General features: G+C 37.9%; 8 protein-coding genes across 15 annotated transcripts; 6 read left to right on the plus strand and 2 right to left on the minus strand.

The window, feature by feature from the left end:
- Positions 1–218: 218 nt before the first annotated feature.
- On the plus strand, positions 219–2,137 carry LOC129719813 (uncharacterized). The gene is made up of 2 exons (XM_055671219.1): positions 219–348; positions 1,047–2,137. The coding sequence occupies exons 1-2, from the start codon at positions 219–221 to the stop codon at positions 2,135–2,137; spliced, it is 1,221 nt and encodes a 406-aa protein (XP_055527194.1).
- An 8,902-nt stretch (positions 2,138–11,039) lies between these two features.
- Positions 11,040–12,496, plus strand: LOC129719814 (zonadhesin-like). Its single transcript, XM_055671220.1, has 3 exons — positions 11,040–11,186; positions 11,249–11,431; positions 11,520–12,496. Exons 1-3 carry the CDS (start codon positions 11,108–11,110, stop codon positions 12,494–12,496), a joined length of 1,239 nt encoding a protein of 412 aa, XP_055527195.1. The 5' UTR covers positions 11,040–11,107.
- An 8,337-nt stretch (positions 12,497–20,833) lies between these two features.
- On the plus strand, positions 20,834–21,950 carry LOC129723482 (coatomer subunit zeta-1). Its single transcript, XM_055677723.1, has 4 exons — positions 20,834–20,990; positions 21,049–21,428; positions 21,489–21,579; positions 21,696–21,950. The coding sequence occupies exons 1-4, from the start codon at positions 20,976–20,978 to the stop codon at positions 21,741–21,743; spliced, it is 534 nt and encodes a 177-aa protein (XP_055533698.1). The 5' UTR covers positions 20,834–20,975; the 3' UTR covers positions 21,744–21,950.
- A 4,315-nt stretch (positions 21,951–26,265) lies between these two features.
- On the plus strand, positions 26,266–40,759 carry LOC129723481 (guanine nucleotide-binding protein G(f) subunit alpha). 4 transcript variants are annotated; one of them, XM_055677722.1, is made up of 6 exons: positions 26,266–26,527; positions 37,288–37,348; positions 37,429–37,709; positions 37,774–38,040; positions 38,144–38,660; positions 38,721–40,759. In XM_055677722.1, exons 3-6 carry the CDS (start codon positions 37,513–37,515, stop codon positions 38,886–38,888), a joined length of 1,149 nt encoding a protein of 382 aa, XP_055533697.1. In that variant the 5' UTR covers positions 26,266–26,527; positions 37,288–37,348; positions 37,429–37,512; the 3' UTR covers positions 38,889–40,759. The 4 variants fall into 4 exon arrangements, with proteins under 4 accessions (XP_055533697.1, XP_055533694.1, XP_055533696.1 ...); XM_055677719.1 differs by lacking the exon at positions 37,288–37,348; XM_055677721.1 differs by lacking the exon at positions 37,288–37,348 and having other exon boundaries at positions 26,266–26,523.
- A 3,267-nt stretch (positions 40,760–44,026) lies between these two features.
- LOC129722213 (elongation of very long chain fatty acids protein 6) lies at positions 44,027–95,315 on the plus strand. 5 transcript variants are annotated; one of them, XM_055675507.1, is made up of 4 exons: positions 44,027–44,178; positions 49,112–49,454; positions 79,420–79,557; positions 91,400–95,315. In XM_055675507.1, the coding sequence occupies exons 2-4, from the start codon at positions 49,282–49,284 to the stop codon at positions 92,025–92,027; spliced, it is 939 nt and encodes a 312-aa protein (XP_055531482.1). In that variant the 5' UTR covers positions 44,027–44,178; positions 49,112–49,281; the 3' UTR covers positions 92,028–95,315. The 5 variants fall into 5 exon arrangements, with proteins under 5 accessions (XP_055531482.1, XP_055531483.1, XP_055531480.1 ...); XM_055675508.1 differs by having other exon boundaries at positions 44,070–44,198; XM_055675505.1 differs by lacking the exon at positions 44,027–44,178 and adding an exon at positions 48,220–48,379.
- On the plus strand, positions 85,270–86,794 carry LOC129722215 (uncharacterized). The gene has a single exon (XM_055675510.1). It carries the CDS (start codon positions 85,686–85,688, stop codon positions 86,271–86,273), a length of 588 nt encoding a protein of 195 aa, XP_055531485.1. The 5' UTR covers positions 85,270–85,685; the 3' UTR covers positions 86,274–86,794.
- A 13,023-nt stretch (positions 95,316–108,338) lies between the features above and the next one.
- LOC129719815 (uncharacterized protein K02A2.6-like) lies at positions 108,339–112,975 on the minus strand. The gene is made up of 3 exons (XM_055671221.1): positions 112,854–112,975; positions 110,712–112,388; positions 108,339–110,625 (listed from the first exon to the last, which is right to left on the minus strand). The coding sequence occupies exons 1-3, from the start codon at positions 112,973–112,975 to the stop codon at positions 108,339–108,341; spliced, it is 4,086 nt and encodes a 1,361-aa protein (XP_055527196.1).
- Positions 112,976–115,703: 2,728 nt separating this feature from the next.
- On the minus strand, positions 115,704–116,832 carry LOC129722682 (charged multivesicular body protein 1b). Its single transcript, XM_055676340.1, has 3 exons — positions 116,659–116,832; positions 116,114–116,579; positions 115,704–116,046 (listed from the first exon to the last, which is right to left on the minus strand). The coding sequence occupies exons 1-3, from the start codon at positions 116,678–116,680 to the stop codon at positions 115,920–115,922; spliced, it is 615 nt and encodes a 204-aa protein (XP_055532315.1). The 5' UTR covers positions 116,681–116,832; the 3' UTR covers positions 115,704–115,919.
- Between the last annotated feature and the right edge of the window lie 6,947 nt (positions 116,833–123,779).

Raw genomic sequence — 123,779 nt, forward strand, 5'->3', positions numbered from 1 at the left:
AACTTATCCTGCATTTGTCTCCCAGGATACGTCAGAGATTCTGGAAAATGTATTCCACTATCACATTGTAGAAGAAGAACAGATGCGCATCGAATATACAAATATATTATATTACGCAGCCGTCCATCGTGTCCATCAAAATGTAGAAAACTCTGGAGGAAAATCACAAAATCTTGTCAGTGTATAACCACACCGTGTCCAACTTGCACGAGTACAACATGCGCAACAACGCCGGAGAGCACTACAACATCAATTATTACTACAACAACTCCTGCAACGACAACGTCATATCCTGTATCAACAACGTTATGCCCAACCTGCACTACAACTGCTGCGACGACAACTTCTGTCATGACTACCACTCCAAACATGGAAAGGTTTGTTAAAAGGAATATCAGATATTCATTGCTCTCATTTTTTAATTGTCAACAACTCTTGAAAAATCACTTTTTATAATTTCATTATCCGGTTTTCTGTTTATTCCTTTTTTAAACTCCGCGTTGACATTACGAAAAAGACCGTTTTAGCGCGTTTTACCGACGTATAAGCAAGTCCGTCCCATTTACATTGAGTTTTTATGTGGAATCATATATATTTTCGTAAAAGATGAGCTCAACAACTCTAGAAAACTTTGGAAAACATTCAAACGCGGTAGTCCTTCTCATAGCGATAGGCCATCGCACGGTGACCTTACGTATCTGAGTTACACACTGGTAACTTTGTTTACCTTCGAGCGATGGTTCCCTCGATTTTAATTAGATTCACTTCAAACTAAGAACATATATAAATTCAGCAGCATTTCCACTACGCACACGATTGCTCCACCAGAAAAAAAAACACAAAATTCAAAACGTAAACAAAGATACCAGTATCTGCCAAAAAAGTGAAGTTAAAAAGATTTGGTGCGATGGTCTATGGTACGGAATTATACTAAAGCGCCTTTTTCGTAGCCTGCTGATTCATGTGTTCGCCTTTAGCGGAAGTAAAGTATATGGGTTTTTATATATCCTTTATAATTTCTAATTCCTCTACATCAACTTCGGCAGTTATCAGTACAACCAGTGCAGTTGTGACTACATCCACTAATACAAGTCCCACTACAGAAGAAGTAATCACTACTCCTGTTACAACACCAACAATTGCTATAACTACAACCGAAACTACGATTACCACTGGGGTTATTACTACTATCTCTACCAGTACAATTTCAGTCACTACTAGTACAACTTCTTCTCAACCGGATACCACTACATCGAGTGCTACATCGTCATCTAGTACTTCTTCTGTAGCTACTACAACTACATCAGATTCACCAACGACTACTACAGCAACAATATCCACTTCATCTATAATAAGTACTAGCGCAAGATCCACAACAACAATCGATTCCACAACATCAACATCTGCAACGACTACCACTCCCAGTGTGACAACCATAAGTTCTTCAACTACTACTACTCCAACAGATATCACATCTACTTCTGAAACTACTACTACCACGCCGATTACTACTAGTGTACAACCAGCAACAACCACAAGCTCACCACCACCAACAACAACTGTTGGGACCACATCTACTATGGAAACTACCAGTTCGTTTGTTTCAACTTCTTCCACCACAGAATCATCGAATACTACAAGCTCCCCAATAACCACAACGATTGTATTAACTACTACTACCGGCAGTGATACTCCGTCTACTACAACTACTATTGGCATAGATACAACATCTACGCCTAACACTGATACTACCACTACTGGCACTATTACAAGTACTGAAACCACATCTACACCAGTCACCGATACTACCACAACTGACACTACTACCATTTTATCTACAACTACTACAACTGACATTACACAGAGTACCACGACAACTATACCAATCTGTCCGACACGCGTTCCGTGTAAGATTCGCTGCCAAACGGCAAAACCGTGTAGCAAATCGTGGCATTGTCAAAATAACAAAAACCCAACCTCCTCTAATCGCTGTTCTACACTTTATCAACAAGGCTATCGGCAAATCGCCAAGACCACTGGAACAAATACCGTCATTCGGATACTTCATCGGGACCACTCACCTACTGTGAAATGCAAATGGACTTGTCCGAGTGAAAGTAAGGTGATATATTCATAAGATATTAGCATTAATAACTGTAGACTCATGCTCAAATCCTGTGTTTTAATTATGTATAGTAATAAATATATTTAAACATTGTAGGTATGTTAAAATTTTATCTAAAAATGCTGGTCATGTGGTTTAAGATTTTCTTCTTTCTTTACCAAAGGGACAAAAAATTTTAGTTGAACGATTGCTTGAAGAAATAATTGGTTCCACCGTATAGCATAACGTTTTTTCCTCTATTCTGGCGTCGCACTTAGTGTATTCAACCTAAAACGCTGATACACAAAACAGAGGACATAATTTATTTCAGTTACAACATACCATAGGCGTAGCCAGAGGGGGGCAGGGGGCGTTGCCCCCCCCCCCTTCCTAGTTGTTGAAATTGGTTCAGAATTTTGTTTTCAATAACTCTAATAACGTTTGCGCTAGAAAATGGTCAAAAATTGACAATTTTTCATATGTTTACCTTTACCGCACTGACGAAACTAAGCATGCAGCAACAATCATATTAACCCATGAGTCATCAGAAAAAATTTGATTTGCGCGTTTGAATAACGGTTCCCCGCCGCGTCGAAAACGGACATCGTGCGGCATTACGTGGACACTGGATACGCCCGTTCCGGCATCTACAATATCTTGGCACTATTGGACACCAATTAAAGCATTGAAAGAATGCCCGGTTCTGGACGGCCGACGGCCCTGAGCGACAAGAAGCTTCAAAGAATACTGGAGAATAAGGCCGAGGGAAAAGTGGCTACATCGCTGCGTGCGCTTGGCCTGGAGGTCTGTGCAACCGATCAAACAGTGCTTGGCGAACATGCAACCGATCAAGCAGTGCATGTCAGGCGAACATGGACGGCCAATACGTTCACTAGTCTCGGAGCTGCAGGCAGTGAAACAGCAGCAGTGCCTGAATAAGATGGGTCAATCGATTTACCCGGCAATTCACGACGTGGCGGTGGTGATGGACGACGAGACCCGTCTCACCCTGGATGGCAACGACTGGTAGGGCACATTGTATTTTACTTCCACCACGAAAGAAGTAAGCACTAAGGTAAAATTTTCTTTCACACACCAAGTTTCCCAAGACGATGCTGTTGTGGCTGACAATCAGCGAGAAAGGGATGCCAAAGCTGCTCTTCTTTCGCTCCGGACTGGCCGTGAACGGGGGAATATATAGTACGAAGTACCTGCCGGAAGTTGCGTCGTTCACCAAAAAATACTATACGGCCGAAGACACGGTGTTTTGGCCGGATCTGGAGTCGGCTCACTATTCGAGGCGATCGTTTGAGGAGATGGAACGGCTAAATGTCGATGTGGTACCCAAGTTGGCGAACCCGCTCAACGTTTCCAAGTTGCGTCTCGTCGAGGATTTCTGGCAAGCCTGAAGCGTAAGTTTTACTTCAACAATTTTGTCGCGAAATTTCAGGAGGAATTGATGAATAAAACGAAAAAAGAATTAAAAAACATGCCTACACGCATGTTTTCGTCCGCCATGGCGAATGTTCCGGTTAACTGCCGAAAGGCTGCACGCAAGATCGTATTTTCTTTGCGAGTAAGGTAACAAAGCGTAAAATTTTCTTTCTTCAAGAAAATTGTTCTTTGGGCTCCCTAGAAACAGTAGGCGTGTTTGGTTTTGCTAGTTTGAATTCAGTCAAAGCAAAGATGGCGTCGAAACAGCACGTGCTCCGCGAACGCATTGTACGGTTCTACGAAACGCTTTTCCAGCAAGGAAAAAAGTTCACGGTGACACATTTTAAGGAAGAAAATGTACCTGTCAGTACGGTATATCATATCCTGGGTTCCCTGAACGTAGAGCGGAAGGTCGGAAGTGGTCGTCCGGTGACGATAATGACGAAGCAGAGGAGGACATCGTTAAAAAAGCTGTTTGACAACAAGGACGCAACCAGCCTGCGTGACGCCGGTCGGAAATATGGCTGCTCCCACGTATTGATCCATCGGACCCTCAAGATGGAAGGAATCGTCTGCAGGAAGAAGACGAGGTCGTCGGAGTACACGGAGGAGCAGATTGAGACGGTTAAAACACAGTGTCGGTGGATGACCAAAAAATACCGCGGGACGTCTTTCGTTCTGGACGACGAAAGCTATTTTCCGCTGTCCAAAACGCATATTCCAGGAAATGATAATTACTACTCCAGCGACAAGTCATCCACACCGCCTGAAGTGAAATACAAGTTCAAGCACAAGTTTGAAAAAAAGGTTATGTTGTACATCGCCATTTCCGACCGGGGCATTTCAAAGCCTTGGTTTAAGCCGAGCGGTCTGGCAATCAACTAACAAATCTATCAAGAAGAGTGCCTCGATAAAATCCTGCTGCCGTTCCTGAACGAGCATCACGCGGATGGGAAGTACGTCTTCTGGCCAGACAAGGCGTCTTCCCATTACGCCAAGAAGACGCTGGCGTATCTTGAGGAGAAAAAGATACCGTTCGTGCCGAAAGATCGTAACCCAACAAACTTGCCCCAGTGCCGCCCAATAGAGGATTTCTTTGGCTCACTCAGTGCCCTAGTATATAAAAACAATTGGAGGGCCAAGAATACGAAGTAACTGACTACAAGAATCCGGAATTGTATCCGGAAAATGGACGTAAGTGCCGTACAACGTTCTTGTGAGAGCATCGCAACAAAGTTGCGTCGAACAGCAGCCCACGGCCCTTATTCAAACATTCACTGATATTTTTTTGAAGAGAATACATTATGTTATTAATAAAAAATACTGAAATCGATGAAAAAAAAATTTTTTTTATATGTGATTGAAAAAATTCTCATTTTTTATTTAACACCCGTTAATTACCTTCCATAGGAAATTTATGAAACCCAATTATCTGTCTCAGTTATTTTTTACCACCATCCGAAAAAAGACCATTTTTTAACGCATACTTTAGCACAAAACGATATTTTTAGCCCATTGAAACATCTGTGTAAAGTATCAGCCAGATCAAAAATAAATGATTGAAATGCTTGGCCTATGCTGCGTGGATTTACACAGGTTTTTCAGTTGATCCACTAGGGACATTGCAGCAGCAAAAGAACCGGGCAAATACGTGTTGATCACTAACCACTAGTATTTTTTTCTATTTTTTTACATCTAAAATTTTGAAGAACTTGCCCCCCCCCCCCCCCCTAATCGAAATTCTGGCTACGCCCATGCAACATACCCTACACGCTCGTCAAATTTAACTCTAAACTGAGTGAGATGTCACTTTCGTTAAAAGTGAACCTACTCTGAACAGAGTTTTTATGATATTACTCATTTATGGGTAGAGTCACCATGTGTCAGGAATTGAGTAGGAATTACCCTCTTCTTAGAAAACCGCTTTGAATTGAAACTGAGTAAAAGCTACTCAGTTTGCTCGTTTTGACTTTTGATCCCTTTGATTAATGAAACTTGTAAGTTTACGCTTACCACCCCAGCTTTTACGAGGCTGATATACCCGGCGGGCGGTGTAGCACTGGGGTACTTTACCAAAAGGGGGTTAGATTGGGTGGAAATAAAATTGTTTAACACAAATAAATAAATAACAAATAAATAAAATAAAACAAAATAAATAAGAAACCTATAGTAAAGCGGGCAATATATGTAGTTTCTAATACATACATTCTTTTTTTCTAATTCTAGTCACACCTTCTATTCCCGTTCATCCTCGCATTCCCGCGAAACTACATACATTGCCCGCTTAACTAAACTTAAAATGTAAGTCAATATGACAAAAAATGAAATTAGTTCGTAAAGTAAGAAACCTATCTCTAACCTTCCGTCCTCCTCGCAGCAATGGCGGGTTTTTGTGGCGAGATTCCGGGGAAGCACCGCTTTCTCCTGGGTGGCGGTCGTTTGCTCCGGTTTAATGAGCTCGCTGGGGCACAAGCACAATTTCACACTCACCGAAGCTGGGTAATTCTTCCAGCACAACTCAGGGAACGGCGGAAGCTAACTCGGCACTTAGCTTTTTAGTCGAAATTCTTCCCGGCGGTCAAAACGCGACTTTCTTTTACGGCGGTTCAGAGCGATCCCTCTCGTGTAGCATAATCAAACCCCTGCTTGACGTTTTTTTCCCTCACTTCGAACCAACACAACCGCACTTGGCTCGCCGTTAATGCATTTTTCTTTTCCGCCGCGGGAGGAGAGACGGGGCCTAATTTTAATTCACACGCGAGACAATTCACACCGATAATTTAAAACCTACCTACTAAAACACCTATCACAAACTTCTAAATAAAATCTAACGTGAAAACAACGAATTAAAATTACACATGCAACATGCAGCGGCGAGTATGTTGTTTGTCACTACAACCAAAATCAAAACAAAAACAACTCCTACACACAACTGACAAGCAACATATATTTACACGCTCGGAGTTTATTACACAAATTTGGGTAATTGCAACCTTGAGGGTTGCAAACTGCCAGAGGATTGTTGCATACAATTATAACAAAATCACAAGTTTTTTTTTCAAATCTTTGTATTTTGCATATACATATATGTAATAAAAAAACAAACCTTATTAAATCATTAGTGTATCTTCTGCCTTAGCAGCTTCATTAAAACCGCAGCAATACGGTTCACTGTTACCCGGGAACTGTGACTTGAGGTTTTAAATAGTACACATGCCAAAAAATCTATAACCATTCTCATATCTGGAGGAACTCTAATACACAAATAAAAAACACTTTTTTCAAGCAACATTGCAACACGTTTTTCCAAACAACAACTTATTTTTAGCGAAACGTTTTTAAATGTCTGACTCAAAAGAAGAATAAAGCAGAAAATTATGACAATCTGAGTAACTGTTACTCAGTTCGGTAAACGAAACTTACTCAATTTTTGACCTTTTTATAGACAATGTAAACTGAGTCAAAGCTGCTCAATTTAGAGTAAAATTAAAGGAGCGTGTAGTGTAATACTGAGTCACATCGATGTGTTACTACACTCAAAATATTTGTCACGTCATTGTTACGTGAAATTTCCTGTACTTATTTATATTCTGTCATTTTGCATGATATATGTGACAAACATAACATCTAGGTGAAAATCACATGCATACTATGTTTTATCACGTAGCATCTATGTCAACTTGGCAACGTCAAACAGAATGAAGTATCGCGTGATCTCTCCGTTTGAAAATACACAGAAATCAATATGGCGAAGCTGTTGTCTGATGTTGTCTTTGAACATGCCACTGAAGCGTTGTCAACGATGCGTTGTTACATACGTGGGGAGACATTGAACATTTTTAATAGTTTGAAAGAGCCATCTTATGCAGATTCGTTGAAATTTGGTTTATCAGTACTACTCGCACAAATAAGATTCTTTGACTTTCTGATGCATTTGTCATACAAGCTTCCATTGCTGAAATGGTTCAAAAAAGAAATGGGGCTCTTGGTAGACGTACCAAAAGCTGGTTTTGCTAATACAAATAAACACATCGCGAAGATTTCTTGTCGATCCGGAAAAGTCAGCTGCGATAACCGAACTGGACACTGATCTCATTCATCGATTGAGAGTAATATTGGAGACATTACATTGAAAGGTTTTCACATTAAAACTGATTTGTTTGTTTGTTTGGCGTGTGACGACTTGGGACTGTTTGTTAAGGCCATTATCTATTCCATTATTCATTAGCAATAAGGTATATACGAAGGAGCGGCAGATGAGCGTGGTTGCAAGTGTTAGATAGCAACATTTTTCGCGTGCTGAGATCGTGACGACACAACAACCAATTATACACAGTTTGGCGCAGGAACATGTATGAATTTTGTTTAAAATATGGATCGTAAATCGTATGGAATGCATTATATTTTTGTACTATGATAATATCAGAAACAACATGCGTCTCCCAGATATTGTCATAGCTAACGAAATCTTCTAAAATTGACTGACGAAAACGATAACGTATTCTCTTGTAAATTACTTCAAATGCCTATGCCTGAATATTTCGTATTTTCAACCTCTTGCGATCAACGATGGATCGTAGGTCTTTGGGTTTTTTAGTTTCTTTTTGACAATTGATCTGTGGATATCCTCGAAAGTAGAGCGCTCAGTCATTGGTTGACTCGTTTCATCCAACAAGCCACCGCCGGCCCCAGTCGAAAAAACGTTCTCGCCGGTACTTTGACCTGCTCGACCGAAGGAGCGCATTCTTCAGCTGGTGCATTTGCCTCGTGCTGCCTAGTGTCTCCCTCGTGCCTCTGCCTCGTGTGGTAGCTCTGCTACAGCGCGGATCTGGCTCGCACCTTTCGTGATGATAGATTTACCGAGGGAAGTGTAAAACTTGTTGGAACGGCTGAAACGCAAACAATTACTTTCGGACATAACATTCCAAAGCTAAAATGCGCCGGGAATCGGCCTGGAACCTATGTTCAAAATCCTCCGCGCGGAAATGTTGTGAGCAAACATAACAGTTTGCGAGAAGATCCGGTACCCGACAGAACAAACGCCAGTGTTTCTCATCATCGGGATTTTTGGGAGAAGCATGTATGCTTATGCCTAACTTTTTGGCTCCTGAAACCAAAACACCACCAAGTTTAACTGAACACGATGGCAATCGCGTTTTTTGGGTAACCATAAAACGTTAAAAACTCGAAAAAAGAACAATTTGTCGAATATCCGCACTGAATGCTGAACGTAAACGATTGTTGTGACGTCACAACTTTCTACTCGCCACCTCTGATCGCATATTGAAATCGTATCTGCCACTCCTTTGTAATATACCTTATTGATTCCTTAGTACATTGAACCCTCACTTACTATATGAGACATTTTCCAATATAACTGAGTTGTGTGGGTTTTTATTTGTAACTTGAGTATCATAAATCATCAGAGTTTCATTCCGAATTCGTTCAAGCGTTTCACCCTGTATGATGAAAGCTTGACCAGATTGGTACTGCATGTAGTATAATTAATCTGAAAATTTTCTCTGTAAATAAAAAGCTTATTCTTTAAACGAACTTTAAAATTCGTGATAATAAGAGAATATAAACATTTTATAGATTTAATAACTCTGATTATAAACTTTCAATATGCTCTTTGAATCGTACCTAATCTTGTCAGACCAATTTAGAATAACCCCATTCATTTTGATAACATGATTATTGTTCGGCTTAAACGTAGAAGCTCTAGGCTTATGTGGAAAAATTAACAATTGAGTTTAAGAAGCGTTGGAATAGGGTAGATATAGGGAGATTGCGGGTTCAAGTCCCGTCGAGATGCGGTATATTTTTCCAAATCTGTGTCATATTTCCAGTTCGCTTAATTTTCGTTCTATCTACTTCATATACTGTCTGCTTAATGAACTTGCGTGTTAACGGGAAAAAGCCGTTGTTAAAAATAGAAATTCAGTTCGAAGAAGGTATAGATTATCTAAGGTTTTTTGTAATCGACTGCACCAATTTATCGATCAAGAAGTCTGAAGTGAATGTGTTGTACAAGACTGGACTCGACGTTGTACCACATATAGACTTTCAATAACAAAATTGAAGGATATTTCCATGTAAACCGTGTAAAACTTTTTTGTTCGCAGCTGTACGAGGCTGATGTCACTGGTAGCGCTGTTTGGTTACGTTTTGCTAGTACTATAGAACTTAACATAAGTTTAGAACTCAGCTTGGGTGTCTGTCTGCAATTGTACCTTGACGAACACGTGCTTTGACAGAAAATTAATCGGATATTGAATTCTGGTAGGCAACCTTTAATACTTTGATAAAAAAAATATACAAAATTAACTATTCGGTAATCAAACCTTCATAGCAATGAATATCGGATGTTTTTCTAATGTAGAAGAGTAGCTTCAGTGGAATGACCTTTAGATTTGTTAGCTCGTATCACATTAGTAACTCTGAATAATTGATGAGTCGTGGAATGGCGAAATGCAGATCATCTGCAAAAATTGTATTTTTATCAATGTGTGACATCAATCGAAGAAAGCAAACTGATTGGTTGATAATTTGTAACCCCTACTAGATTATTGTCCCGAAAATTTTTCACATTTATCCATAGTTAATACAATAATAAAATACAAACTTTCGTTAGGTATCGATGTTTCCAAAGTTCCACTAGCTTTAAATCGATATCCGTAGAGAACTTACAACATACCATAACGATAATATCTAAAGTTATTTTTTAAACTGTACTGATGCGGCACAGTAAATGTTTGGTTGAACAGGGCTTTTTTCATCGTTGGATGATTCATTATGTCTGCACGGTGCTAAAATTTACCCTCGCATAAACCAAAGACAACGTTATAAAATATAATACTTCTCGATATATTTATTTCAAACCCGCAGCTTTGGTATGTAGCAATTTTGTTTACTATTCTGAAACAAAGCAGTTCTAATATTCCGGAACAAGTTCAAAATGTATACATAGTAGTTCAAACGTAAATGTGTCTATAATGTCACAACGCTAGCCGTCTGCATTTAAAAGCATTGCATTTGCTTCCTATCCGAAGGAAAGGTACGTGTCTATTTGCATATAGTGATAAACATTTTCGGGAAGCGCGAAATTTATTTATTTTTCTTATTAAACATTTATTCGACACCGTACAATATAATTTGATGTTCAGAGGGAAGCGAGCAATTTATTTAGAGTTAGCAGGTTAAAAAGACGAATTTGTTTTTTACATCAATTCTATTGAGCAGCTTCAAGATTAACTAGCGAAAATGATGTTAACTATCCGACTGTTACCTTTTTGTTTTAGTTGTTCGGGTTGGAGATATCCACATGCTTAGATAGAATTTCTCTAAAAATGTTTACATGTTCCATGTTTACGTTACACGACTCAATGATACCAATTTCTACTAAACAGCACGTATCTCTTAAGGTCCACATTAATCGACTAAAAGTATTGTCTATATGTGCCAGTGTTATTTGAAGCTTCGATGCAGTGTGATTCGGACTTTGGTTCATAGCACGTGCCAAAACTAGTCAGCTATATGTTACAATAATATCGGTGCTCGTTTAGAACAATGTCAATGAAACTATTTTTATTAGTGACAAGCATCATATACTTACTACAGCAAGTATCGGCTAGCACAGAAGAATATCGTAAGTATTTTTTCATTGAGGTACCAACTGACGTGTAAAATAAAATGTGGACTTATATTTAGCAAAATGTGGAAAAAATGAATTGCTGATATCAGGGCCCCTTTGCTGTGAACCCTCGTGTAGTGATGATTGTTCCGGAAATCTAGAAAAATCAAGGTACTGCAATAAACCCACATGTGTCTGTAAACTCGGATTCGTCAGGCACAAGGGCAAGTGTATTCGTAAAGATCGTTGTCCGAAAATTGGTGAGTTACGTGAAGAAGTTATATATGATTTAATTGAATGAGTGTCTTAATAATAAGAGCTAAAATAATGTCCTAATGTTTGTTTAAGTATCCAGTACAACGCAACAAAATGCAGCATGCTCCACTACGGTAAAATATCCCGATGTCTCTCCATGCAGCCAGCCGAACAAATCAAAATGTAGTCTTTGTAATGTAAAACGTCGACCGTCGTCTAGTTGTTATAACGCAACGCATGGTAGAATGAATATAGAACGCCATACTTCTAAGAAGCCATTTATGTATAACACTAAGTGTGACTCAAGTTTGCATGATCATCCGACCGACCACCATAAGCCACCGATAATCATCATGGAAATTACAACACCAGCAACTAACAGATATCATCTCGAACCATTTTATCCACGAAATGCGCTACCCAGGCCTGAAACTAGTATTGAACGTTCGGCAGATTCGGATCCATCGTGCCGAAACTCGCCAGAATCTGACGAAGCAGCAAAGGTTACACCGATTGTCTATGAAAGAACTACTCGACGACCTTGTAGGCTGGCATGTGGAAAGGTACACCCAACGCGCCCCTATATACCTAATCCAAACTGTAAATTGTGTGCTAGACCAAGTACTCATGCTACTACCTTACCCACCTGCCTTCCTACAACAGTAACAACGCCATCAACAACAACAACAACTACTACTACTACTACTACTACTACGACAACCACAGAAGCAACAACAACGACGACGGCAAAACAATGCAGCACACATCAAAGACTTAGTATTTGTCGACCGTTGTGCATCCCAACATGCGGTAATGATTGCAGTAACATAAAAAGAAGTACCGTGTGTATTGCCGAAATTAATTGTATCTGCGTTTCCGGTTACGTATGGCATGAGGGTAAATGTATTCGCAAAGAAGACTGTCCTCCACCAGTAACTCATGGACACCGGTTTCCTCCACCGGAGATGGCTTATCAATACGACGAAAAGGAGCAAGGTTACCCTTCATTTGAGTTCGACATAAGCGACTTTACAAGTGATTTGGATTCCGACGAGTGCGAACAGCTTTAGTGACAATTTCGAATCGTCACTTGCTAACAAGTTAAGCTCAGTGAATAATAATTATTGACATTGTTAATTTTTTTACGCAATAAAAACTGTTTTGTTATAATTTGCTTCTTATGTTCGAAGCATAAGAATTTATCACTTTACACCGAATTTGTAGGGTTCATAGAAACTCTCAGTTTTAAATCTGCACATAAACGTTAAATGATGCCGAACGACGCAAATGGCAATTTTCTAAACTTTGAAACGCTTCGTCACCTTGTCCCTGTCGGGTATCGAGAACAATTTTCACCGGGCTGTCGTCCTACAACCTTACGACATGCCCAGCTCACCGTAACCTCCCGATTTTCGCTGTTTAGACGATGAGTGGTTCTCCTAGCAGTTGAGGCAAATCGTGCTTCATCGGCTTCTGCCACGATCCATCTCCTTTTTGCTTTCCATCGCAGATGGTACACTGCATCTCCCGTTCAAAGACCCGAGGACGCGTTGGTCCTCCACGATCATCGTCCAAGTTTCGTAACCGTAGAGGACAAACGGTCTGGTCAGTGTTTTGTAGATGGTCAACTTCTTGTGGCAGAGAATTGTATTCGAGCGGAGCGTTCTCTGGAGTCGAAGTAGGCACGATTTCCTGCCATAAGGCGCCAACAAATTTGTCTGCTGGTCTCGTCAGCCTTCTTTTGTAGTTCTTTTGCGTGCGTTATGTCAGCCAATCAGTGCTTCCTGTCGAAATTTCATTCATATAAAATCACGCAAAGTGAAAATCTAAAAATCAAAGAATTCTTATTTCAAGAATCCTAGAGCCATTCACAGAGCATTCCTGAGGATTCTTTTTCAGGAATACTTTTCAAGAACGCTCAGGAATCCAATGTGAGGAATCTTAGAGAATCTATGCGAATCGTATGTGTTCGTCCGGGCGGTGATGCTTTGTTAAGTGTCACTGAACCAGTTTACAGGTTTATGCTGTATAACATACAGGGGATAGTCAAAATAAGTAAGATAGGCAAAATTTTGATGAAATTTGAAATGCTGTAGCTTTGCCAAATGTAATTCGATTTTAATAATTCAAACACCATTGAACCGGAAAACTTTTGAAGTTTCATTTTCTGACCTCAGATCTGGCCTAGGTCACCGGATGTAGGAAATATTCCTAAGTTCCGATAGGCATTTCAAACCTGCTAATTTTTGGATGGATTTGGTAATAGGTTACCTGATAAAAATGCTCATATACATCATTGGCATAGATGACAAAATCATTTCTGAAGCGAATGGTTCATCAAGATCCGGAATCGGCCAAGAACTCATCGAGAAATGGCTATTTTTTATCCGCAAATCTTCAGAGGAACCTTTAGTAGGGGACATTTACGTTTTTGCCACAAATATAGCGTGTGACACCTGTATCTTCAGGATTTTTCATCAGGAATCTTTCAAGTCATATTTTTGAATATAGGCTTCATTGGCCACTTCCGGAACAACTTGGATGCCCCGAAGGGATCCGGAATGGGGACATTTACATTTTTGCATCAAATATAGCGTGTGACACCTCTATCTTCAGTATTTTTCATCAGGAATCTTTCAAAAGACATATTTCTGAACATAGGCTGTATTGACCACTTCCGGAATCACCTGGATGCTCCGAAGGAACCCGTAGTGGGAGAATTTACATTTCTGCATCAAAAAAAGCGTGCGACACCTCTATCTTCAAAATTCCTCATCAGGAATCATCCAAAAGACATATTTTTGAATACAGACTGCGTTGGCCACAATCGGAACGATCCGGATGCCCAGTAGAAACCCGGAGTGGGGACATATACATTTCTGCATCAAATATAGCCGCTATCTTCGTGATTTTTTTCGGGCATTTTCATTTTTGAATAAAATGAATTTGATGCAAATTCTTCTACTACGGGTTCATCCGAGGCATCCAGGTTGTCCCGAAAATGGCCAATGCAGCCTAGATTCAGGAAAAAGGCCTTTTAGAAGATGCCCGATAAAAAATGCTGAAGAAAAGGTGTTACACGCTATATTTGATGTAAAAATGTAAATGTCCTCTTTCCGAGTCCTTTCGGAGCATTTAGATTGTTCCGGTAGTGGACAACGCAGTCTGTATTCAGAAATATGTCTTTTGGATTATTCCTGATGAAATCCCCTGAAGATAGAGGAATACTGAGATAGCTAGCTGACATCACGCCATGTTTCAAGGGCTAACATCTCAGCGTGTGTATGAACGAGATAGCATATCACCGCCACTTTTCATACGCATAACATAGGAACTGCTGTCTTTAACGGTGTAGTTGACAGTGCAGCGAGTTCGCTTTTCGGACTTATGTCTTTTTCATACTGCGCCGCATATCATCTGATATCGCCAGATATCGGATATCACTTTGAGTGTTCACACTACAGCGAGATAATATGGTTTGACATTTGCTTTATTTGGTTTGGTAATTGGAAAAATTAAAAAAAAAAACACAGCTGACAGCTGATTGGAATTCAGGTTGAGGCGTTGAGAGAGGGTTTGAAGGCTGTTCGCACCTACATGAACTCTTTATGTAATTGTCAAAATGTGCGGGATGACAAAAGCAAAAAGATTTCCTTCCTTTTTTTTCGCATGCAACGTAAATTGCGAAATTTGTAGGGTTGCGCCAAATGTCTTTCGCTCAAGTTGGCCGTGTTGCCAACTGCTGCAAATCAGGTTTTTATTGGTTTTCGAACAAAATATCCGCGATATCAAGTTGCCTTGGTGATATGTGATGACACGAATCACTTGATATCAAGTGATATACGGTGTAGTGTGAACCGGGTATTCGATTTTTCTCGATGGAGTCGCAACTAAAGGGTGCTCTGTTGGGTTTGCGCTCTTCCTGGAAAGCAAAATACAAATTTCGCACCAGTTACAATCTGAACAGCTTCAAACTAGAAGTAGGTTTTTACTAAATATCATTTTATAGCTAAATATACCCGAAACATACATTATAGTACTCCTTTTGCAGGTTACAAACTTTTCACTAAAAAGGATATCACTTGGGCCTCGATTCTGTAAATCAGAATTGTTTGCTTTAAAATCACCCGTTTGACGTCAGTTCTACTCACAGTAATATTGCTCTATGAAGCGGCTGATCCGCTGTTTTTGTATTTTGTCTAAATAATTATCACTCTAAATAAGTTACACCGTACATTCTTCTTTCCATAAACTTTTATATCAGTCTTAAACTTTGTTTATATTTGTCTCTTTTCTGATAATTCGCTTCACTCATGGGTGCAACTAAGGAAAATTTCTAGGGGGGGCTAGTTTTCATACATTTCATTTAGAAAAAGAGAAAAAAAGAGTTAAAATGCGCAAATTTAATAACGAATAAAATGGTGTCTTAACAGTAGAAAAAATCACTTCAATTCGGGACTGAATCTCCAAAAATGTATTGAATATCTTGACCACAGCGTTAACGCCAACTTTTTTCAGCAACACTGATTCGATATTGAGGAGAGCTAGGTTTGGTAAACGGCTTGGCAGTGCGTACCAGCAGTACAGCCGTGCCAACTGGCCAACTAACATAAAATAGACCCTAGTGTTGTCCAAGGCGTAATGCCATATCTCTACTTCTACGTAGTACCGACTGGAGTACGAGTAACCAAGGGAAGATCGGTGAACCGGTGGAAACTTGGTCGTATGCTGACAAGGAAGGGGTAGCTGTTCTCCTTGGCAAGCAGCTTGTTTGAGCGTCTGTTCCTCGGGATAGGGGCGGCTTAAACAGCGACTGATCCGCAGTGGACTGTGGAACTAATAGCGATTTTTTTCATTCCACCAGCTCACCTTGTTTTGACCTGGAAGCAACCTAACTTCTGTCAAAACTCTTCTTTATTCGCTCGATATTGACCCAGTAATGACCTGGCGTGCTGCCCAAAGCTTACTGTAAAATTTGTCAGCTTCAACCCGTCACCGCACGTGCTTAGTTCGTAAACAATTATCTGGCATCTCTTTCTCATATGCGTCGTAAATTGCGATGTCGTTTCTTCATTACTCGGCAGATTTGCCCGAACACAGTGGAATAAAGAAATTCGCTATTGGCTAAGAAATGAAGAAATTCGCTAAGAAATGCGGTGTCTCGCCAGCTACACCCAATCAGCAGCCTCGTCGCGAGACTAGGCATCGCAGCACTAGTAAAGCAGCATGCTAAAATCGAGTCTAGTGCGACGAAGCAAAATGTTGACGATGTACCTGATACGACCGGTAGCCCTCTTCGGAATAAATATAACGACGCTTCTGGCAGGGGGCCTTGGAGTTTTCGAACGAAAGGTGCTGCGGACTAGCTAAGGTGGAGTACAGACGGACGACGGATAATGGCGACAGTGCATGAATCATGAAGTGCACGCGCTGCTTGGGGAGAGCCCCATTGCATACTCGGCGAAAGTCGATAGGTTGCGGTTGGCCGGTCACATCGTAAGAATGCCGAACGACAACCTTGTGAAATCACTTCTCTTCAGCGACCCTGCACAACCCTAGCAACGTGCACGATGGCTCGACCAGATCGGATAAAGACTTGCGGGTGATGAGTCTCTGGATCGTCTGGGAAACTGGCGAAACACAGCCCAAATGCTTGATGCTCTGATAAGAAGTATGGAATGTATTTATATTGAACACAATCATTCTTTGGAAAATTCTAGGGGGGGCTTAAAACTTTCTAAGGGGGGCTGCAGACCCCCCAAGCCCCCCCGTAGTTGTGCCTATGGCTTCACTCTTATGAAGTTCAACATTTCTTCTCCACACCAAAATGTTTCTTCATGGTTCAGCAAAATACTTTGCTGAAAGTATATCAGCAAACCGCTAGTTTGCTGATTAACAGCATTCTTTCCAAAATGTTGCTGTAATTCAGTTCCGAAATTTGCTGAATTTCATTTATTTAGCAATTTTATTTCTACTGTAAACCAGTATATAATTGATTAATTCACTAAAAACCAGTAGTCGATTCAATGATTCACGAAAATACAGCAAAACAATTTGCCGAACACCACTGGCGTAAGTGGTGGGGGCGGCGGGGGCGGTCCGCCCCGGGTGTCACCCTCTAGGGGGTGACACCCATGAGGAAAATTTTTCATATGTGGAACCTTCTAAATGGTGATATTCGTGAGATTAACTATCAATTAGGTGGAGGTCGAAGTGAAACGTTTGAAAATTATATAAATTTGCTTTTAAGAGTATAATCTCAACATTTTTTTCAAAAAATGGGCAGATTTAGTACAATTGAAAACGAACGTGCTAACTCACACAATTTTAGATAACAAAATGGTTTCACTGCAACCTGGAGGGGGTGACACCCAGAGAGAGAAAGGGGTGACACCAAACTTTTCCGCCCCGGGTGTCACCCGGTCACGCTACGCCACTGCTGAACATAAAACAGTAAATGAATGTTTGCTGGAAATCAGCGAGCAAATCGATGTTTCAAAAATTTTCACGTCAAGCTGTCATTAGTAAAATCCGCCAAACTGCTGCGAAGCTCATACGGGACCATAGCTAAATTACTGTTCAGCTAAATTAAACGTAAAAGTAAATATGATAAATACACATGTATAGTTCAACAGTAATTTGGTTATGATGCTGTGGCTGTGGGTGGGTAAATGGTGGCGGTTGAGGGCAACATGGTTCCTTTACTCTAGCTGGTTAACCTGCAGAATATACTTTGCTTTGCTGAATGTACAGCAACATTGCCATTGCTGATTATTCAGTAGTTGAATTCAAGTTTGCTGAAGTTACAGTAAGGTGTTGACAGTTGAATGAAATTTCGCTTTACTGGATAAACAGCAAAATTCATTTTTCCGGATGAATTGCTGGTTTTACAGCTCTTTCGCTGGTTTCCAGCAAAAATAAATGAGTGTGTATCCTCGTAACTACTTATCAAACGATGCCACCTGGGCACGGCCAGTGCGACCAGGCTCAATAAGTTCGAATACCACTTTTCAACGGTGCACACCATCTGCATTCTGTGTATTGGTATTGGTGTCATCCTTATGCCTTGTTCAGACTACGCCGGATATCACCTGATATCGCCATATGATATCGGATATCACTTCGAGTGTTCACACTACAGTGAGCTGATATGATTAGAATAGAATGAGAAGAATAAAATTTCGCTCTAAATCGCTACAATGACAGTTGGTATATGGACGAACTGTCATTGTAGCGATTTCGAGCAGTTTTAAATCGTGATTTAAAAAGCGAAGGACAATGATAATTTTTTTTTTAAATCACGTTTTACTTAGAAAATGCAGATCTTACAGATGATATAAAAAGTGATATAGCTAAAGAACAATTGTCAAACTGTGCGGGATGAAAATAGCAAAATAAAAAATGAATATTTCCTTCCCTTTTACTCACATGCAACGCGAATTGTGAAATTTTTTTCGGTTCCGTCGAATGTCTGTTGGCCGTGTTACCAACTACTGGAAATGTGGTTATTACTGGTTTTCGAACATGATATCCGCGATAGCATGTAACCAAAAATATCATATCAAGAAGACTGGCATCTCTGGATCGATCCCATACAAATGACAAGCGTCAAATCAAACAGCGCACTCCATCCAATAAAGGTGGAAGTTGCTATGAAAGTGCTGGTAATTACATCGCTGCGAAGACAGGAGCGTTCGGCTCGCATTCGCATCGCCAGCACACACACTAGCATGCTTCAGTTCCACTTTTACTCAAAAGACTGCGCTGCCAAAACTGTCGCTCAATCTCAGGCAGTGTTCCCAGTCTTCTTGATATGGTGTTTTTGATGTAACCGAGGTGATATCCGTTGACAGCTCGATTGTATGGGATATCAGGTAATATGGATGGTAATATGGCCTCGATAGCACGAATCGCCTGATATCAGGTGATATGCGGTGTAGTGTGAACGAGGTATTAGCCTAAATATGGGATATCACCTGGCGATATCAGGTGATAACCGGCGTAGTCTGAACAAGGCATAACTGACGCGCACAGTATCGACTTGCTGTCATTTATTATGTGTTTACCGCGCACAATGAAAGAGTATCGCGACGTTAACGACGTTAACGCGACGTTAAGTTGAAACAGTTACGTAACTGCGATTTTCCTTCGAAATCGAAATTTTTCGGGGATTAGGCGTTGCGTAATTTTAGGGGGGAGGAGTCATATTGAACGTTACTTGACGTTACATATGGGGGGAGAGGGTCTAAAATCCGGGTTTTTAGCGTTACGTAATTTGTGTACGACGCCTTACGTCTTTCAATAGGACGGCGCGAAGCGTAGCGTAGCGTAAAAGCACAGTATATTTCGTAGATAGCAGACTGGTGACTAACGCTTCCACTCGGATTATATGAGGTACAATGTTTGGGAGTAACATTAAAACCAATCTGAGATGTATACGTCTTTCAATCCAGCTCTTTACGCGCCATAATGACGGACGCTATAATGAAAAAATCGTTATATGTTACATACGTTTGACAACTCTGCTTACGTCAGTTTGACTCTTCATGTATAGCAAAAAAAAAACAATAAATCTGGGAACATTAGTGTTGCCAAAATTCCAGAAATCACTAAACTGACGTAAGCAGAGAGGTTCGCAAATTACGAACACGCATTATAGCACCCGCCATTATGGTGCGTAAAAAGCTGGATAGGACGGTGCACCATCAAAACTACACTTTTTCTGTCTCAGTCAGCACCCAAAAAACAAGATGTAGTTTGAAAACACCAACAACAAAAACAAATGCTGTCAAATGCCCCTTACGAAACAAAAAGGACAGCTTCGATTGGCTGTTTGTTTTTGAACTGCAGAATCGATGTAAGCAACGTCGCAAAAACGAATTCGACATCAAAGTTTTTTTTCTTTATTGTATTCTCTACTTCACCATTACAAAACTGTCAAAAATAGTTCGGCTGGACATAAAAACTGTCAAAAAATTGTTTACAAAATTTATTGTTGTTCAAGTATGTCTTCAATAACATGCTGCGCAGGTACACTGTCTTCATAAACTACTTGAACAGGGGTTTTCTTTTCCTAAATTAGCGACAGTTCCAGTCATTTTGAACCACCATTTTTTTAAAGATATCTTCGGTAGTATATGCAACTTTGTTTAACATGTGTCAAATTGTTAATCCGCAAAATATGTATGATAATGATGCAATGAATGATCTGCAATGTAATGATTGCAGAAGAGCCTAATAATTCTATTTTTTTTTTGTATTTACGACGAGTAAAACAAAATCTCATCGTTTTTGTTCCCTCAGTGTACACTATATTCGAATTTACCCTATTAAAGGTTTATAGCAAAATTAGTGCGCAGTTACGCCGCGTATATGTGAAATTGATAACTACTTTTGTTTTGAATTCTCTCTTATTGACAGTATCAGATACCATCCACGTCAAAAGAATTGTGTTTGCTTGCTGCTAGTTTGCACAAAAGTTATAAAGTGAGTTAAGTATTTGTCGCAGTTTGTTTCGTTGTAAATTATAACAATTTTAATACTTGCTGAATGGATTCGTTAATGGTTGGATTTGTATTATATAGTTGTATTGCTGTACATGATTATTACTTCGCTTTTTCAGGAACCTACATTATACACTATCAAAGGAATGTGCATTCTAGACAACGATGGAAACCGGATATTAGCAAAATATTATGATAAAAATGTTTTTCCTACTGTTAAAGAACAGAAAGCATACGAAAAAAATCTGTTCAATAAAACTCATAGAGCAAATGCAGAAATTATCATGCTTGATGGCCTTACGTGTGTCTACAAAAGTAATGTTGACTTGTTCTTTTATGTTATGGGTAGTACACATGAGAATGAGCTAATATTGCTGTCCGTGCTCAACTGCCTTTTCGACACGGTCACAATGATTTTGAAGAAGAATGTCGAGAAAAGAGCGGTGTTGGAAAACCTGGATATTGTAATGCTGGCTTTTGACGAAATTTGTGATGGAGGGTAATTAATTTTCGATTGAATAATACTAAATCTGGTGATGCATTCTCTCGTTTCCTGTAGAATTATTCTTGATGCTGATCCCTCCTCTGTGGTGAAGCGAGTGGATTTACGAAATGATGACATTCCAATTGGAGAGCAGACTGTGGCACAGGTAAGAGCTGAAGAAAATCGATTTTAAACATTTTAATTCATTTTGTTTCTGAATGGGCGACATATTGATAGAGTCAATAAACGTTATTTAATTCGACATTTTATTTTTTATTGCAGGTATTCCAATCCGCTCGAGAACAATTGAAGTGGACACTGCTTAAATAACTGGTTTATAGTATTGAGAGTTATGTATGCACCGTAGTGGCATCTTAGGAACATAATTGTGTCACCGATCGCAGAACAATCTTATTTTTGGGTTAAACGATACGTTTTTCTATTCATAGCTTAACGAGGAATATATAATATCATTGGAAAATGTTTATAACATACACGATACGCGCATTTAAATTTCTTTTAACGCATAAATCATAAGTGACTCAACCAAAATATTTTTATTTCACTTGCATGAATTGTTGAAAAACTTTAATTTTATTGGAAAAAAATGTACTTCCTTCGCGCTTCGAAAGAGATAGCAAATTTCTCTTTCACCGAAACGAAGTACTACTTTCCGATAAGAGCGGTTTACTTATATATAGTTATAGGCTACATGGGTTTTACTATCAGTTGTCTCGAAGTAGTGACTACCTGCTTGAAGTAGAAAACACGCCTTGTAGGAAGGTAGAAGTGTTTTATATTTTGTTTATTTTTTTCATTTTTCCAGTGCACTTTTATCATTTACAAATTGTGGAGATTTGTGTTCCAAGTGTATAAACGAAGTTTTTTTAGTGTAAATTACATGTATGAAATGGAATCGTCGTCAAATTTCTATTTTCATCAGAATCGCGAGTATGTAAGTTAAGTTATTAGAAAGCTTTTTTTTTGCAGAAATATAATAGCTGCGGCAAAACTTATTCTGCAACTATGAAAAGTTCAAATGTTATCTTATTATTAGCCTTCAGTAAAAGCTAATAAAACTAATAACCTGTGAGAAAACAGATACCATACACACATGTTACTTTTTCGACAGAAAGATAGAAAACAGATATCACTGCAGCGAATTTAGCTAGTGATTACAGTGAGTAGTCGTCCACTGTCAAACTACATTTGTGACGGGTTACATTCTGCTTTGGAATTCAATTTTTTTGGTACTCGAAATAGTGTTTATTAATTCTCGAAATAGTGTTTTCAACTAAAAGCTACAAATTGCAAATTTCATCGTTGTAGAAATGTTGCAAATGATCGGATTGATCTAACAACATTAAAATCCGGGAAATGTGCCATCTACTTTAATTCTTCGATTAAAGATTTCCGCATAAGTACTCATCTACATTTGAGATAACAGGTAATGTATAAAAAGAAAACAAAATGGATTTATGAATGGGAACTGGTGCACTGTGAATCATAGTGCTTATCTAGTGTATTCCATAACATGCCACCGTTGCCGAGGGGCAAGGTATCATTTTGTCCCCTCAATAATTCTAGAAAGTCATGCGTCTTTTCTTTCGTTTTCTTGATAGCTTCATTTGTTATTTTCAAACATCACAACGCTCGTCATTTTGCAAAATTGTGGTCTATGATAGTTACTCTCAAAACTGCAATTTCAACCACATTACGTCAAGAAGTATCGCACGCAAAAATTTCAAGCAATATATTTCTAGAATCAGATAAATCAGATTTTTTCGAAGTCCTCTCGCCCCCACCCTCACGGCAATAATTCTATCAAGTCGGCGCCTATAGATACTGGTAACTTTGTTTACCTCCAGGCGATGTAATTTAGTTCTCATTTATAGGGGAAAGTAGGTAAAGACGGACACTGCGGGTAAGATGGACACTTAATATTTCACAAACTAGAATGTATTATGATAGTTTAGTGATGCGAATACCTTCTTTATAGTGTGTTAATGCTTTTGAGTTGCATTATCGGTTTTCAGCAAGCAAACTGTCAAATTTATAAGTAAAACAAGGAATATTTTCGTGAATGCGCTATTTGATGTAATTTTTATTTCACGGAAAATAGTGAAAAACTCGTGAAACTTACGTGTTTTCATTTGCTCACAATAGTAAAGTGATTAATTAGTCTTTCCTCGGTTTTTAGTGAAAATCCAGCAGATTTTCGATGTTCCGATGAAGAGCTACGATCGTTTGAAAGGTTTGAAAAATTTACAACCAGGTCGGGCAAGACGGACACACTAAGGTAAGGAAAGATGGACACACGGATTTTCCAAGAATTTTTACATGTAGCATCTGTTGTGTACTACAGATGTTCACAAAGTACACCCGCGAGAGAAACCAGCAGATATTAATCACTTAGCAGTTACAACAGGCCATATAGGCGAAAAATTTTCGCCTTCATCGAAACCCATCCTATCAAACTGTTCACGTGATGTATAGATGGACTCTAATAACGTAGAGTAATGTATGGCCATCACTTAACACATAAATCAAAAGAATACTTAACGTACTACATCTTTTTTGTGAGTGTCCACCTTTACCTTCGTTGTGTCCATCTTACCCACCCCAAGTGTCCGTCTTTCCCAACCATGTCAAAAAACAGCAATTTGTAGTCTTATTTTTGAAGACCCAAAACACATAAAACTTGGAGGAAGTTTACTAATACCAAAAATGATTATGAAAACAAATGACCTTAAGTTTCAATTTGTATGACTACTGCGATCTAAATAGCAATACCTAAGTAATAATTTAGAATAAACCTTAGGGTGCCCGTCTTTACCTACTTTCCCCTAGATCATTTCAATCGTGAACAAACTGCCCTTTAAATGTTGTGCGTGAGGTGCCAGTACACTAAGAACAACTCCGGACTACTTTGTGATTAGGGCGAAACTAGATAGGAAAACAAGCAAGGATTCGCCCTTATCACGAAGTAGTCCGGAATTATAAATTGAGCAGCATTTCCGCAAACGATTACTCCACCAGGAAAAGCACAAAGCTCAAAACGTAAACAAGGTTACCATTTACTGTCAGAAAAGTGAGGTTATGTCGTTTTCGTTTTTGCGGTGTAGCTACCCCGCGGACTACACTTTGTCCTATCACTGTTTTTTTTTACATTTTCCGGACTATCCCGGACTACCCTTTTTCTGTCCCGGACAGTCCGCGCAAGAAACAGCTTGCAGTTTTGAAGACAACAACACATTCACACGTATGTGTCAAAATAAAAAAAAAATTTGTCAAAATCGGTATGCTTTGATTATCGTTCTTCGCGTGTCAAACATCAGGTTGAATTTTATTTATTTTATTTTGTTATTTGGTAATTTTTCATTAAATTGGCAAATTTTTCGTACAGTAGCACAAATGCGATAAAAGACAATGGCGATAATGACCAAAACAAAAGTGACAGTTACCTCTGGTATTACGCACACCATTGCAACTGCTTGGAAAGTGTTTTTTTTTTCAGCTGCAAAGCGTAGTCCGGGACGGGATAGTCCTGCCGTAAAAACGAATTCGACATTAAAGAGATTCGGTGAGAAGGTATATTACTATCACTATACACGCTCATTATTTGTTACTCTAAAGTAAGTTAAATTTTTGAAAAAAGTGGAGGTACTCTAATTAGAGTATTATTGTTCCAGTTGAAAATGGAAATATCGACTCGCGACTTTCGATTTTTATACCTTATGCACAATGCGCATAGTGTCGCATCTAGTGCGCTGTATTGCGCGTCAGATGCGCTATACAGCGCACTAGATGCGACATTATGCGCATTGTGTATAAGGTTAAAAAATCGAAAGTCGCGAGTCATTATTTCGGTTTTCAACTGAAACAATAATACTTTCACGGTTACTCACTTCTGAGTAAAGGCCCAAGCATAATGGATACGTTTGCGTTGCGTTGACGTTAATTTGACAAAAAATGTAAGGGCTAACTGTCAAATTGCCGCAAACGCAGCCGCAACGTATCAATTGTGTTTAAACCTTAAGGGCGTCATACGTCAAAAACTGAGTAGAATCTACTCTGTTTATGCAAAACCAGAAATTAACGAAAATGAGTACAAGTTATCCAGTTCGCCTAAATTTGGAAATTTAATGATTTCTGGTTTTTTAAATCTGACTCAATAAAAAAAATTCAGAAGAATCAAAATAATAGATTTATTTTTTATCGAAACATTATAAACGTTTTGAATCATTTCCGCGTCTTCATTGAATGCGGCAACCAACCGGTTCACAGTTGCCCGAATTCCAATTGGAGAGCAGACTGTGGCACAGGTAAGAGCTGAAGAAAATCGATTTTAAACATTTTAATTCATTTTGTTTCTGAATGGGCGACATATTGATAGAGTCAATAAACGTTATTTAATTCGACATTTTATTTTTTATTGCAGGTATTCCAATCCGCTCGAGAACAATTGAAGTGGACACTGCTTAAATAACTGGTTTATAGTATTGAGAGTTATGTATGCACCGTAGTGGCATCTTAGGAACATAATTGTGTCACCGATCGCAGAACAATCTTATTTTTGGGTTAAACGATACGTTTTTCTATTCATAGCTTAACGAGGAATATATAATATCATTGGAAAATGTTTATAACATACACGATACGCGCATTTAAATTTCTTTTAACGCATAAATCATAAGTGACTCAACCAAAATATTTTTATTTCACTTGCATGAATTGTTGAAAAACTTTAATTTTATTGGAAAAAAATGTACTTCCTTCGCGCTTCGAAAGAGATAGCAAATTTCTCTTTCACCGAAACGAAGTACTACTTTCCGATAAGAGCGGTTTACTTATATATAGTTATAGGCTACATGGGTTTTACTATCAGTTGTCTCGAAGTAGTGACTACCTGCTTGAAGTAGAAAACACGCCTTGTAGGAAGGTAGAAGTGTTTTATATTTTGTTTATTTTTTTCATTTTTCCAGTGCACTTTTATCATTTACAAATTGTGGAGATTTGTGTTCCAAGTGTATAAACGAAGTTTTTTTAGTGTAAATTACATGTATGAAATGGAATCGTCGTCAAATTTCTATTTTCATCAGAATCGCGAGTATGTAAGTTAAGTTATTAGAAAGCTTTTTTTTTGCAGAAATATAATAGCTGCGGCAAAACTTATTCTGCAACTATGAAAAGTTCAAATGTTATCTTATTATTAGCCTTCAGTAAAAGCTAATAAAACTAATAACCTGTGAGAAAACAGATACCATACACACATGTTACTTTTTCGACAGAAAGATAGAAAACAGATATCACTGCAGCGAATTTAGCTAGTGATTACAGTGAGTAGTCGTCCACTGTCAAACTACATTTGTGACGGGTTACATTCTGCTTTGGAATTCAATTTTTTTGGTACTCGAAATAGTGTTTATTAATTCTCGAAATAGTGTTTTCAACTAAAAGCTACAAATTGCAAATTTCATCGTTGTAGAAATGTTGCAAATGATCGGATTGATCTAACAACATTAAAATCCGGGAAATGTGCCATCTACTTTAATTCTTCGATTAAAGATTTCCGCATAAGTACTCATCTACATTTGAGATAACAGGTAATGTATAAAAAGAAAACAAAATGGATTTATGAATGGGAACTGGTGCACTGTGAATCATAGTGCTTATCTAGTGTATTCCATAACATGCCACCGTTGCCGAGGGGCAAGGTATCATTTTGTCCCCTCAATAATTCTAGAAAGTCATGCGTCTTTTCTTTCGTTTTCTTGATAGCTTCATTTGTTATTTTCAAACATCACAACGCTCGTCATTTTGCAAAATTGTGGTCTATGATAGTTACTCTCAAAACTGCAATTTCAACCACATTACGTCAAGAAGTATCGCACGCAAAAATTTCAAGCAATATATTTCTAGAATCAGATAAATCAGATTTTTTCGAAGTCCTCTCGCCCCCACCCTCACGGCAATAATTCTATCAAGTCGGCGCCTATAGATACTGGTAACTTTGTTTACCTCCAGGCGATGTAATTTAGTTCTCATTTATAGGGGAAAGTAGGTAAAGACGGACACTGCGGGTAAGATGGACACTTAATATTTCACAAACTAGAATGTATTATGATAGTTTAGTGATGCGAATACCTTCTTTATAGTGTGTTAATGCTTTTGAGTTGCATTATCGGTTTTCAGCAAGCAAACTGTCAAATTTATAAGTAAAACAAGGAATATTTTCGTGAATGCGCTATTTGATGTAATTTTTATTTCACGGAAAATAGTGAAAAACTCGTGAAACTTACGTGTTTTCATTTGCTCACAATAGTAAAGTGATTAATTAGTCTTTCCTCGGTTTTTAGTGAAAATCCAGCAGATTTTCGATGTTCCGATGAAGAGCTACGATCGTTTGAAAGGTTTGAAAAATTTACAACCAGGTCGGGCAAGACGGACACACTAAGGTAAGGAAAGATGGACACACGGATTTTCCAAGAATTTTTACATGTAGCATCTGTTGTGTACTACAGATGTTCACAAAGTACACCCGCGAGAGAAACCAGCAGATATTAATCACTTAGCAGTTACAACAGGCCATATAGGCGAAAAATTTTCGCCTTCATCGAAACCCATCCTATCAAACTGTTCACGTGATGTATAGATGGACTCTAATAACGTAGAGTAATGTATGGCCATCACTTAACACATAAATCAAAAGAATACTTAACGTACTACATCTTTTTTGTGAGTGTCCACCTTTACCTTCGTTGTGTCCATCTTACCCACCCCAAGTGTCCGTCTTTCCCAACCATGTCAAAAAACAGCAATTTGTAGTCTTATTTTTGAAGACCCAAAACACATAAAACTTGGAGGAAGTTTACTAATACCAAAAATGATTATGAAAACAAATGACCTTAAGTTTCAATTTGTATGACTACTGCGATCTAAATAGCAATACCTAAGTAATAATTTAGAATAAACCTTAGGGTGCCCGTCTTTACCTACTTTCCCCTAGATCATTTCAATCGTGAACAAACTGCCCTTTAAATGTTGTGCGTGAGGTGCCAGTACACTAAGAACAACTCCGGACTACTTTGTGATTAGGGCGAAACTAGATAGGAAAACAAGCAAGGATTCGCCCTTATCACGAAGTAGTCCGGAATTATAAATTGAGCAGCATTTCCGCAAACGATTACTCCACCAGGAAAAGCACAAAGCTCAAAACGTAAACAAGGTTACCATTTACTGTCAGAAAAGTGAGGTTATGTCGTTTTCGTTTTTGCGGTGTAGCTACCCCGCGGACTACACTTTGTCCTATCACTGTTTTTTTTTACATTTTCCGGACTATCCCGGACTACCCTTTTTCTGTCCCGGACAGTCCGCGCAAGAAACAGCTTGCAGTTTTGAAGACAACAACACATTCACACGTATGTGTCAAAATAAAAAAAAAATTTGTCAAAATCGGTATGCTTTGATTATCGTTCTTCGCGTGTCAAACATCAGGTTGAATTTTATTTATTTTATTTTGTTATTTGGTAATTTTTCATTAAATTGGCAAATTTTTCGTACAGTAGCACAAATGCGATAAAAGACAATGGCGATAATGACCAAAACAAAAGTGACAGTTACCTCTGGTATTACGCACACCATTGCAACTGCTTGGAAAGTGTTTTTTTTTTCAGCTGCAAAGCGTAGTCCGGGACGGGATAGTCCTGCCGTAAAAACGAATTCGACATTAAAGAGATTCGGTGAGAAGGTATATTACTATCACTATACACGCTCATTATTTGTTACTCTAAAGTAAGTTAAATTTTTGAAAAAAGTGGAGGTACTCTAATTAGAGTATTATTGTTCCAGTTGAAAATGGAAATATCGACTCGCGACTTTCGATTTTTATACCTTATGCACAATGCGCATAGTGTCGCATCTAGTGCGCTGTATTGCGCGTCAGATGCGCTATACAGCGCACTAGATGCGACATTATGCGCATTGTGTATAAGGTTAAAAAATCGAAAGTCGCGAGTCATTATTTCGGTTTTCAACTGAAACAATAATACTTTCACGGTTACTCACTTCTGAGTAAAGGCCCAAGCATAATGGATACGTTTGCGTTGCGTTGACGTTAATTTGACAAAAAATGTAAGGGCTAACTGTCAAATTGCCGCAAACGCAGCCGCAACGTATCAATTGTGTTTAAACCTTAAGGGCGTCATACGTCAAAAACTGAGTAGAATCTACTCTGTTTATGCAAAACCAGAAATTAACGAAAATGAGTACAAGTTATCCAGTTCGCCTAAATTTGGAAATTTAATGATTTCTGGTTTTTTAAATCTGACTCAATAAAAAAAATTCAGAAGAATCAAAATAATAGATTTATTTTTTATCGAAACATTATAAACGTTTTGAATCATTTCCGCGTCTTCATTGAATGCGGCAACCAACCGGTTCACAGTTGCCCGTGAACTGTGGCTCACATTTTTGTACAGTACGCACACCAGAAAATCCGTCATCAAACTCTGCGAAGGATTTAAATTGTATCGATAACATGTATTGAGCACTGTACATCAATTAAAATGTTTCCGTTTAGTATCACAAATAAAAACCCGACTTTAAACGGCATCGCAGAACATACAACATGCGGTTATTCATTTTGAAAAGATGTCTTTGCCTTTCTCCTAGAAAGGTATAGCAATCACTGAAAAAACCAAAGGTATAAAAGTGCTCCAAAGGGTCGACTTAGCTCGACGAGCTGAGCATTTTCTGTATGTGTATGTATGTGTGTATGTGTGTGTGTATGTATGTAACGGTCTCCCAATCTCACTCAATTCTCTCAGAGATGGCGATTTTAATGAAACTAATTGCAAATGAAAGGTCTAGTTGCTCCATAAGACCCTATTGAATTTTATTGCAATCGAATTTTTAGTTTCGAGGTTATGTATCAAAATGTGAAAATCACAAAACTTCATTATCTCAGAAACTACACAACCGATTTGAACAAAATTGGTATCAAAGAACGGACTTGTTTTTTGAATCATTAGTAAAATAATTTTCTAAGGATCGGGCATGTGGTTCAAAAGTTATGCAAAGAAACGTGTTTCAAAGACTGTTTAAACTCACTCACTTTTCTCAGATATGGTTGGACCGATTTTCACAAAATTAGTGTCATATGGAAGGTCTTGTTGCCCCATGAGACCATATTGAATTTTATTGTTATTGGACTTTAACTTTGTCCGTTATGTATGATAATGTGGTATCAGGCTGTGAACAGAAACATGTTTCTAAGACTGCTTGAACTCACCCGCTTTTCTCAGAGATGGATAGACCGATTTTCACGAAATAAGTTGCAATAGAAAGGTCTAGTTGCCTGATAAGACCCTATTGAATTTTATTATAATCGGACTGTAACTTTGTCTGTTATGTATCAAAATGTAAAAGTTATGAAACTCCATTGTCTCAGAAACTACACAACCGATTTGAACAAAATAGGTATCAAATGAACGGACTGTCTTCAAAACCCCTGAATAACAAATTTTATGATGATTGAACATGTAGTTCGAAGGTTATGAAAAGAAACGTGTTCAGAAAACTTTTTTAAATTCACTCGTTTTGCCGAAGATGGCATGACTGATTTCAACAATCTTAGTTTCAAATTGAAGGTTTAGTTGTTTTATTGGTACCCATTTCATTTGATTATAACACTGGTTGACAAAATCGAAAAAAATGCTGCTCTAAATCTCACAATAGTTGGCCTAGAAAGAAAAAAAATTCACAAGAAAAGCTATAATTTTTCTTTTTTTTCTTAGTTTGACCTTCGGGGCCACACTTGTGTTGACCAGTGTAATCGGACTTTTATTTTAACCATTAAGTGTTAAATTGTAAAAATATTGAAAGTTTATTCTCTCAAAGATTACACGACTTATTTAAAGAAAAAAGGTGCCAAACGAACAGGTTGTTTCTCAAACTTACAAAGAATCAAAATCCAAAGGCTGTTTAAAACTAGCTGCTTTTGATCAAAGTTCGAAATAAGGAGTCATTATGATTAAAAAACTATTTAATTAGTACAAATATTACGTCAAATTTCAAATACTATGCTCCAATTATTCCTTCAAATACAACATCAATATTCTAAAATCCAAAGAGTGGATATACTTTTATTGGATTATATTTGGCAATTGAAGGATGTTTTCCAGAAACCGGAATTTAGGATTTCAAAATGAAGTACGTAGGCCTCTGAGCATCATCCCGGGTACAGAAAAACTCACATTGCGTAATTTTTGTCCCTTTTGGACTGGTTTCGAGAAACCTGAAGCTACTGTCTAGTAATTGAAAATGGCGTCTAAAGATGATTTCTGGCCTCCGGGTATCATACCGCTACCCCAAATCGTGTTGGATAATATTTGTCACTTTAGGCTGTTGATCGGAAACTGTCGCCATCTTCGCCACAGAAAAACCCAGATTAGGCAGTTCGGCAATTTTATGATGGATTTTATGATTATCAGGCAACCAGAAGTGGTCATCTGGATTAAAAATGGGGTTTGAGGTCGGATTCTGGCCACTGGGTATAATCCAGGTTTCAAGAACCCATATTGATTGGTATTTGCCCATTCATTGGATGCCCATCAGAAACGGTCAGTAATATCAACTGCGTTGAAGAATTTCATTTTCACTGATAAGATCATTCAAATTAGTGTATAAGGAACAACATTTAATTATACATCATTTGAAATCTACTGACAAAAGTTGACATAAACAATCTAAATATTTATACGCAGTATATGAGTATAAATCGATTATACCACGATCAAAAACAAAATCGTATCATATATTTGAAAGGATTTAATGTTATTTGCATGTATATGTGTTAATGTATTTTATTTTTATTTTAAATGTTCGGTATAGTTGTGTGAACAAACAAAAAAAGGAATAAGATATCCAGCAGAAATTATCAAAGTGTATTTTTAAAGTGTTGATGTAAATCTATTTTACAAATAATAAGTTCGAATGAGAAAGACTGGGTCTCACCGCTAGGTGGATTAATTTAGGTTTTTATGTTTTTAAAACCCTCTACAATACTGATGCTGGCTGAAATTATTATGGAATATATTTGTTGCTTGTAATGTAATTGATTAAGAAATTATTGATTTGATGACAGATCAGATACTTACTGCTAGCCAACGAATAAACAGCGATACCAATTGTTCTTCGGAAACAGATAATATCGCTGTTGTAAACTTTTGACATATACGCAGGGTTGAGTTTACATCATGAATAATAACTCAAAACTGAGTAAACATGGTAATTATGAAAATTTGGGTAAATGTTACTCAATTATCCAGTATACCCGATAACCCGATAAAAATGTGAAAATCATGAAACTTTACTATCTCAAAAACTACTGAACCGATTTGAACAAAATTGGTATCAAAAGGACGGGTTTGTATTTTGAACCATTTGTAGATTAATTTTATAATGATTGTGCATGTGGTTCAAAACTCATGCAAATTAAGAAACGTGTTTCAAAGACTGTTTAAACTCACTCACTATTCTCAGAGATGGCTGGACCGATTTTCACAAAATCAGTGTCAAATGGAAGGTCTAGTTGCCTCATAAGACACTATTGAAATTAAGTTGTAACTGGACTTTAACTTTGTCCGTTATGTATAAAAATGTGAAATCAGGCTATGAAAAGAATTATAATTATAATATTATAATTGGACATGTGAACCACATGTTGTAAAAGTTATGAACAGAAACGTGTTCTAGAGGCTATTTAATCTCCCTCATATTTGTCCTGGCTGGAGCGATTTTTACAAAATCAGTGTTATATGGAAGGCCTAGTTTTCCCCTAAAACCCCTTTCATTTTTTTGGCAATCAGACTATTACTTTGTCTGTTATGCTTAAAAATGTGAAATCGAGCTATTGAAAGAAACATATACCGAAGACTACTAAAACTCACTATCCTGTCTCAGAGGTGACTGAACTGATTTCAACGAAATTAGTGTTACATGAAAGGTATAGTTGCCTCAGAAGAGCCTATTGAGTTTTATTATAATCTTATCTGTTATGTATCAAAATGTGAAAATCTTCATTATCTCAGAAACTACACAACCGATTTTAACAAAATTGGTATCAAATGAATGGGCTGTCTTCAAAACCCCTAACTAACGAATTATATCAATTTTTTTTTATTAATTTTATTCAAAGGTTATGAAAAAAAAACTTACGTTGTGTAATGTTTGTCCCTTTTAGACTGGTTTCCAGAAACCGGAAGCTACTATCTAGAAATTTAAAATGGCGCCTAAGATGATTTTTGGGTATCATACCGTTTCCGCAAATCGTGTTGGATGTTTGGATGGTTTGGTTACTTTAGATCGGAAACTGTCACGATCATCGCCAACCAAAAACCCAGATTAGGCAATATTCGGCTATTCTATAATGTATCCAGGCAAACAGTGGTCGTCTGGTTTTAAAAACTCATATTGAAAGGTATTTGGCCATTCATAGGATGCCTCTCAGAAACGATTGGAATAATATCAGTAATATCAACTGCGTTAAGAAATTTCATATTCACTGGTAAGATCATTCAAATTGATGTATAAGGAACAAAATTTAATTATACATTATTTAAAAGGTACTGACTAAGGTTGACATAAACAATTTAAATATATATACGTAGTATATGAGTACAGTGATGTTTCGATTATAACACGATAAAAAAAATCGCGTCATATATATAAAACACATTTTTTTAATGTTATTTGCATGTGTATGTGTTAATGTATGTTCATATGTGTGCGAATGTTATGTTTTATATGTTCGGTATAGTTGTGCTGTTGGCTATCAAAAATTTGTTATTCAGAATGAATAGTAAATCCAGCAGAAGCTATCAAGGTGTATTTTTTAAGTGTTCGTGTAAATCTTTGTTAATGAATAATAAGTGCGAATGAGAAAGGCTGGGTCTCACCACTAGGTGGATTAATTCATTTTTTTTTTGTATTAAATACCAGATCTGAAAAAGCGCAAGTAAACAGTGTAGTGTTAAATGCACAGTTATGGTATTTATGAATAAATGTTATGATATTTTAAACTGATAAAATGTAACCCTAAATGTAGCTTTTTGGGCTCAATGTATTTTTAACGGTACTTCCTACGATCATTTGAAAAAATAAACCTTCTAGTGCATTCTTTCTGGCTCCGCGGCCCCTTTTACAAAACACAAAGAGCTCCCTGGCTCCCTTTGCGAAGCACAAAGGGCTTCGCGCCTCCCAAAAAAGTTTAAATACCAATTTTGCAGTGGTTCCCAACCTTTTTAGCTCCGCGACCCCTTTTGCTAAACACATAGAGCTCGCGTTTCCCTTTGCGTAGCAAGCTCGCGTTTCCCTTTGCGTAGCACAGAGAGCTTCGCCCCACCCCCAAAAGAGTTTAAAATACGAATTTTGTAATATGAGGCTACAATTTTTAGTCTTACACTACCCGTCATAAGTTTGGAATCGCTTTACTGAGTATTGCAACACCCAGTTTGAATATTGCAACACCTCCCGAAAAGTTTTGCATCACCTGGAATAGGCGGATATCTCGTGTTTTTGACAACCTAGAAAGTTGCGGTTTTCAGCAAACTTGTTCAGAAGGTCAAAGGCTACTGTATGGTGGCCAATTCAGTGTGAAATTTTACCGCTAGGTGGCGCTAGTGGGCACACAGTTTGTCGTATTTTGAACCTAACTAATCTCACGATTCCGACCTGCTAGAAAGTTACGGTGTTCAGCAAACTTGTTCAGGATGTTGAAACTTCAACTTATCGCGCGAATATTACTACCCAGAAATTTGCGGTCGTCGGCTAGTGCCACCAGTTGTGGTCAAGCACGTCAAAACACAGTATAACGCCGCATATGTGTTTCGAACTATTCCATTGAGGCTATTTCCATTACAATTCAGTGTCAACACAAATCAAAATCATCCAGTGTTCTAATTAAAATACGACTTCGACGATTTTGACAACTTCGGCAACCACCAGGGCAAGTGTTTTTGACTTCGTGTATACATTTCGGGTGTCTACTCGTTCGATGGGGCTTATATGCGCTTTCTCGAACGCACCATGTACTGAAGTCAGAACCACTCGACTTGCATGTAAGGCGACGGCGTTGCGTGTTCGGTCTCCAGTTTGCAGCGAAAAGAAATACGAAATGCCCCCTATGGTAGTCAAATCCTTCAATATCGGGTTAGAGTCAATTCTATTGCATCTCTTTGTAGCCGAGGTAATCAATTTAGTCGCGATATTGTCAATTTTCCCCTTAGTAAAACGGGTTGTGCATGCTGCTGATCAAACTGTCAACATACCAACACAGTCGCATGCTATATGTTGTAACCTCCTCAAATGAAAGCACTTCTTTAGAATAAACACACACAAGCTTACGTATTATGTGTGGTGATCAAATTGTTAACATTCAAATTGGTTTCACTTCGTCATGTGTAAACTATCAGTGTGAACGATGTGATTATTGAGCTAAACTAAGTTTGAAACGCTCAAAACTACATACACACTAGCGCTGCGTTGCGGCTGAATTCCGCACTATACTGTCCGCTAATTACAAGCCCTTGACTCCTTGAGTAACTTTGCTGAAAATCGCAACTCTCCAGATGGTGGGATTATTGAGCTAAATAGTGTTCAAAACTTCATACACACTAGCGCTGCGTTGTGGCTGAATTCCGAACTAAACTCTCCTCCAATCACAAGCCCTTGACCTGCTGAGCAACTTTGCTGAAGACCACAACTCTCTAGGTTTTCAGAATCAACAGATAGAGATACTTTGTTCTGCTCATATCAAGTGATGCTAAACTTTTCGGGGTGTTGCAATATTCAAACTGGGTGTTGCAATACTCAGAAAAGCGATTCCAAACTTATGACGGGTAGTGTACCTCGTAAAAAAACTGCGTTGATTCAAAAGTCCGCGTAAAAAAACGCGTCAATGGAAAAAATCCGTGTAAAAAACCGCGTATTGTAATCTACCAAGAAAGGCTTAAAAAACCCGAGACGCTCTACGACCAGTGTTTAAAATTTTCCTCTTTGACGGTCATTCCAGATCTTTCGGAAGGCAAAGGGTTTTAGTCAATAAACACTAAAACGTTTTTGGTTACCAATTCGCGGTAATTCGAAAATCCGCGGAAATTAGTGCGGTTTCCATATACCGCGTTAATTAAAAAATCTGCGTAAAAAACAGTGCAGAAGTCAAGTTGTACTGTTATCTTACATATATCCATATAATACGTGTTTGACACAACAAATTAGTTGTGGGTCATTCCATACCAAGTGTACATGCGACTTGGACACGACCATCACAGATTTTGCTCAAAGTTGGGAGAATGTTGCAAAAATAATATTTTTTTTTGGATTGCTTGCTTTGTTTTCTTCTAAAATCACCTACCAGTATTTTTCGGACGGCTTACGTCTATAAATTGTAGGAAATAGAAATAAGTTGGTTTGACAAGAAAATGCGTTATCTTGCAACAAAGAGGGCGGTCCCACAGAGCCGACCCCAAAATTAAGATTTTTCAAAGTGACCCTAGATGAATAATTCCCCCAACTTTGAGCAAAATCTGTGATGGTCGTGTCCAAGTTTGTGCTTTTTCGTGGTCACTTCGTATGGAATTACCCTTGTACTATATGCTTTCACCTCGGCTGTTACAAATGACGAAAACAAATCGTTGCTCCCATTGTTATCTTGCTTTAACAATTGGCTGCGAAACCTGAGAATTTTCCTTTCAGATCAATTGTTACTGTTGAAGCTGTTGCATTCAGTCATAGACTACACAAGACAGTAACAAGAAAATATTACATTGATAACGTCATCCTAAACACATGTTTTTCACGTTATTCTTTAAAGGGATATTACCGAAGCCAGACGTCCACACACCACAGTTTATTATCATTGATAAGAACTGCTTGTATGTTCTATGACCGTCACTGAAAATCTCCATTAAACTAATTATAGTATTGTTTCACGGTTAAATTTATTCCTTTCTAGTGTCGATCGAGTCATCTTTCTCAGTCGGTTCGTGTAACCTGTGCATGTTGGTTCGATTGCTGTTGATTGATTTTGGAGTTCAACATGCTTCTCAAAGATTGCTTTCGACGGTCATCGCAGGCAATCATTCGAAAGAAACAATTGGAAAAAAGGATTACTCAAATAAACGAAAAATTTCACACTTCAGTCAAAATTCTTTTACTGGGAGCTGGTGAATCTGGAAAAACAACTATCATCAAACAAATGAAAATTTTGCATGAACAAAATGGATTCAGCTTTGAGTAAGATATATCAATCCCTTTTTACATGTTTATATGTTGTTTGTTTGTTTTTTTTTTATTCTAGTGAACGACTAGACAAATTACATGACATCATCGAAAATATACATGAATCAATATATGAATTAGTGCGGCATGTGATTTTAATGAATCTGCAGTTTGACTCGAAAGAAAACCACTGGTGCGCTCAAGACATTTTGAAAATAGGAAAGCAAGCTCCTTGGCATTTGAGCATGGAATATGTACAACGTGTACGAACTTTGTGGGCCGACAATGGTGTGAGAAAATGCTTCAAGCGCTCCAATGAATTTCAACTGATAGACAGTGCGAAATAGTAAGTTTAGTATTATTAATTTATCACACCAGTGTCGATAAAAAGATGATGAAAATGGTCGGAAATTCTTAAATGAGAGATCTTACTAATCAAGTTCTTTCAGCTTTTTGGATCGCATTGAAATAATATCAATGCCTGGGTATATTCCTTCGAACGTGGACATTCTCAACTGCCGGAAAACAACTAACGGTATACAGGAGGTACGATTTCGTATCCCAATGTCGAAATCCTTTGGCGGTGGATATCAGGAATTCCGAATCTTTGACGTTGGCGGACAACGTAGTCACAGAACGAAGTGGATGCAGGTGTTCGAAGGTATCGAAGCAGTTTTATTTATGATCGCATGCGGTAGTTTTGATCAAACATTACGAGAAGATCCTTCAAAAAACCGCCTGGCTGAAGCGTTTGAGCTGTTCAGAGGTGTTTGGCACAATCGATTCTTGTCGGAAACGGGAATTATTGTATTTCTCAATAAACAAGACATTTTAAAGCAGAAAATTGAGGCAGGAAAATCAATAGAAGATTATTTTCCAGAATACAATCAGTATAAGGAAAATGCAGATAGCGATATTTGCGATGAATATACACGCGCAAGGACATTCATAAAGTCTATGTTGGTGGTAAGTGTGACCACAGACTTCATAGTAGATATAGTTCTAATGTATTTTTTATTTTCCTAGGATATAACAAACGAGCCCCCAAGGCGCACTTCTCATCTGATAAAGCGTAAAAGGTCCTGCTATTATCATTATACGATTGCAACGGACACTAACAACATTCGAATGGTGTTTAATGACGTGCATAATATTATTCTAGCAAGAAATTTACAAAATATTGACGTTATATAGGTCTTTTAAAATATTGGAATCGAATATTTCTCAAATGAATTTTTTTTCCAATGATTTAACATTCATTTTCTTTTGGTTTCGTCTGTAATACTTTGAAAACTAATAACTCAAAAGGTCTTTTTCTCGGACAAATGATTTTATAGCAGACTTTTTCTCGGACAGTATGAATTCGCAAATATTTTTTGTAAAATCTTATCGAGAAACTTGTGAAAGTTCGACAGGTTTCCAATTATTGATTTCGTAGAATCTCGGTATTTTAATGTATTTACGAATTTTTTATTGAGATGTCTTCTATTGAAACGGTTGTAATTCATTTTACCGTACTCGGTGACATTATCCCCAATGTGCTTGCCCATTTTTGGCTGTTTTCCCCAGAGTCGCCACCTCAAATTTCAAAATAGCCTCTGGATGACTTCTAAATTCGAAAAATACCCAATTTTGAAATAGCCTCTGGATAACTTCCAAATTCGAAAAAAAAATTGGGTGGAATTTGGCAAATAAATGAAAAGGATAAAACTGGCTTTTACAAATACACTGGCACTTTCTCACAACTCAGAAAACGCAGAGAACTTCACGAAATCGAAAATAAAAAGTTGACCAATTTTTCTATTTTTGATCTTTTTTTTACATTTGAAAAACCATCAATGCCCCTTGTTGGCAACAATAGACTATCACAAGGTGACGTCACGCGCCTTAGTTTGACAGATACTGGTAACTTTGTTTACTTTCGGACGATGCAGTTTAGTTCTCAATTATAGCAGATCATTTCAATTCTGACCACAATTAGCTTTAAATGTTGTGCGTGAGGTGCCAGTATACTAAGAACAATTACAAACTAAATAGCATTTTCACTACGCACACGATTGCTTCACCTGAAAAAAGCACAAAATCTCAAACATAAACATTGTTTCCACTAACTGTCAAAAAAGTGAGGTTAAAGAGATTCGGCGAGACGGTCTATTATAAATATTGCCTACGGCTTTTAAGGTACATGTCTTTACAGTGCACACACAGCAACATGGAACAATGACAATGGTTTTTTCTTTCATTATCATCGTTTTCTTGGTTTGCCCTCGAACAGTTTCACCACAGACAAACAGACGTGCCTCTTCGAACAAAAATCCTGAAAAATGTTCGTCCTTATGCGAAACGTTACACTCATGCGCCACCATGTGAGCTTATTGCCTATTAACTTGTTTTCGTTAAACGGTTTTTGTCTTTGCTACTGGGTGTGCACGCTTGCTTAAATTAGCACAAGCGGCATTACTGATGGTTTTGTCTTTGATAGTGAAAAGGCACGCTTACTAATAGCGACACTAGCGGCTTTATTGCCCACTAAGCAAAATTTCAAAATTATCGTTATCGTTAACGTCTGTTTGTCTGCAGTTTCACCGTGCAAGTTGCCATGTAACTGCGTTGGTTTTTGTAGTATTTTTTGGCAAATAATGCTTGAAAACCTTTTTTGGCAAATAATGCTTGAAAACGTAAAATTAACAATGCCTCATGTATTTATAAGCCATGTTTTATCGACTAGAACCAAAAACAGGATAGTGATGATTTTAGTACCCTATTTTAGGCTGTTCTCCAGAAACCGAAAGGGGGCATTTTGGAATTCAAAATTGTAGTTGGACTTGATTTCCTGCCCCTCGAAATCACCTCGGTTCCGTAATTATAGGCTCAGATCAGAATTCGTGAAACAGATCGGAACGGATAAATATTAAAAACTTCCACGAGTTTTACTCGGAAAGTTGATTTTCTAATTTTTATTGAATTTAAGTATGTTATTAAGTTGTTGTTGTTATTGATTATTAGGTTAATATTTTTTTTAAATAGACATATCTTTAAAAACATTGCATCGAATTTGAAGAAATTTTCACAGCCAATGCATTCTGAGTTGTAGTTTATAAAAATATTTTTTTGTGGAATAAATATTTTTCCAATAGTAACTATTAAAACATTCTATAACATATTATAACTATTATAACATATTGTTAAAAAGATTTGTTCTGGAGCACTGAAAAATCCGAAATAAATAACCAGTATTTTTAACAAAATTTCGAAACTTTCCTGAAAATTTCGAATTGGTGTTATTTTTTGTACAAAAGATATGGGGTTTCAAAGTAAATGCCGCAACGCATTTTCAAGCGAGAAAAGAGCGAGTAGTACTACAGTCGAATCGCTTTATAGCGACATCTCAAGGGACCGTCGTAATAGAGAAATGTCGCAATAAAACGAAGTATTTTTGTGTATGTAAAACAGGAGGGACCGTTGATTATGTCGCAATAGAGAGATTTATCATTATAAAACTGTCGAGATACAGAAATTCAACTGCACTATTGAAAATCCCAGTTTCAGTAATATGCAAAAACTCTGTAAGGTTTGTAAATTTAGTTTGATCGAAATAATTTTTAGCCGCAAAATGGTCAGAATATCAGTTTGATACCCCACTTAATGATGAAGACTTTATACCCCTAACAACTCGCAAATCTACCTGCACACTTTGCTAAAAAACAATGCAAAATTTAGTTAGGGGACAACCGTACAGAACGCATCAGCGGGGTAAGATCGCCCATGCTATTTCATTTGGTCATTATGGTGCACTTTTTGGTTTGAGAACTGAAAAAAGCTAGGTTTTGAGGCGTTTCTCCCTTATAAATGCGTTGCGGCACCAACTTTGAAAGCTCATATCTTTTGAATTTAAAATAACACCAACTCGAAGTTTTCAGAGAAGTTTCGAAATTTGGTTGTTTTTTTTTAGGTTTTTCAGTGCCCCAACATATTGTTTTAAATAGTTACTATTAAAAAAATATGTTTTTCTCCAAAAAAAATTCCCATAAACTACAACCTAAGACGAGCAATTGTCCCTGACACAAGTAAAAGAGATTTTTAAGGCTGTTCGCACCTACGCGAATTCTCATATGCAATTGTCAACTTATGTATGAAAACAAAAGCAAAAATATTTTCCTCCTTCACTTTCGCAAGTAAAAACCAAACCAATATCAACAGAGTCGTCAGGGCCAATAACAAGACATACAGCTCCCTGCATGTGACTGGAAACAAAGTCGAAACGCCCTTTCTTCGACATTTCTGTAGTTGTTATTGTCAAGCTCGTATTCGATAGTGTATGCACATCACACACACATTACCCATTAATGTTTCTTGGAGTTGTTCGGGGGCGTCACATTACTGGAAGTTCGCAAGGTATATGAGAAGATCTGACATATGTGTATCTTGCTATCTCGTCTTTGCTACACACTTAGAATTTATTGCCGGGTCTCGGTAATTTTTGCCAAGAACGGCACCACTGAGTGCTCGGTTAGAAAAAATGACAGCTGTCACATATTTTCGTAAATCTCGGTTCAGCCTAACTGAAATTTCGGCATAAAATATTACCCGGCTATTACTACCAAGATTACGGATATTTTGTGCCGAAGCTTTAGTTAGGTGAACCGAGATCGTGTGTACAAAGCAGCTTGATGCATTGGCTGTGAAAATTTCATCAAATTCGATGCAATATTTTCAAAGATAGGTCTATTTAAAAAGAATATTGACCTAAATCTTAAAAGACAATAACAACTTCAAAACTAACTCAATTTCAATACAAATTCCCGAGTGAAACGCTTGAAGTTTTCAACACTTATTTGAAAAAAATTAGACATCACGATTTTCAGTGATCCGTTTCACGAGCTCTGACCCTATATTGGATCTAGTTTTAGATAGTATTTAGTAAATGACTAAAGCTGATTTAAAGAAACCGGAAATCACCTTCTTGAAATTCAGAATGACATCTGGAATTGAAATCAATTAGTTTTTGAGCATCATCCGAATTGGGTCATATTTGATCATTTCAGTCAGCTTTGTTTGGTCGAAATCAGTGTTTAACTCGGTTAGACATTTTGTAATAGTACATTAGTTTAATTAGGGATACCGCCTGTCCTGATTTAGCAGGACATGTCCTGTTTTTGAGACCCGTTTTGAGCGTCCTGATTTATTTTTAATATTTTAGCATTTGTCCCGATTTTTCTGAATGATGCTGGATGTTCAGAAATGTTGAAGATTGTCCAGTACTTTAACTTTGACTCTGGAATAAAACGGACTCATTTTGAATGTTTTTTTTTCTATGGTTGAATTTTGACGAGAGAACTTGTCTAGCCGTTGCAACCCTCAACTATCTGACTTTTGGGTCCTAAAGCTATCCAGCTTTTCATGTACCATAATGGCGGTCGCTATGATGCGTGTTCTTAAAAAGGCAATCCACGAGACAGTTGCGATCAGCTGATTTCAGTATGTTTTCAACTTTTGACAGCTATATGTATGTTCGATCGGTCGCAATTTGGATCCAATCCGGATCGAAAGGCGTGAAAAACAAATGTTATCCGATTGATAGCTCTAGTGTCGCGATTGCCAATCCTTCATACAAGAATAAAAATCACTTTTGATATCATTACGACATTTGCAGCTTGAGAAACAACAATAACAACAAACGTACAAGCAGTGCGAACCTCTCTGCTAACGTCAGTTTTGGGATTTCTGAGAAATTTGCAACACATATGTTTGCAAGATTTATTTCTCTTAGCATAAAATTTGTGAGACTTCAAATCGACGTAAGCAGAGTTGTCCAAAGAGTGGGTGATTTAAATACAGTTCTCGCTAAACATGTGAAAAGGGCCCATGTGCCATATGTAAACAAGTTACAATTTGACGTTTTTCAATGAATACAAGCTTAATCTACCCGTACAAATAAGATTGTTTGATTGAGAGTAAATTCTTTTATCAATAAATCTTATTAGTAAGGGCAGATTTCGCTCGTATAAATCAAAAAACGGCGAGAGTTATTGATTATGCGGAGTCAGCATCAAAGCGATCAAAGCGGACGCCCTCTGAAGTTCACACTAGGAACCATTCAAATATTACATAACGCGGAATTCGGCAATTTTCAATACCCACCCACCCCCATGTAACGCAATTTTACATGTTGGCCACATGCAATATAACGCTCCGCTGAATACCCTCCCACCCCCTAGAGCGTTATGTATTATTTAAATGATCCCCTAGCGGCAATATTTATCTAGAGCAAAGTTTCTCCGCACCTTTCTACTCGCATTACGCTGCACTTTTATCGTTTTATCTGAAACGTCAATGTCATGCCAGTCGATTCGCTGAAAGGGACAAGTCTGATGCAAAAAAAAAGTTAGCAACCAGCCGCTCCTGCGGTTTAATCTTCCGTATCTGATATTGATAGTAGTGTTTTATGTGGTTGTGTCGCGTCCGGTGGTGATTAATAACTGAGGTTTTTGATGTTTTTTTAAAGTAACTGATTTATAATTGTTTATTAGCTTTTAATTACTTCAAAATCGCTCACCTGTGGAGAAAACAATTAGTTATTTGTTCATGCAGAAACATGAATCAATCGGAGCGAGAAGATTTGTCACTGATGAACATGTGTTTTCCTCACTATCGAAATAATCGCCCCGGTAAAACCCGTTAAGTTGATACAGTGCTGGCATATTATTTTTGTGGAATAGGTTGCACAATTTCTGCTTATAACTGTTTTATGTGAATTTTCATCACTGAGATAAACCTAAGAATGGCAAAATAGAAATATTTTTGTAATTTTTTAAAGAAACTTGAAATTATAATGCAACTAGTCCAGGATGGAGAAATGAAAAATCATTTTTTTATGGAAGGTTGAGTTTTTTAATTTTAATTATTTAATCTCCAATTTTTCATTGTTTTTTTTTTTTTGTAAAGCACTATTAGTTGTCTGCAATTTGCTGTCAGTCAAAACGCTCGATTAAATTTTTGCGAATTTCCAGATCATTTGGCAAATAAAAATGCTCTTCAGTGGAAAAAAAAGGGTCAATACAGTAAAGTATTTCCACAGACTAACAGACGTAACACTGGAACTTAGCTCCATCGCCACAAAAAACGTTCATTTCAAATTTTCAATCGAATAACAGTCATCGCGCGAAAACGTCGTCTGGGGCACTGTCATGCAGTCTCATTCATATTTTGTAGTTCCCCATTTGACACATGCAGTAACGCTGGCGCTGATGTCGAACATATGACGCTGCGCGAACACGACAGCAGATTGTGATAGTGTTACTAACGTAAAGTACTGGAATCATCCAAACGATGATTCTATTAGAAATTTGTTCGACGTGTTATGTCTGTTGGTCTGTGGTATTTCTTTACACAATGGATACGTACCGTACAAAAAAACGTTATTTGAAAAAAAAAACGACGTAGATATGTAATTGTTTAAAAAACACTATAGTCTGTAACCGTTACTGTTACTTACTGTATGTAACTGTTTCACGCGAGGACGAACAATTGTGCAAAAAAAAACGAGTAACAAAACCGCGTTATTTGGAAAATCGTCATAAAAACGTGTAAAACGAAACCTTTTAAAAAAATAGTGTAAAAAAGACCTCACTGTATTACTGAGCATAATTAGGGTATTGCTGAGCAACAAATGATTTAAAAATGTTGAAAACAAGAATGTGTGAAATCGAAGTACACTAAAGTCGCTTTTTACGCGGGGGGTACGTGCCGCGTAAAAAAAAAAACGCGTAAACTCCGGAATCCGCGTGAAAAAACCGCATAAATTCAGGAATCCGCGTTAAAAAAAACCAGCGTTAATTCTGCATTCCGAGTGAAGGGAAACTGAAATCCGCGCAAAAAAAAATACCGCGTAAATTCTGGAATTTGCATGAATCCCGGAATCCGCTTAAAAAGACCGCGTAAATTGGGTTGTTTAGCTATTCACGGATTTCCGATTTTTATATTTCATCTGTAAGAGTGTAATTTTCTGAGCAAAACGTGATTTATTAAAACTTTATATCATTATCCTTCGGTTTTTAAATGGAGGATAAAAATTCGCTCTTAATCGCTACAATGACAGTTGGTATATGGGCGAACTGTCATTGTAGCGATTTCGAGCAGTTTTAAATTGTGATTTAAAAGGCGAAGGACAACGATGGAAAAAAATTTTGAATCACGTTTTACCTAGAAAATGCAGATCTTTCAGATGATATAGAAAACTGATATAGCTAAACAACCCAATTCCGGAATCCGCGTAAAAAAACGCGTAAATTCCGGAATCCGCGTAATAAAACCCGCGTAAAAAGCGACCTTAGTGTAAAATCGAGGGTGCATATAATCGAGGTATACGAGGTATCACAGACTAACAGACATAACACTTTCAACCAATTTTCGAAAAAATCGCTCGGATACCAGTACTTTACGTTAGTAACACTAGCACCACAGACTAGACATAACACTTCGAACAAATTTTCAATAAAATCATCGTTCGGATGATTTCAGTACTTTACGTTAGTAACACTAGCACCATCTACTGTATTTCGACATCAGCGCCAGCGTTACTGTATGTGTCAAATGGAGAACCACAAAATATGTATGAGATTGCATGACAGCGCCTCAGACGGTGTTTTCGCGCGATGACTGTTGTGCGATTGGAAATTTGAAATGATCGTTTTTTGTTGCGATGGAGCTAGGTTCCAGTGTTACATCTGTTAGTCTGTGTTAGCACCATCTACTGCCGTGTTCGCGCTGCGTCTTGTTTTCCGACACGAGCGCTAACGTACGTGCATGTGTCAAATTGGGAACCACAAAAAATGTATGAGATTGCATGACAGCGCCCCAGACAGGGTTATCGCGCGGTGATATTAACTCGATTGGAAATTTGAAATGATCGTTTTTTTGTGGCGATGGAGCCAGGTTCCAGTGTTACGTATGTGAGTCTGTGCTAACACCATCTGCTGCCGTGTTCACGCTTCGTCTTGTATTTCGGCATCAGCGCTAGCGTATGTGCATGTGTCAAATTGGCAACTACAAAATTGTGAGATTGCATGACAGCACCCCAGACGGCGTTATCGCGTGATGACTGTTATTCGATTGCAAATTTTGAAATGATCGTTTTTTTGTAGCGATGGAGCTAGGTTCTAGTGTTACGTCTGTCAGTCTGTGCCTGTATGTTGAAAAAAGGATATGATATATGAAAGAGGAAAGAATAAAAACAAGAGATGTTAACTTGTTTTCTAGAAGTATGTTACGTAAACATTAAAATATAGATGGCTGTTTTTTAAGTGTCTTCAGTTTTTTTTTCTCAAAATTTAATTTATTTTTCAATTTAAATTTTTGTTCGTCTATTATATAAAATGTGTCATTTTAACATCCATTTGCTAACTAGACTTTTAGGCAGTTTAAAGTTACAAAATAGAAGAAAAATAAATCGCAATAAAAAACAGTAAGAACTTGTTGGGAGAAATAATTGTTGGCTAATAAAGTCGGAATAATATATACCATGAAAATAGCAGCAATTTTTTATTACTTAGGATGTTAATAAGTTTATTATACACAGGAAAATCAATTCATAGATACCACATACACCTGGTCTGTGATTGCTCAGATGCTTTCCCTAATGTGGGGCTCACTAGACATCGGACGATGGACGCGTTTCATCAGCAGAAACGATACAGTTGATCTGTGAGAGCAGGGTTGCCAATGTTCCAGTTTAAACTGGATTCCTCCAGTTTTTTTTCAAGTGATCCAGTCAAACAGTTTATTCCCAAAATCTTCCAGTTTTTTCAGATATTTGCCAGTTTTATCCAGTTTTTTATTCACTCAAGCTCCGATTGGTTTTCGGAAATATTTTTAAAACGGAAATTTTGTAGATTGATAAATTATTATGACAATTCTTAACAAAGGGTGGCGAAAAAATTTTCAAAATAAAATTCCCTGATTTTCCCTGAAATTTAACATAAATTTCCCTAATATTTTTCAGCATTCGGCACAAAAAAGTACAACGTAGATCAACGCAAATCCGAAATCACAGTGAATAAAGTATAATCGGATATGTAACCCAACACTAGATGTCCCGAATTAATCTTTGGTCTCCTCTATATTTCCTCTATAACTTAATTTTGAGATAGATTGATTGCGTAATTTTCCATAATTTTAACAAAATGTAACAAAACAAGACAGTTCTGATTAAAATGAGTAATTTTTTGCGAAGAGTTATCTCTTATGATCCAAAACTGACACTGACTGGGTTCAATCCCCGTAACAGAAAAGCTCCTTCACAATCTTTTTTTCCTTTTTTCTAAATTTATTTGGGATCCAGTTTTTTCCAGTTTTTTCTTCAGCCTTATTCCAGTTAAATCGAAAATTTTATTGGCAACTCTGTGTGAGAGACATACAGCTCTCTCAGTTTTATGATGTCATAACCAACTCTCTCCCTCGCTCTCTTTCTCGCTCTGTACAAACGACGAGAGCAATATCACAAACCTCGAGCATAGCTATACCAGCGAGTGACCAAAAAATGTTAGCTTAAAATTGTGACTTGACTCGTTTGATTACCAGTCGGTTTTCGACCGTTCAGCGAATAGTGCTGAACTTGTAGATATTTTATCTGCAGTGTAAGGGAAGTTTGTTACATTCCAAAGTGAGACAGAATACCTCCTGGATGGGTTAGTATGCAACTATTGTGTAACTGGAGATTATCATTCAATTCAGTTGCTGCAATTTGTAGTTATCATTGCATCTATGTGATCAAAGTTTGTGCGTATAGTTTTCCGGGCTTCAGAACAAAACGTGTTTTCTCCATAGAGAAAGTGGTGCTCACTCTTGGCCAATGAGCTAGAAGCGGAAACGTAGCCCAGACAAGGTCAACCGCGATACAGAACTTTAAACGTGAAAAAAGTGGTTTCAAGATATAGTTTTAACCTTTTTTTTTTTTTGCTTTAAGCGAGACCGCAAGTGCTTTTTTCAGGCATATTCAGTGTCTGGAAAAGGGAAGAAAATACGACTGTCTCTCCCCTATTCTCTGTATTTGAAACCATATTAAACTCTCTTTGAGCTTGAATGCGTTGGCCTATCATAAAATCGATTTGTAACATCTATAATTTTAATTCACTAACAGCTTACGTTAACAGTATTGGTTTTTGAAACGCGAAAAATTTCACAAATCGTTTATACGATTGAAGATTGCATTTTTGTTCAAACCGATGAACACCATACCGATTGCGGAGAACTGAGGAAATGAAAGAGATGGTGCGTGCGAAGACGGGGAGTTTATGTAGCGGCGTGTGTTCAAGAGTTGCTAGTGAATGATAACTATAGTGACTAAGCTTGCAGCGTTAAACAACGAATAATAATAATAAGGGTTTTATGCTTCTGAAATAGCTTTTTCTTTCTATTAGGGCAGGGCCAGTGGTTGAATCAATAGTTGTGATTAATACCAGATTTATAGCGATATAATTCATCTGGATAGAAGATAAAAGTAAAGCAATATCGCTAGTGAGTGTTACCAAAATACAAGATATCCAGTCGTTGAACACAATAATCACACCCAAAGGCAGTCGAAGCAAAGATGAATGTCGAGATCACACCAAACTACTCATACATCTTCGACTTCGAGAATGAATTCATTCACCAGGATACACGTGTTTGGATGGTCAAAAACTGGACCTATGTGTTCTATTACTGCGGAATCTACATGGCGGTGATTTTCGGAGGGCAGCATTTAATGCAAAACAGACCGAGGTTAGTAAATGATTTCAGCTAAATTTACTATTTTTATTAAACGCAAGTTTTATCACCGATGACGATACATTGAAAGCCATAGTTTTCACACGCTAACTTCAACAGGTTGTTTGATAATTACTGACGGCAATATAAACAGAGATATGATTTTTCTACAGATTGTTTCCAACGTTATATTTCACGGAATCAACCAGGTGCGCAAATCTTTTGCGCTCATCGCATCCTGTTTTTGGAGCGAAACATTCAAATCGCCTGGTGATTTCGTTCTTTTTCAATTGTTTGTAATTCTTTTTTTATTTCTTAATGATGTGTCGCGGATCATGAACTCCCGCGTTTGTTTCGTTTGTGTTTTGGTTACGCAAGAATTGTTTCGCTAATAGTTCGTTGATAACGTATTTCGGTTGGTAGTTAAAATATTTTTTTATACTTTTAAAACGGTGTTTTAGTAAGATATATAAAAAAAAACGAAAAACCAAAAATGTACGATTATAATTTCGGGGAGAAAAAGGAATAACAGACATTTAAATCGATACAAACATGGGGAAAAGGTAATAGTTTAATATTTAATAATCTAAAATATTTTCCAACAGCAACATTCCTATTCAGAAATGCTACATCATTCATCCGACAAATATGTTTCTGTGTCATTAAAAACACGTTAGTGAATTCGAATATGCGTTCTGGATTTCGCATCACATTTAGACACTGAAAACCAGTTATACCGCCAATACTAGTTTTTGCAGATTTTGCTGTTTCATAGATTGTGAAATTCTCTCTATCAGTTTCTTTGACACAAGTTGCATAATAAATTTCGCTTTCAGAAATAACCCTGCCAACATCTAGTCATTATGCTAAAAAAAGATTATTATATAGTGGTGAAACGTGTTCCGTCGAGTAATCGAAGTGAAATTTGATCGCACTCGCGATCGGCACAATATGATCGTTGTAGTGGTAATAAATGAAATAAAAAAGCCGATTCGGGAAAATAAAAAAAATCAATGATATCCATTTCTAGATTTCATAATAATAAATATCAACTCAAACCGGGCTCAGTTGCAATTTTGGTTAACTTTGGTTAGTGGTGAGAAAATTAGTTTTCGATGCCGACTATATTCTCTTCAAATATTCGAAGTGCGAATGACTGCAATGCCGCATTTTGCTTTTTCGGTCAACTGGTCGCATAAGATTCTCTGTAAATTTGTTATATAACATTGCCGTGCGATTTTTGCGGCAATATCTGAAGTTTAATTAACTTGTTGGTGGACATACGCGAACGAAGCTAAACAGTAAAATACCGTAATCGTTGTTTTGGTTTGATATTGAACTTTATACATACATAGGTTCAAAAACAATATTTATTTTTGTCTTTTTAATAAAAGTTAAATGCATGAATCGTTTGAATTATTTTTTTTATTTTTTTTGTAAAAACAAACTTTGTTTTTAAGAAAATGAGACAAACTGAAACACACTCAGTCAGAGCACAAAATTTTGTTTTCGCTATACTTTCCAACTTAACTCGGGCAGGACGGCTGCTACACACCAGTATTAGCATACGTGACAAGAACTGGCTGATAACGATTCTTGCATACATGAAATTTGCAGGCGTAGTCATGGAAACAGATTCAAGCGAACGGAGCACATGAAACAATTAGACAGAGCCCAGTGGACATGTGAAATTGTACGGATGTGTGCAATAAATTACCTTGATTTGAATTAAACATTAGCACTGCCTCTTATACTTTTCCGCTGTACAACACACATTAATGCGGGTGCGTGCGTAACGACTCCACAGCTAGTGTAAATAGAGTACCATGTTATCCTCATTGAAAAATGACTATAATTCTGCTCCGAAAAAGAGCGCGCATGGATATAAAGCTTAAATAAAGTAGGAATATCAGTGCGTCTTGAACTGTCCTACAGATCAGACGTTTTTTCGGTTGCTTGTGGACTGGTCTTTGACTGCCTATAGCTTCAAAGTTTGTGTTTTGTCAGTGTGTCTTTTAAAGACTACCTGAAAGTTATTTCCCATCAGTCTTTCTCAAGACTACCTATTTCTTTCTCAATACTTGCAATTTGATATTATTTCTGAACTTTTTTCGTATCACCTGAAATGGCTGGACGGAAAAAGAAACCTCGCATCGCTGCGGGGAGGAAAAGCGAGGCATCTCTTTCTGACACTTCGAGTGTCTGTAGTGACAATCCTTTTGATATTTTGCCTGAGCAAGAAGCTGGTGAAATGGAAGTTACCAATAATGAAACTATACAAAATATAAAATCTTTAAAAAAGGAGAAAGTTCCACCTATTGTGGTAACTATTTCTTCTGAATTTAATATATTCAAAAAGGAACTTTCAACGTTTGTTTCTGACGTTAAAGTTACCTATCAAATTGGCCGTAGAGGTGAATGCCGCTTATTAGCCGACTCAGTAAAGGGTCGTGATCGTCTTGTTCAGTATTTAACTGACAAGATGTACAAATTTTTTACATATGACACCAAGAACGCCAAGCCGTTCAAGGTTGTCTTGAAAGGTCTCACCAACGATCAAACCGTTGATGAGATCAAACTTACTTTAACAGAATTACTTGGCATAGCCCCTACCCAAGTAATTCCAATGAAACAAAAATCACGAGGCGAAAACAGTCAGAGAGCTGGAATTTCCCTTGTTAATTATTTAATTCATTTTAACCGCAATGAGGTTAACAACTTAAATTTTTTTGAAAAAGCACATGCTTTGTATAATGTGCGTGTAAAGTGGGAAATTTATAGGAAGTATGGCGGAGGTGAAAAGCATATCACCCAATGCCGTACTTGCCAACGTTATGGCCATGGTTCTAAATTCTGTAACATGGACCAAAATGTCTTAATTGTGGAGACTCTTCTCACAAAAAGAACACATGTCCTGTGAAAGAGAGTAAAAATTTTCGCTGTGCGAATTGTAACGGCAACCATATGTCAAATTTTTATCAATGCCCAGTCCGTTTAGCAATTGTTAAGGCAAGGCAAGGTAAACAAAATTCAATTTCTCAATTAAAACCAACTTCAAAACAAAATTCTCCAAGCGTACCAGTGACGCATAGTTTACCTACTCCTTTGCATACCCGTTTAACATATGCACAGGTTACAGGTAGTTCGAACATTATACCGCCTAGTGTTGGTAGTTCGAAAATGACCGTTAATATGGGTAAGCAAAACACGCTAGAAAATAATTGTACACCTATTACTCCAGCTAATATTGCTGCCGAAAATATTTTTTCTAATGTCAACTGCCTGGGGCCTATTACGGCAGGTAAACTTTCTTTTTTGCAACAGGCAATGTTCGATCTTATGAACGCCATGTTGCAGGCAAAATCAATGTTTGAAGCCATTCAAATAGGCACAAATTTTACTATTAAAATTGTTTCTAATTTAAAATTTAGCAATGATTTTAAATAAAACAATTAAAATATTAAATTGGAATGCTCGCTCATTGAAGGCCAATGAGAATGAGCTTTTTAATTTTTTAACAGTAAATAATGTGCATATTGCAATTATCACTGAAACATTTTTGAAACCTAACATAAAATTAAAATATGATCCCAATTACGTGGTTCATAGATATGATAGGATTCAGGGTTCCGGCGGTGGAGTTGCAATTGTTATTCATCGCCGAATCAAACATCGTGCTCTTCCCCATCTTGAGACGAAAGTTTTTGAAACTTTGGGAATTGAAGTTCAAACTGAACTTGGGATTTTATTTATTGCCGCAGCATATTTACCATTTCAATGCACACGCGAGCTCAAAAATTATTTTAAAGGTGATTTACAAAAACTCACCAGAAATCGTTCGAAATTTTTCATAATCGGCGATTTTAACGCTAAACATCGTTCATGGAATAATTCTCAAAGTAATTCCAATGGCAAAATTTTATTCAATGATTGTTCCTCTGGATACTATTCTATTTTGTCTCCGAATAGTCCTACATGCTTTTCTTCTGTAAGAAACCCTTCAACAATTGATTTGGTGCTAACAGATCAAAGACATGTATGTAGTGATTTGATCACACATGCTGACTTTGATTCTGACCATCTTCCAATAACTTTTTCTTTATCACATGAATCAGTTTTAAACCCTATGAGCTCTGTTTTTAATTACAACAAGGCTAATTGGGAAAGATACAAAACTCATATTGAGAGAAATTTCAATAATGAGTTTGATTTGCAAAACGAAGTGAATATTGATTCCGCTTTGGAAGCATTAAAATGGGTAATTGTTGATGCCAGGAATTATTCTGTTCCAAAGGCTCAAGTGAAATTTGATTCATCAATAATTGACGAAAATCTTCAACTTCTAATTCGTTTGAAAAATGTCCGCAGACGTCAATATCAACGTTCTCGTGACCCTGTTTTTAAAACTATTTATAAAGATTTACAGAAAGAGATTAAACATAGATTTACTCTTCTGAGAAATCAAAATTTTGAGACTAAAGTTGAAAAATTGAAACCATATTCAAAACCATTTTGGAAGCTGTCGAAGATTCTTAAGAAACCTTCAAAGCCTATTCCAGTTTTAAAAGATGGTGAACATTTTCTTGTATCCAATGAACAAAAGGCTCAAAGACTTGCTCAGCAGTTTGAGAGTGTTCATAACTCAAATTTGAATTTTGTGAGTCCAATTGAAAATGAAGTCACACGTCAATTTGATTTAATTTCTTCCCAGAATTTTTTACCTGCAGAAATAATTGAAACTAACTTGAATGAGATTAAATCAATTACTAAAAATTTCAAAAATATGAAAGCACCTGGTGACGATTGAATCTTTAATATACTAATCAAACATCTCCCTGAGAGCACAATGGAATTTTTAGTGAAAATTTTCAATTGCTGCTTCAAAATTGCATATTTTCCCAAATTATGGAGAAATGCAAATGCAAATGCAATGCAAATGGGCATTCCACAACTCATCAATTGCTCAGAGTTACTAATATGATACGAGCTAACTGAAGGTTATTCCACTGGAGTTGCTCTTTTAGACATAGAAAAAGCATTCGACAGTGTTTGGCATAAAGGTTTGATTGCGAAATTGCAAACTTTTAATTTTCCAATTTTCCTAATCAAAATTTTAAAAAATTATCTTACTGATCGAACTCTGCAGGTTGTCTATCAGAATTCAAAATCTGATAGATGGTGCAGGTGTACCTCAAGGTTCAGTCTTGGGTCCAGTCCTGTACAACATATTCACTTCAGATCTTCCTGATTTGCCTCCAGGATGCACAAAGTCATTGTTCTGCGATGGCACACGCATTTCCGCAAAAGGAAAAAGTCTTTGTGTCATGTGCAGTCGATTGCAGAAAAGTTTAGATATTTTTTCTTCCTACTTGCAAAAGTGGAAAATCTCTCCCAATGCTTCTAAAACTCAAATGATAATTTTTCCGCATAAGCCTAGGGCTTCTTTCCCCAAGCCAAACAATAATCACGTTGTCAAGATGAATGGGGTTATTTTAAGTTGGTCCGACAAGGTTAAGTACTTGGGACTAATTTATGATAAAAAACTTATTTTCAAAGAGCACATTGAGAGTATTCAAGCCAAGTGCATCAAATATACGAGATGTTTATATCCTCTCATTAACAGGAATTCTAAACTTTGTTTAAAGAACAAACTTTTGATTTACAAACAAATTTTTAGACCAGCAATGCTTTATGCTGTACCGATCTGGTCAAGTTGCTGTACAACAAGGAAGAAAACGCTCCAAAGGATTCAGAATAAAATTCTGAAAATGATTTTGAAGCGTCCTCCTTGGTTTGGTACACTCGAATTACATAGACTTACTGGTGTTGAACCATTAGAAGCTATGTCAAATAAAATTATTAACAATTTTCGACAAAAATCGTTGCAATCCTCAATTGCTACGATAAGCTCTCTTTATAGCCAATAAGTTAGCAATTAAGTTAGTTGTAAGTTTACTTCCCCTTTTCTGACAAGTAGGTTTAAATCCCTACGAATGATAAGTCCTAATTGCGAAAGCAAACAAATCCTAACAATTAAAATTACAAATTTCTAACAGTGTTGAGAAGTCACCATTTGTGATTGGACACACATACTCATTATTTACTAATATTTATCATAAATACTTAAGCTACTAAAAAAAAAGTAGGAATATGAGGTCTGCATTATCATTATAATGTGGCGCCTTTCGAACAATTCTATATCGAATGGTGATATTAATGCATTTATTATAGAACACACGAAAAAAGTACACGTTATTCGTTTTATTTAAAACACTGAATTGAATGTTCAATTTAAAAGACTAAATTAAATGTTCATTCTGTAAAAACTCTAGTAAATCTCCATGACGCTGTCTACCGAGTCTAGGTGGAAATGACGCGTGCTGTGTGTATTTTAAATGTATGTACACATTGTTGAAATGATTATTTCATGATTTGCACGTAAAATGAAATACAGTATAAACGAAACCTATTATCGCTACTATAACCAGTTATTTCTTAATATTTCTATCAACCTGAGGACATTTACCTTGTTGTTGACAAATTTAAATACGAAAATATGAAAATCGAAAGTTATTAACTAAAGTAAACATCACCTTATCGTTGTTGCTATGCATGACGCAACACAGCATTGCGGGATTTGCACTTATCAGGTCTAGAGGTGACACTGGCAGTTGAGCGGTCAATAAAACAACCAGCTGATGATCGCCTGTTTGGAATGGACATTTTAACACAATTTTCCAAATGTTTGCATGAAACAATTTTACACCAAGATTTTCAAGGGTTAAATACAGCACCTTAAACCCTTATTCAACAGATTAAATTATCGCACAAAAGCCGAAGAGACAATTTACGTTTATTTTACTCTGGCTCTAGCTAGAAAACTCGGTTATGTACATTTCACCTAAACCAGTGGTTCCCAACCTTTTTGGTTTCGTGGCTCCTTTTGCTAAACACAAAGAGCTCCGTCGTGTTTGCGTTTTGCGATACTAGGCTGCGTTTTTCAGTCTTATATCGTCTTGCAAGTCTAATTTGTTTTACGTCTTGGTCCTAATATGCAGAAGAGTTGAAAATCCGCTCTCACTGAGATATTTAGAAAGAAATTTTAATCGCTTGTCAAATTTACTAAGAGCTTCGTGGCCCCTCTAGATGAGCCTCTCGGCCCCCTTGTCGGCCGCGGACACCCGGTTGGTAACCACTGACCTAAACCTTACCCCTTATTTGCCAACTCGACCTTTACCAAAAGACTCGACAGCCTATGAGGTTTACCGAATGTTACTTTGCCCACGAACTGTATTCTGCTGTCCTACGGACATCAGGCAGTCACAGTCTCCATGAAGTTTCCCTATACACATGGGACAATTATCAGTAAAACGGCTGTATAACCCCTGCGATAAAATTGAACCTTGATGTGGTTCAGGGCTTTTCGACCAATCAGTAAATGAATGGTGATCACGTTTAATTCGGAACATGGTGAAGAGTTCCAATGGAAAGAAAGAAAAAAAGATCGAAAGTGATTCATACGTCATCCAGAAATTGTTTCAGTTGAAAAAGAATAAAATCAATTTGATTTTTTTTTCTATTTCCACACGTTCGTTTAAACTTTTTTGTGTTACAAAACGAATTAAAAACAACAATTATAATGGTGCGTCAACCCATTGCCATTACATCCGTTTGTAACCATTCAGGACAGTTTACTGATTCAGCAAACTGTCTCACGTTGGGTGTAAACGTTGCTTTGTGAGCAAATCACACGACAAACACTTCATTGATCAAACAGTGAAATATATGCGTACTTGAGACGCTTTCCTGTAGGCTTCAACAGGTCTGCCATTTCGATGAGAGATGGGGCAAACATCACCGGATCAATGCGTCAATCGTATTGAGCAAACGTTATATTGCACAAGCGAGACAAACACGTGGATCTCCTGAGAAATAATATTTAATTTCTGGGATCACACTGTAAATTACTGAGGCTGAGAAGTTATCATTGGTCATGGCATTTATTTATTCGGTATTTTATCGATCTCTAATAGTTGATACAATACTACTGTGTATAATTATAATTGCATTTTACACAATACATTGGTCATTATTTCCGACCTATCCAGAAAAAAACACTATCTAGACAAGTGTTTCAAAAAAAAGTTAAAGTAAAAATAATTCAAATATCTCATAAGAGCTTTTCAAAAATTTTGCCTATTTTCTGCAGAGTATATTTTTATTTTACAAGAACAAAATAAGCAAAAAATATTGAATGCATACTTAGTTGCCTTATGTTCTTCAACTGCCTTATCTATATCGCTTTTCGGTCAACTACAGGATTTGGCATTTAACCCCCCTCACGGTCCTCTTAGTGAATATTTACTATGTTTTTCAACACATAGTAGACTACCGCACCACCCCCAGCAGACGTTTTTTTTCTTCTTTCGAGTGCGCGTATATATATGCGAAAGCAATGGTTGCGAAGCCACAAGGCGATTGACCCACTTTTTCCAAATCTATACTCTCAACCCTCGTGTGCCAACCAGCTGGTCACAGTGAGTGTCACTGTTGGTGGCATAGCGGCGATAGGTGTTGTAGAGGTCTTAGCCCCTACTATTGATACATTGGCGAATTGTTTATCGGTCACTCTTCCACAACGTTGACCGGCGATTTTGGTTGGCAGTCTGGGTGCCAACCAACGCATGGTTTATTCAACGACCTTAAAGACTGAGAAAGCTTGTCAAAAAGCATTGATAATGACGTGTGTACATCATTATCAGCGTTTTCAACTTTTGGCGAAAAGATTATCCGTCGGAATCTATTCGTTTTAGTTGGTAATGGAATATGATGCAGCTACTTTTTATTTTAAAATATTTCTGTTTCTATTAGCTATTATTTCAATTCTCAGATTTCAATGATAAAATAATGACATTAACTCCAGCTAGCTTGTGTATTTTCGCGAATATTTTACCATATAATAAGCTGAACTATAAATCGGAGTTTGTCACTCTTCAGGCATAATTCATTCTCTTGGTGGGATTTTCCAAAATGTTGATCTGATTAAAAATGTAATTCCGCAGGCAAAAAATCGTTCCAATATGGCTAGCTAATATTTAAAATTGAAAAAAAAGCATACAGCTCTGCTCTCATAGACAGCTGAACAACACACTTCAAACACGTAAACCAACGAAATGCATACGTTCCCCCCACCGAATCGTGATAACCGGCAAGCGGCAATTCTTTATGATAAATTTGATAAAACTATAAATGCACGGATACAAGCAATTCACTATACGTGACATAGCAGTATTTGTGCAGATGATGTTGGTGTGAAGCAGTACCTACTGTATGAAGCATCGCGATAGCCAACCCGTCAACTTGTAAAGAGAGACGCCGGTTGCGCGCACACTTTTTACAGATTTCTATTCACTCTTTTATTTCCTGTGTTGTGCTCTTGAAGATTCTCTAGGATGTGGCAGCCGCTTTCGGCACGAGACCCTCAATTAACCGGAAATAAGCACATGCTAGTCGTCTGCCAGCTCTTGGGATGCTCTCGCTTTGATTCTCGTTGCTCTCAATACTTGTGCGATTTTTTTCCGCCATACATCTCGTGCGAGCCATGTGTACCATTCTACTGATATCCCCTCAAGATTGTAACTCTCCGGTGCTAGGTATTTACAGTCACGTTGTTTTCATATGTTCTTATAGTACACTAACATCAATTTTTAAAAGGAATGATTTTTTACTGAACGTTTTGAAAAGATTACATTGGATTGTTTCTCCGTTAATTGTAACTGTATAACGCTGTAATCGCAATCTTAATCATGTAAAATTCATTTGATAACATTTAGTCGTTAGGATTGATCTAGTATACTTACTCTAAGAGTTTAATAAATCTAAGAAATATACGATTTCTTTTCTGACCAGCTAAATGATCAAAATCTGATCATTGTTATGAGTTGGTATATACAAACATAGCTTGTGCTCCTGGCCGCTGATTTACCAGACAAACCAAAGCTTGTAGCAACCACCCGTAGCTTATCATGTTGTCGTGTGTCGCCGTTTAGCCGCTGCAAGCATCGATTTTCTACTACAGGGTTGAGAAAGAAAAATTACACTGTGCCATATTGCACAATATCACGAACTCGGTATTTTTTCGTGACATGTTAAGAAAAACTCGAGTGAAAATTTGTGAAACATTCATGTCCCTTAAGCTGGAAGTACAAAGTCAGCAGAACAAAGAGTTAATAGCATGAAAATTTAGTGCTCATTCGATGCTCATTTAATGCCATATCGCCGAATTTAATGCTCCATCATTTCTTTGAAAAATGCATTTGTTTGCTAGCTTAAGAAAATAGCTAGCAGACAATATACGAAAATAGCATTTTCAGTCACAAAACGGTTCTATAACGGTCAAAATAACTTAATGCTCATTTAATGCTCTTGAAAAAACTTGATTTTCATGATAATTTTATTGATTTTGTATAAATTTCTCAATAATATTATAATAATATGATAATACATGAATAGCTTCAATTTTTTCAAACATTTTCCTCTGAAAACAATCAGAATTTTTTGATACGATTAGATACCAAATAAATGCTCCCATTTACGAGCAGTTTCAATAACTTAAATAATCAAATTAAAATTAAAATTAAATTAAAAAAATGTAATTTAATTTATTGAGATTTGTTTGCTGTCTCAATTAGGACTTATCATTCGTAGGGAGTTAAACCTACTTATCAAAAAAAAAAAAAAAAAGAATATAAACTGACAACTAACTCAATTCAAAACTTATTGACTAAAAAGAGAGCTCATCGTAGCAATTGAGGATTGTCGAAAATTGTTAATAATATTATTTGACATAGCTTCATGTTTCTACACCAGTAAGTCTATGTTATTCGAATGTACCAAACCATGACGCTTCAAAATCATTTTCAGAATTTTATTCCGAACCTGTTATCTGTGCAAAAGAGTAAAAAAAAAATGGGCGGTACAGCGGTACAGCTTGGAGAATTTCGTTTTGATTGGGAAATTGAACTTTGTTTACCTTGCCGTGCCTTAACAATTGCTAGACGGACAGGGCATTAATAAAAATTTGACATATGGTTGCTGTTACAATTCGCACAGCGAAAATTTTTACTCTCTTTCATAGGACATATAGCCTTTTTGTGAGAAGAGTCTCCACAAATGAGGCATTTTTGGTCCAAGTTACAGATTTTTGAACCATGGTCATAACGTTGGCAAATTCGCAATTGGGCTTTTCTCCTCCCCCAAACTTTCTATATAACTCCCACTTTACCTGAACATTATGGATGGCATGTGGTTTGTCAAAAAATTTCAAATTGTTAACCTCAGTGCGGTTAGCAAAACAAAGCCTGGGTGCTACATTCCGATTCGGAAATTGACATTTTGTTTGCTATACAAAGACTTCGCAGCCGACTGTTTTAGTGTTGCGGGGCTAGCGCTACGATCCTACAGACACTAACAGTCTCTCCCAAACCGAGACTCAAACTTACGACGACTTGCTTGTTAGGCCAGCATCGTACGACGAGACCATCTGGGAGATAAGTCCGGTTAAAATGAATCAAATAATTAACAAGGGAAATTCCAGCTCTCTGACTTTTCTCGCCTCATGATTTTCGTTTCATTAGATATGCCAATTAATTCTGTTGGGGTAAGTTTGATGATCGGTAGTTGAGCGGTGATGATGATCTCATCAACGGTTTGATCGTTGGTGAGACCTTTCAAGACAACCTCGACCGGCTTGGCGTTCTTGATGTCATAGGTTAAAAATTTGTATATCTTATCAGTTTAATACCGAACAAGACGATTATAGCCTTTAATTGACTCAGCTAATAAGCATTCGCCGCTAATATGCATAAGCCGTTTGATGAAACAAGTGACCAAATAGTACCCAACAAATCGAAAAAAGGGACCAACAGTTGTTAGAAAATAGCCAGAGAAGTTATTGTTATTGAAAAGGATACGGAATAAGGGATTGGGCGATCTACAGGGAAAGATCAATCTTCAGGATCGATTCAGCTGAGCGGTCCCAGATCGATCCATCTAAAAAATCGGAGCTGCAGGATCTATCTCTGTTGAATCGATCTTTCGAAGCCTTTTTTTTGAGCGCTGTGAAATTCACTGAACCAAGCGCCAATTTTTTAATTGAGTTAAGTATTAACACCAGTGTACGTGAGAATGAATAATCTATCATTCATGAAGAACAGAAGAAAGTATTCAATTGGTATCTAATCGTATCAAAAGGATTCTGATTGTTTTCAGAGGGAAATGTTTGAAAAAATTAAAGCTATTCATATATTATCATATTTTTGAAAAATTTATACAAAATCAATAAAATTATCATGAAAATCCTGTTTTTTCAAGAGCATTTAATGAGCATTAAATTATTATGACCATTCTACAACAGTTTATTGCTTAAAAATGCTGTTTCTGCCCAATGTTCTGCTAACTTTTTTCTTAAGCTAGCAGAACAATATTTTTGAAAAAAATATATTCAATGAAAAATGCACCTAAGTTATTGAAACTGCTCGCATATGGGAGCATTTAATTGGTATCTAATCGTATCAAAAGGATTCTGATTTTTTTCAGAGAAAAATGTTTGAAAAAAAAATGAAGCTATTCATGTATTATCATATTATTATAATATTATTGAAAAATTTATGCAACATCAATGAAATTATCATGAAAATCAGATTTTTTCAAGAGCATTTAATGAGCATAAAATTATTTTGACCATTCTACAACAGTTTATTGCTTGAAAATGCTGTTTCTGGCCAATGTTCTGCTAACTTTTTTCTTAAGCTAGCAGAACGATATTTAAAAAAAAAATATATTTAATGAAAAATGCACCTAAGTTATTGAAACTGCTCGCATATGGGAGCATTTATTCGGTATCTAATTGTATCAAAAGGATTCTGATTGTTTTCAGAGAAAAATGTTTGAAAAAATTGAAGCTATTTATGTATTATCATATTATTATAATATTCTTGAAAAATTTATACAAAATCAATAAAATTATCATGAAAATCAAGTTTTTTCAAGAGCATTAAATGAGCATTAAATTATTTTGACCGTTATAGAACCGTTTTGTGACTAAAAATGCTATTTTCGTATATTGTCTGCTAGCTATTTTCTTAAGCTAGCAAACAAATGCATTTTTCAAAGAAATGATGGAGCATTGAATTCGGCGATATGGCATTAAATGAGCATCGAATGAGAACTAAATTTTCATGCTATTAACTCTTTGTTCTGCTGACTTTGTACTTCCAGCTTAAGGGACATGAAACATTCCGTGCTACGTTTGTGCTTAATAAACTAGAAATTCAAACTTGCTACACGATTTAACATTAATCTCTGCCACACATTATGTGATGTGGTACGCTTATCGCAACCGAAGGTCAAACCAAATGAAAAATGTAACATTAGATTTCCCTTTCAAAATGGTAAAAATTTCAAAGTTCGTTTTCTCGCAACACTAGGATTTTTTTTTATAACAGAAGGTCAAATTTTAAGCTACATTCTTTTCGTAAGCTTAAACTTCTATTATACGAAAATCTAGAACAGGATAACTACGAGAACTAGCGCGACAATTCCATTGAGTCTGGCGATCACTCTCAATCCAACTTCGAATATACGACGATGTACCTTGAAACCATCTTGCCCTTCTAACCACCGGAGATAAAACGATAAATCAAGTTAATGAATTTAGCAAAAATGAAATTTGGTGAAAAATGTTCTAAGATTGAATAAAATTTTCTGCTTTCCAACTGTGCTGAGCAGCACGAGAAGATGATATGATACATAAATGAAGGTATACCAACATTGTTATCGAACGTATGTTGCAGAGCAAGTCCAGAAAAGGAAACGAGTTTATTGTGGAGACATACGCCAGCTCTGCTTCTGGTTTGTGGATAGAGAAAATTGGTGGAATTTCAAGGTCGATTTTATTTCTGCTTTCTCTGACAGTTGCAGTTTCGTTGTTATACGAGCCCGGCATAAGTGGGACACCAGCAAAGTGATATTTATGTTGTGTAATGAGTTCTGAAGATGTGCTTGCCATTATAAACTTGTTCTTTATCTGCCTAATTTGCGAGAAACTATAAGTCATAAAATGGTTGATTTTCATTTTCATATAGAACGTGACATTTTGATGAGAATATTTTCCCTATCTTATTTATTTTCGTCATTGCTTATCTATAAAAATCCACATTCAATTTCTCGAAAAAAATTATTACTTAAATCAGCCATTACACAGAATTCTCGCAATCAAAAAGAGTCATTGTTTATATAAAATATTAACTTTTCTGATACACTAGAAAAAACAAAATCAAAAGATAAAACATTTCCCATAGATTTGTCTCATTTGAATCAAACGACTTCGTCAGGCTTGTTACAACCACAATGGAAAACATATAAACCTTGTCTAGAAAAAAAGGCGAGAATAAATTGAAAACGTACTGTGTAACTTTCACATGGTCCACATAATCCCAGATTTACACCATTTACCAGTACTAAGAACACGTTCTTGTCGAGGCATAGAATTGGGTTGTTAAACTCGAAACGAAGCGGTTCCATAGAATAATTATCGAAATCAGAAATCGAACAGCAGTTATCAGGTCCTGATATGAGATACATACAGAAAAGACAATTTAACTAATGGATTAGCCATTTGATTGATTCGTTTGGTATGTCTCCTTTGATAATTCATTTGGATATATGATAATTATAATTAATTTGGCATTTCGCCTCGGCTTGGTCGCATGTCACTTTGCCAGTTTCTACTTATGACATATGTGCGCCTATGTGCAATTTGTATTCACGAAATAATTTATCATAATAGATCCTGAGCTATTTCTTTTTGCACTAACATGTATTGTACTCAGTCTCCAATCGGATAATATTGTAAAAATTAATTACTTGCAAGACTATTCTAAAGCAACTAAAGGCGATCAGATCGACCCGTTGCACATGGGGGTATTTCGAAAAAAAAATAATATCTACGTAGGTATAAAACTTTTCTTATACAGGGTGTTAAGTTTTTTTCCTGTGTAGACTCATCACTGTGACCAGTAGGGTGCGGAATCGTTGTATGGAAAAAAACGAAACTTGAAAGCTGAAAGCCAGAACCAAGTTTTTTTTGTTATATTTGGGGCCCCAAACAATCCTAAATTTATCGGAAGTCGATTGGTTTTGTCTTCGCTTGGCGCATAACATTTGAGCAATTCTCGCTGAAACCGTCCCACTGGTGACATGAGGTCTTTCAAAAATGCTCACCTAATGTTTTGAATGTATCTTAAAGCATTTTTTCTCAGCTTTCCAATGGTGATGTCAAATTTAAAATCAGTGGTTGCGAACTTGCTCAAAAGCACGTTTTTCTGATGAAATTCAAGATGGCGGCCATTTTTTTCTACTTCAAATGAAAGCTCTATCATTCCTATTGAAAACGATGTGTTGGTTGCAGGGGATTCAACGACAAATTCAAGAGAAATAAATCAATAAAAAGATCAAGAATCGCTCAAAAATCAATTTTTGTAGAAACCGTTTAATCGATTTGTGCCCGAGGGGCCCATCAATATGAACTAACCAAAATGGTTTTCTCATTTTTTCACTACTTTCAATCATTTAGACACAAAAATAAGATTTGATATTGGCCGCGCGTCATGCGTTGAACTGTTTGAAGCTCGATTTTGAAAAGTGACCAGAATGACGAGCTAACCTCAATGCTCACCTAATGTTTCGAATGTTTCTTGAAGCATTTTTTCTTAGCTTTCCAATGGTGATGTCAAACTTAAAATCGGTGGTTGCGAACTTGCTGAAAAACACGTTTTTCTGATGAAATTCAAGATGGCGGCGAGATCCAAGATGGCGGCCAATTTTTTTCTACTTCAAATGAAAGCTCTATCATTCCTCTTGAAAACAATGTGTTGGTTGCAGGGGGTTCAACGACAAATTCAAGAGAAATAAATCAATAAAAAGATCAAGAATTGCTCAAAAATCATTTTTTGTAAAAACCGTTTAACCTATTTGTGCTCGAGGGGTCCATCAATATGAACTAACCAAAGTGGTTTTCTCTTTTTTTCACTATTTTCAATCATTCAAACAGAAAAATATCGTTTTTTAAAGACCTCATGTCACCAGTGGGACGGTTTCAGCGAGATTTGCTCATTTCAAATTTATATGGAGATTTGTATGGAAAAACCAACTTTTTTACATATTCCATTATAAATTGCTCAAAATGGCCCAAACCATTGGTTTCATGACTTCAAATGGTAGGTTTTTTGATGTCTAACAGCTTGGCCGAAGACACTAAAGAGCTAGTGGGTCCCAAAAAAATACTAGAGCTGTTCAAAGTTGAGTATGTCGAAATTCATGTTGCAAATCATTTTTTCTGCCAACACTGCCAGTGTACCGGCGTTAGTCAGATTTCCATCAGAAGTAACCTCTGAAACACGCTGTAGATTCTACCTATGCCTAGAATATTGACCTAAATTTATTTGTTTGATCCAGCTGAGTGTATAAACTCGTTACGACAGGTTGTTTCTGATGGAATCCCACTGACGCCGGTACATTGGTAATGTTGGCAGAAAACAAGATTTTCTGCATATAAATCGACATACTCAACTTTGAACAGCTATAGCTCTTCTTAGGGACATCCTAGCTCTTCAGTGTCTTCTGCAAAGTTGTTAGGCATCTAAAATACTATACTTTAACATAATGTAGTGCATTATTAGAGCATTATTGAGCTTTCTAGAAAGATAAATGCAAAAAGTGGGTTTTCCCATATAAATTTTCATACAAATTTGAAATGCAATGCGCCAAGCGGAGACAAAACCAATTGACTCCCGATAAGTTTAGGGTTGTGTGGGGCCCCAAAAGGAACCAAAAAAACTCGGTTCTGGAAAATCGATCATTTTTCCCCACCCTAGTGACCAGAGATGACTCCCCAGCTGGTCTCGAGGTACGATGCTGGCATAACAAGCCAGTTGTCGCAGGTTCGAGTCTCGGCTCGGGAGAGACTGTTAGTGTCAGTAGGAACGTAGCGCTAGCCCCGCAATTGTCCTGTACACTCAACAGTTGGCTGCGAAGTCTGTGTATGGTAAACAAAAGGTCAAGTTCCGAATCGAAATGTAGCACCAAGGCTTTGCTTTTTAGTGACCAGAGATTAGATCTATTGTGATATTGCCCAAGTGTTTTTTGTACTCTCACTATTAAAGATAGTGATACGCTTATCATTCATATCCGTGCTTGTGTGTAAGTTTTACCTTTCCGTTTGAAGCTTACTGCTCTACTATACCGAGCTTTTGTCCATCCTAGCAATTTCGTCCATTTACAATTCCCTGAAGAGAACTTTCATACGTTACTCAAACCAGTTTTATTATAATAGACACCTATATTTGTTAGAAGGAGAATCAGCAGGAGTACTGTGGAATTCAGATTGAAGAAAGGGTACGTGGTGAGGAGCCTGAGAATAAACCCTTGAGAATAAAGTTCTTTGACAACCGAACGGCCTAATTCTACTTAGATTCGAATCCCCGACCACCCGCTTACCAAAGCGGACTCTGTAGCCTTGCGACTACGGAGCTCCCCAGGGTGTTAAGTTAACATTTCAGGGGCATGTAGAGGGCTACACTCGATTAAAAGACTCTTCTACGCATATGCCCTGAAGTTTATCTTTTCAAAGTTATTCAACTGTTAAGTTTCTTAAATATTCATCCTCAAAAAGGTTCTAACTCTAGAAGTATGCTACTTAGGCAGGTTCTTTTTCGAAAGCTGATAAAATATCTCTATAGACCCTAAATAAAAAATCATCTCAACTATGAGCAATGAGCAAAGTCTGTGATGGTCGATGCAAACTTTGTGCTTCTTGCAGGTCACTACGTATGGAAATGACCCTGACAGCAATAAAATCATGATTTATCAAAAATGCGCTATTTTTTCCTAGCCGTGTTTTAGGAAACTCGGTTGTTTGTGTTTAGAAACATGCATAACAGTACAGTACAGATAGTTATGTAACTGTAAAAAAGCAAGCCTTGGTGCTACATTCCGATTCGATACTCGACCTTCTGTTTATTATACACCGACTCCGTAGCCAACTTCTAAGTATACAAGACAATTGTGGGGCTAGCGCAACGATCCTACTGACACTAACAGTCTCTCAACAGTCAACAGTAGACCAGCATCGTACCTCGAGACCAGCTGGGAGGGTTACGTAACTGTAACATTTTCTAAAAAATCGAAAATTTGGGAGGAGGCAGGTTGTTAAGTGTTACGTAATTTTAGGGGAGGAAGTCACATTAAACGTTACTTATTATTACAAAGGGGAAGGGGATTCTAAGTCATAGTTTTAGCGTTACGGAATTTGTGTACGACACCTTATATCATGTCTAAAACTCCAGGTATGCGACATTTCCTCAACGTTGAACACCTTCTGTAGAATACCCAATTACCCACCCAGAAACGAATATTCTACATGAACTTGTCGAAAATATCTAAAAAGATTCTTGCGTTGAATAACATGAATAGTACCGTCGTGTGGGGCTTCTTTTGACATGTGGGGCTACTTTGGACACTTCAATTTTATCATGTTTTCTAGCAAAAATATTCTTTCAACTTATACACTATTTTCTACATATTGACAAAACAATGTATTGTGCAGCAATACGGTTCATTCTCGGAAATCACTTGTTCTTGCTTGTCTGAACACGACAAACCCTTAATAGTCGTGCGGAAGTAAATTACAGTTGCTAAAACTTTCATTCCAAAATCGATGTTTTTGCTGACCATTATTTTGCCGATAACTTGATCAAAAAACTATTCCTTTTTCATGTTTAGCCATCAGTTTTATTAGATTCCAGGTAACGATTGTTATTTTCACAAAAATATTAAATGCGGCGGATTTTTTGTCAGTCGTTTTTCAAGGTTATGTTTGTGTTTGTATGGTACAAACCTGCCGAAAAACCAACAATTTTCCGGTAACATACCACATAAGTTTCAGGTATACATTCAGTTGCTATCTGTTAAAAAGAACACTCACGGGAATGTCTCAACAAAGGTAAAACCCGAGACATATCCGTCGCGGGCGCTGCAAGGCAGTCGGCAGACTAGCTTACAACAAGCTCTCCGATTCACATCAAAGAAACCCAAAGAATTAGCCTAAAATAAGTCCTCATATTATAAGTTTTGAAAAAAAAAATATTTTAGTTGAAAACGAATGTATTTTTATAAAGGACCCTATCGTATTCGTGGATTGTCCAAAGTATCCCCCAACCGGAACCAACAAACAACTTTTTAATAGCTAGATGAACTTTTTTTTATTTCTCAACGAATTCGACTAAAATAATTCTTGACTGTTGCATACATGTCCACGTTTAATATAAATGAGAATTATTGAGTCATGTTTATTATAATAGAAGTTACAATCACATAAAGTTGAAAAACATGGAAAAGTAGCCCCGCACGACGGTATACCAAATTGAAGTATTGAAAATAATCATTTTATGTAGATTAAAAACAAATTTAATGTTCTTCAATCATTGGTTTCATTCTTCATTGATTCCAAAATTTCCCAACAGGATTCCAAAGTCGCCATTTTCTTTGAGTAGACTGTCATTTCTCCTCATAAAATCATTAGCCTATAGAAACATATCTTTCACTGCAACGGGCTAGTGGGCAGAGCAACGCACTTGCTTTATCGTGTGTATCTGAGTAGCTTACAAAAAAGCCCCTCGGTGGAATCTGAAATATCTCTCCAAAAAGATAATCTTTCTCACACGAAAGAACTTTATGCTCAATAACTACATAACAGAGCTCACTGCAATGCTTCTGTTATGTGCTTCCTAAACATATATCTAATGAGGGGAGCATCTAGGTAGAAGAGTAGATTGCGTTGTTTGCTTTGCATCCCGAAACTGGAAAAAATAAATTATTTCAGCAATGATCACCGGGGTGTACTTCTGTGTATTCTCATTGGAGTAATTCACCACTCCTGTTTCGTTCAGCTGTGGTGTAAGCAACAAGTGTATTATTTTTCTGCGAACGGCAGAAACACAACACAAAGAATAAAGAAGTGTGATGCAAAAAATTGCTATACGCAGCGTTCAGGCTGGATAGGAAGTAAGTGGTGAATATTCACCCTGCTCTTTCCACATATTGAGGAGAAAAACAAGCCTGGTTGACCGAGAATTTTCAAATGCTTTGGAGTTCTGCACGACCTACACGAAGTTTCCGACCGTAGAAAACGTAACGGGTAGCAACAAAAGTTTTCTGAATTTTTCTACTGCTGTCAAAAAAAACGTAGATGTACTGGAAGAAGAATTGATTTATTTCTCAGAAGATGCATTCATTTTTACAAAAAAATGAATATTTAAGAACGGAATATTTAAATCAATTATTATACAGATTTTTTGGTTTTTTGGAATTATACAGATTTTTTGGTTTTCATTGGATCGCGAATTAAAGCAAAGCCTTGGTGCTACATTCCGATTCGGAACTCGACCTTCTGTTTACTATACACAGACTTCGCAGCCAACTGTTAAGCGTACAAGACAATTGCGGGGCTAGCACTACGATCCTACTGACAACTAACAGTCTCTTCCTAATCGAGACTCGAACCTACGACGACTGGCTTGTTAGGCCAGCACAGTACCTCGAGACCAGCTGGGAGGGTTCGCGAATTAAACTTTTTGATATAGTTGAAAAACGAAAATGAACTCAAAAGCTGATGTGCGTGTTGGAGGTTTTATTATATTTATATGTTACGCGTAAGCGTGAGCATAAATGAGACACTGGATATATATTTAACAAACTGTAGTGCGTTTTTTCTATAGGATATATCCAGTACAGATTTTTTGAAAGTTCACCAAGGTGACAAGATTTTCTGAGCTTCGAAATACAGATGAAAATGTAGCATCACTGGCGTAACGACGGGCGGCAACTAAAATTTTAGATTTTTTCTACTTTGACAGCAGTAACAGTAAAACCGTAGATGTACTGGAAGAAGAATTGATTCATTTCTCTCCCGGAAACTTCGTCCCGTCCATTTTTGTGTTTAATAAAATAATTTAAAACATTCTGAATTGATTGATTTTTTGCGATTCGTTTATTGTCTGCAAACGCATGATGAATGGGTCATAGAATATGATGATTGAAGCCAAAAGACAAATCGTTTAAAATGATTGGTTTTATCGAAATGACAACATCCTCGCCTCTTGGTTGCTGTACCATCACCTCAATTCTGTAAATATTCATATTGGGTGGTATTCAGTCATTTTCAGCTATTTTTTCTGGTATCAATCTGATTCCGGAAATACTCATATTGGGTGACATTCAGTTATTTTGGCTGTTTACCGGAAACTGAAGGTAGTCATCTTTGAATTAAAAATGGTGTCAATGCTTGGCTTTTAATGATCTTTTCGATTACGGAAATATCCATATTGGGTGGTATTATTTCCGGAAACCTAAAGTCGATTTTTAGCTTCTGTGCATCATATTGGTTCCGGAGATACTAATATTGGGTGGGATTCGGCCATTTTTGGTTGTTTTCCAGAAACCGGCAGTTGCCATCCTACAATTCTAAATGGTATCATAGGTCGATTTGTGGCTTCAGTGCATCATTATGATTCCGGAAATACCCATATTGGTATTTGGTCATCCAGAAACCGGAAGTTGCCATCTTGTATTTTAAAATGGCATTTGGAGACTATTTCTGGCCTCTGAGCGTCATTCTGGTTTTAGAAACACTCATATTCGATGGTATTTGATCATTTTCGGCTTTTTTCCAGAGATCGAAAGTCGCCATATTTGAATCAAAATGGTGTCTGTGGTTGATTTTGAGATCCTGTGCATCTTTTTAGTTCAGGATATAACCATATTGGGAGGAAATCGGCCATTCTAGGCTGTTTTCCAAAAACCGGAAGTTGCAATCTTACAATTCCAAATGGAGTCTGAGGTAGATTTGTGGCTTCAGTGCATACATTGGGTGGGATTTGGCGACTTTTCGCTGTTTTTCAGAAACCGGTAGTTGCCATCTTGGATTTCAAAATTCAATTTGAAGACATTTTCTGACATCTGAAACACCATCACCAACATATTAGAAATCGGGAGTCCATTCTAAATTTAAAAATGGCGTCTGAAATCAATTTTTGGCTCCTGTGCATCAGGCATGGGGAAACCACAGCACTTCAAAGCGCATGTGGCCCATCTGCCAACAAACACACCACGCATGGCATTTCGTATTACCCTTCGTCGCGAGCTCAAGACAAAACAGTGGACGTAAACACGCCAACCGAGGATTTTTAACTTCGGCACATGAGGCAACCGATGGCTTGCAGTTTCGGGGAACACACAAGCTTTAGACGCCACGAAGAGATTGACAATGGAATAATGATGGATAGTTGGATGTTAGCCATCGCACCTGTAATATTTTTTTCATATGTACTTCTGAAAAAATGAAGCGTTTGAGAAAACACGTGTAGAGGGAGGGGTGTCGAACCATCATGGACATATTTGATTGGTTCTCGAGATGTGCGAAATTTGTGTTTCGTTTGTATGGGACCCCTCCCTTACGGAAGAGGGAGGGGTGTCGAAACACTATGGATATATTTTTCACACATAAAAACATTCACCTGCCAAATTTGGTTTCATTTATTTGATTAGTTGATGTGCAGAAATTTGTGTTTTATTTGTATGAGACCCCTTTCTTCCAGAAGAGGGAGGGGTTTTGAACTATATTTGTCACCTTTTTTTCATAAACAAAATTTCACGCTGGTTGGTTCAGTAGTTTCCCAGCCTATATGGATCAGACAGACACATAGACACACAGCGCAGCATTTTTATATGTTTAGGTAAAGATACATTAATTTTTACAAAAAAAATGGATATTTGAGAACGGAATATTTAAATCAGTTTTCCGTCAAAGCTCTTTTTCGATGCCGGATGAATGGGCTTCACGACAACTTTTAGCATGTATCTCTTGTCTCTACCAATCATCTGTTTGCAGTTCGTTGCCCTCTAGATACTTTTGTACACAAAGGAACATAAAATCTCAAAGAAATCAGCGACTGGGCGCCACTGAGACAGATTCGTTGGGCTGTGTATTTTGGAAAGCAATGCAATGGGGTCAAGAGGTTGCTCACATTCGTGTTTTTTGCGCAATGTTATGATGCTTTTTCTGGCCAAAACAGATACCTTTCATTGGCATAGTTTTGAAAATTTTCAGGTGCAATGGTCGGAGTGTGACCACACCGAGCCAAGCGTCATTTTTGAAAAATTGAGTTATTAACACCGATGTGCAAATTGAAACTTTATGTTTCATGAAGAGATAAAAACATTTGAACAGTTCATAGGCGTTTTTTTTGATGAAAAATGTCTGTAGTATTCTGTGAAAAGAACGAAATTGCATTCGACCAGAGCGAACCATAAACCACGGATATGGTATCCAAAGAAAGTTATTGTTTAGGGTTTTAGACGACTTTTGCGATTTATCTGAATCAGTAACTGATTTCTCCGCTTCGGACAGTACGTGGACACGATTGTCATCACAATATGATAAATAATTAACCAAGTGGTTTTCGTGAGATTAGTTTGTTCAATATATCATAGTAAATACGATTGACCATACCGAACTAAAGACTATTTTTTAAAATTTGAACTGAGAGCATAGAAATTATTGTTATTATTCGTGTATTTATAATATCAGGACATACACCAAGTCCTGTTCATTATGTGTTAGCATAAAGCTAAAAAGCTAGTTCATTACTTTGGCCGGTCTCCCACTACGTTTCTTGGGAATTTTTGTTGAGGTTTTCAGGATATTATACAGAGTCAAAATCGGAAAATTATCTCTTTTAAAGTTGTTTAACCTTTTGCAAAACTTGCGCAATGCTTCTTGTTTCGACACCATTTTGAATAGAACTGATCATGCATATACAAAACAAAGAATACTGGCAAAAGAGGAGAAAGAGCTTACATATGAGTTGTTTGTTGTTGAATAAGAGAACCTCAAAAACAATCTAAGTTTTAGTTGTCACCCGTTATAATAGAGCTCGATTAACAGATGAAAAATTAATATGTACAGTGTTGAGGTGTTAAGTCAGAGTTCGCTAAAATAGGAAAAAAACGCTTTTATGATAGTATTGGATCAAGATGTTCTTAAGCTTCATCACACATCAACCAGATTTGGTTAATCTTTAAGATTCAGATAACAGCAGAAATAACGGCATATATATTTTTTTTTTTATGATCAAAAGAAAGCGTTCATAGTGAGTAGTCAAAATTGACCAAGTGTTAATGTAACTGCAAACCGGTCACAATCTAAAGAATTTTACTCACTGTACTGTATTTAAATGTGTTTTCGGCGGTTTATCGCTATCGCTAAGCTGACCAGATTTTCACCGAATAGTGTTAAGCAGAAAGAAGTTCAGGGTGTCTAGTCTAGCACCTGGAAAACCTAGAATTATCAGGAAATTTGATTTCATCGAGAAAAACTTGGAAAAGACAAGGAATTTTTAAAAAAATCAGGGAAATTTATTTTTCGTTCGAAGGATCTAAATTGACTTCTTGTGCAATCGCATGTTAAATATTTTTTTGAAATTCATTGTCCCTAAATATTGCCTTGCTCTTATTCCAGTCCCAAGAAATATATTTATACGGCAGTATCTAGCTATGGATCCGAAATAAGGAGACCTTAAAATTGTATCTATTGGGATAGAAAAAAAAAACCGACAAAATTCGAAAAGTGGAGACAGAATGATGGAGAACCTTAACGAACAGCAAAAAAAACTTATTAATTCTTTATTAGATGTTAATTAAAGAGAGAAAACGGTGTGAGGCAAAGCCCGAGTAAAGTTTAGTATACCGATTTCTGTTTCAGTCACGACTCGACTATACAATGGGCTAGCTCGAAGGAACAATTTTTTTCAAGCAAAAAATATATCACAGTTTCGAATATAGAAAATGTACCTAATTTCTTTAAATGACAAAAAATTGTTACGATAGTATCTTTTTATGTTTTTTGCATTTAAACTTTTTGTTAACGGTTTAAACAATCAATTTCAAATTTAGATTTTGTGATATAGATTTTGCGATGAGCATTTTAAAGTTATAAGTCTAAAGTGACCAGTTTTCTTCTTTCCATAACTTTTTGACAAGATAGTCTGAAATGCAATGCTCTGGGGAAGAGAGATCTACTAATAAATATTATTGTCATTCGGGTTTTTCCTGATGGATCTGTTATGTATTCGAATAAAAATGCCATCAATGCAGTCGTTTTTCTGTAACAATCATTTTTGGAGCTACCAGGGCTCGTAGCGGTTAGACGATGCAATAGTAGTTAACGAAATATAAACATAGTAATGAAAAGATTGCTTTAAATTTGGTGACAAGTGACCGAATAGTGACTGTTGCTTTGAAATTATTATAAAATCACACTTATCGATACATTCTTATTCACAGTTCGCCTTTTCTCGTCCTCTTCTTGCACAGAATCATCAGTTCTTCCTCCTGTCTCTCAGTTTTTGTTTCCTGCGAATTTCTGCTGTATTTGCCGTCTCTTTCGTTTTATCTTTTGTTCTGCATTTTCGGCTCTTCCAGAGCCTATTATAGTAATGATAATTTATATATGCAAATATTAGCTCTTGCTCAAAACAGTGTTAATGCGTGGAATGGACGTTGAAAATTCGCGGATGGCAATATAAAAAATATTTGAATTCCGCGATAATATCGCCGAAATTTAGTTTTAGAAAATACTACATAAAATTATTTTTTGCAACAACTGCGTATTTATGTGTCAATAATTGTTTCATTTATCAACATCATTTCATATTTTTCATGTAGAACTTTGTGGAAAACAATGAAGTAAACTTTAATTGCAGTTTACTTAGTACTAGTAAAGTACTCTCCTAGTAGTACTCTCCAATAAAACATTACTTGATTCGCGACTACGAAGCTCAAAGAGATTTTTAAGGCTGCTCACACTCACCTAAACTTTCATATAGATTGTCAGAATATGCGTATTGACAAAAGCAAAAATATTTCTTTCCTTTTCTCTCTTATGCAGAGAACCAAACAAATATTAGCAGCTTCGTAGTCCCAAATCGCTACAGACTTGGTTTAAAAGCAAGATTGAAAAACAAATGAAGTTTCATAAAAAATGCTTTGCCCTCCATCACTGCTTTTTTCGTTCGTTCGAGTTATACAGACTCACGCTGCGTTTCCGGGAATCAATATATATATATATATATATATATATATATATATATATATATATATATATATATATATATATATATATATATATATATATATATATATATATATATATATATATATATATATATATATATATATATATATATATATATATATATATATATATATATATATATATGATTTCTATCCTGAAATGTCCAGGAAAACGTTCGTGATTTGAACACTTGTGGGTATTTCTATAACTTCTTGGTTGTACGCCCTTAGTTCATCATGCAACTTCGATTACAGGCTTAACATAGAATGTTGCTGTTTTTCATTAATTTCGCGGAATTTTCTGAATCTCGCAATCGATGGTGAATTTTGCGAAATTCGCGTTCTTTCAATCAATTTGATTGCGATGGCAATGAGGCGGGACTGATTTTCAAAATAGCACTTTTCACCATTATTATTATATTAATTTTTTTTTTACATATTGAGGATCCATCGTCGGTAAGGTTCCTTGCTGATGCGAAGAATCCCCGCTCGACATCGGCGTTCCCAAGGGACCGTCAAAGACCGCCTTCACCACTTTTGATACCTGAGTATATCCACCAGCGGTTTTCATTCCAAAGAACTGATTCCAGTAATCATTATTTCGCTGAATCTCACTGGTGCTTATTACGGGAGTCACTTCACGGTGAAATCAGAGTGAAGTGAACAAAATCCTATTACGGGACTCACGTGAGTGAGAAAAACGTCGCGAAGTGACATCTGCCGTGGAATCTGGTTTATTATGAGTGTCATATCAGGGAAGTGAGAACGGAAAAAGCGACGTTTCGCGTGGAATTATTTCACGACCATTTTGAACGGTGAAATGATTCCACGAAGCTGCCATAAGTCTTAAAGTTGATTGATTTGTGATCTAATGGTGAATATTGGATTTATTCTTCAGTAACGAAGCAAATCAGAGTTTGATCCGTGCCTTAAAGCGGTCAATTTTTCATTTTTTTGCCCGATGAAAAAAATGCAAACTAGTTCAGGAAATTTTCGATACCGAAAAAAACATTTTTTTTGATGCCGAATGTCTTAGAAATGCAGAACATGTCAAGATCTGGTGTTATCTAAAAAAACGGGAAAAAACGACTTTCTGGGACTGGGACATTTTTGAGCTGGGAAACAATCTCATTTCACTTGTCCTATTCTCAATTTCACTTCACTGTCAATCTCACTCCACGGAGGTGATTTTTGTCACCTCACTTGAAGTGGAATCGGGAATAGGTCTAAAAAAGTGAAGTGAGCGTGAGAGTGAAATATATTTCACCGTGAAGTGACTCCCGTAATAAGCACCACTGCCATTTAATTCGTAAAACTGATTTATTTGACACGTGCCTAGAAAAAGTACGAAAATCACAAGTTGTTTTCTGAGGTAAGACAGGCGATAGTGTTAGATATTACTAGAAGCTATATGCTAACAGTTGACGCACAGTTATTACGGTGAAATTGTTTAATTCGATGAATGATACTATCATTTATGAAAACAATTGACTTTCAGCTAGAGCTTGAATACACCCAGGCATTACTGGCGGCAAATCATCATTTTCCCCATTATTGTATGCGTGTCTGGCATGAACCTGGTGATGTTGGAACATGCTAAAACAGAAAGATTTCTCTTTGATTATCCAAAGCCATTGGTTGTCGCCATTGACGAATGAATTTGTAGCTAGAGTTTGAAAGTTACACAACCTATTATGCTCGAAAAACCAAGAAAAGTCCCAGTTGAATAGCGTTATTTAGTAGCAATTAACATTTCGTTATGGTTGTAGAAAAGTGTATACACCCTGTAGTTTCTTTATAAGATGCTTTAGAACTACCTATTTTTCTTTTCAGTTGACTGTCCAGCGAACTTTGATCTATAATGGTGAATTCTCCATAAAAAGTTCAGTTGCGTTTCAACCTGCATATTAGCTATGCATTTGAATGTGATTGGCCTCCTCTAACCCTTAGTGAGATAAACAGTTTATAAAGCCGGTTGTTGCTCCTGGGTTGAGGGTAATTGCCTCAATTCGCAATCAATTAACCGATGTTGACTTGCAAAGTATGTGAGTTAAGTTGAGCTAATTTAAAACGCATATTAAGTAGATTGGCAGCAAAAACTGGTAGTTAAATTCACCTGGTCAGCTCTTATGTAGAAACATGTAGAATGTTTTTGTATTCTGGAATGGTTGATAAACAATTTTTCTTCAATGCGAGTCATTGTGGTTGTGTATGTATACATCGTGCTCAGATATATTTTCTTTCAGGATGTAATTAAAAATTAAACATTGCCCTATATGGGCGCTCGCTGCATATTGTAAAAAAAATGTTAAACTAGTTTCAGAAACCTTGCCGCCAGTGTGATTATCATGAGATTGTTTTTGGGAAAATGTTATAAAGCAAAGAATCAGAGTTTGGCGATTTGCGGAATAGGGGCATACATGCCTTTGCACATATCGTCAGTTGAATTCAATGCTGGCACAACTCAAAATTTTGCAGTTTTGAGTTTTTAATGACGCACAAAGACCCGTTTCACAAAATATCCAGAGTTATAAGTAGATGTGCCTCTATGACACAAATCTAAAGTTACCCAGAAAGACGAGAAATTGAGGTTACAACTCGTATAACTTGCTCATTATGTGCACATAACAGACCCAAACAGGTTCAATAAAAATGGGAAGTTTTAAAATTTAAAGTTTTCAGGTTTTCAAATGAAAAAAAAAAATTGACGCAAATTTTCAAACGCGTTTTCCTCGAAACTATGAGTTTTGGATAGTGCCAGTATTCAATTCAACTGACGATATATATTTATATATTAAATAACGTGAAGCATAGCACCTACCATTAACTACCTCGAAATTGATGTTGATTGTGTCCTTGAGAAGTTCATCGAACTTTTACCTAGATCACTACATTAGCCGGTCAAACACCCTCCCCGTATGACAGATTCTTACCTAACAAGTATTTCTGTCCTTTCTATATTATGCCGGGCATCAGAAGCATCAAGTTGTCGTGCTAGTGTCATGCAATTTGCTACTAGTAAAAGTATATCGGACGGTCTGTATAACGTATACAGAGTCCATACTAACATACATTGCATTAAGCACTACTGCACAGCTATGCAGAACGATCGCTATGAGTTTTACATTCTTTTTTGCGCAAACAAGTATAAATCGTTCACATTGCTAGTTTTAAATGTGGACGAAATATTACTTGTTTAATCATTTTAAATTTTTCTATGAAATTGAAAAAAATAAACTGTTGAAAGTAAGAGCTTTTCTTCGAAGATTTGGAATTAGTTAAGACATGTCAGTCAATAAAATTCTAGTGTTTCACAACATGTCAGTTATTAGATAAAGCCAAATCACGTTGTTTTAATCATTATTACAACGAAAACATGTTTTAAGCCTTTAACCCAAATGCAGTTATATTATGACATTATTAAAAGGATTCTTTGTTTACTTTGACCATTTCTTCTGACAAGTCGGATTGTCTGTGGTTTTGTAATCCGACATGTCTAGACCGATACGTTACTATAGCCAGCAGGAAGTGAAGTGAAATTACATAAAATTATTCAGCACTTAAAAATAGAATAGAAAAATTTATTTACACTCTTAGAACTCGATTACCAGTTTATATAAATAAATGCACGAACTTACTACAGAAAATCCTTTCTCGTTTAAAAAAATATTCTAAATCCTAGTTACCCGAAGTTCTCTAATTAACCTATTTTTTTTTATCTTTTGTTTTCCAGGTTCGAACTGCGAGGGCTGCTAGCGATATGGAACTCGTTACTAGCAATGTTCAGTATAATGGGTGCCTTTAGGACAGCACCTGAGCTAGTACACGTGCTGCGGCACTATGGTCTATTCCATTCTGTGTGCGTGCCTAGGTGAGTCATTTTGATTATTCAACAACAAATATTTATCAATTGTTTAGTGGATATTTTTTGGGAATTTCTGATTCATTCAAAATCTATACTCGATGCGATTCATTGCTCATTCATTATATTACAAGACGGCTTAAAACGTCGTTGACACGTCTAACGTGCGTTACATAAGTTCTGAATGATTCTCCGTACCTACTATCTATTTTCAAACGGATTTTAGCTGGATGAAAAAAAAAAACACGTTATCGTGAGCAGGGTTTGCCTTATGATAAGAAGAAAGCGTCACTTCAAAACTCATCATTTTCTTTTCACATCGATTTCTTTGCAATTTGAAAAACATAATAGAACTTAAAGGAAAATAAATACATTTACATACGCACATGAGTGTCTAAAACAATCTACATACGAACAAATCGCTATATCCGATAAAATCTTCGTCAATTCACAACGATTGTAGCTCTATCGTCGCTTTATTAGCTTGAAATAATTTCGGCTAGTATCTAAGGCCGTGCAGGAATCACCTCATCGTTTGTCGTCTATGTGACGAAAAGTCGCGCTAGGGGTGATCCATTACTTTTTGGACACATCCATGGGGCATATATTAGGTAGTGTGATAAACACAGCGAGAGACTGTGCACGAAAGGGACATGATTAATGGATCGTCCCTAATTATCACATTACGCACCCAGGTTGTCATCGGCGTATCCACTAGTCACGCTCAAACCAACCTGTGCGGTTATGTCATCGATTGATGTTTGAAAGAAGAAGTCACAACCGTAACGAAATCACTTTGCACCAAGTGTAAAAGCATGCCCCCTTCAAAATTGGAAAAATCAATCTACGATCTGGTGTAGGTCACAAAACATAATTATTGAATGTCGTTTGTATCTCGAAGGTTGAAATTAAAATTAGTCATTTACTGTGTGTAAATTAATCTTATGTTTAAGTTTTGTGTAATATTTGCACATCGAAGTATAATAGAAATTTTTCATGCACCTAACACCATATAATGAATTACTCGAATGGTCCTGGAACCGTCAATAAACTTTTAACGCACTTGCTTATTGGCGTTAAGGTTTCTGCAACTTTCGCTTTTATTGAATTTCCATAAAAACAGGTTTTTAATTTTAAAATCAAGACAACTGCTTCTGAAAAACATTTTGCCTGTCTTGCAGGTTTTTCTTACACAGGCTAAGTGAAATCTTAACAACAACAAAACTTCAAAGGTCAGTAAATAACCTTAATTGTCCTGCTGAAAGACTGCACTGACTGACGCTCTTAAAAGCACATGCTCGAATCAACGAACTCGGATCCTGTTTGTTGGTTTATTTGCTCATCGAAGGCTTTACACTTCGCGATGTTTCATCAAGTTGCTTCCAGTTTTGTGTACTTTTTTCTAGATTAATTTAACACAGTCGAGGCGGTTTTCGATTTATAGGTAGTAAAATCACACAAATTCCTGAATACATACGAAAGGCTCAATTTTATTTTTCTGCCAATAATAATTGTTGAGGTCACAGCAGTACATAGTATGAATATTGCAATTGTGACCACTCTAATACTCGTATCACCGCACAGCATCAACATTTCACTTTTCTCATTACACCGAGGCAAAAGCACTAAAGTTGACAGAGCAAAACAAGTTTACATTGTTGCATAAGAAGGCATTCATGGTTTGTTTTGTTTGAAGTTTCATAAAAATTAAATAATCGGCGAAAACAGATGATTTTCTAGGTTACGTCGCAAAAATTTCAACATCGAGAGACGTGCGTTGTGCGTTTTGATCTTTTTGCAACCGCTGTTATCACCGTAACTGTTATCAATCGAAACTCGAAAAACCTGCCGATGAGCTTAATTCGGCTAGCCAAAAGCAAATGATTAGATTGCTCGATGGCGTGATGCATGCTTGCCACCATGTTTGGCGGTGCACCGATGGAGCTCATGCTTGGCTTCTCTTCCGCAAAAGTTCATGATCGCCGACCATATTGATAGAATTAATGTGATTTAAGGTATTGCCAGCGAAGACCCAGCTAGCAACAGAAACTGGTTGACCGTCAAATTAGATATTTTTCTGTCAGCTCGTTATTTGTCAAATAGAGATAAATTATAGAATTATAGATGGGCATCAAAGGGATAAGTCCTTGTAGAAAAATGAAAACAAGAATGGAGTAAACATAGCAAAATTTTTATCGAAAAGTAAGAAATCTTTGTTTTGGTTCGCATGTACTGTACTAAGAACGCATTGAAAACATCCAGAACTACATTCAAACAACGGTAATTTTCAATAAAAAAACGCGATTCTTGTAGGACCGAACGACATTAAATCTACGGATCTTCACCAATCGTACATAAAAAACCATTAGTAGCAGAAACAGAAAACCCAAACATTCAATGTGAATTGAAAATATCAACAATTCTTTTCTTAATAAGTCATTTGTCATGACCGACATCACTGACCATTCCCACGGCATAAAACAGCTGCAACGTTAGTGCTACAGTTTTGCTGAGATTAATAATTCGACCATAGTTTCTTGGTCTTGATCTTGATCGAAACCTAACAATCTCTCCAAACGGTATACGATAAAGTAATGGTACCATTAAATCAAATTGAATGGATTGAAGGTTGTCTCATAACCACAAGGTTACAGGTGGACCAGTGGTCGTGAGTTCGAATCTTAATTAGAATCAGGTCATTCGGTGTTAAGTGACTTTAGCATGGGTTTATTCTTAAGCTGTATTCTACAATACCCCGATGAACTCTTTATGACAAATCAAGTCATTTTTATAATTGCTATACTAGTTAGAATAACGTAATGAGGACTCGCAGATTTATACACATAAGAATACTGACGGAAAGAACACAGTAGAGTATTGAATTTAAGATACTTGCAACCGTGGAGCAACTTCGGGTAGTCGTAGGTTTTGCTGGTGACCGCTTTCTAACAATATTCAAACGTCTAAAACTGTGTAGGATTAGGCGAGAATTTGTTCATAGAACCATAAAAAAACATACCAGGAGACATACTCTCGCCCTGCCGGCTCCGCTTTGCAATGACACCGCAAGTCGTTGCGAGTTGTGGAGGAACATTGAACATGGTGGAAATGGTAACCACCAATCTGAATATATCTATTGGCTCTATCCGTAAAATTTTTGCAATTGGCCTTAAATGTAAGGCTGTAAGAAACGTGAAGTTTACGGCGTTTCCAAGCCCTCCTAGAAAAAGGTGCTCGATGAAGCATAGAGCAGCCACACAATGCACAAAATGATCGCTCAAGGGCAAGATACTTTTTTTTAAGTCCCGAAGGAATGTTTCTCGATTCCAGAGTGCAGATTCAGTGATGAATAATCGAGGGCAGTTTGCAAGCGAGGTAAGGTTCCACTAGTTTTCATCGATAAGTATATACAAACGCACAGGCAGACGTGGTTTTACTATGCAGATTCGGCAAACGTAACACGAAACGAGTCTGACGGAGTGTATACTTTTGTGCTACCGACGAGTGACACGAACCGCAAGCGATTGCAGTCCAGTATCTTTACACTAGGATAATCAGCATTTATGAAGCAGCCGACACCGACCACAGACAAACTCGAATCGGTTACGACATCGTCGATCTTCACGTCTCATGTGGGTACTTATACGTGGTACTCTCGAGCTCAAAACAAGCTACATCGTTGACCACGACACGTAGCTTGTTCGGTCAAAATTTTAGTTGCGGCCTTCACGCTTAGATTTTATTGCCAAAAACTCAACAGTTGATAAATTCTTCAAAATATTCAAAATTTTCAAGAACATTCGCAAATGAAATGTCAATGCTTGCTGGTTTACGGTAGATCGATATATTTTCCGAATGTTCGTCGAAATATATTGCTGACGTCCGCAAAAAAAATCGCCGAGTTCGATCAGCTGTTGGGAAGTTTGCCGAGATAAAGTAGTGTAACATCAAGTCTTTCGAGATTTGTATAATGTTTAACGATTTTGACTTCGGCCCTGTTTTGGATCAAAGGTAGACAAAAAAGTTACTCTCCGCTTCGTCTCGTTAAAGCATGGGACGAGTGGTGATTAAAACAGGAACAGAAGGGGATTGAGCGGGAGGGATATGGTCGGAGATGGAGGAGCGGGGGTAAGGGATCTACATCCATTGCGTTTGAGCTAGTGCAGTAGGATTCTCCTTTGTTTTGATACTCTTGTTGTCATCACCGAAACTTTTGGTGCAAAAATTTATTAGTTAAAATGACTTAGCATATTAACTCTTATAAGAAAAGAGTAATAATAGAATACGAATATTCATTCTCACATACAAACATACATAATCACACCCAAGTACACAGACACATACAAATATTAAAATTGAAACTTGTTTTTGTTTTTCTACGATTCATGATTTATTGTTATACACTTAAAAAAGACAATTTTCGCCAAGAAGGTCAAATACTGATAGTCCTGATTCATTTGGAAGATATTTCTAGTACTTTTCGAATGATAGTATGCTATTACTTGCTATTACAGGGGCAATGAGCACCACTCCTTCCAAAGCCCTGGATGCTCTTCTCAATTTTTTGCCCTTATCCCAAATTATTCAACTAGATGCGGTTAAAAGTGCAATTAGACTCTCCCGCACAAAAGATCTTTTTGAAGGAGACCTAAATGGCCACCTAAGCATTTTAAAAGAGTTTTATATAAATCCTCTAATATTAAAAAATGAAGATTTGATGGAAAAAAGGTATGATTTCAACCATTTATTTAATGTTTTTGAACCAAGTCGTAATGAATGGGAATGTGGAGGGCCCAAAACTCGAGATGGCTCTATAATTTTTTTACACTGACGGCTCGAAAATGGGAAATCAAATAGGGGCTGGTATATCAGGCCCTGGAGTAAGTTGTTCAGTGGCGATGGGCAAATGGCCTACTGTTTTCCAAGCTGAAATCTATGCCATTTTGGAATGTGCTTCGATCTGCTTACAAACTTAAATTTTTTTGCCGGGTCTCGGTAATTTTGCCGAGAACGGCACCACTGAGTGCTCGGTTAGAAAAAAAATGACAGCTGTCACATTTTTTCGAAAATCTCGGTTCAACCTAACTGAAGTTTCGGCACAAAATATTAACGAGCCAAAATATCAGTTAGGTGAACCGAGATTCACGAAAAAATGTGACAGCTGTCATTATTTTTTTAACCGAGTACTCAGTGGTGCTGTTCTCGGCAATAAATTACCGAGACCCGGCAAAAAATGTTAAGTGTTTAAAAAGAAAATATCGAAATGCTAATACAGTGCTTTTTCGATTTTATCACGGTCAAAAAAAATTTTACCGTGAATTTGGCGCAACCGTGAATTTAGCGAAATGATAAAAATTTAATTTTTTGTGTTGGATTCAATTGAAATTTATGATATTTTGAGTAAAATGATGCACTTTCATGGTTGAAGGGGATATAAGTTCAAGATACAAATGAATAAACAAGAAAAGGTTAGTTTATGATGTTTTTCTCCATTACATTTTCGCGAACTTTCTCCCGCCTATCATACATGCAATATCAATATGATTTGTACTGCCCATTCTTTGGCATAGCTAGTAGAATCTAATGCTTGTTTATGTGAAATTGTGGAACCGCTAGATTTTATAATTTTTAAATCCACGCTCTATGAGGACCAAACTGTAGGGTTATTTGAGTCGTTAACAGATTTTTCTTCTCAACTGCTCGAATAAAACGTAATTTTTGCTTCGAAGTCAATGAAATACCTATTTGACGGTTCATTTTTCTCAAAATTATGACACAAATTATTTGTAACAGATTTGACACTTGGTTGCCTTAGAAAATTGATCAAATAAATTGAGTTCATGAAACTATACACATGCAAGGACACAAGGCACAAGTGAAAATGATGTTTCGAATGCATTTTCTACTACTGGAAGTGCATTATTCTTGATTTAACCTTTTTTTTAAAAAAAAAAGCGTGATATAAACGAAAAAAAAAACGTGAGAAAATCGAGGGTGAATTTGGCGAACAGTGATAAAAACGACTGTTGATAAAAGCGAAAAAGCACTGTATATGCATTTTTTCTGATAGTCAAGCAGCCTTGAATGCTTTGAAATCTGTTACTTGCACAACAAAATTAGTTTGGGAATATATTAGAATGCTTCAGCAACTAGCTACACGTCACAAGGTGAACCTTCACTGGGTTCCTGGACACTGTGGCATCGAAGGAAATGAAAAGGCGGACGAACTAGCAAGAGCTGGATCAGCCACGACACTTATCGGTCCTGAACCATTCTGTGGGGTTTCTTTTAGCCCACTAAAGATGGAGCTATCAGAATGGGAAAAAGGTCAGGTGCTGCTGAACTGGGATAGCACTACAATAGCTCGTCACGCAAAACGATACATCAAGCCCAACGCTTCGACTGCACAAAAATTGTTGAACCTTTCAAAGGATCTTAGTACTTATACTGGACTGATCACTGGTCACTGTCCGAGTAAATATTATCTCAAGCTAATAGGAAGGCTTGAAAACGACAATTGTCGCTTCTGTCGCACAGAGAGTGAAAGTGCTCATCATTTGCTGTGTGAATGCCCAGCAATATTCACCAAACGGCGCAAATTTCTTGATAAGGGACTTCTAGAACCTTGGGAAATATGGGCTAGTTCTCCGAACAATGTTTTAAATTTTATTCGTTACATAATACCACATTGGGACAATGCCTTCAATCACGATAGTGACTATTAAAACATATAATAGTCGTCTATACAAGAAAAGGCGTAAAGCAAAAGAGGACACACCACAATAGATCTAAGTACTGGTCGCAGTGGTATAATGTCCCCAACAAGGAAAAAAAATGCTATTACTTGTAAGATAATTTACATGTTTCGAGAAATATGCTTAAAAACATTTTTTATCACGTTTTTTTATGTAACTTTTGAACCACAAGTGTAATCTGCGTGAATTTTATTAGTTGAGAGTTTAAAATGTAGCCCGTTTTTTATACTAATTGTGTCCAAATCGGTTACGTTGTCTCTGAGATATTGGAGTTCCGTGATTTTTCAAATTTTTAAACATAGAGTCTGAACTAAAAGTCCGATTACTATGAAATCTTTCTTTTGGCACCGAGACTGTGAGAATCGGTTCAGCCATTTCTGAAAAAATTGAGTGAGTTTAGAAAGTTATACATACATGCACACACGCATACTGAAAATGCTCAGCTCTTCAAACTGAGTCGAGTGGTACATCAAGTTTACACAAAAAAATCTTTTGTAAATAACTTCAAATATCTGGAACTCCCCGTGTTTTGATCCGATTTTGGATCAAAAAGTTTTATTTTGAAGGAAAATTTATGTGATCGATACCTTGTGAGAGTCTTCCAAAGCGCCCAGAAGCGAAATGGTCGCCTATGGCGAAGAAAAAAAAGCTCTTTCACCAATACCACGATTCTGCTGAAAATTTTGAGGAAAATTGCTGCGTCGAGTCTTACTATCCTTATACCCTTGGAATCTGTGTGTGCCGCCTGCGACAGCTCTGAAAGCGCTTGAATTTGGTGAAGCTAACTAAGGGAGAAGTCTCTCTTAAAAAAACATTTGCTACAGATTTTCAATGTGAAAAGTATTTTCAATAAAAAATACTCAAAAATTAATGGTATGATATTTACGTATCATTATGGAATTTTTAAATTGTAACCAATATTATGAAATAAAACCGGGAATTCTCTAAGTTTCTTTGACTAATTTTGGAATGAATTGATTACCTGTGCATTCTATTGGCTATATGCTTGTTTTCGAAATGAACATTGCAAATGATTTTTTTTTAACTGGAACCAGATTTTCTTTGACAGGTACGTGAATCCCGCAAAAGTTGTATTTGAAGACAAGAAAACATTATCTAGTGTTGTAAGATCAGAGCTTCCTATGGCAAATTTTTAGGTGATCATTTTCACCACGGTTATGGTTTGAAACGATTGTCTATATTTAAATCCAGAGAGGAAGATATAAAATCGATCCGCAGTTAGTTTGATTCCAGTATAGATAATCTTACTAACTACAACGACTTTTGATAAATGCAAGTAGCACTCCTTGAACTCTTTCGCCACGACATAAAAACAGTGCGACCGCCGGTTGTTTGGAACCTGTTTTCTTTTCAAGAGAGAAGGCCTAGATACGCGTAAATATAAACAATACAAGCACCTGTCAACCAGTGAAACTATGGATAATAAATCCTCTGGTTTGATATGCTGTATACTATGCCGCCTGTCCACCGCTTTTCTTAGCCAATGTAACAACAACCGTATTTCCGTTCTGTATTCTCAAGGTGTTCAGGAAGTGCGGCTCAAAAGGAAGCGAAACTGAAAACTGATTCACCGTTATCAAGGCCTTATCTACCGGGGAATCGAAAGTTGATGTAACGCCATTCTTATCGGAAGACCAGTTGCGTTTAACGAATAGATTATATATTTTCCAGTGATTTTTACTCCAGTATCCGGTAATGACTAAGAACAATCAGCATCCCCTAATCATCAGACAGATACATATTTTCTCTATTGTTTGATTGATAAAATTGAGCTGACGACTGGTGAAGTCCGCCATTGAATTTTATAGTTCCATATGAGGAGCAGACACGTGTTTCGGTGAATAACCGTAGTGCAAGGTAGCATAACTGATGCAATTTGTCAATCGGGGAGAAGTAATTAAACTGAAACCGGATTATACGCCATTCACTGATTGCAAGTAGTAGTGTTTGGGAAACCAACAGCTGTTCATGCAAAGAATGGTTATCTGGTGTAACACCAGCTCTAAACCGCTATTTAACTACGTTCTAACTGTCGATAGTTAGCCGGTAGCGCAACTAAACCGGTTCCTGGTAAATAAGTGCGAATTATTCCATATATCGTAAGGTGAGTTTTGCGTTTTGTTCAATGTCGATCGATCACCCGTGTTGTGCATTCACAAATCAGGGCTTTCTCAAAAGGGCTCCGTTAATCTGGCATTAAAGTTCGTTTACTTTATCCTTCTCTCTACTATTCCAGTTCAACTAGATTAAAAACGTGAAAAGAATCTAACATATTTGATGATCTACTAAAACTACCGTTAATAAAAATTTTACTAATCTTCAGTCAGCAGCTCTTGTGATATAATAGCAAACTAGTAAAGTTTGCTCTTCAATATACATGATTTCTCCAGAATAGCTAAAATTACTAAACGAACCGTCAAAATTCATGCACATTTTTTATAAAAAAGAGGTGTTGAGGTGAGCCAATATCTAACAACTAACTACTTTTCGAATTAAAACAATTAGAGGAATAAAAAATTTCGATGTTTTGGAATTTACTTACCGCAACCGCAACCGATTTTATTTATTTTTATACCATCATTTCACTTTAAAAAGAAGTTGTTAGCACTGGTTACCTCCTAATACAAACAAAAAATGCAAAAAGAGTCTAGAAACAACACTATTTTTACAGAATTGTCGTTTGATCAATGTAAACAACATGGGTATGAAGATGATGTGACAAAGGTAGCACTAGAATACCAAGCAAGCAGAAATTGATCATCAAGATAAGCGATCATACTTACGTCAGCTGGGGAAAATAAGTACAAACAGAAAATAAATATTCACCGATAAATAACAACACGAAAAAACAATTCCTTCGCCAGGGACCGTTTTCTGTTTTTTTTTTGTACAGAATAGTTTGCTGCGTTTGACCTTGGTTCAAGAAGCACGGTCAATACCAACAGTTGAGTGATGAACACGAGAGGAAGGCCGTGGACAAGAGCTAAAAAAATATGACAAAATATGATTAATTAGCAACTACTATGTTATAAAGGATTGAAATGAAAAATAAGTTAAATATCTTCATCAAAATAAGCTGGTGAAGTCCAAATCCTACTTCAGTATTAATCCCCCTTAACCCTTATAGGCTGATTACGCTAATGGTGATGAGTAAGCTAGGAACGGATGTATTGCATTGTAATTGCGCCTTGCATGATTTTTCAACATGGCAAAGAATAAACACGAAATGAAAAAAAAAAATTGTCGAGCATGAACGCACACACATCCCTTCTATCGAAGCCTTCGTCAGAAGTCAAAGCACCTACAAAAAGCTGCCTGAATCGACGATTTTTGTTTTTGCTCTACTCCAAAGTTTAGCCGGTTGAAGAGAAACTTCTCGATGCAAAAATCCCACTGAAAGCTGATCCAAGTTATTCGAGGCACACATTTGCGTCATTGGTTGGCTAAATGGTTGAAGCGGTTATGAGAGTTTTGAGTCGGCAATTTCGCTGAGCGAAACGTATGCCTCTGTTCGTATTAGTTTTGTTTATTATAGACTTACACATTTTTTTACAGTGTTGATGGATATAAACTTGAGTTAAGGTGTTTGGAATTTGAAAAGGAAACATTGATGTACCCATAATATACCGTAGTGTAGGAAAGAGATTTAAAAAAAAATTATCCTTAATGTACAGCATTTTTGCTAAAAAATATCAACACTTCCCAGAAACAGCACTGCGCAACCATAATAATACCCCTTGATCGTAATAAGTTATTTGCGTCACAGATTGACGAAGGTTCGATAATATTAATATTTTTTAAGAAAGCTAATCCGCGAATACAAATTTTTTTATTGCTTATTCAATCGTGTCTTAGTAAATAAACACTCGATAAAAATAAGTATCTGCCAAGTGGGAAGATTTGTTCGAAATGTTGATAAGCTATCGTATTGAGTATGGAGTTCCGTGTTCCTTTTCGACGCAAGAAATCCATTTTTTATTTAGATTCGCCTACATTTGCACAATTGCTCTACAGGTGCTGATATTTCCCTGTTCATAATATTATTTTACTTCCGGTCAACAGAATATACCAAAGCCTAACCTGATTGAATTGATTACCCACTGTTCAACCACCCGCTGCTTACTACAGCCTATGACGCTTGGAACTAAAATAGAAGCCATCGCGTGAAGAAATTCAAATGACTTTTTTTCTACGACGAATACATTAGGCGAATCCAGCAACAGGACATTCAGGACTGTTGCCTTTTGCGTGGACAAGGTTAATTATAACCTACTCCGCTGCTACCGCATCGAGAGCAGGAACAGTTTCTATACGACATGTTTCAGGTGACTGGTGTCCTGAATAGCTAATTGACAACCTATTGTGAACATACGAATGAAAAAAGATACGTAAATACGATACAAATTTGTGAAATATTTTTTTTTATCCTTTGTTTTAACATTCTTATCTTCGACTATATATAAGATAGCCAGATGATCTACAGATTTCTTCATTGACTATTGTTATCGATCGAGTATTCAAGTTTGGATTTAATTTACATAATTAATATTGGACTCAAAAACGAGAAACTTGTGAAATTTTAATAATATTTAATTCGTTTCTTTTTGTGGGCTATAACTGTTTTAGCATTCGAAACAGTTCGGCAAATAGCTTGAAGTCACTTGTGTTATAAAAGGAGCAGAAGATTAATCCGCTTCATGGTCATATCGTAGTCAATTACAGCTTTTTTTCTAGTTTTGCGATGCAGATGATGTAACACCGAATCTGTCTGTATCGCCTTGATCCAAAAATAAGCGGCGCGCACGTTGCTTGAAGCTATTTGGCGAAATAGTATGTTGCAAACCAACGAGCGCTTGGTGGTGCTGTTGCGCATAGCCACGGGTAGTTTTTGAGACCTTGAGTATGGCGGAAAATCAACTCATCAGAGGTAGGGGTGCAATGAACTTAATAAAATCTGATCATTGCCTGACAATACATGTGTTCGCTCTATTTCTTTGATTATAATGATTAGCAATAAAAGTTTTAATTACTGTTGTAAACCCTATAATTAATTGAAACATTTTTGTCCATTTCAGTTTCATCGAACATGACCGCGTCAGTGGTTTCTGGACGTGGCTGTTCGTACTTTCCAAGCTGCCCGAACTTGGTGACACGGTTTTCATTGTGCTCAGGAAACAGCCGTTGATCTTCCTGCACTGGTACCACCACATCACTGTCCTGATGTACTCATGGTTCTCTTATACCGAATACACTGCATCAGCCCGTTGGTTCATTGTGATGAATTATTGCGTTCATTCGGTGATGTATACGTACTATGCGCTGCGAGCATTAAATTTCAAACCGCCCCGCTCGATCGCCATGGTGATAACGGCTCTTCAACTGACCCAGATGGTCGTGGGCTGCGCAATCAATGTGTGGGCCCACGGTTTTCTGCAAACTGCCGGAAAGGGCAGTTGTAACATTTCCGAGATGAACATCAAGCTCTCCATCGCTATGTACTTCAGCTACTTCGTTCTATTTGCTCGGTTCTTCTACAAGACCTACCTCTCAACAAACGCACGTAAAGGCAAACGTTCTGTTAAGTCTACTTCTAGCAGAAGTAGCGAAGCCACAGAATACAACAGCATCAAACATGTTGCTGCACCCATCAGCAGCAATCTACAGACGATGGCAGCACAAAACGACAAAGTCAAGGCACAGTAAGATGTGGCTGAGCTGTAAACTCGTCACCATTTGCACACGTACGAAAAACACAAGACAAGAAATCAAATTTCGTTAAAACAATTCTAATTGCCGATTATGTTGAAGTTTAATAACGCAGTACAGTGCTCGGTTATCACCACATGCGCTAAAACCTACTGAATTAAGTTGAAATAAAAAGAAGACTCAATGAATAATTCAATCTGCGGCCTGCCAAATAAGTAAGTTATTTTCTGTACCTACTTCCAACTAAGTTGCGCAAAAAGCTAGCTGAACTGTACAATGGTCCCACAAGGAAGAAGTCAAGTCATCCTGAAGCATAGAGTTCATCCCACAATTTGACACGATAGCAACAAGACGAAGTCTAAGAGAACATGGCTCATAAAAAAAATAACTAGACTAAGATTCCGGGTCAGAAGCAGAATGGTTACGTCATCTGATTCTTTCGAGTCATCGGAATAGATTAGCAAAACCTTTCTAGAAACAATTTGGTCTTTTGTTATGCCAGTTATTATTTCGATATAAGTTACAAAAAGAGAATCAGATTGAAAGTTTTTTTTTGCACTATTGTTTATAGTCGGTATCATTCCAACTTTCGAGTCTCAAAAATGGAAAAAATGAAAATATTTAGTGATTTGAAATTGTAAATGTTTAATAATGCTCCAATCTGTATAAATGCAGAGAATAAAAACTAAGTGAAAAAGAGATACATAGGGAAAATTACGGGTTCAAAACAAATACTGAACTGTAAGGCAGAGTAATTCTAGTTAGCAACTACAATTTAACTTTATTCTAGAAATTGGACAGTTGCCTCCGTTTTTAAATAAGTATCGTTTTCCATGCTGCTTCTTTTGGTTAATTTTATCAATTATGTTGAATTTATTATTTTTAGAAAAAAAAACACGCTAATCCTTGTTATTACACAGTATTCAGGATTGTTGAACGCCTGTATAAATCTGGTGGACCATTTTGTGTATTCCAATTTTTGGTCTTTTTTGACCTAAACTTGTTGGTAGCTTTTCACGTTTAAGTTACTAAATACAAACTGTGTTGCTAGTGACTGTTGAAAATCCTGAATCCAGGCAGAATATTATCAGCATTACCGATATTCGCGAAATTCACAGCCAGATAGGTGCTACCCAGTTTTGAAATAAAAATTAGGCACAGAACGTAACTGAGAATTGATATTCGAGAGCTCTATTTAATAGCTGTAATTTGAATGGTCGCAAATTTCAGTTCTATTCATATGACGATTTCTGATAGGCATAAACATTTAAACATATTTCGTAAAATTATTAGATCGAATAAGGAGAGGGATTGGACTATGTTTAACAGCATCTTAGTGGACTGTCTAGAATCACAAAATGTTCACACGTTAAAATCGCTTACCTTGCGACATATGTAAAAAATGAATAGCTAACATATGATTGATATGACCTGCAGTAGTATTTTTTTCAGTTTCGTCGTTCCGTACATTTTTTTGAACGCGAACTGATCGAACACTTAATCAGAACAATTTAAAATGGATTGAACAATGCAAATCATTCTCAACCATGTTATTTGAATTATTATTTTTTATTTAAATGTGGCTAGAATCAGCACTTTTGCAGAGAGAAGGAATAATTTGATTCTATTAATCACTAGTTATTAGTTTGAATTAAAATTCAAACAAGGGATTACATTGCAGTTTACGGGTTTATTGAAAAAATAAATTAAATTTTGTTTGTTTTGGGATATACTTACTTTACTTTACTTTTTTGGCTAACGGACCGTTCACCGGTCTAGGGCCGAACGAATTAGAGATGTCCAGCTTTTTTTGTCTTGGGCAGGGTTTTGGGATATAAATGTAGTATTTACGAATATACCAAACGCCGACTGACTCGATTGAATCAGATTTCCTAAAAAACGCGATACTAGTTTTAAGGCAATAAGGGGATCTTAAATACCAGCATGATTTGACTCCCGTACGACTTTTCATTATTTGCGTATTTTGCATATTTATGCACTATTTCTTACTAAATCTCGCAGGCGACATGAATTGGAAGCCAGTGCAAACGATATTGTAGAAAAAATCTTCACCCAACATAAAACCTGTTTTCTTAACACATCAAAGAACATGTGCGATCGTCATATGTATATTCCAAAGCGATAAAATTAGTTTCTAATTCTCTAGCAGCAGATCCCTTTCCTTGTACAATAATTAATGGTCCGAAACAACCAAAACCAAGCGTTTGATTTTATTGGTTTTTTATCTACTTCATTCAATTGAATAAAAATGAAATTTAATAAATAACTAAACTGAAAAAACAGAAACATGTGAAGTAAGCCAATCAATCCCAAAATTCTAAAATCGACGAAAAAGACGATACAAACCTACGGATTATCCCGTCCCACAGAAGAAACCATCAAGAAACAAACTAGTTCATTATGTATCAGTAAATCGCCTTCAACTTGCTAAGGTAGCAGAGCGTGTAAATCAGGTAACATGGCATATGAACAAATCGAGCATGTAGTTATAGCTAAATGGAAGAATTGAATTGCATTATTTTTGAAATTTTGTTCTTCCTCAGACAAACGACAAATAAAAAGATAAAACCAAAAGGTGCTGCTGCAAAACATTGCGATAGCTTGCAAACCTATTAACAAGTACTGAAGCAATTATCTATTGTAAATATCTTCATTCCTCCAGAATTTCCTATGCGTTTGCAAACCTAGGCTTTTCTCTACTAAATTCTCTAGAGATGATTGCTAAAGTACATAATGCGTTGCTATTTGGCATAACATTCCATCGCAATGGACGTTTTTCGGGTGAGCAACAACGGCAGCATTTATATATGATATAAAGAAAACAGACCTATCACATAAAACAAAACCATATAAATATATTTTGCGGGCTTATCCGCGACATGACATTTTTGTGAGATCAAAACCGAACAAGTTTGAACAAATTATCCTGAATGAGTGTTGTTTTGCGTATAATTTTTGGCTAGTTCTGTTTTAAGTGTGAAACACACAAGCTTTAATACACACAAACTATTTATTATTATACAAAACAAATTTCATCATACTTCGCTACATTCGTAACTATTGCAACAAAAGGTGGCTGAATAATAATAAAACAATGTTTAATTAAAAAGTAAAATGTTAACAAAACATATGGTTCATTATTAGGCTGATTAGGCTGATGAATACAAATCAACATGAAGCATTGCAACTAGTGAAAAATAAATTGGAAATGATAAAACTGGTGTTATGTTGTTTAATTATTTGCAATAAAGAACTGAAAACTGAGCTTGTTTCCTCAACTTCCGATGCATGACCGCCTCCTGCAAAAACAAATCCTAGATACTATTTTCTAATTCTGAAACTTGACATTATTGTCATTCCAGACAGATTTCACAAATAACTGCTAGTGTACAGTACAATTGCACACTAATCGTATGAACAAACTCATAGAATATTTTGCGGTCAAATTTCAAATATAAATAAACAAGATTTGGCGCTACATTCCGATTTCATACTTGACCTTTTGTTTATTATACACCACATACTTCGTGGCCAACTGTTGATTGTACAGGGCAATTGCGGGGCTCATGATTCTACTGACACTAACAGTCTCTCCGGAGCCGAGACTCGACCTACGACGACTGGTTTGTTAGGCCAGCATCGTACCTCGAGACCAGCAGGGATATTTCAAATATATGTACTGTTATCTGAATAAAAAGTTGAATACTAATTCAAATCAAATTGCATCTGACCGAAATTATAGTAAAGGGGGGTTTCTCAACTGCTACAGCGCAACGGTTTATGAACCGTATCACAGCCACTTACAGCTTCAATGAGCAACTCGTCCCATTGAACGGGCGAGTCGAGTCAACTCGACTTCTGCAATAAAACTCTATGGCTAGTTCAATTCTAGATGTTTTATTCCAATTCGCACACATCCAACGAGTGCGGAGCCTACCTCGAAGTCGACGGCCTCTATCGGGATTTCTGTTAAATATAGTCTTCGGCATTCTAGCTACATGCCCAGCCCACTGCAACCTACCGAGTTTTATCCGCTTAACTATATCCGCCGATTTGTACACCTGGTACACTTCATGGTTCATGCGTCTGCGCCAAACACCATTTTCTCGTTTGCCGCTAAGGATTAAGCGCAAAATCCCACGCTCAAAAACACCAAGAGCTCGCCTATCGGCCTCTTTCAACGTCCATGCTTCCACGGGAAGAATTAGTGTTTCGTACAGGTTTGCAGATTACGGGACTTCAGCTGGTTACGCAATCCGTAGAAGTCCCTTTTTGCAGCTGCTATCCGCCTTTTTATCTCACGGCTAACCACGTTGTCACATTTCACTAATGTACCCAGGTAAATAAATTCGTGGACTACTTCAAAAGTTTCCCCATCTAACACCACCTTAGCACGAACATCCGTCGGACTACCACGCTCATTACCAGCCACCATGTATTTCGTTTTAACTGAGTTAAAGATGAATCCTACTCTCGCAGCTTCCCTCCTGAGATGCCTCTTCCACGGCTCTACGATTGATACCAATGATGTCGTATAGCACCCTCCAATGCGATGTTGAACAATAAGTTTGACAGCTCGTCTCCCTGCTTCAAACTATCTAACGTCACGAAGGAGTCGGATATTTCACCGGCTATCCTGACGCATGATATTCGAGCGTAATTCGCCATAACTCATTTCTCTTAACTGTATCGTACGCTCAATGAACAGATGGTGCGTCTGCAGGTTGAATTCTCGAAATTTATCGAGGATCTGTCGCATGGTTGAAAACCGCATTGGTAATCGCCAACAAAGGTCTCCGACAACGGCTTCAATCTATGGAACAGAATACGGGAGAGAATTTTGTAAACGGTGTTGAGAAAGGTTATGCCCTGATAATTACTACAGTCCAGGCGGTGGCCTCGTCCATGGATGGTGGGTCCACAGTTTTACCATCATCCTGCTCCTTTCGACTACGCTGTTTTCTTCTCCATTCAACAGCACACTAAAGTGTTCCTTCCAACGCCTGGCCACCTCCGTTCTATCGGTAATCAGGTTTCCCTCGCTATCGTTGCACATGACAGGGGCTGAAACGTTTCGGTTTCTGATTCCATTAAGGGGTTATATACCTTTTTGGTCGAGAAAAATGAGGAAAGTTTTAATTTATTTTTGAGTGCATAACACCATTTTTATTGCCTCAAAGTGATATTTTTCTGATTGTACAGTTTATCAACAACAAAAAAATATGTTTGATTTTGAGATATATCAATTATTACGGAAGTAATGGCCGTTTCCCCGAAATGCTTTTTTTCGCAGAGGCTTGCGGTGATCCTGATAGAGACTTAGCGGGTCAACTGAATTCAAAAAACTCATATTATTTCATTAGTTTAGAAGTGTGCCGTGTCCTCGAGCGATCGCTTTTATGAGTATTTTGTTTTCAGTGCAAACGGGAACGTTTTTCCAAAAAAAATTCACGTTTTGAGCGCTAAAAGTTAAACTAATTTTTGTTTTGCGGCGAAATGTAACTGTATGTTTCAAAAAACGATCGTTCAAGGACCGGCGAATTTAATAACGAAAATTAAAAAAAAAAAGATGAAGGAAATCGGTTCCCGCAATCAGGATCACGGCAAAGTCATTTTTCGATAAACACTATTCCGAGATAATCGCGTTTAAAATTTCTAGTTTAGCTTATGCGGCCGTAGCGAGGCGTGTTGCAAATCGCTCTAACTTTCTCCCTATTGCTCCGATCTTTATGAAAATTTGTAAAAATGTTCTCAATGTTCTTGCAGTTCAAGATAATGTTATAAAATTTTTTTCGATTTTTTGAAAACTAAAAAGGTATATAACCCCTCAATAATCGGGTAGAAGCTTCTCGCATCGTGCTTAGAGAAGCAACCTTCCGCGTTACGCTTTTCCTCTCAAATCTTCGCCATTCCACAAACCGTCAGTAATGAATTAATTTCAGTGAGGTAATCAGGGCTAGATTTAGAAGCTGGGGGGCCCGGGGCAAATTTGTTTGTGAGGCCCTCTTTTCTTGAAACATTTAGAGGTAACGTTTTGGAAGGGGACGAACAAAAAAAAGGTCGCCCTAGGACCAGGGGGGCCCCTTCAATCGGGAAGCCCGGGGCATTTGCCTCCTTTGCCTCCCCTCAAATCCGGGCCTGGAGGTAATTGAAGTTTTTTGAGGAAAAGGGTAAAAACGCAATAAAATTGTGATCGATTTGATGAGGTAAAATATGCATTCTTTATTATAGAGAACGGTACCACTGAGTGCTCAGTTAGAAAAAATGATAGTTATCACATTTTTTCGAAGATCTCAATTTGACCTAACTGATGTTTCGGCACAAAATATCCGAAATCTCAGTGGTCTTGTCTGATCACGAGAATGTGTTATTGTATATATAAAATGTTGGTCAATTTTGTAACACGCTAGCACAGACGACATGAATTCAACGATTTACTGTGGCATTCTCTAGTGTATCAGTATCAAAAAAAAAAAAACAGTTTCCACGTCCCAACAGGTCAATTATTTTTTGTTTTCATGAACTTAGACTAATTTGGTGTGAAAATGGTTCGCCTTGCCGTGGGCTAATGTACAGCCCTAAGTAGAGCTATACATTTACCAGCGGCAGGACGAGTCACCTCCGCAGCGCAGGCCGCGCCTGTATGGTCACGACCTAAGGCTTTTACGAAATGTCCGTCACTTCTATTATCCTATTTTGAAGCGTGTATCAAGTCTAGCGAGTAACCGCTATCGACTCACACGGATCTCGAAACTGTGTTTGATCGTATACACTATGTTCTCGATCCCTGTATTGGTTGTTGGTTCGATTACCGAGTTGAAGCTGTAAGTTACAACATAACTTGTTTTCCATATCATGCATGCTTACTGGAATCCCAGGTTCGCAGCGATTCAGAGAAAATTTGTTCGCTAAAATCTTCAAACTCCTACGGAAAAATCGTTTTAACTTGCCACGCTTGAACGACGGTGCTTTATGTAGCAGGCAGTATTTGTGACGACAATACTAAAAAACGCCGTTGTTATAAGAATAATTTAACTCCAAAATTTTCCGCCCGGGCGTCACTCCAGAAAAATAGTCTGCGTCAATTTGACTCCTCAGTTTTTGTGACATTGCCTCTTCTTTTTAAAATAGTGCGAATCCGTTCTCGTTTTTTAACTGAATCCTGGTATTTGTTATTTATCGATGTGTTAACACTGTAATGATCACTCATTATTAAATTTTGAACAAAAAATGGCATTTCAAATGATTTAAAACTCATGCATCAATTTAACGCCAGAATAAAATTAGCAGGGTTGAGCTTGTTTTTGAGATATGTTACTCTGAAACACTATGACTCTTTTCAAGACAATGATTGTGTTTCTTAGTATACAAATCTTGTGTTCAAAGTCTTCGATAACTGCACACACGAGCGAACTATCAGTGGCCACGAGAAACGTATTGGCGATTCCGGACAGCCTGAAAGGAACACAACCTTATCGTACGGTGGTCAAAAGCCAAGAGAGAGTTTAATCTTCAGAATTTCATAGTGAAGCTCAGGAGAGCAAAAATAGCTTATCTCTACGGTAGGTGCTTATCTCTCTACATCGATTTATTAGAACAAGAAAGCTTCCCTCTAGGTTTCATATTACAAACTAATTTTATAAGATGCTTCAATTCTGAACATGCTGGCCCCATTGAAATTGAAAAATTTCAATCATTCAATCATCATTATAATCGTTGTCGGCCGATGGGAAGTTGTCTGCTATTGGTAGAAGGCACAGCTTGGCAATTGGTCGTCGGAACAGCTTATTGCCTACATGCACGTCCACAACTCGCACTAGACCGTCCGGGCCCGGAATGACGTTACTGATCCTGCCGAGTTTCCATTGCATGGTAGGGAGATTGTCTTCACGTACGATGACCATTTGATTCTTCTTCACTGGGTAACGTTCGTGCCATTTGTTGCGATTCTGCAATGTCGTAATGTAGTCGTTTGACCAACGACGCCAGAAATGTTGCACCATCTGTGTTTGTCGCTGCCAACGGGAGAGTGTTGATTCTTTGTGATCGGTGACATCGGGCTCAGCAATATCCGTTAAAGGTCGTCCCACTAAAAAGTGCCCAGGGGTTAAAGGTGCGACGTCGTTAGGGTCTACCGACATTGGTGTAATCGGTCTCGAATTTAGAACGGCTTCGATGCGCGCAAGAACGGTTGCATACTCTTCAAAATTTAGATTAGCCGTCCCTATTATGCGCTTAAGATGATATTTGGCAGATCGTACACCTGCCTCCCATAATCCGCCGAAGTGTGGAGCGTTAGGCGGTATAAGGTGCCAGTCTATGGCTGCCTTTGAACAGAAATCGTCCAGCTTGTGCCTCAAAAGCTGATACCGGAACATATCGTACATTTCTCGTAACTTGTTCTTGCTACCAACGAAATTCAGGCCATTATCGGAAAACAATCGTTCACATTTACCTCTGCGTGAAATGAAGCGTTGTAATGCGGCAATAAATGCATCCGCCGTTAGGTTGGAAACCAGCTCTAAATGTATCGCCTTCGTGGCGAAGCAAACAAAGACTGCCACATACGCCTTATACACGACAGTTGACCGCTTATTTTGCTGACGGACATACACAGGACCACAAAAATCCACTCCAGTATTTCGAAATGTGTAGCCACCTTCAAGGCGTGATTTCGGTAAGTTGCCCATCATCTGTTGCATTGTCACTGGTTTCGCCTTGAAACAAGTAACACACCGTCGAATGACCCAGCGTACAGTGCTGCGACCGTGTACTAACCAATATCGTCTTTGCAACGCGTTGAGTAATAGCTGTTGTGGAGCATGCAGAAGTTCAACATGATATGCTCTTACAACTGCATGTGTGAATGGATGACCAGGTGGTAATATCATGGGATGCCTCTGATGTATCGGTATCCATGAAGCATTATGATTCCTTCCACCAACTCGCATCACAGCAAAACGACTTTTATCTAGAAACACTGAATACTGAGTTAACTTACTCTGTTGATGAATTACCTGACCAGATTCAAGACAACGGAAATCTCTGGGAAACGCTTCTCTCTGGGCTATGCTGATCATCGCCTTCGTTGCCTCGTCTAATTCTTGGATGGTGAGCTGCCCATATCGATGATCCTTGTGACTACCTCGCTGAATATGGTCGATGAATCGCAGTGCAAATGCCATGACACATTGCATTCGCCTAAAGCTGCTCTGCCTGGCGAACAAGATGAATTTTTCGGATGTATCGATGACCACGAAGCTCATTGAAGGATTTCACGATTCTGGAAGCTGTTCTATCGGAAGTTGTTGAGAATTCACAGGCCAGTCTGTCTCGTCTTTGGTCAGAAATGTCGGACCAAACCACCAAAGCTTGCATGCTCGGATCTCGCTAGGTAATAGTCCACGCGATATGAAATCTGCTGGATTTTCATTTGTGTTCACATGTCTCCACTCCATACTTTTGGTCGGTTGCTGTATTTCGATAACTCTGTTGCAAACAAATGTCTTCAGCTTGCTTGGGTCGGTCTTTATCCAAGAAATAGCGGTGGTGGAATCGCACCAAAGAACAATTTTGGAAAAAGTAATGTTCAAATTGTGCGTTATATTTGAAATTAATCGGACAAGTTCACGTGCACCGCAAAGTTCAAGACGCGGTATTGTCGGTTTAGCGTTTTTCAGTGGTGCAATTCGAGACTTTGAGGTTAATAGAATAGTTGAGCAATGTCCGGAATTATTAATCGAACGTACATATACGCATGCTCCATAACCGAGATTGGACGCATCGCAAAATCCGTGAAGCTCCACTTGGCAAGGGAAATGGTACGGAAGGACACCGCGCTTGATTGGTATTTCTCCCATCTGTACCAATTGATTCCGAAAGGTAGTCCAGTGTTCAGCTTCATCATCGGATAACACATCGTCCCACTCAACCTCAAGCTGCCATAAACGTTGCAATCGTATCTTTGCTGCGAAGATCACTGGTCCCAACAAGCCCAAAGGGTCGTACAATTTGGCTATATCTGAATAGATTATTCGTCTGGTTACTGGACCGTTGTGGAAATCTATTTCTTGCAGTTTTGTTAAGAATACGTCTTGTCGGGGTTGCCACGTTAAACCCAGGGTACGTGTCGTTTTTTCATCCTTAAAAAAGGCAATTTGTTCGTTATCAGCATTCGGAACCGATTCCAGTAATGCAGGACAGTTTGATGCCCACTTATGTAGTTTGAATCCTCCTGAAGCCATCATTTGGATAAGCTCGTTCTGTAGGTCCAATGCCTTCTCGATTGTTTCTGCTCCGCTTAGTAGGTCGTCAACATAAAAGTCTACAGTCCCAGCCTGGGACGCCAAAGGAAATCGTTTTCGCTCATCTTTGCACAATTGCTCCAGTGTTCGAGTTGCTAGAAATGGGGCACATGCTGTGCCATATGTGACTGTCGCTAGTTGGTACACCTCCAAAGGGTCTTCAGGCTGCGCACGCCAAAAAACTTGTTGATATTTTCTATCGCTTGGTCGAATAACAATCTGCCGGAACATTTGTGTAATGTCCGCAGTAAACACAATCTTCGGTGCCCTGAAACGAAGCACAATTTCAGTTAGCTTACGTTGCAGAACCGGCCCGACGAGTAAATGATCATTTAGAGACGTTCCACTCGTCGTGGATGCCGACGCATCGAAAACAACTCGTGTCTTCGTGGTAGTGCTCGCGGGGTTGAACACTGCATGATGAGGCAAGAAAACACCAGGACAAGGATATTCGGCTTTGATCATGTGACCTTGCTCGCTATAATCGCTCATAAATGCTAAGTACTGATCTCGTAGTGTAGCATCGTGAATCAATCGTCTTTCCATTTGGACAAATCGTCGTAAAGCCATCGTTTGGCTGTCACCTAGTGAATCGATAGTTGATTTTAATGGTAGGCCAATTTCATATCGACCGTCCGATAACCTTCGGTACGTATCCAAAAAACTTTGTTCGGCTGCTCGTTCATCTTTGGTCAAATTTCGAGGTTCGGGAAAAGTTTCCATCTCCCAAAACTTGCTGATCTGCTCGCTCAAATTTTCATTCGTTACTACTCCACAAAAGTTCGTAGTAGTAAGCCGCCCTTTCGGTGTACTGACTGCTCCTCCCACCACCCAGCCGAAAACTGTCTCTTTGCACCAGAACGAGCCATCGTCTGTCAACGAAAATGATTGGCCAGTGAATAATTCATTGAATGCTTGAATCCCTAAAAGCATATCGATTCGTCTCGACCGATTGAACTGAGGATCTGTAAGCTGTACATCTACAGGAATTCTTCCGGGATCGATAGGAAATGATCGTATTGGTAAATCGGATGTGACTCGTTTCATCACTAGGAAGTTCAGGTTCATCGAAACATTTTTATTAGAGATTGAGCGAATCCGTGCTCCAACCATGTTCTTAATCAATTTTGGTGTTCCAGATACACCTTCTATGCTTATATTTGTACTGAATTTGCGTAGACGTAACGCGTTTACTATGCTCGTGGAGATCAAATTATGCATCGATCCACAATCGAGTAATATTCTACGTTGTGTGGAGTTCCCGTACTCATCCTCAATCTGCACCACAGCTGTGTAGAGAACATATTGTGAGGTGGTGGTTAATGATGGTACAACACTAACAAGTGTGTTTGTCGTGGAAGACGAAGCACCAGCGTTTACTGGGTTCGGTTCAGATTCATGAATTAAGGTATGATGTCGACGTGCACATTTACGACATGAGCTGGACTTGCAATCTGCCACTCTATGTTTGTTGCTAAAGCAATTCAAGCAAAGACCAAAACTTTTCACCTTTGCAAATCGATCAACTGGGACTAGCTTCAGAAATTGTTCACAGCGACTCAAATAGTGCGCACCCTTGCAAACGAAACAAGTTGTGTTTGGTTTGGCTGAAACAACACTGACAGGAAATGCTTTACTGGTTGCTTGTTGGCGAGCACCGTGGTTTGAGACTTGGGTAACCTTGCTTTCGTGTTCTATATTTTCCAAACATCTACAACGAGATTGAAGAAACTCGAGCAATTTTTCCCAGGACGGTAACTGCTTTTCGATCGATTGTAGCTCAAAATCCTTTCTGGTACGAGAATCAAGGCGAGAACAGATCAAATGTACTACAAATTGTTCAGACAAAGGTTCAAGTTTTAATTCAAGATTGCTCAATGCACGAAGATTACGAGACACGTCATTAATCAACGATCGCAACGCTGACCCTGATTCACGAAATATTGGCTTTACATGGAACAACTGGGCAATGTGCTTATCAACGAGAAGCCTTTTATTCTCAAATTCACCGCAAAGAGCTCTCCAGAGAGACGAAAACGTGTCTTCAGCAGATTGAACATGGCGAGCTGCGCCATCTTGAATAGCGGCCTTTAGATAAAACAACTTTTCACTCTCCGAAAGACCTTCTCGGCGTTTAACAAGTGAATTGAACTGGCCCTTGAAGGAGATCCAATCCTCTAACTGGCCATTGAAACGAGGGAGGGGAATTTCTGGCAGTTTCGACTGTGTTTGCTGTGTAGGAGCAACCGCGACTTGGGCACTTACGCGCTTAGGTTGGTTACATTCCCGCAACGTGCTACGAATACGATGCCGAATTTCATCAAACATATCTTCTAACTTCTCACTAGTCATCTGCCAAGATTGCACCTCATCTTCCTCAATCACGCCGTACAACTTAACCTCAGTCTCATGAAATAAAGAACGCATAGCTTCAACCGTATCTAGTTTATCTTCGAGAAGTAATTTATCTTGTTTCTCGGTATCAAAAGAACGCACGAAAATTAATAATTTTTCAGCACGTGACTCAATAGAGTCAATCATGCGAGTGTACGACGTCATCAACAGCTTTTGACGTTGACTAACGTCTATATCGAAGTTAGGCCCCTGAATTTGAAAATCTAGTAATTCAACCAGGGAAAACCAGAGAAAAGTGGTCAGGTTTTGAGCGCTTATTTTGCAGTCATCTATAATCAGGTTTTCGAGGTTTTGGCATCAATCGATCAGAAATTCTTTTACGGTTAAATTTATGTAACAAAAACAAACTTTTGTTTGAGATACACTATTGAAAAATTAGTAATTAATATCGATTGTCTAAATCATACCGCGCAGCCAATCACTACCTCTCTTCCCAAGCACAGTCGACACTAACGGATACAATCGATCTGACTTTGTTGTTATTGTTGTTGTCACTTTCTGTTTCCGATGTTTATGCTGCTGCTAGCGGAAAAAACCTTGCAAATATGGATTTTTTTGTTGGTGTTAATATTACGACAGCGGCCGGCGCCCCATAATTCTGATTCCAAAACCGCACCAGTGACATGCGGACGCTAGGTGATAGCAGCTGAAAGGAGGAAATACAAAATAGTACCGGTCATCTCGTGCCGGTTTCACCCGTTATGCTGGTGGCTTTAGTAGTAAATGGCTACTGCAAAACACTTAAATGGCTGGAATTCTGGACGGACTAACCAGGAAACTATAATCGGCAACTGGCACCTTTTGTTGCCTCGAAATTTTGGTACAGAAGCGGCTAATTGAATTTTCTGTTTTACCAAATGCTGCTGCTAGCGGAAAAAACCTTGCAAAAATGCATGTTTGTGTTGGTGTTAATATTACGACAGCGGCCGGCGCAGCTTTCAAGAAAAATTTTTCCTTACCATTCCATCACCTATGTAGCCCCACCTTCTTTTTATTTATCTGACGAAGCCTTGGTATAAAACGTACCGTTCGAACATTTCACCCCATCAGTTTCATTACTAAACCGTACCGGCTACATACGGACGCTCGGTGTTAGCAGCTAAAAGGAGGAAAAACAAAATAGTACCGGTCATCTCGTGCCGGTTTGACCCGTGATGCTGGTGGCTACTGCAAAATACTAAAATGGCTGGAATTCTGGACGGAAACCAGTAAACAAGAAATCGGCAACTGGCACCTTTTGGTGCCTCGCAGTTTTATAATAGAAGCGGTTAGTTGAATTTTATGTTTTACAATTGCTGCTGTTAGCGGAAAAAAAACCTTGCTAAAATGCATGTTTATGTTGATGTTAATTTCACGACAGCGCTAGGTGTTAGCAGCTGAAAGGAGGAAAGACAAAATAGTACCGGTCATCTCGTGCCGGTTTCACCCGTTATGCTGGTGGCTTTAGTAGTAAATGGCTACTGCAAAACACTTAAATGGCTGGAATTCTGGACGGACTAACCAGGAAACTATAATCGGCAACTGGCACCTTTTGGTGCCTTGAAATTTTGTTACAGAAGCGGCTGATTGAATTTTCTGTTTTACCAAATGCTGCTGCAAGCGGAAAAAACCTTGCATAAATGCATGTTTGTGTTGGTGTTAATATTACGACAGCGGCCGGCGCAGCTTTCAAGAAAATTTTTTCCTTGCCATTCCATCACCTATGTAGCCCCACCTTCTTTTTATTTATCTGACGAAGCCTTGGTATAAAACGTACCGTTCGAACATTTCACCCCATCAGTTTCATTACTAAACCGTACCGGCTACATACGGACGCTATCTTGAAAGAATTCTGGACGGACTGACCAAAAACATGGATATATTCGGCACCTGGCCCCTTTTGGTACCTCGAAATTTTGTTACAGAAGCGGCTAATTGAATTTTCTGTTTTATTACAAAATGCTGCTGCTAGCGGATAAAACCTTGCAAATATGCATCTTTTTGTTGGTGTTAATTTTACGACAGCGGCCGGCGCCCCATCATTTTGATTCCAAAACTGCACCAGCGACATGCGGACGCTAGGTGATAGCAGCTGAAAGGAGGAAAGACAAGAGTACCGGTCATCTCGTGCCGGTTTTACTCGTTATGCTGGTGGCTGTTAGTAATAAATGGCACTGCAAAATACTAAAATGGCTGGAATTCTGGACGGACTACCAGTAAACGAGTATAATCGGCAACTGGTACCTTTTGGTGCCTCGAAATTTTGTTACAGAAGCGGCTAATTGAATTTTCTGTTTTACCAAACGCTGTTGCTAGCGGAAAAAACCTTGCAAAAATGCATGTTTGTGTTGGTGTTAATTTTACGACAGCGGCCGGCGCAGCTTTCAAGACACATTTGTCTCTACCATTTCATCATCTATGTAGCCCCTCCTTCTTTCTAATTATCTGACGAAGCCTTGGTATAAAACGTATCGTTCGAACATTTCGCCCCATCAGTTTCATTACTAAACCGTACCGGTTACATACGGACGCTATTTTGAAAGAATTCTGGACGGACTAACCAGAAAACAAGGATATATTCGGCAGCTGGCCCCTTTTGGTGCCTCGAAATTGTGTAATAGAAGTGGCTAATTGAATTTTCTGTTTTACAAAATGCTGCTGCTGGCGGAAAAAACCTTGCAAAAATGCATGTTTGTGTTGGTGTTAATATTACGACAGCGGCCGGCGCAGCTTTCAAGAAACACTTGTCTCTACCATTTCATCATCTATGTAGCCCCTCCTTCTTTTTAATTATCTAACGAAGCCTTGGTATAAAAGGTATCGTTCGAACATTTCACCCCATTACTAAATCGTACCGGTTACATACGGACGCTAGGTGTTAGCAGCTGAAAGGAAGAAAAACAAAATTGTACCGGTCATCTCGTACCGGTTTCACCCGTTATGCTGGTGGCTACTGCTAAATACTAAAATGACTGGAACTCTGGACGGACTAACCAGTAAACGAGAATAATAGGCAACTGGCACCTTTTGGTGCCTCGAAGTTTTATAATAGAAGCGGTTAATTGAATTTTCTGTTTTACAAAATGCTGCTGCTAGCGGAAAAAACCTTGAAAAAATGCATCTTTTTGTTGGTGTTAATTTTACGACAGCGCTAGGTGTTAGCAGCTGAAAGGAGGAAAAACAAAATAGTACCGGTCATCTCGTGCCGATTTCACCCGTAATGCTGGTGGCTGTTAGTAATACATGGCTACTGCAAAATACTAAAATGACTGGAATTCAGGACGGAATAACCAGTAAACAAGAATAATCGGCAACTGGCACCTTTTGGTGCCTTGAAGTTTTGTAAAAGAAGCGTTGCATTTCCCTCCACTATTCGTTTTAATGGAATATAAGAATACGGTAGTCAACGTCATGCGGTCGTGTCTTGAATACTGTAATGTCGGATATTAACGAACGTAAACACAACCGTTTTGCTTGATCGTCCGTACTCAACTCAACGCTCTTTATTTAGATTCTTCCAAATTCATTGTATCGTGTATGTATTGGTGACACTCGTTTTTCTCTCTTCTATGTATAACACATCCCGATCCTACACTCCCCCACTTTCTCGAATGTCCTGAACTATACTTAGGTGATAATCCTTTAGATGTTCTGGTTTCCGAGGTTCTCGTCGCTGACGCTGAGTCTCTGGTCGTTGCTCCGGCTGCTGAACATCCTTTGAAGCTTTGTTGGATTCACCGACTTCAGTATCCGTCACCTGGTGCCGTTGAGGAAGTTTCTTCAAGTGTGCTGAGCTACTATGCAGAATCCTTCCAGATTCCAATGATTCCAGTGTAACGTCCTGCCCTGATTTCTCAACGACAACGAGTTCTTCTGGACTGAAATTGCTTGCCAACTTATTTTCCTTCATCATACGCTTAGCGACTACCAAGTCACCAGGGTTCAGGGAACTGGGTTGCGCGTGACGTCGTTTATCTGCATATTCAGCTTCAGTTTGTTTCCTCTCCCGATCTCTATCCTGAATATCCTCGTACTGTTCTGATGTTAACGAAATTGATGGTAATTTATCGCGAAGCACTCGCCCGAACATAAGTGCCGACGGTGCCACTCCTGTTGTGGAATGCGGGGTAGAATTATACAGCAACAGATAGGTTCTCAAGTCCCATCTCCAGTCTGCGTCGGTAGACTCCTGACTTATCTGTAGTCGTTTTTTAAGAGCCCTATTGGCCCTCTCCACCTCCCCATTAGCTTGAGGCCAATAGGGAGTAGTTCGAACCAGTTTTATTCCATGTTCTGTGCAGAATTTATTCAGCAATTCGCTTACAAATTGTGGTCCATTGTCTGTTCGCATGGTCTCTGGGATTCCATACCTGCAGAACGTTTCGTGCAGAGCCTGGACGGTTAATTTTGCAGTTATTTCTCTCATGATTATCACTTCAATGAAACGACTGAAATAGTCTATCAACACCAACAAGTTGTGGCCCGACGGCAATGGACCCATGAAATCTGCTGCGATATGGGCCCAAGGCTTATCTGGCATGGTTGTACGTTTCAGAGGTTCTGGAGGATCCTGTGCTGACACCAAGATGCATTCTTTGCAACCTTTGACAAATTTTTCCACCTCTTTATCCATACCGGGCCACCAGACCTTTTGCCTCAACCGCCTCTTCATTACGACGATGCCAGGATGGCCCTCATGAGAAAGTTCCAGAATCCTGTTTTGCAGTGCTTTCGGAATTACAATTCGTTCACCTCTCAATAGTATCCCTGCTGATTGGCAAAGTTCAAAGGCAAACGGCTTAAAGGGCTTAGCAGCTCCTGACCAATCATTTCTCTCCTGAGCTCTGTATACATCAATAATTTTCGCATCCTTGAAAGTGTCCGCCCGAATTTCGTCCAACGATACCGCTACAGGAGTTACCATTTTAATCAACATCCTTACGGAGCATTCATCTCCGTCGTCAAATGTTGTTGGTGCGGATGTTGACAATCTTGATACGGCATCAGCAATGTTCGTAGTACCAGGTTCATACACAATTTCAAAGCTATAGGACTGCAACCGGAGTACCCATCGTTCTATTCTAGCGCACGGTTTAGAGCGAGGACTGAACAAAAATGTAAGGGGCTTACAGTCTGTAACTAGCTTGAATCTGGTTCCATGGAGATATAGACGAAAACGATCAACTGCCCATACCAAAGCCAACGCTTCTTTTTCGGTGTGAAAATATTTCCGTTCAAGGTCAGTGAGAGACTTGCTCGCATAAGCAATAACCCTACGAACTTTAAGCGAATCTTCTTGCATCAACACTGCGCCCAACCCTGAAGGACTTGCGTCGGCTACGAGAATAGTGACATCTTTGGGATCGAAGAAACCTAGATTCTTGATTTGGAACACCTCTTCCTTGATACTGTCAAATGCAGCTTGTTGTTTAACCGTCCACTGGAATGTCACTCCTTTACGTAGCAACTGTCTTAGCGGATCTGTTTTTGCCGCCAGATGTGGTATAAATCGTCCAACATACGTAACTAACCCTAGAAAGCTACGTAACTCTGCCGCGTTTGCCGGTTCTCTAAATTTCGCCACAGCTGAAACTCGACTCTCAACTGGCCTGACTCCGTTTACCGACAGATTGTGTCCCAAAAAATCCAAACTTGAAACGTTAAACTGACATTTATCCCTGTTCAACAGTACGTTATAGCTTTCCAATCTATCCAACAGTGCCTTCAACCGATTATCATGCTCAGTCTGTGTACGCCCCGAAACTACAACATCGTCAAGGTAGACTATTACTCCTTCTAGCCCCGCAATAATAGTCTCCATAACCTTCTGGAACAATTCCGGGGCACAACTCACCCCAAACATTAGTCGCTTGTATCTATGTTATAAGAGAAGAAAATGAATAGTATATAAAGTTAATTTATTTGTTTTGAAAGTTATGTTACGACTCAAAACACTCTTTACCTAAACAACCCATATTTGGTTAAGAATGTCGTTATAACTCTAGAGTTTCCCGATAGCTCCACCTGATGATATGCGTCCTTAACATCAAGCTTTGAGAACTTCACGGCCCCATTAACTGATGCCAGCATCTCCTCAATCACTGGGAGTGGGTGTGTCTCCCGCAACACGGCTTGGTTCGCTCTTCTCATATCGACGCACAGTCTGACATCTCCATTTTGTTTAAGAACGGGAACAACTGGTGATACCCACGGTGAAGGTCCGTTTACTTTCTCAATGATGTCGTTTTGCATCAAGTATTGAAGTTTATCATGAATTTTCCCTTCGAGAGCCAATGGTGCACGTCTATATGCCTGCTGTACTGGCTGAACTGATTGATCAATTGGTATCTCAATCAATACCCCTTTTATCTTCGGAAACGCTGATTCCGACGACGACTCTATAGCTGCAATGTCAAAACCGACTTTCAAAACTCCAAGTTCCTTTGCACTCACATCACCCAAAAGATTTCGTTGACCTTTCTCTGCTACGTAGAATTTCGCCCTCACCCTGTTGGTACCAGCTTCAACATCTGTCCAGAACATGCATTTGATTTTCATTGGTTGTTTTGAAGCATACGCTCTCAATGATCGATCGGATTCCCACGAAAGGTTTTGCATTTTCATTCCTGCTTCTTTGGCCGCACTCCATGTCGCTTCGTCCAGAATGTTGACATCGGCTCCCGAGTCGATTATCATGGGAATTTTTATTCCACCCACTTTGAACTGAAATGTGTTCCTGCCCATTGCATAAAAGATGTTCTCCTCCTTAGAGCCATATTCCGCCTCATCAGATACGAGGCGTATCTTCTTCGATTGCTGATTAGTAGTGACTCCTGATTTACGTTTCAAGCATCGAACAGCAAAGTGTCCTAGTTCGCCACATTTAACACATTTTGCATTCCTGGCTCGACAGGCCGTATCTCCTTTCAAGTGCCCCCTACGACCACACGCAAAGCAAACTCTGTCTGTTCGATTGAAAAATTGAGCACCCGATGCCCGAAAAGAGTTTGAACGAATAGGTGGCTTGAACACCTTGTTAACAGACGCCGTAGTCCCATAGTCTACTCTTTGTCGATCGAGTTCTCTAACTTGTAGTTGTACATCAGCAATGGTTGTTCCCAAAGATACAATCTCGTCTAGAGACATGTCTTTGGCTAGAATTTGCCGTCGCAATTCAGATGAAATACATGACTCCACAATCTGCTCAATAATGCGGTCTTCAACTTCCCTTACATCGTATCTATCAAATTCACAACGCTTCGCTTGAATACGAAGGCGTAGGACAAAATCTGCGAAACGCTCATCTGGTTTTTGAGCGATTTGCCGGAATAGCTGGCGCTCATAGTTCCGCCGTCTCATGGGCTCAAAATGCTCATCGAGTTTCTTAACAGCGACATCGTAGTACGGTGGGTCTGCTACGACATGCGGAATCTCATCGGTTCCTGGCAAATGATCAAATATTTCCTGAACATCAGGTCCGGCCAGATGTAGTAGAATTGAACGTTTCTCCCATTGGGACGTGACCTTGCTAGCGTCAAAATAGCGCTCGAGTTCACGCTTCCACTTTTGCCATTCTGTTGGTAAGTGTGTCCTTTCAGCCGTTATTTCAAACGGTCTGATACGCCGTATTGAATCCATCCTACCAACATTAAAGAAAACATTTATCACAGTGTTCAAACATGTGATATACAAAGTGCCAGCAATAATATCAATCTTAAAAAAAATATCTTTATTTTTCTCTTTACCTAGCATCACTTCTAAAATAAATTAAATTTATCTCGACACTTTCCCACAGTGCATTGTAATCTCACTGCAGTGATAAATCTTTTTTTTTTAAGTGTTTCCCTTAGTATAAAAAAATAGAAAATAAATTTTTGAACTAACCCACCAAAGTTGCATGAAATGCTATTGAAATGGATCCATTTGCCATTAAGTATTTGAATACCAATTGATTATGAATAACTCATGACAATGTCGTTCATAACTTTCTTACCTTGAAACCTTACCCCCAATTTTGGACACACTGTCGTATCACAAGCAGTATTGTGGTTGTTTTAGAGTCTTCAGATAAATTTTCCACATATACAAATAAAAAAAAACTCACATGCCAAGCTTGGCCTGTATAGCTGTTGAAAATTCCAACCAGTAAAACTGTAATCTCTCTTTTTCCTCCACTTTACTCCACCAATAATGCATAACCACAACATACCCGTTAATTTCCGACATAGTCCTAGTCTCTCATTCCGCTGTATCATAATATAATGCAATCTATCTTTTCGTACCCCTTCCATGAAAACGAATCCTCTCTGCACACAGTTGCAGCTTTTCTCCCGCGCACCCAGTTGCTATCTCATTTCTGCACCCAGTTGCAATTTATCTCCCAGACGCACACAGTTGCGATGCCTCGTTTCTGCACACAGTTGCAGCTTCCCGTTTACCGCACCCAGTTGCAGTTCCCTCTAAGGCTACTGTCATACTGAGGCGTCAAATGAAGCGAAGCGTTGAGCGTTTGAGAAGCGGAATAAACAGAAGCGTTGGGTGAAGCTTCCTATGACATACTGGAGCGAGCGTCGCAAATGCGTTGTGTTGTCATATTCCTAGATTCCAGTAGCGGTTTTGTTTGAAGGAAATATGAATTCGTCCAATGAAGATTTTTTTGCTTCTTCAAGCACGGAAAATTACGTTTTAGTAAACATAGATTTTTTCATGCAATAAAATAATATTACTGAAGTGAGTTGCGCTACAGACGTAGTAAAAAATATAAGAAATTATTCTGAATTTTAAACCCGTTGACCCCGAGCAACGTTCAACTAGTTTATAATATCTGTTAGGATTTCAATAACCCATGTGAGCACAGCTAGTTACTCAGCGGCTTGCATTTTCGCGACCAAAGAAGTTCAGCATGCTAAATTTCTGGCCATTCGAATCAAAACTCAACAATATCAATCAATAATATCAGTGCTATTTTCCCGACGACCTGAACATTTTTCCCGATAGTATTTTCTATCCTATTTATTTTCTTTTTTAAGATTTAAGACCAAAATAAAGCGAATATTAAGTACCTGGCGATATCAGGTTTAGTCTGAACATGGATTTACTGCACAACCCTCTTCTAAACATTTTAACATTTTCTAAACGAAAATGTATTTTATTTGCTTTTTTAAATTACCAAACCAAAAGAAAGCAAATATAAAGCACCTGGCGATAAAAGATTTAGTCTGAATATGGTATTACCGCGTACATATACGCGCGTCAAAACACTACTCGTTCTGTTTCGCCGCCTCTATCGACGCGTCTTTGCCGCTCCAGTATGACCGGTTTAAGCGTTTCATATAGACGTTCGAAGAAGTAGCTCGGACGTTTTTGCGACGCTTCTTGCTTCGCTTTATTTGACGCCTCAGTATGTCAGTAGCCTAACGCACGCCGTTGCGTTCAAGCACTTCCGTGAAATCAAAATCACCTCTGCACACAGTTGCAGCATCCGTTCACCGCACACAGTTGCGACTACCCACCTTTGCACACAGTTGCAAACCCACGCAATGCCACACACATCAGCGACAATGAGCCATCAACTTCTATTCTTCCTTTCCACACCAATATCCCTTTTATCGGTAGCAGCGGCAACGTTGCTCACCGCTCACTCAATAGCGAAAATATTCCATACACACTAACGTTGATGCTAGACTTTTTTTACTACCTTCCTCAAACACAACCACAACCGTTCCTGCTCTGCTTTGAACGACAGTATGCCACTTACTTCATGATTATTCCAATTATCTTCCAATATCCAATATCATTTTATCCACTTTGGCTCATTACCTGACTTCTTTTCACTTCTTCAACTGAACCTTGTAAAACTTAACCATCAGATAATTTTCTTTGCCATGAGCGGCCATTTTGATTTTTTCATTTGATTTATTGCTGGTCTTTTTTTCCACTCCCAATCATTTGCTACATTTCCTCTACCCTGTGATCCTCGGCACAACGGTTTAATTTTTACTCACCGGAGTCTTTTACCTATAAACTGATCCCAAAATCACACCAAAAAAAAATTTCACCCCGTCGCCAAATGTAATGTCGGATATTAACGAACGTAAACACAACCGTTTTGCTTGATCGTCCGTACTCAACTCAACGCTCTTTATTTAGATTCTTCCAAATTCATTGTATCGTGTATGTATTGGTGACACTCGTTTTTCTCTCTTCTATGTATAACACATCCCGATCCTACAAATACCACCCTCCTACTTTTTCTCAGCTGCCATCTTGCCCGAATTATTCATCAGCGTCCATTGCACATTTTTCTCATATTCGGACTCTTTGTCCAAATTTCACTACCTACATTCGCTGTCCGAATCCCACGTTTCACGTGGTCACTCCACCAATCTTCAACGAAACGACCGGAAGCCTGATCCGGTTCGAAGGACCACTTTTATGTTCAAAGTCTTCGATAACTGCACACACGAGCGAACTATCAGTGGCCACGAGAAACGTATTGGCGATTTCGGACAGCCTGAAAGGAACACAACCTTATCGTACGGTGGTCAAAAGCCAAGAGAGCGTTTAATCTTCAGAATTTCATAGTGAAGCTCAGGAGAGCAAAAATAGCTTATCTCTACGGTAGGTGCTTATCTCTCTACATCGATTTATTAGAACAAGAAAGGTTCCCTCTAGGTTTCATATTACAAACTAATTTTATAAGATGCTTCAATTCTGAACATCTTGTATGTTAATATTGTTATGTAAACTAGTTAAGGATTTTTGTGTTCATTAAGACAATGTTTGATAAATAATATTAAAAAATAATATCTAGAGAGATAAATTTGTTATCTCTGCAGCCACCTCAGTCACTAAATGATAGCTAGCAACTCAAATTACTGCCTGAATCACTCTGGTGATTGTGTTGACTGTGAGAATAGGGCACTTAAGTTTAAATTAGAAAGAATTAAACATATTCTGATATCTCATCAAGCATACATTTATTACGTTTTGTTGTAGTTACAACAGAGTGAAACGCAACAGTTTAACAAAGAACTTTTGGTATGCATACGAAAAATTGCTGCATTGTAAAGCCAAAATATTTTACAGCGTGCTCACCTTGAATAGCACATTTACCATGTAAACAAAACACATTATTTTATTTTCAAAACCTAATTTAGATATTATTGGCTTATTCTGCCTGACGAAGCCGTGCGAGACGCGCTGTCAATTCATCCTGTTCAGTTGATGCTTGCGTAGAAGTGCCAATCGCGGCAGAAGCTGACGGACCAGACGGCAGTTCCATGTTAAGCTCCAAGCTAAAATTTGAACCGAATTTTTCAAGGCATCTGTTTAAAATAACTTGACAATAGAATGGAAACCTACCCAGCTTCATCAGCAACACGTTGCATTAGTGCTTCTACATCGTTTTGAGGTACCGCTGTAGTTGTGGTTTGAGACATCGTGTTTTCCATGTATGAGCTCTGCACATCTAGATCTTCGAATTGTGATTCAAATTTATCCATTAGGCCAGAAATCTTTTCCAAATTCATTCCCTTCATTGCTGCATCCATTGCCTTAACAACCCCGGCCATCGAATTCGTTACCTGGCGGGTTGTCAACGCAGTTTGAACTCTACTAGCTACCGCATCAACTCTGGCACTCATACGTAAATAATTCAACGATTGGCTTTTCTGGCGTATAGCGTTTTCAGCATGAATTCTAGCTACTTCCGTGTTTCCTTTTTGTATTGCTTTTTTCGTCTTGAGAATTTCTGCTTTTTCCTCCTTTTCACATTTCTTAGCATTTCGCTCTAGATCCTTGACTGCAAACTTTAAATTAAAAAGGTGTTCTAATAAAACGTTAAGGAAAACTTGGTTTTGCATATTCTATGATGAATATATCTAATAGGAATTATTTGAAAAGGATGCTTTCCATAGCCGATACAGACATATCGTTCCCCGTTTTGAATAACTTAGCAAGCAATTAAAATAAAAGATATTTAGAAATATTGTTTCCTTTGAGAGATGAGTCACACTAATCCAAATTACTCCACTTTCGATATTTTTATGTTTACAATTTTAATAATGTCATGATTAAGCTATACACGCTAAATTATTTTCCATAAATTCAAAACGTCACTACTATCCGAGTTGCCAGAGCTCAGTTTAAATTCTAAAAGACAATCCACGTGTGACGTTTCACGGTTTGTACGTTTGTTATTGTTGTTGTTTTTGTAGTTGCTAAACCAAAACACAACCGAAAATAAAGTCTTTTTTAATGTCTAAAAAAGTGTCAAAAATGATATTTCATTGTTATGTGAAGGATTGCCACTCGCAATAATAGAGTAACCGATCGGACAAAATTTGTTTGTTTTTCACGCGTTTCGATTCGGATTGTGTCGATGTTGCGACCTTTCAAACATCCAGCTGTCACATTGACATCTCTCCAACGATAATGTAAAGTCAATGAGCTATAGCAAATGTTATAATAGTTTAGTCGGGTGATGTTAAAAATTTAAAACAATTTTTCGACAATAAGAGTTGTCAATCATACAATTTTATAATTATAAATCAACTACCACAATAACCATAACTGGTGCTTTGACCAAAATTGACGCTTTTACCCTACGAAACGTACAAACTTAATTGTTTGAAAATGTCCCCACTTTAAAATAACCTTGTAGTGAGTTGCCAGTCGTATATATTTAAACGATATTCCGTACTGCTTTTGGTATCTTTGAATCACGCGGATTTTTAAATCTTCGACTTTAAATGCATGAAACATAAAAGGTGCTATGTAAGTATTTAACTTTTGAAAGTTCATTGACATGAAATTCAGCATTGTTTGAAAAATTCACATTTATTTTATCCCACGGGAATGGCATCGCTGTCAGCTACCATACATTTGACGCGTTACCAACATCACTGGCACTGGCACCCAAAAAATGGGCAGTTTACCCTGATCTTATGTTGATTCGGGCAAACCGGCTAAATGTTGACTGCAATTATTAATAGCATATCAGACAGTTTTGAGCAATTTCTTAAGGTTTTCACATGGTATGTGATATTCTAAGTGATATTTAGTACATTAATTGTGTCCCAAAGCAAAGTGAAGCAAACTGTGACAGCAGAAAAAGTAGTTTTGGGGCAAACGGTACAGAAATAGATGTTCGTAACGCTTGAAGGCTACCATACCATTCCCTTGTTTTATCCAGCTTTTTACGCACCATAATGGCGGGTGATATAATGCGCGTTCGTAATTTGTGAACCTCTCTGCTTATACGTCAGATTCGTGATTTCTGCAGTTTTGGCAACATTAATGTTGCCAGATTAATTGTTTTTCTTACGAAACACATGAAGAGTCAAACTGACGTAAGCAGAGTTGTCAAAAGGGTAGGTAACATATTACGAATTTTTCATTATAGCGTCCGCCATTATGGCGCGTGAAAAGCTGGATAAGAATTATAACATACTTTTTCACCTCCCGGTAGTAAATTCGATCCATCGAGAAAGCTTTTGTCGAGGCTTCATAGCCACAAGGTTACAAAGTCCACTATGACAATCGGGTGATCGTGGGTTCGAATTTTAGTAAAGTCAGGCCATTCCCAAAAAACTATATTGTTGAATAACGGCTTGTTAAGCTATAGTTCAGCTGACATCCACCGAATTAAAGCTTATTAATCTGTAAATCAACAAAATTATTTGTTGGGTTGTTTTATCAAAAGATTTCAACATGAGTTTAGATACCTTTCTACGCTGAAATATGCGAAATAATTTCCTCTCACAATTAAACTGACCAGACGTACATATGCTTGGTATAGAATTGCTAAGCATGAAACAACAATATCGTTTAACGATTGACACGATTCTTTACGTATTAATTTTTAATTGATTTCATTGTTTCAATTTGGCTTCCAAACTTTACGCGAGTTATTATATCAATATTATTTGTACATATTCAAAGATACTCAGGATTCTAGAATGTATGCTACCTCCAAAATTTATGCGATTTTCAGAATTTTTATGGTTTTATGCGAATTTTGTAGCTTGCACATGCTGCGGAAACAACTGCTCTCCCACTAAAGAGCAAATCAACGCACATGCTAGAAGAGAACAACGAACGATTTTTATCTGGAGCTTCCAGAAAGCACCGCGGTGAAATCTGAAATCTCTCTCTTGCGAGACAATGAACTATGGTGTACTTCCTCACACGCAGGGTTGCCAATGTTCCAGTTTAAACTGGATTCCTCCAGTTTTTTTCAAGTGATCCAGTCAAACAGTTTATTCCCAAAATCTCCCAGTTTGTTCAGATATTTGCCAGTTTTATCCAGTTTTTTATTCACTGAAGCTCCGATTGATTTTAGGAAATATTTTTAAAACGTAAATTTTGTAGATTGATAAATTATTTTGATAACACTTAACAGCATTTTCAGTATTCTATCTTCTCGCACGAAACACGGTCGAATTAAAGATTGCATGACATAGTTGAGATAAAACCAAACAAATAGATTTTACCAGACCATGAAAATAATTTCTATTTATTTTCTGTTGCGTAGCAGTTAAAAAATTGTTAAAAGAATTAGATACCACAAGATAGCGAAGTCAGAAATAATTGAAAATTAAATTTCACTGATGTAACGGAAGAAAATGTTGCTCTATTTTCTTAATTTTGAGCTAGATTGATTGCGTGATTTTAAATTTTGCTGCTGTTAGAAGAAATTTTTCAGTCCATAATTTTAACAAAATGTAAGCCCGAAACAAAACAATTCTGATTAAAATGAGTATTTTTTTTTTGCAAAGAGTTATCTCTTTAGTTGCTGTATAAAAAACTGTCACTAGATTCAGTCCCCAAAACAGAAAAGCACTCTCACAATCATTTTTTTGCTCTTTTTAAATTTATTTGGAATCCAGTTTTTTCCAGTTTTTTCTCAGCCTTTTTCCAGTTAAATCGAAAATTTTATTGGCAACTCTGCTCACACGTATGGATATTACGCACAATTATTACACAGCAGAGCTATCTGCGGTGCTTTTTACAGTTTGCTTCTTGAGCATGGCAGAAGAGGAAAAAAGATAGACTGCGTTGCACGTGCCGGTCGGGTTTACTTATGTCGAATTCGTTTTCGCGGTGTAGCTACACGAGGACTACATTTTTGCCCGGTATTTTGATTTGCTCGACAGCATCACCCTTTACTATGCGCCTTGTTTTCATCTCCTCGACAGTATCACCCTTTACTATACGCCATGTTTACGTTATTGTATCGGAATACGCTCTTTGCTTTAAATGTTTATTTTGTTGACAACTATGATTTCGTCCATTCATCAAGATGAAGTCAAGTTTCGCCTTTCACTAACGTAAACAACAAACAGGGCGTATTGTTCATTCTATTTCATTTTGATATAAAGTAGATTTCGCCCTTAACAAACAACGAACTTTTTAATAGCTATAAAAGAAATACATATATTTTTTTCGCGAAGTTTGAAGGTAGATAGTAACTCACTTCATGCGTTTTCGGTATAATCTCTTTTTGTATACAAGTTGTTGGATTCGCCCTTATCATGAAGTATTCCTGAAACATTTTATATCTACGTGCAATACACTTGCGTAGGGATCGGCGATACTGCCAAAAGTACTTTGGTTTCGGTGTATCAGCTGAAGGAGTATCGATACTCGATACCTCGATAGCATCGGTATCGCACCCACCATTTTTAAAACAAAAAACTGCAAATATCTGCGAGTCAACGAAAATTTGCACACAAACTCTAGAAATCTGCGTTTTGCAGACAAATCTGCACATCTGGTATCCCTGGAGAGAGGCAGTTGATGGTAAAAAAATCTAGCGATGCTGCAAGTATTGCTAATAGCAAATTTTTTTATTCCACCAGCTGACCTCGTTTTGACCAGGAAGCGCACGAACTGCTGTCAAAACCCTTCTTCATTCGCTCAATTTTAACCCAGTTTTGACCTGCCGTGCTGCCCGAAGCGCACTGTAAAATTTGTCAGCTTCAACCCACCCCCGCACGTGCTAAGTTCGTAACAATTATTAGGCATCTCTTTCTTACTTGCGTCTTAAATGGCGATGACGTTTCATTATTCCTCGGCAGTTTCGCCCGCACACAGTGGAATGAAGAAATTCGCTATAAGAAAGAATCGTTTCTCGCGGTGAATATTGATGCCAAAATACTCGGTGCCTCGAGGGGCGAGACAGCTTTCATCTGAGTTACTCTTATGCTTGGGAGTAACTCTGATTTACTCAATATTACTCTGAAATTTCCAAATGATTCACATCTTCGATTACCTTGAAAACAAGAAAAATATATGAGCGGTGAGACCGAGCAACATTCACGTTTATATTCGTGGTGGGAAAAAAGTTTAAGGATGGATATTCAGAGACACGAGAGTTACTCAGATTTGCTCTTTATTTCTCACGTTTTCTCAAAAAAAACTCAGAAAAACTCAAATTTACTCACTTTTATCTAAGTTACTCTTATGCTTGGAAGTTACTTTAATTTACTCAATATTACTCCGAAATTTTCAGATGATTCATATCTATGATTACCTTGAGAGCAAGAAATATATATAAACGGTGGGATCTAGTAACATGATGTGTATATTTGCGGTGGGAAAAAAGTTTAAGGATGAATGTTCAGAGACATGAGAGTTACTCAGATTTACTCTTTATTTTTCAGGTTTTCTCAGAAAAACTCGGAAAAACTCAAATTTACTCACTGTCTTACCCCTCGCGGTGCCTTGATCCCTAGTATCGATACCGTTGGTATCGATGCCCATCCCCGAACTTGCACAGAAAAATAAAAACACCCAAATATGCGTATATTTGACGCAAATCAGTTCTTTTGTGCGGCAGGTATTGCTGATTGCATCTGAAACGCGAATTACAGACAACCTGCAAGCAAAATGCAGATAACGTGCACGCCAGATTGATCGTATATTGTGCATGCAGAGAAAAACCGGAAGCGACGAGTCGCTCGTCTGACAAGGATTTTCCAGCGAATTTCGTAGTATTTTAATATAATGTAGTCTTTGATTCAACATAAAATGTCCCGAAACATGCGACTGTAAAATTTCCCAACAGTTTTGACTGTTTTCTAGTCGCAAAACTATGTCAAATTAATGAAAGAACATTAAAACTGCATTGTACTGTGCGAGAAATAATCATACAAAATGACATCGCTAGAAAACTTCGCGTCGCTGGACTCACCAGCGAATTGCAGAGTAGTGCTGTAGCGACAATACCAGTCAACTAGAGCGAACGCGACAGAATGCCTTCGTTAATCGTATCTATACAGTCTATCGCGTTCAGTCTCGTATGTTGGTATACGATAAATCTGACGTACAAGTTGTTTGCATTTTGCTTGCAAGTTGTCTGTAATTCGCGTTTCAGCAGAAATTTGCAATACTTTTAGGTGAAGGTGATTTACCTACTTTTGAGTACCTGCACGGAAGTCATCATTTAGGTAAAATGGAATACCAAATGGAAATCATCAATATCAATATAAAAAACTCCATACAAGTTTTAACCCAAAATTAGGTATTCGTATTTTATCGAACTGAAGCGTTGTTTTCACCAAGTTTCATGCGTATTATTCACCTAAACCAAAGAAAACATTCAGGTTAACGTAAATTTACGTTGTTTTTACGCGTTCGCTTGGTAATTTTTTTTTTGTGTGTATGCTAAATCACGTCTAATATTGTGAGTTTCAATGAAACTAATTCGCCGCGCTATAAACCGAAACTCTGAAATCAAATGCCCTTCTTGGTTGCCGAATCGATTATATTTTCCTCGGGACACTGTAAGCAACAGCCAAAATTAAATCTAACTGTCTTGGCAACCCAAAATCAAAACAAACTTCGATTCTGGCAGCACACTGAAGGCGACGTCTTACCTTACCTTGCCAAACAGTCCCAAGCCGTGGTGTGGCCTTTGCTTTACGTAAGAGTCGTCTCCATTCCACTCGGTCCATGGCTGCAGTTCGCCAGCTCTGCAGTCTGCACAGGGTCCGCAGGTCGTCTTGCACCTGATCGATCCACCTTGCCCGCTGTGCACCTCTCCGTCTCGTCCCTGACGGATTGGTTTCAAGAACCATCTGTACCGGGCTGTCGTCTGACATCCTTACAACATGCCCAGCCCACCGCAACCTGCCTATCTTAGCGGTGTGGACGATAGATGGCTCCCAAAGCAGTCCCTGCAGTTCGTGGTTCATTCGCCTTCTCCACTCTCCGTTTTCCATCTGCAGCCCACCGAAGATGGTACGCAACACCTTCCGCTCGAAGACTGCAAGGGCTCGTTGGTCCTCCATAAGCATAGTCCATGTCTCATGCCCGTAGAGGACTACCGGTCTGATCAGCGTCTTGTAGATGGTTAACTTGGTGCGGCGACGAATTCTACTCGATCGGAGCGTCCTCCGGAGACCAGAGTATGCACGATTTCCTGCCATAATGCGCCGTTGAATTTCTCTGCTGGTATCGTTGTCGGCAGTTACCAGTGAGCCCAGATACACGAACTCATCAACCACCTCGATTTCATCACCACCAATTTGAACTCGAGGTAGGAGGTTAGCACTGTCCTCTCGTGAACCCCTTCTTTTCATGTACTTCGTCTTCGATGCATTGATGACCAGTTCAATCCGTTTGGCTTCAGCCTTTAGTACGATGTACGTATCCGCCATCTTCACAAAGGTCCGAGCCACAATGTCAATATCGTCGGCGAAACCAAACAGTTGAACCGACTTTTGGAATATCGTGCCACTCGTGTTAATCCCCGCTCTTCTAATGACACCTTCCAGGGCAATGTTAAACAGTAGGCACGAGAGACCGGCGACGTCGGGGGTGCCAGGTTTACGGATTACTCTAATATAGATTAATATCATAATGCTTAAAACTGAAACCACGAAGTGAGTATATGATCCAATAGATTTTCCTCTGGTGATTAGTAAACCTTTTTAGTCTCCACTGTCCCCAGCAGTGATTTCTTCAAGGATTTTCCTGATTCTTTAACAATGAAGGTTCATGCAAATGAGAACAGCATAAATCT

This window comes from Wyeomyia smithii, chromosome 2 (genome assembly GCF_029784165.1).
Source record: "Wyeomyia smithii strain HCP4-BCI-WySm-NY-G18 chromosome 2, ASM2978416v1, whole genome shotgun sequence".
Lineage (NCBI taxonomy): Eukaryota > Metazoa > Arthropoda > Insecta > Diptera > Culicidae > Wyeomyia > Wyeomyia smithii.

Excerpts from the sequence above, each read along its gene's own strand:
- LOC129719814 (XM_055671220.1), top strand. The coding sequence starts at position 11,108 with ATGTCAATGAAACTATTTTTATTAGTGACAAGCATCATATACTTACTA. Across the intron at positions 11,187-11,248 it reads GGCTAGCACAGAAGAATATC|CAAAATGTGGAAAAAATGAA; the intron begins GTAAGTATTTTT and ends ACTTATATTTAG. Across the intron at positions 11,432-11,519 it reads AGATCGTTGTCCGAAAATTG|TATCCAGTACAACGCAACAA; the intron begins GTGAGTTACGTG and ends TGTTTGTTTAAG.
- LOC129719813 (XM_055671219.1), top strand. The coding sequence starts at position 219 with ATGCGCAACAACGCCGGAGAGCACTACAACATCAATTATTACTACAAC. Across the intron at positions 349-1,046 it reads CTGCTGCGACGACAACTTCT|TTATCAGTACAACCAGTGCA; the intron begins GTCATGACTACC and ends CAACTTCGGCAG.
- LOC129722682 (XM_055676340.1), bottom strand. The coding sequence starts at position 116,680 with ATGTCTGTATCGGCTATGGAAA. Across the intron at positions 116,580-116,658 it reads GTCTGTATCGGCTATGGAAA|AACACCTTTTTAATTTAAAG; the intron begins GCATCCTTTTCA and ends ACGTTTTATTAG. Across the intron at positions 116,047-116,113 it reads CGTGTTGCTGATGAAGCTGG|CTTGGAGCTTAACATGGAAC; the intron begins GTAGGTTTCCAT and ends TTCAAATTTTAG.
- LOC129723481 (XM_055677722.1), top strand. The coding sequence starts at position 37,513 with ATGCTTCTCAAAGATTGCTTTCGACGGTCATCGCAGGCAATCATTCGA. Across the intron at positions 37,710-37,773 it reads CAAAATGGATTCAGCTTTGA|TGAACGACTAGACAAATTAC; the intron begins GTAAGATATATC and ends TTTTTATTCTAG. Across the intron at positions 38,041-38,143 it reads CTGATAGACAGTGCGAAATA|CTTTTTGGATCGCATTGAAA; the intron begins GTAAGTTTAGTA and ends AAGTTCTTTCAG.
- LOC129723482 (XM_055677723.1), top strand. Across the intron at positions 21,429-21,488 it reads GACGAAATTTGTGATGGAGG|AATTATTCTTGATGCTGATC; the intron begins GTAATTAATTTT and ends CGTTTCCTGTAG. Across the intron at positions 21,580-21,695 it reads GAGAGCAGACTGTGGCACAG|GTATTCCAATCCGCTCGAGA; the intron begins GTAAGAGCTGAA and ends TTTTTATTGCAG.
- LOC129719815 (XM_055671221.1), bottom strand. The coding sequence starts at position 112,975 with ATGTCGGAAATTAACGGGTATGTTGTGGTTATGCATTATTGGTGGAGT. Across the intron at positions 112,389-112,853 it reads ATACAGGCCAAGCTTGGCAT|GATGGATTCAATACGGCGTA; the intron begins GTGAGTTTTTTT and ends TAATGTTGGTAG. Across the intron at positions 110,626-110,711 it reads ACCAAATATGGGTTGTTTAG|ATACAAGCGACTAATGTTTG; the intron begins GTAAAGAGTGTT and ends CTTATAACATAG.
- LOC129722215 (XM_055675510.1), top strand. The coding sequence starts at position 85,686 with ATGCTTCAGCAACTAGCTACACGTCACAAGGTGAACCTTCACTGGGTT.
- LOC129722213 (XM_055675507.1), top strand. The coding sequence starts at position 49,282 with ATGAATGTCGAGATCACACCAAACTACTCATACATCTTCGACTTCGAG. Across the intron at positions 49,455-79,419 it reads TTAATGCAAAACAGACCGAG|GTTCGAACTGCGAGGGCTGC; the intron begins GTTAGTAAATGA and ends TTTGTTTTCCAG. Across the intron at positions 79,558-91,399 it reads CATTCTGTGTGCGTGCCTAG|TTTCATCGAACATGACCGCG; the intron begins GTGAGTCATTTT and ends TGTCCATTTCAG.